We start from the raw sequence: 144179 nt of genomic DNA on the forward strand, positions 1-144179 counted from the left end.
AGAGTATTTAATAATCTTGTTAAGCATTTCATAGTCTGCCTCATTGTGGAAGAAGATGACAACCAGAGTAGGATGTTAAAGCCAAACTATGCAGATGTTTTCTTCAATTACACTGTAATAACATGTCAAAGCAAGACTAACAATTCAGGAAATAGATGTAAAGGTTTAATTACTGCAGCTGAGACCGAAGTGGTTCTAGAATTTAGAACAGAGGCTGTTAATGTGAAGTGTTGTCTCTGTCTCCTTACCAAGCAGTACACACCAGTAAGTAAAGCTCCTCCCCTTACTGCAACTCTATAACTAGACTTTTTCAGCTAACAGCTTCTTTTATATTTTGTTTGTTTGTTTGTTTATTTGTTTGTATCTTTCATTTCCTACTTCCTTCTTTGCTTTAATCAACTTATGGAGGTTTACATGCAGCAATATAGAAACAGAGTAAGTTGTTTTCTGCTCCTCTTCTTTTCTGCCTTCCCTTTGTGTATCTCTTTTTCATCTCATCTCGGTTTTATTGATCACCATGTTGGTTTGATTCCACTGTTTTCCTATCCCATTTGCATGGCTTTGAACTGCTAAACCTTTCACTCTATCCTCCTCGTCTCCTGTCTCACCCAGCCATGTCAGTCGCCCCCTGGTGGTGGCAAGCTGGTACTGATGTCCCACACGATGCTCCCTATGAGAGGGGTTGAAGAGACAAGTTGGCAGCCCTATGTGTGCATGCCGTAAACCTCCCCTGTGCAATTCTATAGCTGTTATCACCATGAGGTGCTATAGAATTCTAGCATCACGGTATACCCCTTCACCTCCGTCTGAGAAACTGAGTTAGTTTATAAGAGCCCGACCAAGAGATCCCGTCACCCAGGTTCACTGTAAACACACTGTCAGAGTGCTGAAGCCACGCTGTGACCTCCGTTGTCCCTCATGTCTGGCGGGTTAGGGGCTGCGAGACGCTCCTGTGTCCTGTGCCTGTTCAGTAGGTGTCTGGGAAGTGTAGTGTCTAATTCTGCGCCCTGGTTTCCCCACAGTACTCCCCGAGCATGAGGGCCACCTACCTGTCCATGACTGAAGACCAGATCAGACACTTCGGGAATGACTTCCAGGCATAGACTCACTTCCTCCCCCCGCTCGTTTCCTCGTCGCTCTCTCAGAGAGGGACTCTAAAGCAGGTAACACACAGACACGCACAATTATTGTGAAGCATGTGTGTATCCCTCTCATTCGTTCCACAGGACTATGGGATGAGTGTAGATGTGACAATGTACTTCCGTTCCGAACCCTTAAAGCAACGTGTCAGTCGTCTCTTCGTAACCCACAGCCCTCGCCGCTCAGGACAATGGAACAAAGCCGAAAACTCATTTTTCCATGTGCTGCGTTCACACTACTCTCACATCTTGCTGTCCAGGCCTTGTTGAAGATAAGCTACCACTGCTCTGATTGTAGCTTTAGATTCAGTCTTTCCTGTTCCTTTTTACACGATAGAGGAAATAGAGCATACAAATTTGAAATAATTTTTATTTAATCTATAATGTAATTTAAAAACTCAGATGTCTTCTTCATGATTGAGTCATAGTATGTCTTCAATGTGAGAAATAGAGCTGGAAATAATGTGTGATAATACAGTTTGTAATGACAAGAAGCCACTTGAGCTTGATTCAGTTAGATAAGGTATGATCATAATAGATAACTCTTAATCATAATAGATAACTATTATGGAGCCAAATTGCTCTTACACTACTGATCCAAATAATTTGTATCTGTCTATATCCAAGTGATACTTATAAAACATGGATGCATGTTTTGGTGCCTGTAACCACTCCCTATTCTCTAAAGCAGATTCCTTGTGATGTATTCTCTGTAGGTCTTCTACTGTTAGAAATGTTTATTATCCCCCTCTTACTGAAAGAATCTCTACCTACTTCACTTCTTCAAAGTATTGATGATTAACACTGGAACACTGGACTGGACATATTGAGTCTTCTAAAGACTTTGTGCACATGAACATTGCAGCTAATAAACACATGCCACATTGCGGGTTGAACCCGATGAAGCACAAACCCTGCACTGACCACATTCCTTGTTAACCATCCATTCATTGTCATTACACACACAGACACACACACACACACACACTGATGCCCTTCTGTGTCAAAGGAAGTTCTATACTGTGTGCGGCACAGAGATAAACTTTGAGTTACCACATGATCAGCTCTTAGAAAGATTTTTACAAAGGGCATATCATGTATGCTAAATGTTTCAAACCACCAGGACTTCTGTAAATAACTTGTACAATAACAGATTGCTATGTCTTATTTTGTAGCATTTTTATTCATTTTTTTCCATTTTAGGTTTTTCCCAATGTGCCACAGGTTGTGTGAAACATTAGCTGGTTTATACCAATAAAGCCATCATTGGAGCCTTGTTCTGTGACAGAAGATGCATTTTATTCTCAGAGGTCATTATTAAATGATGCCATTCTGGTGTATGCATTGTTTTGTATTGTGTTGAGTTTTGGTCATCACTTGGAAACAGGTTCTGCTGAAAACCACTATCACAGTGAGATAATTTGTTCACATAGCAGTTTTAACCTTACTAATGATATTTGTCTTCCATTTTGAGAAAACATATCATCATGGACTTTGAAAAAGACTGTTTTCATAACATATACTGTTTTCATTATGTAGTTTTCTTGTAATATGTTTTATGTTGTTTTTTATGTTGATATGTATGTATGTTGTTGTGAGTTGATAATAAAATACTTTTAAGTAGTAAACCTTGTCTAGTTAAATTGCTTCAGTTTGGTGAAGAATGATTTTGTTTGCCTTTTCTCAGCATCTGATTGGAGCATATGTCAATGTGGGCGTACTCGTGTGTTGCTAGGATACTGTAAACTACCGGTGTTTGCATAAACAGTGAGAAACCAGATCTGTTATACCAAAGTTATAACGAGACATTTTATCATCTATCCCCAAGGAGACAGGTAGGAGAACAACAATAATGTGTTAGCTATTGCTTGTTCATTTAGTCATTAGAGTTTCTAACGTGATACCTAATCCATCCATGCGTGATAACTATAGCTACCATCCAAATCAGCATCGAGCAAATACTTTAACTGCTCTGTCCAGTGTATGTTTACTATATCATCTACTCTTAGCTGTCTCAAATGCAGTTAGTTGGCAGCAGTTAACCTTAATATGCAAACACAAAGTCAACATGTTTGTTTGTTTATTAGGATCTCTTTTAGCCATCGGCTAGTCTTCCAAGAGTCCTCAACTAAAACATACAGTAAAATACATACAATGTATACAATAATGCAGAAAATACTACAGTTAGTAGAAAATACTACAATTCATAAATATAATTCAAGCATAAATAAGAAAAGAAAGAACCATAATACAATAATAACAGTAAAATACAATAGTTCAAAAACACAGCTACTTACGAAATCACACATCTAAAATTATTGTAACAAAAGATTGTAAAATTGTTCATGTTATAACTTTTAACTAGTGCTAGCTAACTTGGTGTGGTCTCTATCCTAGGAGGGCTCATCCCCTCTACCTGGTTCATTTAGTACCGTATAATCCGTAATAGAATCTTCCTTGGTGATGATTTGTCATTTTTCCAACAGAGCACAACATGGAGATAGTTTATGTGTACACAAAGAAGCGCAGTGAGTTTGGCCGGCAGTGTAATTTCTCTGACCGGCCAGCTGAACTGCATGTGGACATCCTCCCTGACCCCTCCCTGGCTGCCTACTTCCTAGACAGAGACCCCTGTGATGTCCCAATACAGTGTACACAAGAGATGTCTGAGCATGAGGTAAGCTGGTGCTGGTGTGGCGTTACACAAGGTCCCATCTTGTTCCAGACTCAATTTCACTAGCAGGACATATAGGTGCATCTCCCCCAAAATAGAATATTGTGGAAAATGTTCATTGTTTTCCTTAATTTAATTCAAAAAGTGAACATATATTGCCATTATACCATTACACAAGGTGAAATATTTCAAGCCTTTTTTGTTTGAATCTTTATGATTGTACAGTATGTTCAAGTTCATTTTTACACTCAATACTTGGTCGGGGCTCCTTTTGCACAAATTACTACAATAACGTGGAGCGTGGCATGGAGGCAATCAGCCTTGAAATATTTCACTTCATGTGTAATTAATCTATATATGAAAGTTTCACTTTTTGAATTAAATTACAGAAAATAATGAACTTTCCACAATATTCTAATTTTCTGAGATGCACCTGCAGGTGTTTCATTTGGGAAGTGTGATGTGGGCCAATGTCCTCTATTCGGAGAACGAAAACTTTGTTTTTTGTTAGATAGAGGGTAGTACTTCAGGATAAAAGAAGAGGCAGCATCTGGTAGCCTGTACATTTCATTCCATCAGTGTTTATCCAGCTCTCAAAGCTGTGAGCAACAGTGTGTTCTAACTAGCCTACTTCCTGCTCCTGTGTAGGTGAATACAGAGCGTTTTGAGTCAGAAACCAGGGGTATAAACCACGTGGAGGGGGGCTGGCCCAAGGATGTCAATCCCCAGGAGATGGAACAGACCATCCGCTTCAGGAAGAAAGTGGAGAAAGATGAACATTATGTCAACACCGTCATGCAGCTGGGCAGTGTGAGTGTCGAAAGTCGCAAGTCACCAGAGCACCACATGTGCCAAGGCTCATGAGTTCAATTCCCTTTTATTTAATTAGAGTGCAGTGGACTACATTATCTCATATCGGAATCCCCAGTTGGCTGGTTCTGCCGCCCTCATCCAAGCCTGAAAAATAGCTAATCCAATTAGTTAGCCCTGCTTGTCCAAAAGACATTCACCAGCTGCTCCAGTGTGATGTTGCAAATGACACATTGTAGAGAAAGTAATTACAGCTCCTACTGCATCTCAGAGCCCTCTGTTGCTCCTTACCACAGCACATGGAGCACTGCATCAAGCAGAACAATGCCATCGACATTTATCAGGAGTACTTTGAAGACGAGGCAGTTGTGGAGGAATCTGAAGAGCAGCCCTCGGCCAAAACCATCAATGCTTTCAGGTGCCTGCCCACCGTTATGCTCACCAGTAACAGGACAGTGGACCAGAGCAGCCCCCCCTGCTGACAGACATGCTGCCTGTAATCAGCAAACAAGGCAAGGCTCTAGTTAATGCCTGTAATCAAATGTTTATTTCCAGGGACCCCAACGAAGTGAAGCGCTCTGCCACCAGTCTCTCCTGGCATCCAGATGCTACCAAGCTGGCAGTGGCCTACTCCTCGCTGGAGTTTCAGAAAGCCACCAAGGACATGAGCTACGACTCCTACATATGGGATATTGGTAGTTTTAAAGCTGTCTGTTTTTCATGAATTGCTGCCTGTGACCCAGTATGTATGTAGTGCATAGCATAGAACATAGATGATATATTCTGACTCCTCTGTCTGGCTCCTTTCTTCCCCAGAGAACCCCAACAGGCCAGAGATGACCCTAAAGCCTGTGTCTCCACTCGTCTGTTTGGAGTACAACCCCAAAGACTCCCACATCCTGGTGGGGGGCAGCTACAATGGCCAGATCGGTGGGTTACCCCCCCTCAAATGGTTTGTCTGGGGCTCAAGGCTGTGGCATCTTTAGTGTCAAGGTTTCTGTGGGACAGCAGCAGCCTGGAGCTTGGACATGAAACGTCTTTTATCCTCCTAGTCTTTTTAACTCTGCTTGTATGACTCTCACAATCTCATGCCCATGTTTTAACTCTGCTATGACAAAGATGCAAACACGCACGTCCACGTCTGAGTAGGGCAGGTGCTGAGCTAAAAAGTATACAAACCATAAAGAAGAAAAAAAGCTCACACTACAGGGATCGTTTTTAAACTTTTTATAACTGCTCGTCATCAGACTGATGAAAACCTACCAAATAATAATAATAATAATGATTGCATTAACTCTAGTTAACCCCAGGGCTTCCTAATATCATTATTATTAGCCAGTTAAAAAGCTTTTTCCTTTTACAAATACCACATGGCTGGAATTATGTCCATAGGGCTGCATAATATTGGTCCATAGTCTTTGTATTGTCCATTCAAATATGCCTGCCCCTGACAGTTCAATATGAATATGAAGATTCAGACTGTATGTTATCCTTGTGTGTGTGTGCGTGTGTGTGTGTGTGTGTGTGTGTGTGCGTGTGCGTGTGTGTGTGCGTGCGTGTGTATGGGTTTGTGTGTGTGTGTGTATGTGTATGCGTGTGTGCATGCGTGTGTGTGTGTGTGTGTATGCGTGTGTGTGTGTGTGTATTTGTGAAAATACTGTGGACTAAGTATGATATCCCTGAACAGCCTATTGGGACACTCGCAAAGGGAGCCAGCCGGTGGAAATGTCCACAATAGAGCACAGCCACCGAGACCCTGTCTACAAAGTCATCTGGTTGCAGTCAAAGACTGGAACTGATGCCTTCTCTGCGTCCACCGACGGCCAGGTGAGCCAGACCGCCACAGCAGACAGCATGAAAGCCCTGTCACCTTATCCCTTTCTCAAGCCAGTCAGACACAATAGGCTCAGGGAGGCATAAAACTCATCTGGGCTCAGGGGCAGTGAAGTCTGATACCCTGGGTCAGGCTGCACTTTCTCTGACCTATCCCCTGCCACTTGGCCACGGCCAGGGGTGATACTGGTCTGTAGAAGGACACTAAGGGTGCGTTAAGTAGCTGAGCGGAATAATAACCAGGAGAGATTATTAGAATGCTCACTTTGAGAGCTGAGCGTTTTTTAAAACCACTTAACGGTCTGCTCTCATCGAGCGCTGAGTTGCTAGGAGACGAGAACTTTTCACTTGTTGTCAATCATGTGTGATTAGCGAGCAGCGTCCCAACGATTCCCGAGCCAAAACGCGCCCCTTGTTTTTTTTTGCTCAGGTGATGATGATTATGACGTGGTGTTTGGCTCAAACAGATCATAGTTCAAAACTGCTCACTTGTGCTCTGAGCAGATCAGTCTGAGCGTAACTGAGCAACCCGTTAAGTGAATTCTGATCACTGATCGCTCAGCTACTTAACGCACCCTATGACTGCCCACGGGATGACCACTGGCCTCTGTGTCCGTCTGTCAGGTGCTGTGGTGGGACATTCGTAAGATGAGCGAGCCCACTGAGAGGCTGGTGCTGGACCCCAGTAAGAAGGGCAACCTGGACAACGCCCTCGGGGCCATCTCCCTGGAGTTTGAGACCACCATGGTGAGACCTTCCAGACCACCTCTATCATCCCTCTGCAGTCTGCCATCCCTCTGAGTCTGTCATCCCTCTGACAAATCTCTCCTGGTTTTTATTCTGCGTCTGCAGCCCACCAAGTTCATGGTGGGGACAGAGCAAGGCCTGGTGGTCTCCTGTAACCGCAAGGCCAAGACACCAGCAGAGAAGATTGTGTGTACCTACAGCGGCCATCACGGCCCCATCTACGCCCTGCAGAGGAACCCCTTCTTCCCCAAGAACTTCCTGACCGTAGCTGATTGGACAGCTCGCATCTGGTCTGAAGATATCAAAGAGTCCTCCATCATGTGGACAAAGTAAGGCCCTCAGTATGATCGAAAAGCCGACCACCCTGAAAACCACCTGTTTAATTAGGGTGGTGAGTGACTCCTTCATTTGGTTGGCTTTTAGATAACATAACACATGACAACACGTATGTTGTAGGTACCACATGGCCTATCTGACCGATGGCTGCTGGAGCCCAGTACGACCCTCTGTGTTCTACACTGTCAAAATGGACGGCACGCTGGACGTATGGGACATCCTGTTTAAACAGAACGACCCCACCCTCAGTCTGAAAGTACGTCCCCTCACCCACCAAACATGGCCTCATCTAGCCTGTATGAGCCGTACTTTAGATGTGTGGCCTAACTGACCATGTGTTCTGCCCTAGGTGTGTGATGAGGCCTAACTGACTATATGTTCTGCCCTAGGTGTGTGATGAGGCCTAACTGACTATATGTTCTGCACTAGGTGTGTGACGAGGCCCTCCACAGCCTCCGGGTTCAGGACCAGGGCCGCTTCCTGGTGTGTGGGTCTCAGTTGGGCACTGCCACCCTGCTGGAGATCTCTCCTGGACTGTGTACCTTGCAGAGGAACGAGAAGTCCCTGGCCACCGCCGTAAGAGACCAACCTACCACACTGTTCTCTGTAAAGATCTACCTTCATTACTGTATTCTTACTGTGTCCATTGTTTCATGTAACTTACATGTGCTGTCTCTAACGGCTGTCAGATGTTTGAGCGGGAGACCAAGCGAGAGAAGATTCTGGAGGCGCGGCACCGCGAGATGCGTCTGAAGGAGCGCAGCCGCTCGGAGCAGAGCAAGGAGGACGACCCCAAGGACTGTGACGGGGAGGAAAGCACAGAGGAGCTGATCACCCGCGCAGAGACCGAATTCTTCGAAATGGTCCAGGCTGAGTTGAAGAAGAGACAGAAGGAGGAGGTGAAGAACAGGGTAAGCACCTATTAGCAATATCAACGGTTATACAGTAGTTGTATGTAAAGATCAGAGATGATGAGTGGACTGCAGTACTTCTATTGTCAATATCTCTACAGCCTTATAAGGCCATCTGGCTGAGGTCACTGCCATAGTCACTGCCTGTGTGATATCACTGCTACTAGCCTGTCAAAAGGTAGCCACACCTCTTTGTGCAGGGGGCAACAGATTGGTCCACTGGCCCATTAAGATAAGAGCTTGGGCTCTATATATAGCTGTGAGCTTGGCTATGAAGGGAATGCACAAGGAGAAGAAAATCAATAACCTCGTCAGCCCTAGCCCTAACCTAATAGATGCCAGGATGCTCTCACAAGCCCCTCGGGATTCAGCTGTGGAGCTACCCTCAAGTAATACTATTATTTTGTGGAAGGAAATTCCAATTAATGGGACATTAAGACTGAATCAGATTTCGGTATCCATTTTGTGATTACAAAAAAGGAAGTGTCAAGTAATTGCTCATCTGTCTGCTCTCTCTCTCAGAGCACTGGTATCTGGTGTCTTATTAATTCTCCTGTTTCTTTTCAGGAGAAAGGCGTCTGCGAGGAAAGAGAAGTACAGTATGGAACAAGCCCTTAACGATGTGGTATTCCACACTAATGCTATCTTGAGCGGTCCAAAATAAAGAATGCATTTTGTATTAGAGGCTGTATTACTGCGTCACATACTGCAGAACCATAACGGGACTTGTTAATATTTTATTCCATATATTCATAAATCATTTCACTTCATTTTCTGATTAAATACATTTTATTTTGCTATCTGTGTCTTTTGAGATTTGGAAGTTTTGTTGATTAAGCGGGGTGCATCTATAGCCCAGTTTGTGAATGTTACAGTACTAGGATATTTAATTTAAATTGGCCACAATAATCCAAATAAGAAAGACTTAACTTAGTTTTGTTCAATTTCTCTATAATCTTTATATTATTTACACAATTAGTGTTGAAAAAGTCAGTCTCTTACATGTTACATGCATGTGTAATTTGGTGAGAATGTGTACACGTTGATTTTCTATGCTTGCTTGAGTCTGACTCACAGAATGATTGGATGTAGGTTTTTGGGATAAATCTCATTTCAGATTAATCCAAACCCTTTTCCCAGAAACCATTTTGACATGGCAGCGTAAACACAAGTGCAAACGATCATTAATTAAGGTCCCATTCTATCTAGTGTGTCACAGCCATTCCAGTGAGCCTAGCATTCCCTGACCCACCTAAATCCTAAATGCAACAGGGACGTAATTAATGTTATTAATTACACCTGTCTTTACCCTGCACATGCCAGAATGTCTGCTGGGGAAAGGGTGTATTAAACGGTTACCGTTTTCATAAAATGCTTTTTCATAAATTGCTGCATCCTGATTTTAGTGACGTCCAAGACGATTGTGATTGCAACCAGACCTTCCAGCTAAAATGAAGAGTGGAGGTCTGGCTATGCGACACCAGATGGCGCTAAAACCCAGAAACCAAACAGGTCTTGCCTGTGATAATGCGCAGACATGAGCCTCCTGTCCGTCTCCAAAGAATGCCTCTCCAGTACTCTTCACTACTATCTCTAAGGGGATCTAGGGACAACACTCCCCACCCGTCAGTGAAGGGGAGAGGGAAAAGCTCATTTATCGCAAGGTAGACTGCTGGAGGACGACAACTGAAATTCTCAGTCTTAAATTTCGTCTGGCTTCATAGATCGCAATCGTAGAATACTTTTGTAGGCTACCTATTATTATTGTAAACAGAAATAGACTCAACGAAGCTAGACGAACATTTATTGCCAATAGCTACAGGCTATCGTAAACTAGTGAAGACGTATTTTGAAACATTACAATTATCCTGATATTTGTAATAAAATATCAGTGGATATTTACTATTCGACGACAGAGTTCGATATTGAACGAGGAGCACAGGTGGTTTGGAGGGACCATGCAGGTATTGCACAGGGATGTCCCATAGGTGTCCAGTCTAGCCAGTTTCCCACCAAGTTGAGGACAATCAGAACATAAGTGAACATGAAGGACACGGGGGAATCAAAGGACCATCAACTAGCTGTAAGTAAACTGTACTTGTTGTAATAATGTTATAATTGCTTGTTTGTTATAATTGCTATTATAAACAGTTTTGCCATAGTGTGCTTCTGAATAAGTCTGGAAAGCCCCCATGCATTCCTCTATTTGACACGACTTAATTTAACAAGAGGTTCACAGACGTGTATCTCTACCTGCGTGTTGATCATCATTTTCCCACCTAATCTCTGATCCAGGACATCCTGTCCTCACCATGACATCCCCAGCGGTATACTGTCCTGTACCCTACTGTACAATATGCCCTTTACTGTCCTGTACCTTACTGTAGGCTACAGTATGTCCAGTGGCCTAGATCTGAATTATTGAACCAGTCTGTTTTAGCCCCCTGGTCTCTCGTCCAGTAGTAACAGTGTAACCCTGACCCCAGTAGTAACACACTGGCAGTACAGAGGTGCTGACTGAATAGTGCCCTAATCCTTTGTATCTTTGGTCAGAGGGAATTGGTTATTCATCATTGTGTTCCTTTAGGGCAAAGGCTCTGCGTTGTTGTTTACACCACACCATGTCAGTCAAAGGCTCTGCGTTGTTGTTTACACCACACCATGTCAGTCAAAGGCTCTGCGTTGTTGTTTACACCACACCATGTCAGTCATAGGCTTTTCGTCGTTGTTGTTGTTTACACAATGGGGCGGCTGTAGCTCAGTTGGTAGAGCGGGTCGTTCAATGATCGAAGGGTCAGCGGTTCGAATCCCAGCTCCGACTGTCCACATGTCGAAGTGTCCTTGAGCAAGACACCTAACCCCAAATTGCTCCCAATGAGCGGGAACCTTGCATGGCAGCTACCGCCATTGGTGTGTGAATGTGTGTGTGAATGGGTGAATGAGAGGCCATTGTAAAGCGCTTTGAGTGCCGCTAAGGTGGAAAAGCGCTATATAAGTGCCGTCCATTTACCATTTACCATTTACACCTCACCATGTCAGTCATAGGCTTGGCATTGTTGTTGTTATTATTGTTTACACCATACCATACCATGTCAGTCAAAGGCTATGCGTTGTTGTTGTTGTTGTTTACACCATACCATGTCAGTCATCAGCTCTGTGTTGTTCTTGTTTTTCCCAGGTTGCCTTGCGAATCCGACCCCTCAGTGATGCTGAGCAGGAGGAGGCGGCCAGCATAGTGGCCCACAGAGTGGACGACCAGGTCAGATGGCCTCCCTACACTGTTACTGTGTGTGTGTGTGTGCGTGTGTGTGTGTGTGTGTGTGTGTTTGTGCCTGTATGTTTGTGTGTCTCATCCTGTCACAAGGCCTGGTTCACATATATAATGCATCCCCAGATGCGTGTGCTTTTCGGGCAGTAGTGATGCAGGTCTAAACGTGGATTTGCGCTCAAATGTCAGTCTTCTCTGTGAGTCAGTCAGGGAGATGAGTCAGGTCCATTTCAATTGAGGACGTGTGATGAAGCCTCACAGCTTTTATTTCTGCATGAGTGAATCATTAAAGACAGACAGACAGACAGACAGACAGAGAGTGTGTGAACCCTGTAGTCCAGTAGTCAGAGTGTGTGAACTCTGTAGTCCAGTAGTCAGAGTGTGTGAACTCTGTAGTCCAGTAGTCAGAGTGTGTGAACTCTGTAGTCCAGTAGTCAGAGTGTGTGAACTCTGTAGTCCAGTAGTCAGAGTGTGTGAGCTCTGTAGTCCAGTAGTCAGAGTGTGTGAACCCTGTGGTCCAGTAGTCAGAGTGTGTGAACTCTGTAGTCCAGTAGTCAGAGTGTGTGAACTCTGTAGTCCAGTAGTCAGAGTGTGTGAACTCTGTATTCCAGTAGTCAGAGTGTGTGAACTCTGTAGTCCAGTAGTCAGAGTGTGTGAAGTCAGGAGAAAGAGTGTGCTCTGTCCGGAGGTTTTTGTTCTGTGTGCTGCTTCATTGCCCACCGGGAGCGTTTTAGAAGCGCAGAGTTTTGTCTGCCCGATTTTGTTGACTTCCTGATTTGGTCATTTTTCCTTCCACTCCCAAAACCCCTGCAATTGAATTCCACAGCTTGTCCTTTCTGGTGCTGTCCTTATAAAAAGAATCTGTGGTGTTATATAGCCTTGTGTTTGTCAACTTCTAAGATGAACCTCTCATCGTCCATGGTGTAAAACCTCAGGCTGGTTGACTGGCCAGGTCCCACTGGTTACAGGCTTAGGGTTAGATACGATTAGATATACTTAGGAACATTTTTCTTGGGCTCCAAGCCGCTGCATCACACAACACACTTGCCAACATAGTCACAATGCACATACTGTACACGCACAGTAGCCTACATAGATGCATAGACTGCAAATATTGAGTGTGAAAGAGTAGTTATTTAAAAGTAGAAAAGGGTAATACGAAGACAATAATGTCATAAAACCTGATAGTAAATAATAAAATCACAAGATCTTAGTCCCCATCATAATAACACTACTCTACTAAAATCACAGTGTCATACCACTACTGTTGCTATTTAATATCTTGATGGAGGATGGAATGAATGAATTATTGTACTAGATCAGTCTGCAATTTGGCATTCTGAACTGTCTGCCTGAAGGCAGCACCACTAACAGAAAGAGTTTCATTATCAGTGAAAGCTCTCTCCCTAAAAGTCTCTCCGAAGTGTTTTTATGGAGAGAGTAAGTCAGGACATACTTGTTACCTGTTACCATACTTGTATGGCATATCGAATTAAAGTCGCTTGAAGACAAAAGCATGAATTTACTGTTTACACCATAGAGCCTTCTCAAAAAGTACATGTTCTGTTGTAGCCTAAAACAAAGGTTTTCAACATGTACTGTAGGCTACATGCCAGCTGTCAATGTGCACACCAACATATTTATAATGAAGACGTTGATGTAGTGATGGAATATACGATCGGGAGTCTGTTAGGCCTCCAGCGTGGGGGGAAAAGTTGGACTATTCATTTATTTTACTACGCTACTTTACGCCTCTCAGAAGGCTTGGTGCCTATCTTTACCGTAGCAGCGTGGACAGACGGTTCTGGGATGCTTCTGGAACATGCTGCAGCGCATCTGATGGAATCACAAGCTTTGTCTAGAGTGGCCAAGATCAACTCCAGCAGCCGGCCAGCCGGAACGCAACACAGCCGGACTCAGTGGAATTCCCGGGACCTGTAGTCCAGTAGACAGAGTGTGTGCGCTCTGTAGTCCAGTAGACAGAGTGTGTGCGCTCTGTAGTCCAGTAGACAGAGTGTGTGCGCTCTGTAGTCCAGTAGACAGAGTGTGTGCGCTCTGTAGTCCATTAGACAGAGTGTGTGCGCTCTGTAGTCCAGTAGACAGAGTGTGTGCACTCTGTAGTCCAGTAGACAGAGTGTGTGCGCTCTGTAGTCCAGTAGACAGAGTGTGTGCGCTCTGTAGTCCAGTAGACAGAGTGTGTGCGCTCTGTAGTCCATTAGACAGAGTGTGTGCGCTCTGTAGTCCAGTAGACAGAGTGTGTGCGCTCTGTAGTCCAGTAGACAGAGTGTGTGCGCTCTGTAGTCCAGTAGACAGAGTGTGTGCGCTCTGTAGTCCAGTAGACAGAGTGTATGAACTCTGTAGTCCAGTAGACAGAGTGTGTGCGCTCTGTAGTCCAGGAGATAAGAGTGTAGGGAAATATAGAGCACATCTATGAGTCAGGAAGCATATCTACTAAAAGTCAATTATAGCCCGCTGTCATGATGATGGTGATTACGAGGAAGGTGTGAATGATGATGATTATTGTGACTAGGAGGCTGATCATTAGTAGTAATAGTTGTTTTCTCACCGCTAGCTTTGCCTTGAAGACTTGCACACCACTCAACATACTTGTAATCTGCATTAATTGTGTGAGACACTAAGACCCAGCTTATTGTCTGTGTTTCTCAGAAGCAATTTAATTAGTCCAGGATGACTTAGCCAGCAGCTCCGTTCCCTGAGAATGATGTCATCAGCAGGAGGAAGGAGGGGTCCGGTGGGACCCTGACACCTCCCAGCCTGCACTGCGGCACACAGGTGCTTTAGCTGGCTACCACGATGCCCAGAGACATCACCTGATGTATAAAGCCCGACTGAATTATTTACAGGGCTATCTAGTGCGATTGAGAACATAAAGACAATTGTGATTGTTAAACTAATATACTTGTTTAGCCTTTTGTTGTCTATTGTGTTTTTGTATAGCGAAGTAATGGCTCCAATCTGAACCATTTACTATTCTTGACAAATTGACCTGTTGATTCTAGAGTTGCTGTAGATCTTTCTAGAAGGTTTTGTACGACAGGTTGGCTGAGGCCTTAGAATCCTGTTGTGGAGAGGCCAGAGGTGTGTTTATTGTTTAACAATGAGCTCACACAACTGGCCTGACACAAATGAGGGGGGTGGGAGGAAGGCCAGGGACATGATATTGCATTGATTCACACACACACACACACACACACACAGTCCCCGACCCACCACACATGCTTACGCATAATACTGAACTGCTGACGAGACCTAAAGAGGAACTCTCCTGTTTATGCCACGGTCAGCCCCAGGTGCGGTGGCTCGGGCTGAGACAGATTAGCAGGGCGCAGCTGACCGCTTGGCGCCTACCAGCCCTGGAAGCAGACGACTCAGTGCTGCTTAATCCAGGACTGAGAGGGATGAGCTCACTGGAGGGGCTTGAGAGGAGACTATAAGCCTGCTGCCACCTGCTCTCTGTAGTACCTTGGTCCCAAACCCAGGCCCAGAGCCCGCTCCACAACACCAGCACTAGGCCAAGCCAAGTCATTTTTTTGCTCCACTGTCAAGATGCGCTGATGAGCTAAGACAACTCACCTGCCTTGTAATTTATATAGGACAGGCTAATCATTTGTTTGAGCTATTACTGTAGCTATTTGTTGTACAGTAAAAGGAGACTTAAGACTGTCTGATATAGCAGAGGGAAGAAGGCAGGGAATCTTGCTCCCCTCTGCTATGAGCCTAGCCTACTGTGCACCAGCAATCACGTGCAGAATATCACGACATAAAACTGATCAAGTTTTATACAGTATTTATACAGTTTTATACAGTATATATATAGGCCTGGGGGGGGGGAATTTGAGGATTTGAAATTATGGTCACCCTAGTTTAAGAAGAGATGCTTCCTAAGAAATTCTTAACTTCATTCGTGAAAGAGGAATGAATCTTTTTACGATATCCGCTGGAAAAAAATATTTTTCCCATAGACAGATTGAGCTCATATATGTCCGAAAATGCTTCAGTGACCGGCAAAACATTTCCTTGTTGACTGCTTCTCAACGCATGAGCCTATTCACGCACACTTTCAAATGCGCAGTTGAGGAGACTCTTCAAATCGCTCCACCCTAACGTAGACAATGGGGAACTGCATGGGACATCAGAAGTAGATGGACAATGTGGGCTAGATGATTCATGTTTAGCAAGAAGAACAGGCGTCTTTATTATGCTGCCTTCGAGTTTGAGTTAGTTTGACAGCTGTCCCGACTCCCATGGTCTCCCCTCTGCCTGATGTTAGACATAATGGGAGAAAAAAGGAGGAATGAATCGTCAAATCTGTGGTTTGAATAGGCAAATCTGATTCGACTCACAAAATTCAGAGTTGTGGACAGCCCTAAAGGAAACCCAGTCACCTCTCAAGCATTCCTCACGATACAGGTACAGTTTACCTCTGTTTATGACTTCCAGACTCAGTTTATCATGTGCTCCTACTGTAGCAGGGCACTGCGTCTTTAGACCAGGACCTCAGTGTGTTGCGTCTGCAGCTGCGTGTGTCGAGACAGGAGATGGCGTTGACCCTACTTAGGAAGCCATCTATATATACTGTAGAAGGCAGGATAAAGATGGACCCTGTAGAAAGCAGACGCCACATATAGAAGAGCTCAGTCTCACTGACCTCCGGCCTCCAGCCTACATGGTGGGCTAGGAGCACGCCCACACAACGCCTTCACTCCCATAGGCTCACTGGTATTCCACAAAGCAGCTAAAGGTAAAGGTTAAGGAGCTGGGAATGAGATCATCAGCCTTGTCGTGTATTTATTTAAACGCTTCTCCCCATCTTACCAATTGATCAATATGGATCAGCAGGTTGCTGCTGCCAAATTTCCACCTGGGGGATCAATGAAGTATCTTTATTGAGGACCCCAGAAGCATCCAGTCCTGTGCTCCGGTGCAGTGTCTGGTGGTGTGTGTGTGTGTGTGTGTGTGCGTGTGTGCGTGTGTGCGTGTGTGTGTGTGTGTGTGTGTGTGTGTGTGCGTGCGTGCGTGCCAGCGTGCGTGTGTGTGAGACAAAGCCTTGGCAGAGTGATGGCAGTGTATGTGCCATGCAGGATGTCTCCTGTAGCTTTAGGGCCTGTTAACAGGCTGTCTGGCAGGGCAGGTCCGTCACACACACCTCACCGCACGCACGCACACACAGTGGAGAATGCTTTATGGGGAGGCCCTGTCTCCATGGAGATCCAGACAAGGTCAGGGCCATTGTTTGTGTGGTGTTTTTTCCTGGGTGGTACAGTCCTGTGGAGGGTGTCCTGGGTGGTACAGACCTGTGGAGGGAGTAGGATTTCGGGTGCTTTAGAGAGGAAGCAGGGAAGGACAGCTGGGGGCGCCTCTCACCCCCCCCATGCTGGTCATTGGCTGCTCCCAGATCAGTCCAGTAAAGATGTTTTAGTCTTGTGTGGACTGTAAGCCGCACATCACAGTACTGATGATTATTCATGGTGAACCTTCACTGTCTACTCTCTTTGAGAGTAGATAAATTAAGTATAAAACCGGTTCTCGCCACTCTGTAGAACAAACCAGGAAAGTACACCATTGGACTTCCCACAATGCATGAGCATATCATGTGTATACTGTACCTGCACAACACTCTTTTAGGAACGTGTGGCTCATTCAATCCACACAGAGACAAGTCAGAGAGGAAGAAATAAGTTGCTGTGCAGTTTGCGTTGCTGCTGAGAGGCCAGGTAAACAAAGAGATGCATTCAGCTCAGTCGAGCAGGACTGACAACATGGAGCATAGAGCCAGCCCATAGTGTGAGCTCAATTGGCAAATTCCCTCCTTTTCTTTGTGGAGAACAAAGTGAGTAGCCTGAACGCTCTGGTTTCTGTTCCTGACATCTCTTATTCAGATTTTCCCATGAAAAGAGATTCAAATTGCCTTCACCTTGAACACAAAATCTGTGTGTTCTGATTCAGCACAAAGCCTGCTGGATAAAGCTGCGTACAAAACATGGATGAAAAGATTGAGAGATTGAGAAAGAGAGGTGGAGAGAGAGAGAGGGGGGGGGGTGATTTAAAAAAGGATAAAAGATGCATATTTTCAGACTGATTATCTGTAGTACTAAGATCTCTCCCCTCGTTAAACTGTCTCACTTTATCCCTAAGGGGATACACTGCCTCAGCTGTATTCTCTAATATACAACAGCCACACAGTGGGCCAGTTAGATGTCCAGTTACAGTAGAGGCCCAGTTAGAGGCTCAGTTAGAGGCCCAGTTAAAGGCCCAGGGAGGATGGAGTCTTCTATGAGACGGTGTGTTTGAATAGGTGCTGGACGGGACCAGGGGAACACTTCTGTGGACACTTAAGCTGTTGTAAATTGTTTCCTCAGTACAGGCGTTTTTCCATCAGCACTTAAAAACTGCCCTGATAAAACCCATTCTGAAGAAAAATAACTTACAGTAGACTCCTCAGTCCCCTTTGTCCCCAGAGCCTCTTTAACTCTGCACAAGGGGGACGGAGGGAAGTACCAGGGGTCTGTCCCAATTCAAGGGTTGCATCCTACCTAGGTCGCAGCCTACGCGGTCTACATACGAGGTGCAACCGAAAAGTCCCCAGATTTGGGGACTTTTCGGTCGCACCTCGTAGGTCGCGTCCTTCAGGCCAGGTAGGCCGGATGTAAACATTTTGTGAAATGGGACGGTCTAGCCTACGGAGGATTCCCAACTCGTTATTTTGTTGCCTAGGCAGCCCCAAGCGTGTGCCAAGCGCGCTGTGTGCCGGTAGCGCGACCTGTCCTGAGGTAACTTAGCGTGACCTGTCCTGTTGTTATGGAAATTGGAAACACCACAGAAAATGCCTATCTAAATCGTCTATCTAAACTCGTAGATACAGGCGTAATTTGGATAATGTTTCCACATATTGGGATTCTATGGTGGTACTATCAGGCATGAAATTTTATTAAAACGTAATAATATTAACATCAAAACGGTTTAAAAACGGTTTAAAATCCGAGCAATGGCGGCTGGTACAGGAAATCATCCGGACCGAAACGCATTCTGGGAGGGAGGACGTGAAGGATCCATCAGTTGTATCCTTCAAATTCGTCAAAAGTAGGCCGCATTTGTGGGCTGCATTCGGAGGACTCTTCGTAGGCTGAATGAATTGGGACAGCACTTGTCGCCCCGCTGTGACGTAGCAGCCTTCAAATCCGACCTAGGTAGGATGCAACCCTTGAATTGGGACAGACCCCAGGACTAATGCTCTGCTCTGACTCACTGCTCTCTCTCTCATTCTCCCTCTAGGTCTCTGTGCCCTGCTCTCCCCTTAATTGCACTAGTTACTGTATATCAGCACTGCTCAACGGCTGTTTTCATGCTATTTATTTGTTAATTTATGGTGCATTTCTCTATTTGATTGTATATAGGTAGATTTTTAACAGATTCTTGCATATTTTTTCGGGACTATCTATCTATTCAAACACCTAAATGATTTCCTAGCTGCAAATTGTATCCTGGACATTTTACTGTCAGCTTTTATCATGTATCATAGCGCTGGTCAAGGTTGTCAATGATCTCTGAATCAATGCTGACTCAAAAAACCTCTCTGTCCTTGTCCTCCTGGACATGAGTGCAGCGTTTGAGACGATAGATCACACTATCCTTGTTAGAAGACTTGAGATTGGCTTCTCCAGTCCTGTCCTTGACTGGTTCAGGACGTATTTAACTGGTGAGTTTTCCGTCGCCCTTGGTGACCACAGCTCAAACATACTGAGATGACGTGGGATCCCACGAGGATCAATTCTAGGGCCCTTAATTTTCAGTCATGTTACCTCTACACAATGTCATGAGAAGGAACAACCTTAGTTACCATAGCTATGCTGATGACACCCAGCTCTACACGCCCCTTGACTATAGCTCAATTGAGAAACATTGCCAAGGTGAAACCTTTCCTCTCCCAGACTGATTCTGAAAGACTAATTTGTATTACTAGCAGGCTGGATTATTTTAACGCTCTCCTGTCTGGCCTACAAAAAAAGTGATTAGTCAACTCCAACTGATTCTTGTTCTTAGAAAGACCAAAAGTAAGGTTCACATTACACCAGTTTTAAAATCCCTACACTGGTTTTAGAAATTTTCAGTTTTAGAATACATTTTAAGATTATTTTATTAGTCTATAAATCCATACGCAATCATTCACCTAAATACATGTCAGACATGTTGATGCTTTTATGCATCTAGTAGGTTCCTCAGGTCCTCTGGCACAGAGCTTTTAATGGTTCCTAGAGCCAGGACTAAGAGGCATGGGGAGGCAGCCTTCAGTTCGTATGCCCCCAGCCTTTGGAATACCCTGCCAGACGACCTGAGAATGTCTGAGACCGTGGTCACTTTTAAGCAAGATCTTAAAACATACCTTTTTAATATTGCTTTTACCATGTAGCTTTACTTGTGTTAATATCTTAAACTGTCTTAATTCCTTAGTCTTATATCCCCTTTTATATATTTTTTTTATCTTTTAATTTTTATTGTTTCTTTTAAATCTGTTCTCATTGTGTTTACATTATTTATGTTTTTATCCATCTCTTTTTTATGTAAAGCACTACAGTATGTGCTACATTGATTGGATGAATGGTGCTACAGAAATAAAATGGAGCTTTTGCATAGTACTCCTTGCCATGGCAAGTGTAATAATACACTATGCTATACTGAGTGATGATGAAATTAATTCTAGTTGTTTGTCGTCACTGTAAAGTGTAAAGGTTCAAACCGGAGCTGTAATGTGGAATTTATGTTATTACTGAAGTGACGGAAGCTGTTCTGGTGCATTTTTGGTGTGATACTGTAAGTGGCTGATGAGTACTGTCTTTAATAGAGCCAGGCCATAGTGTGAGCTCTGATAAGAGGTGCAGGATGGATCCCTTTCAACAGAAGGGTGCTCTGCTCTCACATCTCAGGCTTGCTTCCTCTAAGTGCACTCGAATGTCTCATTCAAGCACTGTACCAAGACCTGCCCCTTTCATCTCTCACAAATCACTCCATTTGTCAATTCATTCTAGCTGCTTTCATGGTGTAGAATATGTATCCACTCTGGACTTGGGGCTTCTTTGAGGAAGAGTTTACACAATGCACAGCACCTCCTCTCACTCCCACCAAGATTAGACCAGTAATGACATTATGTGACCACAGTGGCATGTTTACGCGCATTCGTCTGTGCCAGCATGAGTATCACCCTGACATGGTACTAGTGTGAGTTCCATCTTGTTGCGATTATGGAGGATTGTCAGAACTGTACTGTAGCCTCAGGGGCCATAAGCAAGTCCACTCCAGATTCCTCGTTCCCCGTCTCTCCTCTCTGCCAGATGAGATGTGATGTAATAAAAATAATACTAATAGTAATGTTAGCAAGTAAAGTGACATTGTGTGCCAGGTTGGGGGGGACCTTGTGTCCGAGTGATAGAATTTGATTGGTTCAGAGCTTGGATTGACCCACAGTTGATTGGACTGGCTCAGAGTTCCTAACATGGATTTGATGAGGAACATGAGTAGCGCATGAATCTCTCCTCTTTCAGTCATTTTAGCTCCATTTCAACATGTAATAATCTGATTATTACCTCCGCCCCAGCGACACAGGGTGAGAGGTTATGTTTTCGGTGCTGTGTGTTGGTTTGTCCATCCCTCCGTCCGTTAGCAGAATTATGCAAAAACGACCAGACCAAGTTTCATGAAACTCTGTGGAAGGGTGTTGCATGGGCCAATTTAGAACCCATTCAATTTTGGAATGGATCCAAATCACGGGGTGGGTCCACGAGCCGCCCAATCACGGCTGGGCCGGCCATTCACCTCCATTAGGGCTGTAGCATGGGCCAATTTAGAACCCATTCAATGGAGAAGATCCAAATCACAGAACGGGCTCACAAGCCACCCAAACATAGCCGGCCATTCACCACCATTCTTCTTTTGTTTGGCTCAGGAGCAAAATATTCTCCCAATTCTTTGTCAACGGCCATATCTCGATGTGGGTAGATCACAGAGACAGAGTTTGGACTGGCATAAAGCACTCAGCCTAACGAATGCAGCAATACCAAATATGTCCTGCTCGCACGCACGTGTGTGCGCACAGAGCCATGGGCAGAGGTCCATTTCTAGTTTATTTACTGAGATACTCCTACAATAATCATTTTATTTACTGAGATAACCATCGTTTATTTACTGAGATAGTCCTACAAATCATAGTTTGACATCACGACTTTGTGCCCTGCAGGTACAGTGTCTGTACTCCTCTCTAAGCCCTTTCATACATTGATGTGGACAGGGTGACACGCAGAGCAGCTTGTTGGTTGAACCTTCCGTCAGGTGTGATTGTTTCGGCTCACCTCACATCCCATCTGAAGTGTCTTGTCTCCTTAATTGTTTATAGTTTAATGAGCGCTGCTGACCCCAGACTGATGATATGAAGGTCAGCTCTGACATCTGGTTTTCTGCCCCATGTCAGCATGACTGCACACCTTCCCTCAGAATATAGTTAAATGTCTTGTTTTCTGTGTTTTTTGGGGTATTTGGCACCCAAATCAATCTGAAAGGGTGAGCTTGTGATCATGCAACATGCTTCACAGTGGGCTCACTGAATTAGACTGTTGTGTAACCTGGTTGGCCGTGTTAACATGATGCCATCTGCCTTATCTTGATCATTGTGCGGGTCTGTCCAGCCTCAGGGCATGTCTGGACCTGCGATAGCCTCGTTCAGACAACACACAGCCCTGTTAGAGCATCAGAGCACAGGCCAACGGGTGGCTGGTTCGATTGAGCGAGGCACTTAACCCCAGCCCTGTGCTTGACTCAGCCAAAATCATGTGCAGAATGCAACGTAGAGGAAGCCATATATTGTATTGTATTGTATTGTATTAATTCTGCTGTACTGTATTGCGCACGCACCTAGTACTTTGTACTGTCAGATCTAATAACCATACTGTACTGTGTACTAAATCATTTACAACGCCACAGTACTGTGTACTGTCAGATCATTTATAACCCCACATTACTGTGTACTAAATCATTTAACTACTGTACTGTGTACTGTCAGATCATTTATAACCCCACATTACTGTGTAGTAAATCATTTAACTACTGTACTGTGTACTGTTAGATCATTTAAAACCCTACTGTACTGTGTAGTAGATAATGTATAGCTACTGTACTGTGCAGCAGAAACAATAGAAAGAAAGAAAGTGAGACAGCCTCCTGACCTTTTAAATCAGGCGGTTGCCTAAGTGCTCAGTGATCTTGTTGCAGGTGTGTGTGTGTGTGTGTGTGTGTGTGTGTGTGTGTGTGTGTGTGTGTGTGTGTGTGCGAGTGATCTCTGACGACCCTCGTAACGCCACACTGCCCAGTGGGTGCAGACAGTGGGTGCAGTGGCCTCAGACAGAGAGCAGACTCTCACGTAAGGGCAGGTGAACAGAGCGATGCAGCGACTGCAACCAAGCACCCTGGATCAGGTACGCAGGCGGTTCGACAGAGAGCCCCTGAAACAGGATCTACCACCACTGGGGGACGAGGGTGGATTGGGATCAGGGGGTGACACGCTTTGTGGCGTCACATCTGATAGCATTCAGCTTTTCCTAAAGCTTTGATTGTGTTCTGAAAGAGCAAGTCCAGGGTTGCCAGGTTCTGAAAGGGCAGGTCCAGGGTTGCCAGGTAAAGGGACCTGACTGGGATTTTGCATCTTCCTTTATTCCTGGCCATTTCTAGAGTTAGGATTAGGTCCCGTTTCTAGGCCCGCAGATGTTACTGCCCGCTGGCACCAATGTTGCGTTACAATGTTACGAGGGGTGGAGAGAGGCGACATGGTGAGAACACACACATACAAACACACACACATATACCAACACACAATAGTTTAATTTCACTGTGGGTGCAGTAAAACTAAACAAATATCTTCGATCAGAAAGGCCAAATCAGAATTGTTCATCAATGCGCTACCGGAGCACAAGCAATCCCTCCAAATTCTGGAAAATGATTAAACCCATGAATAACAACACCATGCCCTTGCTCTTGCAACAACTCAAAACATTCAGGCCTTATTCTTGATCATATTAACATAGGGAACATATTTAATCAACACGTCATTGATGCTGGTTACTTATTTGAAAACACGGAGACCCTTCAAATTGCACCAAAGTTAAATCAAGGGAAAAAAAGTCTCCAACGAATTAATGACCATTGACACCAATAAAAGCACTAGGGAAAATAACCTTGACCTGTGCCTATTGAAACTTGTTGACCCCCTCATTTTTGTAATCTATCACTTACAGAAGGCATTGTTCTAAAAGGAGGATATTCTTCAGATGTCAATAACTATCAACCTGTCTCCAAATCACAGGATCTTGTTTAGCCCAGATCCTGGACCAGCTAGTCAATAACCAACTCCACACCTTTCTAACCAGAAATTCTGTCTTGAATCCTCATCAGTCCGGTTTCAGACTAGAACATAAATGTGTGGCACTGTTCATTGACCTCTCTAAAGCCTTTATACAGTTAATCACTCTATCTTACTAAACAGACGACAGCTTAGATGCAAATGCTTGCAACTGGTTTTAGGATTACCTATCAAATAGAATGCAAGCTGTTTTAGTTAATGTGTTTAAGGGTGAATACCATTTCACCCCTTAGCCCTAACCCATGCCCCTAACACTTTATTTTGTGCGTTCACATTAGGTGTAGGATCGTCCCAATCCTTGAGGGTGTCAAATTTAGGGGTAATGCTGTGTTCAGACCGGGCGCGGCGGGCCGCCCAGTTCGTCTGAATCTCGCCGCTGGATCCAGCGACACAACTGAAGGGGTTGCCGCGCGGCGAATTCGCCAAAAGTTCAATTTCTGGTTTGCGTGATTCGCGACGCCCACCGCCCAGTTTGCATGAATTATATTGACTTTCTATGTAAACTCTCCTCGCGGCCGGAAAAGGTACTCTGTACCCCTGTACTTTGTCACTACTTTGTATTTTTCATACTCTACACTTGCTACTGTATTACTGTATATGTTGTTTGTACCTTTGGTAAGCAGGGCACATCTGTAAAAGAGACTTGGCCTCAGTATATTGTTGTACAGTATATTCTATTGATCTTTCTTTCTTTTTGTCTTTCTTGTGGCAAACAAGAAAGATGTTTTCTTTGAACGGTTATATTTGAACGGAGAGCCCTTCTGTGAACAATGATGATTTTCTATTTTGGATCCTGCTAGTACAACCTAATTTAACGTTAGTTAGAATTTAAAGGGCCTCCAGTATTCAATTCATTCATTCATTCAATCAAACAAACATACTTTGTTTACATACATTACATACAGTACATCACATTTCCTTCAGTCCAGCGTCTATTTTTGTTCACCGCAAACTACCTTCTCAGACCCTTCGCTTATGTTTGCAAACATTCGCCGCAAACACAAAGCTAACTGAAAAAAGCTTAAAATGGTTTGCAAACGTTTGTGATGTTCACTGAATTTGAATTTTAACACACCCCAGGTCTCTATGTAGAAAGAGAGCCTGTGTTGGAGAGACTAGCAGATCTCTATGTAGAAAGAGAGCCAGTGTTAGAGAGACTAGCATGTCTCTATGTAGAAAGAGAGCCTGTGTTGGAGAGACTAGCAGGTCTCTTTGTAGGAGAGCCAGTGTTAGAGACCAGCAGGTCTCTATGTAGAAGGAGAGCCAGTGTTGGAGAGACTAGCATGTCTCTATGTAGGAGAGCCAGTGTTGGAGAGACTAGCAGGTCTCTATGTAGAAGGAGAGCCAGTGTTAGAGAGACTAGCATGTCTCTTTGTAGGAGAGCCAGTGTTAGAGAGACCAGCAGGTCTCTATGTAGAAGGAGAGCCAGTGTTAGAGACTAGCAGTTCTCTTATGTAGAAGGAGAACCAGTGTTTGAGAGACTAGCAGGTCTCTATGTAGGAGAGCCAGTGTTAGAGAGACTAGCAGTTCTCTTATGTAGAAGGAGAACCAGTGTTTGAGAGACTAGCAGGTCTCTATGTAGGAGAGCCAGTGTTAGAGAGACTAGCAGTTCTCTTATGTAGAAGGAGAACCAGTGTTTGAGAGACTACCAGGTCTCTATGTGGAAGATACTGCTGGTCTGTCATGTCCCTCTATCTATACGGATGTCGTCCTACGGGTTCTGCTTGATCACTGATGGAGATGTGTCTGTGTGGGTGTGGGTGTGTGTGTGGGTGTGTGTGTGTGTGTGTGTGGGTGTGCGTGTTAACATGGGCTACGACAGCTGCTGGGTGCGTCCCAGTGGTGTGAGTTACTACTGGGACCTTTTTACACAGTGCCCTAGACAGGTGGCTCCCTGGGGAAAGACCCTCCCCTCCCCCCATCATTAGCCTGATGGCAACAGGTGTCTGATTGTGTGTGTGAGCCCCGCCCGACTGCACCACGCCCACCTCGTCGCTGCCATGGCAACTCTGCTGTGTCGCAAGGGGACATGGATTAGAGGGGGAGGGTGTCTCTGGGGAGAATGAGCGCACACACACACATCACACATATATACAACACACACAAACACCACACACACATGTTGGGCACCCTTTATCTCCCTCATGCATGCACAGCAGCTCCTTTAGAGACAAACAAGCACTAAAACATGTACACGTGCAAAAACACATGAACTCAACATAGTCACACGACATTAATGGATTTGTAGCTGTGGTTGTGTTTAAGTAGTCGTCTCTAAAGAGTCAGACCAATAGCCCTTCTGCTGCTCGCGGCATGTCTTCCGTCATCTCACATGCTGTGCACATGCTTCTAAATCTATAGAAACTGCACTGGCCCCTGAAACCAACAAACTGCTCTTTCCATACACATGGCTGTGCCCCTAGCCCCCTGGTGGTGTGTGACACTTTAAATTAAGATCCATGTCAAACAACTATTTTTTTCCCCCACATATTAAAACTACATAGGTGCTTCAACTGGTATTTTTAAAAGGCACTAATTGAAACAGAAACAGAAAACAATGATATGAAATCATTAGGAACAAATTTATTGACAAAGTCATGAAAAATTGTGATGATAGAATAAAGCACCTGTGATATGACAAACAGTTTACCTCTGGAGTCCACGAGGACCCCAGTCAGTAATTAAGCAAGCTGTAATTTAGAGTACAGTTTACAGACGTGGATCTCTTAAAACAGTGCGGAAAATCTCTGTTTCTCTCTCAAATTCAAATTTGCTTTATTGGCATCACCAAAGACATCACATTACAGTCATTTAGCAGAAACTTATCCAAAGTGACTTACAATAATTGCATTTAACATAGGTAGTTACTGTACTACTACTCACCAGAACTCACAAGTGCATCTCCTTTCTAAACAGATGACTAAGAGAGTAATCTAGTGCTAAAGGCAAAGTGCATGAGCAAAATATAAATATAATAGGTGCTTTAAGAGGTAGAATCCTGGTAGTACTTTTTAAAGAGGTGAGTTTTAAAGGACAATGCTCGTTTTTGACAACCTGGACCTTATTTACGACATATTATAAGACGTTTGACTCACCGAGATCACTTTGGTGTAGTTCTGAGGCATGTAGAAGAAATTTAAAATCCAGCGCGAGCCAGTATATCCATGTAATGGCGGTGGTGGGGGCACCGGGAATGCAGTTTCTAAAAATCTATTTTCTGCCGCGAAACGGTTGTTTTCATCAATCTGTCTTTATGAATCGCTAGTTGTGCTTACATAGACCGTAGGCCTGTTGTGGTTTTTCACATGCCTCTGTAATATGATCTTTAGAAACATCTTTAGACACGAAATAGCTTCCTCACTTGCTCCAGCACGCATGCGCACAGCGTGCTGGAGCAACGATTGCGCGCTGTGCGCATGCGTGCTGGAGCAAGTGGGGAAGCTATTTCGTTTCGAAAGACGTTTCTAAAGATCATATTACAGAGGCATGTGAACAACCACAACAGGCCTACGCTCTATGTTGCAAAATGTTAGTGCTCTTTTTTGGATATGTATTATTTATGGAAACCAGCATAATTCAGCCCTACATGAATTGTTTGGTGTTTTGGATGTTTACGATGTTTCTGCAGAATTCTGAATAGGGCTTCTGTTGGATGCTTGTGTAGTGTATCTACGGTAACCGAATGGACCCCACTTAATGCAATGGGCTGGATAATGCTGTGAAATAGCTTGCGCCAGATTTTAATTGGTCTATTTATTTTGTAGAATTTCCTTTTAATGGCGCAGAGTGCTGCGAAGCTTTTTCTTTCAATGCATTCACTGCCATGCGGAAACTGCCTCACACTGTAATTATCAGGCCAAGGTTTGTATAGTTCATGGTGTGCTCTAATGTGGTGCTACCTAGAGTGAACTGGTGTCTGTGTTCCTGACACCTGGGCTTTTTGTATTTTTAAAGTTTACTGCCAGGGCCTAGTTCTGAGAGTACTGCTCCAGCAGATCTAGATGCTCCTGAATAGATGCTTCTTCTGTGGGTGACAGCAGCAGGTCATCTGTGGGTGACAGCGGCAGCAGGTCATCTGCATAGAGCAGGAATCTGATGTGTCTTGGAGCATAAGGCTGGGGGCTGCAGACTATCCCAGCTGCACCTCTAGTTCATTAATGTAAATACTGAACAGTGTTGGACTCGCTGCCCTGCATCACACCTATTCTCTGTGGGAAGAACTACTTACATGTTGTCAATTTGCACTCCACACTTATTTTCATTACATCATACTTTACCCTCTATCTCCTTCTGTCTTTTTCTCTCTCTCTCTCTCCCTCTGTCCCTCTCCATCCATTTTGTATCATTTGAAGTTGACTAATAGCTTTCTTTGGTAGACCAGATAGGAGAGTGTTACAGTAATCCAACCTGCTACTGATAAAAGCATGCATTAGTCTTTCTGTATCAGCCTGGGAGAGAAAAGGTTTCACCTTAGAAATGTTTCTCAAGTGATAAAAAGATGTCCTTGTCACAATCTTAATATGGGCCTCAAAATTAAGATCAGAATCAAACATGACACCTAGATAGGATTCTGACTTGGCATTTGGTGTTCAGTGTCAGTGTTTTAAGTGTCCAGATAGTCTCTCCCTTTCAGCACCTTTGTTTTGTCCTGGTTTAACTGAAGGAAATGCTGTAACATCCATACCCATGTCTCCTTTTCTCCTATACTTGACATAGTAGAGCAAACTTGACATTGCACATGCTCGATACAAACTTGACATCATACACACTTGATGTAGGCCTAGTACAAACTTGACATAGTACAAACTTGACATGCCCTTGACGTGACAAACTTGGGGCATGACCCTGTTATTCTAGCGACTATGAATGCAGCTCCTGGAAGAGGCTGATCTCTGGTGGGTGACTCGTGACGCCTGGCCTGGCATGTGTGATAGAGGAGCAGGTCAGAGAGCCAGGAAAGCAGGCAGGTGAAACCACACCACACCCAAGCCTTCAATTATGGAGAGGTGGTGGCAGCTACATGGCAGGGGCATCAATCAGCCAGATGGGCCACCATGCTGATTAGAAACCCTATCAGCCTTGAGAACTTGGACATATGCCTGTTAAGCCAACGCGTTTTATAGCATTTAAATAACACCATTCAGCTAATTGGTTTCATGTCGCTCCATAAGCAAGCTGTTGTTTTGACTTCAGCTGGTCTGCATGACATCAATATTTAAAAAGCGCTGTTTACTTCTTTTGAGCTCCAGTGTCTGAATTCACGCTCTCTCTTCCCCTCCACCTCCTCTCCTCCTCTCCACCCCCCTCTCCTCCCCTCTATCCCCCTTTCCACGCTCTCCTCTCTCCTCCCCTCCACCCCTCTCTCCTCTCTCCTCCCCTCTATCCCCCTCTCCTCCCCTCTCCATGCTATGCCCTCTCCTCTGTCCTCCCCTCCACCCCCCTCTCCTCTCTCCTCCCCCCTCTCCTCCCCTCCATCCCCCCTCCATGCTCCGGCCGGTTGTTTTGTCAGCTGCAGCTTGACTGGAGCCCCTACATCCATATTAGATGTTGCTCTGCAGAGTGACGTTCATTGTGTTGTGCAACACACCATGATTAAAAAGACAGCCCGTTTGCCGGAGATATTGGGCAGGAAATTGCTTTTTCATTTCCAGCCTCTCTGTCAGACGCTGTGTGTGGATCTGTCAGGACTGATGGCCTCCTCGTGTCCAACAGGCTGACGTCTCATTCATCGTGTGCCATGAATAAGTCAGGAGTCAAAGGAAGTGACTAACGCTAACTAGTTTGAGACCACATCGTGTCGGTCCATTCCCCTCTGGACAATCTGACCTTGACACCCTTCAGTCCTTCCTAAACCACACTATTTCTGTGCTCTGACAGACCGAGGACAAGACTCAGGAAGCTCCCAGAAGGTCTGTTGACAGGCAGGCAGGTGGGAAGACAGGAAAAAGAGGTTTACGTCTTGGTCTTTGCTTCAGTTTGCTTGAGGGCTATAGGTGACAGCACGTATGTGTTGAAGCGCACTACAGTTGGACTGTGTGTACAATGTACCCGGCTGCCATTGGACAACAATGCTCTGAGTTTACAGAGGGTTTACCCACAGTTCTGTCTGTCATGTTGGTTAACATCGAGTCGGGTCTAATATTTGTTTTCATTTGTTTTCTGTTCTATCTGGGTGTGTGTGCTATTATATATTTTATCTGCGCGTGTGTGTGCTATTATGTAGTTGATCTGCGCGTGTGTGCTATTATGTATTTTATCTGTGTGTGTGTGTGTGCTATTGTATGTATTGCGGCCGGTTTGTTTGCAGTGTGGTTGCTGTGCAGCTGTCCATCGCCTCAGAGAATAGGGAATCGATGGTGGGTGGATTTCTTATTGTCCCCTCTGGGGTGATGGGAGGTGTTATCATCATCATCATCATCATCAACATTTATTTTACTAGGCAAGTTAATTAAGAGCAACTCTCATTTACAATAACGGCCTAGGTGGGGTTAAAAGCCCCCTAGGGGATGGGGATGGGGAATAAACTAAAAAAGAGGTAGAACAAGGAACAGGATTAAAAATACAAGACAAGTACACAAATATAGGCATCACAATCAGTGGCAGGATTAAGACGGACACGGCACATAACATTCATGGCAACAACAAGCGGCGCCAGAAAAACATGGACAGACCAAACAGAATTACAGAAACAACGTCTGAGCGGTAGATTACATCGCCAAAGTCGAGTAGAGGAAGGACAGTCATCTGGACCAGGGTGCGTTTCGCCGATGTAGTGAAGGAGGAGCGGTTTCTATAAATAAAGCTAAGCCTAGCTTTGACCTTGGCCTGTAGTTTAGACAGATGTGCCGAGAATGACAGGGTGCTGTCGATCCACACTCCTCGGTACTTATAGGAGGTGACCACTTCCAGCTTTTTGCCATCTGCGGCCACGATAGTGTCCGTCAGTGTCAGTCAGGGAGGCACCTTTGCGGCCGAACCACATCAGTTTGGTCTTGCTGGTGTTTAGGACCAGGCCGAGGGCAGAGAAGCCACCTTGGATTTTTAGGAAACTCTCCTGGAGAGTTTACAGAACAGCATCGGGGGAGGGACCAGAGGTGTACAGGACTGTGTCATCGGCGTAGAGGTGTATCATGGAGTTTCCCGCGAACTGACCTATATTATTAATGTAAATTGAGAAGAGGACCGGTGCTAGAATGGAACCTTGGGGCACCCCTTTCGAGATGGATAGGGGTTGGGACAGTAGGTTGTCCGATTTTACTGACTGGGTTCGACCGGATAGATAGTTATCAAACCATGCTACTGTTTGATTTGTGACACCTATGCATTTCAATTGTTCCAAAAGCCATTTATGATCTACTGTGTCGAAGACTGAGACCAGAGGACTCTTCACAGGGCTGTACTGTTTTACTGATTCGGCCGATCAAGAAGAGGTCAGGGGATGTAGTTATATAGACACTGGACCATACGCCGACGAAATGCACACACACACACATGCACACACACTCTCTCTCACACGCACGCACACACACACATGTGCACACAGTGTGGGAGTGCAGGTGTCTGCCCGCTTGACCAGTCATGCCTCTGCCCAACCTGCTTGCCCTGACTTGCTTGTACATTTGCTGTGTGTGTGTACAGTATGTGTGTTTGTATCCATGGGACTAGCCATTATGTCCAAGTGCTCCTAAATGCTAGAGTTAGCCTCCGTTCTGACTGAGCAGGTGGTCCTGCCGTGGACCTGAAGCTGGGGGACAGGGATCTTCATCAGTCCTGTAACTGAACGTCGAGGAGCATGTCCTCAGAGAGACACTCTACCCTCCAACAGTCAAGACGTAGAGGACCATGTCCTCAGAGAGACACTCTACCCTCCAACAGTCAAGACGTAGAGGACCATGTCCTCAGAGAGACACTCTACCCTCCAACAGTCAAGACGTAGAGGACCATGTCCTCAGAGAGACACTCTACCCTCCAACAGTCAAGACGTAGAGGACCATGTCCTCAGGGAGACACTCTACCCTCCAACAGTCAAGACGTAGAGGACCATGTCCTCAGAGAGACACTCTACCCTCCAACAGTCAAGACGTAGAGGACCATGTCCTCAGAGAGACACTCTACCCTCCAACAGTCAAGACGTAGAGGACCATGTCCTCAGAGAGACACTCTACCCTCCAACAGTCAAGACGTCGAGGACCATGTCCTCAGAGAGACACGCTACCCTCCAACAGTCAAGACGTAGAGGACCATGTCCTCAGAGAGACACTCTACCCTCCAACAGTCAAGACGTAGAGGACCATGTCCTCAGAGAGACACTCTACCCTCCAACAGTCAAGACGTAGAGGACCATGTCCTCAGAGAGACAATCTACCCTCCAACAGTCAAGATGTAGAGGACCATGTCCTCAGAGAGACACTCTACCCTCCAACAGTCAAGACGTAGAGGACCATGTCCTCAGAGAGACACTCTACCCTCCAACAGTCAAGACGTAGAGGACCATGTCCTCAGAGAGACACTCTACCCTCCAACAGTCAAGACGTAGAGGACCATGTCCTCAGAGAGACACTCTACCCTCCAACAGTCAAGACGTAGAGGACCATGTCCTCAGAGAGACACTCTACCCTCCAACAGTCAAGACGTAGAGGACCATGTCCTCAGAGAGACACTCTACCCTCCAACAGTCAAGACGTAGAGGACCATGTCCTCAGAGAGACACTCTACCCTCCAACAGTCAAGACGTAGAGGACCATGTCCTCAGAGAGACACTCTACCCCTCCAACAGTCAAGACGTAGAGGACCATGTCCTCAGAGAGACACTCTACCCTCCAACAGTCAAGACGTAGAGGACCATGTCCTCAGAGAGACACTCTACCCTCCAACAGTCAAGACGTAGAGGACCATGTCCTCAGAGAGACACTCTACCCCTCCAACAGTCAAGACGTAGAGGACCATGTCCTCAGAGAGACACTCTACCCTCCAACAGTCAAGACGTAGAGGACCATGTCCTCAGAGAGACACTCTACCCTCCAACAGTCAAGACGTAGAGGACCATGTCCTCAGAGAGACACTCTACCCTCCAACAGTCAAGACGTAGAGGACCATGTCCTCAGAGAGACACTCTACCCTCCTCCATGAACCCAAGGAGGTGGTGCAGAGGCTCAAGCTGTTACAGAAGCCTTAGTCCATCGTCCATGTCTTTTATTGGCATCCACTCATGCGTGTCAGGTGCCCGTGTCACTACTGACAGACTGCTGCCTGGGAGGAGTACCAGCCTGGAAGTGGTACCAGCCTTTGTGGTGTGTGGGAGGGGTGTGTGTGCGTGTGTGCGTGTGTGTGTGTGTGTGTGTGTGTGTGTGTGTGTGTGTGTGTGTGTGTGTGTGTGTGTGTGTGTGTGTGCGTGTGTGTGGGGGGGGGGTGTGTGTGTGTGTGGGTGTGTGTGTGTGTGTGTGTGTGTTGTGGGGGTTGGGAGGGACTGGTCAGCAGCTGTGATGTATGTGTGTGTGTGCGTGTGTGTGTGTGTGTGTGTGTGTGTGTGTGTGTGTGTGTGTGTGTGTGTGTGTGTGTGTGTGTGTGAAGCGTTGGTCAGGTAACCCAAGGAACAGAGGGAGCAGATGGGAGAGGTGTACTGATCACTGCTGCCACACACCCACTTAGACACATTAATACACACGAGCGCGCGCACACACACACACACACACACACACACAGTACACTACCAACACTGCCAGATGTGGCGAGTGCTGCAGCCTGCCTGTCTGGCTGACCAGGAAGCAGACTCACAGCAACAGAGTGAGGTGTTTCAAGGCCGGGTGTCACGTCCTCCCCTGGTCACATGTCTGCTATAGAGAAGACCTCTGGCCTCAGCTAGAGAGAAGAGCTTGGTGGTTTACAACACCGTCTTTCCTGAGAAACCTGAACTAAACCTCAACGTCAGTGCGGCTGGGTGCGCAGTGTGTACGTGTATGTGTGTGTGTGTTTGTGTGTCTGTGTGTGTGTGTGTGTGTGTGTGTGTGTGTGTGTGTGTGTACGTAGTGTGTGCATGTTTGTGTGTGTGTGTGTGTGTGTGTGTGTGTGTGCGTGCATTGGAGAACATCTGATCCTCCAACACGGTCAAACCCTTCCAAAGTAGTGTTCCTCCTCTCTCTCTCTCTCTCTCTCTCTCTCTCCCTCTGTCTCTCTCTCTCTTTCTCTCTCTCTCTCTCTGTCTCTTTCTCTCTCTCTCTCTCTCTCTCTCTCTCTCTCTGTCTCTCTCTCTCTCTCTCTCTCTCTCTCTGTCTCTCTCTCTGTCTCTCTCTCTCTCTCTCTCTCTCTCTCTCTCTCTCTCTCTCTGAGCACACTATTGGCAGATGAAAGAGCAGTCTGTGCTGGAGAGAGGCGAGTAAAAAGACAATGCATCCTTGTTACTAAAAATGAGGAGAGGAAGTATTTGGGCAGAATGTCCCTCCCTCGTCCTCACTTCCCCTCCTCTCCTCTGTGCTCCCCTCCATCCCTCTCTCCTCCCCTCTCCTCCTCTGCATCTCTCTCTCCTACCCTCTCCTCTCCTGTCCTCCCCTCCATCCCCCATTCCTCCCCTCCATCCGCCTCTCCTCCCCTCTCTGTCCTGCTGATTGCAGCTCCGCGCGGCTGCTTTGTTCCCTGAGCCCTGTAATAGTGCATGTTTAAAAGTCAGATCTCTCCCCTTGAATTTCAATCAAGGGGCTTCAAAGTGAGCAGTGGAGCGGCAGAGGGGTCATCAAACGATCCATGGCCCCTATAAGCCGCGCGCTACTAGTCACGCCGCACTGGCCCCTCCGGCTAGAGGACCCTCGAGCGAGATGCCCCTCTGGCTAGTATTTCAACCCTGAACGTGCGCCCAGCAGTCCCTCCATTGGGTCCGTGTGGATTAGAGTGACCGTCCAGTCCAGAACAAGTGTTCTCAGCTCTGATTGGCTGGTGGTGAGAGGAGAGAGCATGGAAGATCATCTCCCGAGTTGAAGAAATGTCCTGGGCTCGTGACGAGCAATCGAGGCCCTTTTACCCTAGTGTAATTGAATGAGTTGTCATCATAATTATGGTTATTAAAGCCTGACACAGTGCTGTGCCCTTGTGTACCAGATGGAGAGAGCTAGGCTGGATCTGAATGGTAGCAATGTCAGCCTGATAGTTAGTAATGGCTGATGATGGACGATGATGGTGCTGGCCTTTGGGTAAATGACATGGATGACACAATGGCTGCCTCAATCCCAGTGCACTCTCTGTCTCCGCATGTGCTCTGTGGGGCAAGAGGTCTGCCACCTCCTGTACACCTCTTCAGTTGCAGGATACATAAAAGCACTGTTTAAATCACCAGAGCCTGTGGGCTGTCAAGCTCTCTCTCTCTCTCTCTCTCTCTCTCCTTTCCCCCCTCTCTCTCTCTCTCACTCCCCCCCCCCTCTCTCTGTCCACATCATCACATCCATTGACAGCTGAGAGTCATTTTTATTGTCTTGTCTATAGACTTGCCTGTTAACGCAGTGGCAGATGGTTGTTGTGGGAAACTATTTGCATGCGTTGATGGTTGAATGCTGAGTGGTGTGATGGGCCCATACACGTCACATGCCTTGCCCTGCAGAGCAATCAGCTGCCATTGACACGCTCATTCAAGAGTCATGCTACAGACCGTTTATGTTGCACACTAGCAATTGTGCGTTAGCAACCTCTATCTCTTTCTCTCTCTCTCTCTCTCTTTTCATCTCCCTCCCTCTCTCAGATGGTGGTTCTGCTGGACCCCATGGAGGACCCCGACGACATCCTGCGTGCCAACCGCTCTAGGGAGAAGACCTACATGTTTGACGTGGCATTCGACTACTCAGCCAATCAGGTAAGAGTGTCATGCTCTTTGTGGTCAACTCCCCTGGCCTGGAGGAGAGGAAACAGGCTAAGAGAACAGATACTATGACCCTCATCACGTGTTGTCCTCTAACCCTAACCCTTCGTGTAGGAGGAGGTGTATCGAGCCACAACCAAAGGGCTGATCGAAGGCCTCATCTCAGGCTACAATGCCACTGTCTTCGCTTACGGACCCACAGGTGTGTGTGTGTGTGTGTGTGTGTGTGTGTGCGCGTGTGTGTGCGCGTGTTGCATAAGTACAACTTTCACATCATGTGAGAAACACTAAGCTGCATGTCTACTACGATATTTTTAAAGAAAACCTTGCTAGTTTTAATATAGAAATCTGATCTGCTAGACAAGCCCATTTCACCAATCTGATTTCACAGAATCATAACAATCCGAGAGTGCTTTTTACAACTATTGATTCTCTCATAAATCCTGGCCCAAAAAGCCACTCCCTAATCTCCTCATTTTCCAAATGCAAAGAGTTTGCAGTACAGTATTCTTCAGAGACAAGATAGCAAATATCAGACTGAATCTAGATTGTACCATCCTAAATGTGTGTGAGCCACAGCCTTCAGCTACTCTTCCTGTGTCTAAAACTGTTATGAGTCACTTTGTTGCTACTGATAAAGAAACACTCAGGAAAGAAGTCATGCAACTAAAGCCCTCCACTTGCGAACGTGACCCTATCCCTACACCATTTTAAAAAACGGTTTTCACCTGTTTAGAGGAGGAAGTGCTACTGTAGCAATTATGTGTGTGTGTCTGTGTGTGTGTGTGTGTGTGTGTGTGCGTGTGCGTGCGTGCGTAGGTTGTGGGAAGACGTATACAATGTTGGGGACGGACAAGGAGCCGGGGATCTACGTGCGAACGCTGAATGACTTGTTCCACGCCATCGAGGAGAGCAGCGATGACATGCAGTACAGCGTCTCCATGTCCTACCTGGAGGTGAGACCTCCGCACGTATCTCTCAGGAATACCACCCAAAACAGGACTCGAATCTAAATCTAGTTCACCCAAGATCAACGATGGTGTTGACACACTACAGCTCTGTCCCTGTTTATTTAAACGGCCAGGATGTTCGACATACTGTCTTTGTGTGCCCAAACTACCACAGCACAGATCCAATGACCACCATCCACTAACACTCAAACAGTTAATGATAAGATGTACAACATTAATAAAACAGCCACTTACTGTCTAAAAGCCAATGAGATCCCAGTTTGGAGAGTGGTGCCCAGTGTCTGGTTGGCTGAGAGATTATCTCAGTTACCTCGCTGTCATAAGCCCACCCAGCATAGCTGTTTGTATTTCAAATTATAGTGAACTAGTATAGTGGACTAATGCTGTGCCTGTGTGGATAACAGAACTCTCGTAGGTGAACTATAGAGTGGTAAGGTGTGATGTAATTTGTAGGCTTATGGTTAGGGTAAGGCAAGTGTGAGGGTCAGGTTAGGGTCTGGTTTGGGTTAGGATTAGGGGGAGGCCTGTCCGCACCGGAACCTGTTCTGGACCTCCTGTCTGCCATGTTTACTTAGCCTCGTGAGACCATCCTGATTATGCGAGCTCACATTCTGTTTCTCTCACATATCAGTCTGGATACTCTCCATAGAGATCAGTTAGTGCCAGATCACAAAACAATCTCCCCAATCAGTGTTGGTTCTGAGGAATTTGAAATACAAACAGCTGCGCTGGGTGGGCTTATGACAGCGAGGAGCAGTTTAAGTTACCGCATGATAGAAGGACAGATGGTTCATCCAATCACCTGACAATTTTCTTTTTTCTGTTTGGAAAAGGGCACCTTCCACCTTTCCACTGGAGAGTTCCTAGATGGTTATGCGAAGCGAACCATCTGGCACGTCAGGTTAATGTTTACTGGGCTAGCTATGAACATGCATGTGGAATTCACATTCCTTGTAGCAAAATCTGTCAATGGGGAAAAAAAAATCAGCAGATGATATCTTGGATACAAGATTGAGCAGTTTTGTTTATATATGTGTGGTATTTATTCAGTTTCAATAATCTCAGCTACATCGACCTCAGAACCAACAAAGAGCTTCGAAATTTGCAAAACCCATCTTCAATTATGTATTTTAACTTTTATAACAAAACGTTCTCCAGTCTGGGAGTCTCTGTTAAATACAGACCTTACTTTTGCTATTTTTCGTGAATCTCCCCATTCATCCCAGGAGGAACCATCTGTCTATCACCGTCTATCAGAGAGAGAGAGAGATACAAAGAAACTGACAGATGATGGGGAAGTTCTTTGTCAGAAGAACAGAGAATGAAAAGAGAACTTTACCATCCTTAATCAGATTCACTTGGAAGAGAGGGTTGTTTTCACATTGTCAAACCTTGTCATTTGAATTGATGATTGTCACTTTGATTTTTACCACTAATCTGTATTGTCCTCTACTGTTCGAGTGGGAGCAGGGATGCAGATCGTGTATGAAGCAGTGTGTATTCTCTCCCAGCCCGCAGATGTGTGTATGTGTGTGTGACATGGGTGTTTGCTGTGTCTAGGGAGCAATCTGCTGCTGCTGAGCTCCCAGCACAAAGAGGTTAAATGGTGTTTTATGGCCCCGACCAACCATGCACACACATCTGCTCCCTTTCTCTTTCAAATCAGATGCTCGTTCACGTGCCTCTCACACATCCACTCAGAAACACGGATACACAAGCTTACTTTTCTCATCACCATGGCTGGGGTTCGATCTCCCGTCAAGGGAGGATTTTTCAGCATTAAAAAAATAAAGATCCTTGAATTATCGAATCCTTGAAAAACATCCAGGCAAGTGAAAACAGAGCACGTGCACACGTGCATGCATAGAAAGTGAAATAGGCGTGAGACCACAAGACTTACTCCCCTCTCTGCTCTGCATTTAGCGCTTTTAAACCTGTCTGTCCTTGGACTCGCCATCAACCAGAAGAAATGTATTTTATACCTGGCTCTCCTTGGACTCGCCATCAACCCGAAGAAATGTCTTTTATACCTGGCTCTCCTTGTACTCGCCCAGCTTAACCAGAAGAAATGTCTTTTATACCTGGCTCTCCTTGTACTCGCCCATCTTAACCAGAAGAAATGTCTTTTATACCTGGCTCTCCTTGTACTCCCATCAACCAGAAGAAATGTCTTTTATACCTGGCTCTCCTTGGACTCGCCATCAACCAGAAGAAATGTCTTTTATACCTGGCTCTCCTTGTGCTCGCCCAGCTTAACCAGAAGAAATGTCTTTTATACCTGGCTCTCCTTGTACTCGCCCATCTTAACCAGAAGAAATGTCTTTTATACCTGGCTCTCCTTGTACTCGCCCAGCTTAACCAGGAGAAATGTCTTTTATACCTGGCTCTCCTTGGACTCGCCATCAACCAGAAGAAATGTCTTTTATACCTGGCTCTCCTTGGACTCGCCCAGCTTAACCAGAAGAAATGTCTTTTTCCCTCCACCTGAAAGGATAGGATGTCACCTACTGTTCCTCTCTCTCTCTCTCTCTCTCTCTCTCTCTCTCTCTCTCTCTCTCTCTCTCTCTCTCTCTGAGCTCACCTCCAGGATGTCACCTACTGTGCCTCTCTCTCTCTCTCTCTCTCTCTCTCTCTCTCTCTCTCTCTCTCCTTCTCTCTTTCTCGCTCTCTCTCTCTCTCCTTCTCTCTCTCTCTCTCTCTCTCTCTCTCTCTCTGAGCTCACCTCCACTGAGCTGTGCCTCTCTCTCTCTCTCTCTCTCTCTCTCTCTCTCTCTCTCTCTGTCTCTGTGGTCAACTCCAGGATGTCAGTCGACACAAAATCAAAGCTACAGTACTTTTATTATTCCCTGAAAACAACCATCAGTTGCTAATGCCAGATGACAGGGAGCATGTCTGGGTTGCTGAATGAGGATCCGACGTGTTTGAGCTGGTTCTGGTCTGAGCTCTGACTTGGAGGCTTTCAAGTCTATCCAAGGTGGTTATCTTGTGGCGGTGGACGGCACTGTACATAAATACCCTTTTTCCTGCAACTTCAGAATACTTCAATGGATTTAAACTTCAAACTCAGCTTTCACCAAACTGTGACTGCTGTCACTCCCATGATGTAGAGCTGTGGATGAGGGGGTATATTAACCTGTGGATGTGGGTGTATATTAACCTGTAGATGTGGGTGTATATTAACCTGTAGATGTGGATGTATATTAACTGTCGATGTGGATGTATATTAACCAGTGGATGTGGGTGTATAACCTATGGGTGAGGGTCTTTATTTACCGGTGGATGTGGGTGTATATTAACCTGTAGATGTGGGTGTATATGAACCTGTGGATGTGGAGCTGTGGATGTGGGTGTACTGTACAGTATATTAACCTCCCCTGGTTGTTCCAGATCTATAATGAGGTGATCCGAGACCTGCTCAACCCCTCCTCTGGCTTCCTGGACCTGAGGGAGGACTCCAAGGGGGAGATCCAGGTGGCAGGCATCACAGAGGTGTCCACCATCAACGCCCGCGAGGTCAGACTCCTCGGCTGCTCATACACACATCGCTGGATCACAGAATAACACACACACACACGGGTACACGTGTGTACATGCACACGCATGCATGTATAAAAGTAACAATTGAATTTGGCGACCATATCCCAGACGCCTCCGTACAGCTGGAAGGCGATCAGTTGTTTTTCAATTCAATTCAATAACCTTTATTTAAACTCGAAGGACACTGAGGTTGCCCTCATTTACAGTGACGACGAGTAAAAGAGATAAAATAGTACAAAGATAAACATGAATAAAACAGAGGTAAGGCAATAATAACACTAAAAGCACAAAATGAAAATAGAGTAAAATAAGTTAAAATAAATAAGAACAGAACAAGAAATACAGCTAAAAACAATTACAGTAAGATGGGCATGTGTTTAGAGCGGGCCGTGACCCTGTTCTCTCCGGTAAAAGCCGTTGTGGGGGGATCTGTTTTTACATGAATCACTCATGGTCACTCATTACTGTGATCCAGCAGCACTGCTTTCCACAGCTGGAATCCTTATTCATAAACTGCAGCCCATTCTATTCCCCCGTGCAAGTTCAGCTCATTCATTCTGTGCGTAGCCTACATCGCTCCTAGCAAAAGCCGGCTCGCAGAACAGATCGAGTGTCGAACTAAACCATTGCCATCGCACAGAGGCAACACAATGTGCTTTACAGAGAGCAATGGTGGGTGGACATAGGTCCTACCACTACATATTACAGAGGGAAGCAAAAAAAACAGTTCACCCAGGGACAGAAAAAGTGAGCTGTAAAAATTGTTCTCTGACCTCTCTCAACGAGATGATCGAGCAAGCTCCTGGAAAATATTTGTCTATTGGCTAGGAGCATTTACAGAGCAATAAACACGGGCTAAATACTTCATAGGAGAGACATGCCTATCAGTAGAGTATATAAATAGTTACAGAGATGTTGCCTACATGGTAAGCCATTATGTGTTAGATAACCCTGTAGTCCATAATAGGATATTTAAGTGGATCATATCGCAAAGCACAATAAGCACTTAGCAGACGGGCTCATAAAGAATGTAGAGTAAACTAGGTATAGCCGCTAAGCAGAGGTTGGGAGACAAAAAGCAGACTAGAGAGCAAAGAGTAAAAATGGGGCCCCCATCACACTGAATCACAACCTAGTGATCACTATTGACTCCTTCCGCTTCCTGGGCACCACTATCTCCCGGGACCTCAAATGGGAACTGAAGACCAGCTCCCTTGTGAAGAAGACACAGCAGAGGATGTACTTCCTGAGGCAGTTGAAGAAATTCGGACTACCGAAGAAAATGATGGTACTCTTCTACACCTCCATCATCGAGTCCATTACCTCCTCCATCACCATCTGGTTCTCTGCTGCTACAGCCAAGGACTGGGCCAGACTGCTGGTCCTACACAACTCCAGGACCCAGAAGCGGGCCAGGAAGATTGCGGCCGAGCCCTCCCATTCTGAGCCATAATCTCTCCGTGCCACTCCCTTCAGGCCGGAGGCTATGGTCCATCAGGACCACAGAGGCAGCTTCGTCCCCATGGCCATCAGCCTCATCAACAAGGCTTATGTCCCCTCTGACGTCCCCCACACCACCACCGTTGAGAGTCACCATTGAGTGACACTTGCACATGACCACTGAATGTACTGTATAGGACGCACGGCACTGACATATCACGCCCCACACACCATATACACATACACACACTCACATACACATTAAATACACTCAAATGCACACTCACTGTATTTACACTGACCGCACTACTTTTTGTATATTGTTTTTTCTTAGCTTATCCTTTTTTTGCATTTGCATTTTGCACTTGGTCTTTGCACTGTCCTGTCTCGTCCCTGCACCCTGTCCAATGTTCCTGTATCTGTCCGTGTGTGTGTGTGTATGTCTGTGTGTGTCTGTGTGTGTCTGTCCGTGTGTGTGTGTGTCAGATCATGGAACTGCTGATGAAGGGTAATAAGCAGCGTACCCAGGAGCCCACGGCGGCCAATCAGACGTCGTCGCGGTCCCACGCGGTGCTGCAGGTGGCGGTGAGGCAGCAGAGCCGCTGCAGAGACGTGCTGCAGGAGGTCCGCTTCGCCCGCCTCTTCATGATCGACCTGGCCGGCTCCGAACGCGCCTCGCAGGTACCTCTCATCCAGCCAACCGTTGTGTGCGTGGGGGGAGGGGTGTATGTGATAGGGGGGTAGCTACGTGGATGTGTGTGTGCAGTGAGAAATGTAGCTAGGTGGATGGGAGTGTGTGTGTGTGTGGTGAGAGTGGTAGGTAGGTGGATATGTGTGTGTGTGTGTGTGTGTGTGTGTGTGTGTGTGTGTGTGTGTGTGTGTGTGTGTGTGTGTGTGTGTGTGTGTGTGTGGTGAGAGGGATAGGTAGGTGTGTGTGTATGTGTGTGTGTGTGTTTGTGCGTGCGTGTGTGTGTGTGTGTGTGGTGAGAGGGATAGTTAGGTGTATGTGTGTGTGTGTGTGTGTTTGTGCGTGTGTGTGTGTGTGTGTGTGTGTGTGTGTGTGTGTGTGTGTGGCCATCCCCCCTCCTTCCCCAGTCCCTCCAGCAGACAGCCATCTCAGTGTGTGCTCCCCTCTGCAATGCTTGGCAGCCATGTTTTATGATGGCCCATAGGTAGAGTGGTGTTGTAACGTTATTACCCCCTCCCTCGTTGTTAATCTGCTCTTTCACGCTGCTGGAGAAACTAGAAGCCTCTGGAGGTACTGATGAAGACCCGTCATAGAGGAGTCGGGTTAGGGTTAGAGTTCACAACCCCTAGGTCTACCCCACAGTTAGAGACAGGACCAGAAGATGCCAAGAAAGGGTTAATGTGTCTACATTCTCTCAACTCTGGACAGTCCGCTTCCCTGTCACCGTTACAAAATGGTGCTCTGTAAAGTTTCTAGTCTCCCACCGTTTTATAGCTGATTTATAGAATGGTAGCTACTTTGTTGAACACATGACTTTGGAATCATGCCAGCACTGTCGACAAAGGGTACAATGTTGGGGAAGGTGATGTTTATGTGTTTGATGTACGCCACAAAATAACTTGACATACTGTAAAGGTCTTTGGAGGCTACTTCCCTCTTTTGAGGGTGAGTAGGAAGTGTGCAAAACAACAAAATTCCTGAGCCTTCAAAATATTTAAGACCAACTGTGTAGTTCACATCGATCTGTTCATAATGAATGTGTTACATTACCATCCACATAAAAGCTGTAGTTCCCTCTGTGACATGGGCAAAACATTCACTCAAGACGACAGGGAGAGAGCACTTATTTACCATGGAGACTGGTAGAAAGGTTAACCAGCCACATCGATGTATGGCTGCTATGGATCGTTATGTCCTTTAGAGTTAGGGGAACAAAGAGCGCTTCATCAGTGCTGGTCTGGGGACAATCTCTCTTAGTGGCATGTGTTTTTCTGCTGGTGAAAGGCTGTGGCAGAGAGCAACAACAGGTAGGAGGATGGGGAGAAAGTGAGGACATACTGCCACCTGCCGGTTGAGACTGTCATTGTTTGTTTTTGAGGCACCTGGTTTTGTCCGAACATCTACAAATGAATATAGCTTCTCTCTTTCTAACTCTCTCTCTCTCTCTTTCTCTCTTTCTCTCTCTCTTTCTCTCAGACTCAGAACAGGGGCCAGAGGCTAAAAGAGGGAGCACACATCAACCGTTCGCTCCTAGCTTTGGGAAACTGCATCAATGCCTTGAGCGAGAAAAATGGCAACAAATATGTCAACTATCGGGACAGCAAGCTGACTCGCCTGCTAAAGGTAGAGTATGCCTGACAAATCATTCTTACTATGTATACAACGTATCATTTTATATACTGTATCAGCATAGGAATAAAGTTTTGATTGATTGATTGATTGAATCATTCACGTCCTGTGATGGGTTTGATTGACAGGACTCGCTAGGAGGGAACAGCCGAACGGTGATGATCGCCCACATCAGCCCCGCCTCCCTGGCCTTCGAGGAGTCTCGGAACACGCTGGCCTACGCTGACCGTGCCAAAAGCATTCGCACACGGGTGAGCTTATACGACACAGTCTACGATCCTGCAGGGAAGACTTATTAAAGCGCACTAGATAGTCGAGTGTGACCCGCTGTCCCCTTACTGACCCCTGGTTACTAATGGTCTCCCTGTGCTACGTGGCGCCTCTAGGTGAAGAGGAACCTGCTCAACGTGTCCTATCACATTGCTCAGTACACCAGCATCATCTCCGACCTTCGCAGCGAGATACAGCGGCTGAAGAAGAAGATTGCAGATCAAGCCAGCCGCCATCCGAACTCTGACCGCACAGACATCCGTCATGTTCAGGGTAAAGCTCTGACCTGTCCCGGCCTGCTGACTCTGCCTTCAGCCCTCATGCTGGCTGGCACCATATATCCCTCACATTGGTTGACACCTGAATATCAGAGCCTGGGGAAAATCAGTTCCCCGTCTCCGTCTGGTGTAGTGGTAAATGGTAAATGGACTGCACTTCTATAGCACTTTTATCCAAAGTTCACCCATTCACACACACATCACACACCAATGGCAGCAGCTGCCATTCAGTGTCTTGCCCGAGGACACTTTGGAGGAGGCGGGATTCGAACCGCCGACCCTATGATCATTAGACGACCCGCTCTACCACTGAGCCACACCCACAGTGTGTATTAGTGTCTGTGTGGGCCTTAGTGCTTAGTGTATCCATTTTCCCTGTCTCATATTTTACCTCGCTCCTACCTACTCTCCCCTCCCGTCCTCTCCCCTCCCCTCCCCTCCCCTTCCCTCCTCTCTTCTCCCCTCCCCTCCCCTCCCCTCCCCTCCCCTCCCCTCCCCTCCCCTCCCCTCCCCTCCCCTCCCCTCCCCTCCCCTCCTCTCTGTAGCGGAGGTCCAGGCCCACACCTCCCAGCAGAGCCGGGCAGAGATGGACCAGCTGAGGGAGCAGCTCCTGGAGGCCTTTCGCCAGCAGATGGAGATCAGGAAGAGCCTGATGGAGCTGGACAACAGCAACATGGAAATCCAGATGGACACCTCCAAACACCTGCTCACCATCACAGAGTCAGTCAGCCCTGTACTAATGCGACATATATGGATTTTTACACCCTTCATATAATTGTCGATGTGAAAGGATTGATGATGTGATGTCTTACCTGATGGTTACAGTAGGTGGACTGTTTGAATACTCCTGACAGTTATCTCCCATCTAAACATGTGTGAGGGGGTCTAGAAGTGTGGGTCTAGATATTATTTTTGCATATTATCTGTATTACTTCCTCCCAACAATATAGTTGTCCAGGATTCACAAAGTAAATGATAAATGAACAAAACTAATGGATCTATGTTGTTGTTGTTGTTGTTGTCTGTAGCTGGGAGCAGGAGCGGGGTCGGAGGAGGAGGAAGTGGCGTGCTGAGAGGAGGAAGGAGAGCTTCAACAAGGACGAGAGTGAGAAGGACTCTGACTCTCCGGAGTCCCCCCCAGACGGCACAGAGACCCAGGAGGTCGCCATGGCCAGAGAGAACCTGGTCACTCTCATGGCCGAACAAAAGAAGATACGCAAACAGAAGGTATGTAGTAGCGTTGTAGTCAAGATCACCTAAACCGAGACCAAGTCATGACCAAGGCCACAGTGTATAGAGGCCGAGACAAGACCAAGACTTTGAGGGGTTGAGACTGAGTCATGACCAAGACCAAGGCGAGACCGAGTCAAGACCAGGGCCAGGCCTGTGCGAGTCCCACACTGCATGACACACTTACCATAAAACATTCCCACCTCTTTCATTGCCATACAATTGAATGATATTCCTGCAGTTGTGGTTTTGAAATAAAATCCCGAGTCCTCTTTGTCCAAGATCAAGACAAGAAAAATGCGGTCGATTACGAGACAAGACTGAGACCTTAAAAAAACTGGTCTCGAGACCCTTGCGGCGTTCCAAATCGTGTACTTTTTTCTACCAGTATGTACTACAGCTGCCCCTATGAAGTACGTACTTTGCACGCAGTACGCATACAATTGGGATATACCACTTTGTCGTGACATTGCGCCTTCAAATTGCCCACATCCATCATAGTCCATAACGCGACATTCGTCCACAGCTGTCCCGACTCACACAGGATTTCCGTAATTTCCGCTGCGCACAGGATTGTGGGTCAGAATAACCAAAAAAACCTGAATGGCTTGCATACTGCAATATACTGTATGACCGGATGTAGTAGGACATCCTGGTATTTTTGCCATACTGCATGTGGCATACTATACCTTTTTGGCATACTATATAGTATGGAAGCATATAGTATGGAAGTATGTGATTCAGAATGCAGCCCCAAACTGGGCTCAAGCACTACAACACTAGACTGTAGATCTCCACTTTAAACTCCAGGGGGAGCCCCACTACAACATGAGCATTCACAAACACACACAGACACACACTTGTTAATGTTTCTACCATATTTGTTTGTACTGATTTTTATTTGGACCCCAGGAAGACTAGTCTGTCGCTTGTGCGTCGACTAATGGCGATCCATAATAAACAATAAACATACATACAGAAGAGCATACACAAACACACACGGAAGAGGGGTTACTTACTTACTTTACTACATTTTGTAGTCTCAACTGCTGTTTGTCCTCCCGGCCCCTAGGCGTCGCTGGAGCGCCGGTTCTTGGAGCTGCGGGAGCGCGCGCGGCGCCTGGAGGAGCTGCTGCCGCGGCGGGTGAGCTCGGAGGAGCAGCGAGAGGTCCTGGGCCTGCTCTGCAAGGTCCACGAGCTGGAGATTGGGAACGCAGAGATGCAGTCCCACGCCCTGCTCAAGGACAACGTCATTCGCCAGAAGAACTTTGTGGTGCAGCGCTTTGAGCGACACAGGCACCTGTGTGACGAGATCATCCAGCAGCAGAGGCAGTTCATCCATGGTGCGTCCCATCACAGTCAACAAACACTCTTTACTTGACTTTAGAGCAGAGCCTGTGAGTTTGGTGACTTTATAGCAGAGCTTGTGAGTTTAGTGACATTAGAGTAGAGCTCATGAGCTTGGTGTTTTTAGAGCAGAGCTCGTGAGCGGCGGCGTATTTAGGCATGGGTGGCATCTCGCAGGGGGCGGCAAGAGGAGCAGAAAAAGAAAACGGAAGAAGAAAAAAAACTCAGTGAAAAGTAAACAAACTCCCCCTCGTCAACAAATCGCACGACAATCAGAATTGCCTGTCAGCACCCGCCCCCCCCCACACACACACACACACACTTTGTGGGGGGCACCGTAGCGGGGGGATCGGCCAGGGTGGCATATCAGATAGAAACGCTACTGCTTGTGAGTTTGGTGACGTTATAGCAGAGCTTATAAGTTTGGTGTTTTTTGAGCCGAGCTTATGAGTTTGGCGTCTTTTGAGGTAGACTCACTGCTGATTGTGGCGTCCACGGCTGAGTGAACCAGGGGCATGCACACGCATGCATTCATTTATTTGAGAAAGTTGACTTCACGTTAGGTGTTCTCATATGTAAAGTAATCTAACCTTTGATGTGTGTTTGTTTGTTTGTCTGTTTGTTGGTGTGTGTGTGTGCATGTGTGTATGTGTTCTGCAGACCACAGTCTCCTAGTCCCTTCTCACCTCCAGGAGCTATATGAGACGTACCTGAGAGAGCTGGATGAGAGGAACCTGGACAGAGCCATGGCCCTGGACAAGGTCACTGGACGCACTCTCAAGGTAGGCAACACAATCCATAGACGCACACACACACACGCACACACACACACACACCAGGCTCAATCCTCCCTCTGTTCCATCTGCTGTCTGCAGGAGGGCTCTCTGCCCAAGATCCCCCTGCCCAGCCGGGGCCGTGACCCACTGCAGGACCTGGACTCGGACCAGGAGAGTGTGCGCACCGTGGGCTCGGACACCAGGCACGGGCGGACCAGGGTCCGCAGACACACCCTGCCCCCCATCCTACCCGAGTCTGAGGGGTAAGGGCCTGGGCCCCCCTCCCTCTCACGATCACAGCATGCCCTGTCCCAGAGGGAGTTGACGTTCTTCTCTCTCTCACACAGGGACAACAACCGGGTGTTCAAGAGCAGCCCTCACGCCAGACAGATGAAGCACACAGCGGTGATGACGCCTCCTCCCATCCACATCAACGGGCAGGGGAACCGCGAGGTGAGGCCTGCCAATCACATACTGTATGGATTTAGTTATGTGTTTACTGTAGTTAAGGTGTTGGCCGCAAGTCGTGTGTGCCTGGGAAGTGATGTTACCTATGCTTCGTTGTGTGGGTTTTGAAATGTACCTGGTTGAGTTTTCATCAGTAAAAAGTTGAACGTGATATAGCCTCTGTTTATTCTTCATTATCAGTTCCAGGAATGTCAGGTCAATAATTTTTCAGTAGTACAGTGTGGTGTGCAGGGCTGGACTGGGACAAAAAATCGGCCCTGGCATTTTTGGCCCAGACCGGCCCACCACAATCGGCCGGACCCAGGGCTGGACTGGGTGAATATTTCCTACCGGGAAATGTAGCCCCAGTCAGGCCACTAGCCGAGCCGACGCGGTGAGATGGAACACCTTCAGTTTCGTTTTGTTGACGGGGGGGTGCTTCGCGATTTGTTGACGGGGGGGGGGGGGGTGCTGCTGCGCGATTTGTTGACGGGGGGGGGGGATGCTGCTGCGCGATTTCTTGACGGGGGGGGGGGGGGGGGGTGCTGCTGCGCGATTTGTTGACGGGGGGACAGGCCAGCTGGCTCTCTAACGGCCCACGCAAATGACACCTGAAACTAACAGAGGGAGGGGTGGGGCCTACATATGATTGGGCCAGCCCAGTGTCAGTATAGAAAATGGACCAATGGGCCGCTGTCCCTGCTCTATGGGCCGTTCGTTAGCTCTTTTTTTTTTTAGATCGGCCCACAAGTAGGTCCGGCCCACCGGGCATTTGCCCGGTACGCCACATGGCCAGTCCGGCCCTGGTGGTGTGTGTTCAGTAGGACAGTTACTATTGTTGTAGTACTAGTGGACAGTAGTGCAGTTGTACTGTAGTTTGGTAGTACAGTAGGACCCCACTTATCCGAACCCAACGGGACCGAAGGTCGTTCGTATCTCTGAAATGTGCGGATGACTGAAACTTAGCTATGTTAAAATGCACCAAATTCAATAAGTGGTTAACCCACTGTGTTAGTAGGGTTGTTTCATATAGACTCATAATAGACCGAAATACCCTTAATTACTTGTGAAAATGCATCAAAATTGCAATCAAATAGCCAACTAAACTCATATAGCCTAGCCTATAATAGACCTACAGTAGCCTATAATAAAATAAACAAATTTCCACTTGAGTGCGTGCTTTGAATACAGTAGCCTACTTTATTCTCAAATGAGGCCTGCGCTGCATCGATAGGCTACTGTATTCGCAGAACAAAATGGTATAGCCTGAAAACAACCCAACATTAGAACAATTAGAGCAAATGATAATCAATAAATAAATAAATGAAATGACAGACAAGTTGTAGTGTCTTAGGCTATCGTAGCCTAAAAGAAAGTCTCTAAAACAACCGATGTAGGCTAACGTGGCCTAGGCTGTAGGCTATTATTTAACAAATACAGTAGGCCTAGTAGGCTAATCTACATGCTCACAACACGTCTGTGTTCCTGAAGTCCATTAACTGGGAACGAAAAATGACTCGATGCTCCTCTGCTTCAGGTTGCTGACGCGCTTTCTGGCTTCCAAGGAATGCAGCTCTCGCGCAGCAGACTCGTTTGCGTTTTGCGCTCGACATTAGAGTAACAAAGAAATGAGACGTGACAGTAGGCTACAGCCTACAGGCAACATGTAGGTCTACATACAGTTCTGTTTTTATTCACAGTAGGATACAGTACTGTAAAGAAAATCCCACCAGTAACCAGATAGCAGGCTAAAAAAAAGAAGAACTTTTGAAGCCTGTCCGGTAGACCGGGAGGTTCGGATCTCTGAAGTTCGGATGAGTGGGGTCCTACTGTAGTAGTAAACAATAGTGTAGTTCTTAATGTTGTAGTAACAGGCATTGGTACCGATTTACGTTTCTGCCAGTGGGTGCTCAAAACAGTTGGATGCTTCACCACTCCCATGTCCAACCTTCTGCGTGCACGCGCACACACACACACACACACACACACACACACAAAATATTTAACGGGATTGGAGATCACAATACACACCATTAAACACATGGAAAGTAACAATTAATGCCACCAATTATTTAGTAAAAACGCTCACATAAATCCAGGCCCTATTGTTGTGGTGGTAATAATGCTCTGTGGTACATGGTGGTAACACTCTGTGGTACATGGTGGTAATAACACTCTGGTACATGGTGGTAGTAACGCTCTGTGGTACGTGGCGGTAGTAATGCTCTGTGGTACATGGTGGTAGTAACGCTCTGTGGTACATGGTGGTAATAACACTCTGGTACATGGTGGTAGTAACGCTCTGTGGTACATGGTGGTAGTAACACTCTGTGGTACATGGTGGTAATAACGCTCTGTGGTACATGGTGGTAGTAACGCTCTGTGGTACATGGTGGTAATAACGCTCTGTGGTACATGGTGGTAATAACGCTCTGTGGTACATGGCGGTAGTAATGCTCTGTGGTACATGGTGGTAGTAATGCTCTGTGCTACGTGGTGGTAGTAACGCTCTGTGGTACGTGGTGGTAGTAACACTGTGGTACATGGTGGTAGTAACGCGTGGTGCATGTTCTCCAGCTGCAGCCGTTGGCTCCCCCGGAGCCTACCCTGAGCTACAGTCACCTCAGCCACAGTGTCAGCAGCCAGCTGGACTCCTCCCCCGAGAGCAGCGAGACTGGCGCAGATGTGCTTCTCACACGCAAAGGTAAGCGGTCCCCTAACCCCACCCCTCACTTAACCCCACCCTGGATATGAGAGAGGAGGAGGACAGACTGAGAAGGGAGAGGGGAGGAGGCTGAGGGGACAATCAGATGGATGATTTGATAGCATGGAACCCGATATCAACAAATACTCAGTTGTAACTTGAGGCATACCATTATAATTGTTAATTTAAGCCCTTATCTCCATACAAAGAAATGTGATCTCCTTTGACTCCACAGAGAGGCAGCAGATCCTGAAAGGGGTCCAGAGCATCGCTGTGAAGGCGGCTCGGCGGCGCTCCAAAGCCCTGGAGGTAGACTCCCTCCGGCTGCCTCCCCCCTCCTCACCCCTGGATCCCAAGAAGCAGAAGAGCAGTCTGTCTCTCAGCGAGCCGCCACCTAGGGTCCAATGCCTGCGCCGCGGCAGGCAGCCCAGTCCAGAGCTCCAGCACGCCACTTCGGACGACAACCTGTCCAGCAGCACAGGGGAGGGCCCTGGACCCCCCCAGGGCACCTGGACACGCCCACGCCACTGCCAGCCTGCCCCCAAAAACCCCACCCCCAGAGAGCAGGACTTTGAGGCTCGCCGCAGGAAGAGGCGCTCCAGGTCATTTGAGGTCACGGGTCAGGCAGTGAGTGTTGCTTTTATATCTAGAGGTACCTCCATGAGAGAACGTCATTACACTTATAAATAAACACGTCTGTGTTTGCAAAACATGGTATGGTGTAATTTATAAAAGTACTTACTTGACTTGAGCCCTTGGCTCCTCCAAGGAACATAGGCCATTGACAAATGTTTTCCAACTCACTTGGTTGGGGCCATGTTTTCCCAGCTATGCCCACTCCCAGACATCTGTGTGTGGACCACCCTCCTCCAACTGTTCCTGGTCTTCCACGTTGGGGGTCGGGCGTGGGGTTAACATCCCAATTAGAGCCCGATCGATATCAGGTTTTTGGGTCTGATACCGATATTAATTTAGGAGAGTCTTAGCTGACCGATACCGATATTTTGGACCGATATATAAAAAAAAGTGCAACATTTTCAAATCAAGCTGAATTATTATTTTTTTATTTAAATTTCTAATTATCACAATATTCAGTGTCAATATATGACAAGAACATTTCTGTTTGAATGAACAAAAACAAAAAATGCACAAATGAACATGCTATTTTAGCAATCTAACATGGACCAGGACCTGTACCACTGGAGGTTAGCCTCTCCAGTCTCTAGTACTGCCACTCAAGCAGTGGCAGATTATAAAATAGGAAACAACGCTTCTCAGCATTTTGACCTAGGAGAGATGTTTGACCTAGGAGAGAGAGTAAGAAAGAGAGATCAGCAAAATCATCCCCTTCGACCCCTCTGCCCACCACTGGTTCTAGTCAGCAGCCAGGAGGCTGCAGCTCCAATGTGTTCCAACAGCCGCCTTAATGTTCCATACACCGAGAGGGTGCGTTAAAGAGAGACAAGCCTTAATGTTCCATACACCGAGAGGGTGCGTTAAAGAGAGACAAGCCTTAATGTTCCATACACCGAGAGGGTGCGTTAAAGAGAGACAAGCCTTAATGTTCCATACACCGAGAGGGTGCGTTAAAGAGAGACAAGCCTTGATGTTCCATACACCGAGAGGGTGCGTTAAAGAGAGACAAGCCTTAATGTTCCATACACCGAGAGGGTGCGTTAAAGAGAGACAAGCCTTAATGTTCCATACACCGAGAGGGTGCGTTAAAGAGAGACAAGCCTTAATGTTCCATACACCGAGAGGGTGCGTTAAAGAGAGACAAGCCTTAATGTTCCATACACCGAGAGGGTGCATTAAAGAGAGACAAGCCTTAATGTTCCATACACCGAGAGGGTGCGTTAAAGAGAGACAAGCCTTAATGTTCCATACTGTACACCGAGAGGGTGCGTTAAAGAGAGACAAGCCTTAATGTTCCATACACCGAGAGGGTGCGTTAAAGAGAGACAAGCCTTAATGTTCCATACAGGTGCGTTAAAGAGAGACAAGCCTTAATGTTCCATACACCGAGAGGGTGCGTTAAAGAGAGACAAGCCTTAATGTTCCATACACCGAGAGGGTGCGTTAAAGAGAGACAAGCCTTAATGTTCCATACACCGAGAGGGTGCGTTAAAGAGAGACAAGCCTTAATGTTCCATACACCGAGAGGGTGTGTTAAAGAGAGACAAGCCTTAATGTTCCGTACACCGAGAGGGTGCGTTAAAGAGAGACAAGCCTTAATGTTCCGTACACCGAGAGGGTGCGTTAAAGAGAGACAAGCCTTAATGTTCCGTACACCGAGAGGGTGCGTTAAAGAGAGACAAGCCTTAATGTTCCATACACCGAGAGGGTGCGTTAAAGAGAGACAAGCCTTAATGTTCCATACACCGAGAGGGTGCGTTAAAGAGAGACAAGCCTTAATGTTCCATACACCCAGAGGGTGCGTTAAAGAGAGACAAGCCTTAATGTTTCATACACCGAGAGGGTGCGTTAAAGAGAGACAAGCCTTAAAGTTCCATACACCGAGAGGGTGCGTTAAAGAGAGACAAGCCTTAATGTTCCATACACCGAGAGGGTGCGTTAAAGAGAGACAAGCCTTAATGTTCCATACACCGAGAGGGTGCGTTAAAAGAGAGACAAGCCTTAATGTTCCATACACCGAGAGGGTGCGTTAAAGAGAGACAAGCCTTAATGTTCCATACACCGAGAGGGTGCGTTAAAGAGAGACAAGCCTTAATGTTCCATACACCGAGAGGGTGCGTTAAAGAGAGACAAGCCTTAATGTTCCATACACCGAGAGGGTGCGTTAAAGAGAGACAAGCCTTAATGTTTCATACACCCAGAGGGTGCGTTAAAGAGAGACAAGCCTTGATGTTCCATACACCGAGAGGGTGCGTTAAAGAGAGCCAAGCGACAATCAAGCGTGATGTGGCCTATAGTGGTGTCGACTGCCCTGTCATTTGCTCTGATATTGGTTGTATCAGATTAATTTTATTCTTAACTTCCTGTGGAAGTTCACAGTGACAACTTGGTCAGGAAGCTTAGGATAGGCTTGGCTTTTACTTTAGAAACACATTTTCTTTTTTCTTTTAAAGAAAAAAACTTGTCCAAGCCACCTTTATGTCTGTACTTTATGTCTGGTGATATTGTGTATACAGCTCACGGAGTATTACTTCCCTCGTCGCACGTCAGCTTGTAAAGGGCAACCCGAAAATTATTGAATCATCACTGACTCTGATGAAGATGCAATTTTCGCAACGTTAGTCTTGTTTAACTGCACCTAATAAACGGCCTTAAATGCCTTGTGTGCTCCAGTGATTTTTCCTTCAAACTATTAATTCAGTGTATCGTGCATCTTTACATTTTATTACGAATGCAAAGTCTCTAACTCACCACTGTACTGTACACTTAAGCAAATGGTGAGCTGGACATCTTTGGCTGTATGCAGACTACAACACTCCGCCACTAGGTACTGTAAGATACCCCTCAACCTGTTCCTTGCTGTATCTGAGCCCAGACAGCTATTTGCTACGCTCACAGAAATGTTTGCGCTATAATGTTCCAATGGTTGGTGCAGAGCTGGGAAAATCAGCTTTCTCCTACTACTACAGAAAGAACTGAAATTAACCAATCTCATAACTGTGGGTGATTTTAAAAAGCCCATACAAGATACTGTAACAGAAGAATGTAAGACTTTTTGAGATGCTATACTTTACTCCAGGCTGAATAGCTGTGTATGTGTATTGTTTTATGTATGGTTGACTGTTGTACTGTATTGTCTGTAACTATTGTATAGGCCTGCTGCTGCTACCCAGGCCAGGTCTCTCTTGCAAAAGAGATTTTAATCTCAATGAGACTTCCTGGATAAATAAAGGTTGAATGAATGAATGAAAAATGGTAAAGTAGACTTAACTCATCAAAACATAGTATGGTATAGTTAATAAAAGTGAAACATTGTATGGGTTAGTTTATAAAGGAAGCCTTACTGTAACTCCTATCCTCTATTGACCCTCAGCTACCTCAGTCCAAGGCCATGGCTGCCCAGCGGTTCCGCCCCCTGGACAGCACGTCAGACCCCCATCTCCACATCAACGGCCAGCCCCAGGCCCCGCTGCACCGCCCCCATCACAGAGGTGTCCCGCCTCTCACCAAAGTCCGCTGCCCCACAACAACCAACAACAACCAACAATCAGGTCAGCCAAACTTACCCAGCTTTTCTGAAATACACAACAAGTGTTCTAGTTTTTAAGATACCTTCAAGTAAGCAGTGATTCCTTCCAACTAAAGCAAAGCTATTATAAGCCTATATCATTCCAATACAAGACCCATGGGTTTGGCCTAATGCTTGGCTTCTCTCTTCCAGAGTCCTCCGCGACCAACATCCCCCTGAACACCCTGAAGCGGGGGGCCCAGCCCCGGCAGCCCCAGCCCCTGCTCTACATCACCACCACAGGCACAGGGGGCCCACGCACACGCAGGCACTGAGGACCTCACACAGGAGGGCCCAACATAGGACTCCAGAGCCCCCCACCCCAACACTAGCACTACCCCAACTAGCTGACCCTGAGCAACAGGGTATCACGTCTAAACGTGTAATAGACAAGTAGAGGCACTTGTGTGAAGCGGCTCAGTATCACATTTTAGCCATGCTTAAACGTAGAATACACACATTGTTTTAAAACGTGAAATAGACCCATTGCTTAAACGTGCAATAGACCCGTTTCTCTTAATGCATAACAATCGTGTGGCAGCCAGGAGGCGTGTGGGCAGCGAGCATTGAGCAATCCCCCTGCTCGCCCACGAGCTACCAAACGAGCGTGCCCGAGCAGGGGTATTGCGAATTGTGCAACATGCCCACTCAGCGCCGTCCGAGTAGTTCCTCTCCTGGGTCCTGTTTTTGTAAATCAGCCTGACCCCTGTGTCCAGTACTGACATGCATTGTAAAACGGCTTTATTAAACGTTTAAGCAACGGGTCTATTTCATGTTTTTAAACAATGTGTCTATTCTACGTTCAAGCATGGTTAAAACGTGATACCGAGCCGTTTCACACAAGTGCCTCTACACATCTATTACACGTTTAGCTGTGATACTGGGTTAGCCTGAGCCTGGAGGGAGACTCGCCTCCCCCAGAGCCTGATCCCTGTTGGAGCCCTGTTGGCTGTCAGTCCCCAAGGAGGGAATCTGATCTGCCTTATAGAGACTACCTATGCCTTTTGCTGATCACATGATTACAGGGGTACACCAATAGGAAGCCCAGATGTTGACCACCCCGTGGTCCCCAAAGATGACTCAGTCACCAGCTGTCCTCTGCTCTGGTCTCTGCTGGGTAGCCCCATATATGCCTGTAGAGTTGGGTGTCACCATACTTATATTATGTGCTGCAGCAGTAAGGAGGTAGACAGTAGATCTAGATTTGGATAACATTCAATGCTTGTCATGAAGTACAAAGTCTCTATGTTACAACAAGCTTCTGAGTGGATTTGTAGAAATTTTAACAATATAATCTTTGTAGATTGTGTTTTTCGTCAATGAAACTAACAAGACATGGGATCTAACCTACTGTTGCTTGCAGCCTTCTTGGAGGCAAAGACGGGCCACGCCTTATCTGAAGAGCATAAACTGAATGAAGGACAATGAATAACTGGTGGAAAATGTCCAGATGATAAACAACCCTAACAAACGCATTTGTTAGGACATAACATTTTACCATTGTATCAGATTTATTGAGGGTTTATCTCAATATTAAAATCACATATTGAGAATATTGGAACTTGATTATTTTTATTTTTGCACTTCTGTATTCAGCTTGGTGTTAATACATTCACATTCTCACCAGGGTCTCTATGCCTTTTCACCTAGTCCATGTCTTGCCCTAGCGGGGCTTGTCTGTAGTGGCTGGCATAATACCCAACTGTATTTTTAATGATTTACATTGTACTGTTGCCTTTTCTTTTATGTTATCAAAATTGTTGTCCTAATTATAATTGTTTTCATAATTATGAACACCATTTTTCTATGCTTTATTTTGTACATTTTTTATTTGTACCCAAATAAAATTCTGATGAAATCCAAAGATGGCTGTGATGTGATTTGTTTATGAAATGGGAGATCAATTTTGATCAATCATTTAGATTCTATAGGGAGACCCGACATCAATGTTTTCCCTAAACTTGTTGTGAGCGTTGCCCCCCAAAGCAGAAGGTTATTTCTTTCAGGAGTCTGATATTAGAGGTACAGTATAGCTCACTGACAGGTCCACACCCCATTAGACTTGGAGAGATAAGACTTCTGCAAGGAGAGATAAGGCTGATGTTGCTAGGGCACCCCCAACAGATTTGTGTCACAATAACAAGGTGACCAACATGGTGGTGGCCATCTTGGAAACCTACAGTAAGTCACAGCACCTTAGTATATAATAACTTCCATACCTATAATTTCCATAACTCCCACCCATAATTTCTATGAACCACATTACATTACTGCTGCAGTATATGATGCTTCTCTCTTCAAACTACATTAAATGAATACTGTAAGGAAGGATTAATCTGTATTCATGGTGCGTTCCATTTGCCTCTGGAACATGGGCTTTCCAAAATTCCAAGACAGAAATGTAATCTGGAGTGCCTACTGAATTGGAATTTCCTCCTTGGAAACTTTGGGAACCTCACCTACCCTGATCTGACCAGACTAAAACTCCAACCTCAAACTCAAGATGCCTGCTCCATATATCAAGAATAACTGAAAGCTGTACTAATACCGTTTATGAGCAATTTGTGTCTCATTAAATCAGCCATACACAGTACTGTCCAACTTCTGTGGACTTATTGCTACGGTGTTTGTATGCGCAAAATGCCATGTAGTATGTTGTTACAGTATCAACTGCCATTACTAACAATGGTTCACTTGGTTAGAACTAGTATTGCTAAGAAAGATCAAGCTTAAGTGGGTTTTTCACCTTGTTTCTCATCAGTCCCATTTTTCATGTCACTTCCTACCTTGACAGTTTCTGTACGTGAAACCTGGCCGAAATGCATACTTCTACTTTTTGCTATTAGTACATACTACAGCTGCCATTACAATTTGCGTACTTTGCATGCAATATGCATACAAATGGGGCATACTAGCCTACTTCAAGCTATATCACACAATGCATTTCTTACCAGCTGTCAGCAAGAAGGGGTTTTAAAGCAGGCTAAAAGCTGTTGTAATTTTGGCTCTCAATGGTTAATACAGTATATCACTTCATTACGTTTTTATTTATTTTTTTAGATGAGAAACCATGTAGATTCCCAGTATGTGGTTGGTTTATCCAAATAACCTGTTTGTGAATCTGTTCCTCTTCTATTCTGTTATATAAGAGGAAAACCGAACTTGTTCGTTCACAAGAAGCTATAAACTCTGGACTGTCATTCATGTCTGGATGGTGACAGGCAGTCAAATAACATCCTACAAGCAACATTTCTTTGGGAACACATGGATGGCTGGCATAACCAGTTTATTGGCATTTATTTTTGACAACTGATGAACTGATAATGATGATACGAGACATACAGATAGAAACACTCATGCTACTACATCATCATTGCATTGTCAATGTGCTGTCATCCGCCTGTGCCATCTCTGCGGCTCACTGAATGTGACAAATCATCCACCACACAGAGGATTGTAGGTCAGAATAGCCAGAAAAGCATGCTAGAAAGGAGGTCTGCCCATGAAAAATGGGACTGAAGCTGTGTTCCAGTTGCCTGGGAAGAAGGAAAAATAGGACAATTTGTGTAGGCTCCCTATTAGATTGTGTGAGCTTTGGGGAAGAAAAAAAAAAATTCCAGTGCACAATGCTGTGTTGGTTTCCTTCATGTACACAGTTTGATGATTTGCTCGTTTCTACATTCTGTTTCTTTGACTGATGAAGCAGCACTTGACCAAACACAAATATGGGATCATTCTTTCAAATTGGCCATTTACATTATTATAATATTTTATGAATTAAGTGGACAAACTCATCTTGTATTTAAATAGGGCTGACTTTGATTGCTCGACTAGTCGATTGTTTAGTCAAAATGCTCTTGTCCGACCTACATTATATTGGTTGGGCAATCGCAAAGCTTATAGTTTGTTAGACAAAAAATACAGTATATAACACTAATAAAATAGACAGGTGAAATGGGAGTGATTTGAATTACCTAAACACAGAACATTTTACAGCCCCAAGTGTGATTGTAGGATGGTAGGATTCTAACTTTGGGGGTCTCCCTAACCCGAGTCACACACATAGGCACCCAGCCTCTCTCTCTCTCTCACACACACACACACACACACACACACACACACACACACACACACACACACACACACACACACACACACACACACACACACACACACGCGCGTACAGCCTGTCTGTCCCACTTGACATCAGGTCAAACATCCCAATTTCATAACTTTGTGTTGACCGTAATGTTATTGCAGAAGGCACTAGCAACATTTTCATTACACTTTCATAGCTGATAACGACAGAAAGAAGCCCAGATGAACTGCACAATGTCAAAGAAAAAGTCTGTAGTAGGCTACCTTCTTACAAGTTGAAAATGTATATTGTTGTTTTTGTTGCTGTTCATTTAAAATGAAGACCTTAGGCTAGATTAAGCAATTCAATGAAGAGAATTGAATGCAGAGCCCATTTGCCATCACGTGTTATTAAGTGTTATTTTTATTTTACCTAGGCCTACTATAGCCCCACAATAAAGATGATTATGATAAAAAATTAAATTATGTAACGGCAGTGCATGCAATTAATTGTATTTAAATCATTTGGATGGATGAAGGCGACCTGTAAACATGGAATGTAGGCCTATTCTGGCACAAACATGAGGTCTGTGCAAGCAGGGCCTACAGTATAAGCAGGCCTACATGAAAAAAGACTGAATTATATCCTAATGAAAAAAACATAAGATGGATACATAATTACTAGTTATAATAGTTACTAATGAATACTAAAGAATAATCAGCCCAATTTGGTAATGTAGGCTAAGCCAGAAGAAGAAGAAAAAAAGATTGGTCAGGAAAAAATGATACCTTGTCAGTCGACCAACATTTTTGTTGGTTGAAGACTGCCATCATATTAAACCATAGCTTTTTCTTCTTTTTTATGATTCCTGTGGTGCAATACTATACACACCAGCACTAGAGAGCATGCATGAAGAAAGTATGGCCGGCGTCAGCCCTAACTCATGAAGTATAAATGTCACAGCTTATATATTAACACTGTAGGAGTCCTGGGAACAATATGAGATATAGGACTGTGTATCTTAAAATCTGTATGAGTAGTTAGAAAAAGGGTATGAATTTGAAATTATCAACTGCCACTAGAGTGGAACAGTAACATTCCACCATTAGTGGGTATGGCAAGCATGATTTTCAAACAACACTGATTATTTCCAAAATTATAAATGGCATCGATTAGATATTTGTATGTGGGTAAAAGCATGAACATCTGAACATGTTGGTGTATAATACGTGACCATACTGTGGAAATTGTAGGAGTACTGGCAGTTTGCAAAGTGTGTGGATATTTTCAAATCACCAATTGCCATCACTTTGAACAACTGAACATTCCACAAATCATTTAAATGGGACAAAAACTATGAATAAAACTTAAAGGGCAACGCCGCTGTCATAGCAAGTTTAGCTCAAATGTCGCTTTGTCCTCAATGAAACCGATCCGTACACACCAACATTTAACTGATCTGTGCAGCAGTAAGCTAGCTCCTTTTTCCTCTGTGCGCGCACCCCCTTTATAATGGAGGTCTATGGGCCTCTGCTAAAAACTATGATAAAAATGCATTTTCAAGGAAGGAAGCGCCAGGAAGCCCCTTACTGGTCTCAGTAGAATGTTGTCTTGTGAAATGAATCGCCATCCCCATGTGTTGACGTGTTAGGCATGGCTGGCATGATGTAAACAATCATCTAGCTTTACCACGCACGCTTGCGCTCTCTACGACGTGCAGCGGAAGTTTACAGTGTGAAAGGTATGGTGTAGTGCGTTCGGCGAAATAGTTCTGGCTCAAATGGAGCTTTTGTTTCAATATTCGGTTTGAGAATGCGATATATTTCACATGACAGCATAATGACACCGGTAAGATCACACCCTGCGCTTCCTGCCTTGAAAATGCATGTTTATCATAGTTTTTAGCAGAGGCCCGTAGACCTCCATTATAAAGGGGGTGCGCACACAGAGGAAAAATGAGCTAGCTTACTACTGCACGGATCGGTTAAATGTTGGTGTGTACAGATCGGTTTCATTGAGGACAAAGCGACATTTGAACTAAACTTGCTATGACAGAGGCGTTCCCCTTTAACTGCAGCCTCTTTTATACATTACGTGTATGGCTGGGTATCGTCACTGATTTCCCAAAACAAGGCCCCAATTCGATTTCCGATTCAATTCGATATTTCAGTTACAATTTTTCTTGGATATTAAATAGATTCTCAGAGAACTTGTATAAGCAATACTCTAACCTGGTGCATTATTAAAAATATAAATGTTTACATTAAGAATTGACCGCAAAGCAGTTACATTAATGTACAATTTTTATTTAAGATGACCAACACACTACAGCAGTCAACATAATATAGCCTAGTACAAGTTGTGCAAATCTACAGACTGGAACTCTACAGACTGATTGGACGTTAGCTCCTTCTGTTAGCTAGCTAACAGTTAGCTCCCTAGCTGTCGGGTGGACAGTATTTATACTGAAGAGTGAGTTTAACCAACAACTCGCTACCTACTCAAGGACCACGAGAGCCCAGTTCCACTCGGTTACACTCACCCCCTAAACTCACTCCATATCCACAGGGCATCCGGGTCACGGCACCAGTGTAACCCATACATTTTGGCATGCCCTGGGTGGGAATCAAACCTGGGTCTCCCACGTGACAGACACCATTTTAACCAGCTGCGCCAATGAAAAGCTAGCTCTTCATTGGCGCGGGTGGACAGTATTTATACTGGGGAGTGAGTTTAACCAACAACTCACTACCTACAGTACTCGATGACTCACAAGAACCCAGTTTCACTAGCTAACATCAGCTAATGATCAGACTGATGATTCCGATGATCAGAATGATTATTCACTGACACATTACTAATGTGTTAGCTAGCTAGCTAAATTATATTAATTAGCTACTGGCAGTAGCTAGCTAAACGTTTAAGATAAGAGTGTTAGCTACCTAGCTGCCTCTCACAGTCCATATGTTCAGCACTAACATTAGTAAGATAGCTAGCTACTGTAACATGCCACACTAATGGGGTTAAAGTTTCAAGCATCAAGAGGAAAGGGCGTATGTTAATAGATCGATCTTGGGATTTAAGAATCGATTATCGTTAATTCAAATGAAGGTCGATTTTGAATCGAAAAATCAATTTTCAACCCAGCCCTAGTGACGTGTCCATGTGTGTGTAGCATGGGATTTAGACTAATTAGGATTCACCAATACCGTTGCACAGCTGCACTAGAGGGCAATAGTGTACCGCTTACTTCACAACCTGTTTTTTGTCAACTACACAGAAGATTGACGGTGAAATTGTTAGATTAGCCTAGCAATTTACAGGAGTCCCCAACCACCTTCCCCCAACAGTGAAGGGAATTACCGCTTAAGGGAAAATTCAAGTCTATGATTTTGTTGCCTCTAAACACACATAATATGTATCGTTTACAATGAACTAAAACCAAACCAGAAAATGTCATTCTTTTTAGTAATAAATTCAAAAAACTGAATGTGGTGGTTACAGACACATATTTTGAAAAACTCAATTTTGAAATTGACCAGCATGCATTGCACGAAGCTGAGCTATCGGGAGGAGGCGAACAGAGTTGGAATTAGGCAGAACAACAGCGGTAGCCATCATTATCTCTCGAGCGAACATTTGTCACTCAGAACATTTTTCAGACCCTGTATCTCGCTATATTCGCTATTGAGGAAAAACACAGAAAATGCCAAAATACCGTGCAATTTGTGGAATCAAGGATTTGCCTGCACCGTCAGGAGTGAGTTTCCATCGGTTGCCAGAACCCAGAAAAAAGTCCAACAAATTCAGGTAAATTAAACGTCTGTGCGTCGGTTGTCATTTTTTTGTATAAGTGTGTGCGAAATCCCCGGAAGTCCAGACTTCGTGAACATGCTTTGTTTACATGGAGCAACTATAGTCCAGAAAAACTAATTTTTCTTTATTGTTTTGTGGGTGTCTAGTTGTTGAGCCTAATGTTGTTCTAGGGTGGAATTCTCCTTTAAGCCATGTCGGTAAAAAACTTTTTTTTACTATAACATCCAGTGATTTAATGGCCGATCCAGATGGAATGAGAATCTCTTTTTATTACTCCCCCAAATTTCTGAGAGTCATGTCTGTTTGCCTGTTCACGGATGTGTCATTATACTCATCTCGCCTACCGGGAAAAAAACAGAAACACAATACAATGCACTAGCTAGAAGTCCAGACTGATCTGCAGAGAGAAACTGAGAGTGAACTTGCGAGATCAGGATGGTCTCACAATGCTACAGGAGTCATGCCTGTTAGTCTACTACACCATCCTGAACATCTGCTTACAAGAAATGGTGGCCTGTGAACAATTTATTATGGTCATTTCAAGATTAAATTGAGGATTAAAGATTTTCAAGAGTAAATCCTTTATGGATTGTCATGTGTCTCTACTCCCTGAGTTCTGAGTGTGGGAATAAAGTGGAGTTCAAAAAGGTTTAGCAAATGTCAAACTTCTAGCAGTGACAGGCATTAGCCAATTAGCAAACAGTTGCAAACCAGCATCTGTGCAATTTCACATTACAGCGACATAAAAACCATGAAACCTGTGAAGTGGCTATACAGTAAGTGGCTATACAGTAAGTGGCTATACAGTAAGTGGCTATACAGTATGTCTAATGGGTTTACAGTAGTTATGATCTTACAGCCATGTGTTTAGTTCTGCTCTTCGAAAACACTGCAAGCTTCATTTTATGTAGAATTCTGAGAGGGATTGAAATAAAGCAAAGGTAGGTAGCTCTGACCATGTAAAGCACAAACCCCTGTCAGAAAGTAATTTGGTTTGGATCTGGTGATGATCACACTAGATGAATCAATAGATTTGGTCTTAATTTTCCTAGTAGACTTGCCATCAGTGTAAGGCATTCATATAGTTGATCAGATGGTTTCAAGTCAGTGTATTCAGTCAGGAGGATTTCATGTCAATTATTAACTTGTTCATAATCTTGTTAACTTGGTCATAATCTTGCATTGGTGATTCAGGTTGCACAGTTGTACTATGGTCGTAGCTCAAGTCACACTGCAGATGTAGCGGTAGGCTTGGTGGCATAAGGGCTGTGGATCAAGCTCTGAGCGATGTCGTCCCGGTTGATCTTGCGAAGAGCTGTACAGAGTGTGTCTATGCTGGCGCAGTCTTGGCATGCCCAATCAGAAAGCAGAGCACGGACTGGATGTTCCTCCATGAGGAAGTCAGCAATGCGTTGTTCTTTGTAACCCAGGATTCCAGCTAGGTTGCACCAATCACTGTCCTCTGATAGCCCCTCCCCTTTGCATCCCTTGTACAAGAGCTTCTCCATCTCCTCTCGGGTACGGAGGGGAAGGAGCAGGCAAGGTTCTTCATCTACAGAGACCACTGCAAGGGAAAAGAAATGTCATTAATATAACCATATTATGTGACAAGCTCCAGTAAATAAGTCTAGTTTAGGTTTTTTAGTGTATAAAATGTTTTAAATACAGATCAGTGCAATAAAATGTCAAACTCACCACCAGAACACCTTATAAATACTGTATAAACGCATCGAATACCACTGCTACGCGGATGATAGCAGCAATGGGCTGTATCTCGAGAGTGCACCGTTTGACGAAACTGATATTGGCCGCTGTATATGATCGGAAATAACCTCATAACATGGCTTATAATGCTAAATTCCGAACCTGTCCTTTACGTTTTATCGGGAGAGGGAGGGAACCCGAAACACTTAAGAGCTTTGCCTGACCTCACATGATTTGATTTTGGAGCCAGACAGCTACAGGCAGGGAGCTGACATTAGACTAAATGCTATCGTCTTTTGTATGCTATAACCTCCTGTAATAAACATCTTTTGATTGTCGCTCAAATCCCGTGTTGGAGAGACTCATTTTTGGAATACACCTGGAGTGAAGGGACACTGGCACTGTGTGTGTAGTGAGAGATTGGTTGCAGTCTTTTATTGAAACCAAAACACAACGCAGAGCTCAATAAGGACATGATAAAAGACAACGAAAGTCAACACAAGTATAAAACTGACCTCGAGATGGAAATCAAAGCCATGAAAATACACACATTTCAAGAGACGCTGAAGACTATAAGCAGTCCAGAGTCTATCCGTGGCAAGAAGGGAACCCCCAGAGTGACCAAACCAATCAGCGAAGCTGCTATCGGGACGTCAGAGGGAACCCCTGAAAAAACAACCAATCCCGCAGCCTCAAGCACGACATCACTGGACAGTGATTTTGACCCAGACTCCGGAGCAAGTACGTCAACGGGAAGGAAGAAGTGTCCACTGCCAATATGTTTTTATTTTTTGTAGCTATGTGCACTGGTTTCATTTCAGCTCAGTGTAGAGAAATGCACTTTAAGATGAACACCTTACTGTGTGCGTCTATGACGGCTCTGTTGACACCATGTATCCGTGACATGCCCGCCACGTCTCATCACCGTGGCTAAGTCAACAATGAGTGAATACACTGGTCCACACTTGCATTGATTTTTTAAAGATAGTGTTTTGAAATGGAAAAGAAAACATCATGTTAGATTTCTGTATCTAATATAGAGAGATATGTTTAGTGTTTTGCAAAGGTGTGAGGCTGAGAATGTGCTTATACTGTAGGTGTTCAGATCTGGGCTGAGGTTTCACTCCTTGAGTGTCTGGTTTCACTAACTGTGTTCTTTTTTAATTTTATTGTTGAAGCAAACAAAAAACAGTATTACCCTTTGTGTTGTAGTACAATAATGGCTGATTAAAAGTACAAGTTTGGTCATATCAAACATGTAGAGTATGCTCCTCTCCTTTTGTTTTTTTTGTGTTGGGGATAAAAGTGTCTAAATTTATATATTCACTGTAGGATTATTAATACATCACTAATATAATATTCAACAATCAGTAATGGGTACACACATTTCTGGCAATGATCTGACTCGAACCGGGAACCTTGCATTCAACATTTCTCTCATATAAATGTGACAGGTAGGCACTAGCCTCTCCTAACCAGTGTTCCCTACTGGGCATTAGCACCACACTTTACATAAATGTATAGAGGAATGTAATAAATAATAAATGTATGTCTTTAAAATGATTTATGTACTGTACATCAACATCTAAAAACATTGGTGATGGATGATAAGGCCATAAAAAAACCTTCTCTTTTAAGGGCGAGGAAGGAGACAAAGCCCACCCCCCACCCCCCTTAATAGACTATCGTTCTCCAGCTTTGGTGCAGTGGCCGAGTGGTTAAAACATTGCAGTAGTAATCTATTTCTATCAACTGAAGATTAGTTGTCGTTTTGTTTTTTTAAAGAATGTTGGCTCTTCGTTACTGCGTTTACATGCAAGCAATACTATGATTATTGTGAATAACCAGATTAAAGCAATACATTGCGATATTTGGACCTTTACAAACATGTCTGGTGCTATTCTCCAATTAGATTTACTAAAGGTAAGCTGAATCGTCCAAACAGTCTACTCAGAAAGATAATACATTGACATTTATTACCTTATAAAACTCGCGCCCCCAGGACGCAGCATTCAGTCGAAGTGCGCATGCGCAACGTTGTGCTTAAACAACACAGTAGTAGCTAACTGTTCCAGCGTCTATAGATATCATGCGTTTTTCAGCTTAAAAGTCACACTGAAATGAAAAAAGCATTCTGTCCCATTTTGGTTCACATATCAACTATGAGAATAGGCCTACTACTTTTTAACAAAATATCTCATCTTACTCTTCAGAGAACAAAGGATCTTGGACGTTCCAAGGGAAACTGGTGACCTTCATAATTCTTGGCAACCCAGCGTACCCACTCCTTGTCTATCTTAACAAAGGCTACTCCTACTCTCAAGCCATCACACCAGAACAGGAATCATTTAATGTCTACCTGAGTGCTGCCAGGACTGCAGTGGAAATTGCCTTTGGGAGGTTGAAGTCACGGTGGAAGGTGCTCTTGAAACGTAGTGTTTTCCACTACACCTTCACTCCACATCTGGTTGCCACTTGCTGTGCATTGCACAACTACTGTGAGATGGAGAAATAATATGCCAATCCTATCTGGACGGAGCAACAGGTTTGGAAAGAGCCCTACCTTAACCAGGTGTACGTGCAAGCAATGCACCAGGCACCGAGGGTTAAACTGTGAGGCAAGCTCGGACCGAGTATATGGCAGCCAACTTTCCATTACATAGATGAGAAATGTAAAAAATCACCTCATAAGTACATTTAATGTAGTACTGTATTGTATGTAAGTAGAAGAGTAACTTTCTTTTTTTCTGATAACCACAATGAACATTGTAAAGTGATATATATTTTGTATTTTTCCTAGCCTAGAGTTGCAGTAGTAATAGCTATTATAGTAGTAGTACAGCCTACATGTTCTTCTTTGTTGTCATCCCAGTCTTCAATCCTATCCCAAAAAAGCCCATCACACTAGTGAAGTATACAATTGTTTTGTTTTATTTATTTTTTTAAAGGTGCCTGTTGAAGCAAAAATATAAGCATAAACACAGGCTTCTTCTTCTGTAAATAAATAACATTTTACTTATTATAGTAAGTTATAAAAATAAACCATCAAAATAAAGCAACTTTCTAAAAGCAAATACACAAAACCTCTACCTACCTAAAACTTTCTGGACATCGCTTATTTTGTCTATTGTACTTAAAATACAAAATAAATATGTATCTAAAATAAGAACATTTTCACAGTACACAGTGAATAAACATTACACACTTCTTTAATTGTAGAATAGCAAACAGTATGAGGCATTCATTGAACTGAGGAAAGTGAGCCACCATATCAATACGCCCTTTCATATCAGATAAGCCTTTTCGGGAATGTTGTGAACTTTTTGTGAAAGTGACGTTTTTCTCATAGAATTCAACAAGTCAAGAAAAAACGTCTTTCTTCACCTGCTTGTTCAGAGTGTACATTTGTATCAGGATTGCCATACATACCAGTATGGTAGCTTGGAGGAGTTGGGTGGTACCCTGGAAGGGGGTATGGGGGCTGGATGCTCTGTAAGCCCTCCATCAAAAGAGACCACGCACTGTGCTGTGGGTGTTGACTTCTACTATGGAAGTAAGGAAACGTTCCTCCCTCTCTTGGCTCCGCTGAAGCTGTTCTGAGATCCAGGCGGCTGTTGCTGCTGCATCCTCTCTAGAAAGGCCTGGTGCTGAGAGCTCCAGTTGGCCATGGTAGAGTTTCCAATGCTCCTCCTGGACATCACATCTGGCACTGCTGAAAATATATAGTTGATGAAATAGCTTCCTCACTTGCTCCAGCACGCATGCGCACAGCGCAAGTGAGGAAGCTATTTCGTGTCTAAAGACGTTTCTAAAGATCATATTACAGAGGCATGTGAAAAACCACAACAGGCCTATGCTCTATGTAAGCACAACTAGCGATTCATAAAGACAGATTGATGAAAACAACCGTTTCGCGGCAGAAACTTTTTTTTTAGAAACTGCATTCTAAGTGCCCCGACCACCGCCATTACATGGATATACTGGCTCGCGCTGGATTTAAAATGTATTCTACATGCCTCCGAACTACACCAAAGTGATCTCGGTGAGTCAAACGTCTTATAATATGTCGTAAATAAGGTCCAGGTTGTCAAAAACGAGCATTGTCCTTTAAACGTTACACCAAGTGCAGAGTGGCATGGGCCTGTAAAATCTCTGTGCTTTTAGCTAACATACAAATTTGGCTTACGTTATGATAGCTAGCTTTTAGTAATTATACAGCTAATGGTTTACCTTCCTGGTCCCCAGCTGTAACGTGATCATCGCTGTCAGTACTGGTGCTGGGTCCATCGTCGAAGCCGACATCTACCCCATTGGCAGCAGTGGACAAGGGTCGATGCCCCAGCATGTCGTTGAGTATTTCAAAATATGGGCACGTCGCTGCATTAGACCCACTTGTGTTATCCTGTTTCTGTGCTTTGAAGCTGTTCAACGTTGTTCAACGGTTTTCACAAAACCCACCTCTCTAATTTTAGTGGAAACCTTTTGGAAAACATCGCCATTTCTGGTTTTACAACCGTCTAAATACCTCAGGATGTTCATTTCTCTCCAGCATGAATATTTTCGCTGTCACTCCAAAAATGTGGCGTTTTAGATTTCCCACCACCAGCACCTGACGTCTTCTTATAGCTACTAACTAGTATTGTTTATAGCCATTTAGCTAGGTCACGTTTCCGGATGCTGAACACATGTATACAGCTGGTCTGTGGCATTTTTTTAGGAAAGCGCTCGTAAAAACTCAAATAAAATCAGCCTAAGGGTATACAGTACATGGCCAAATAAATCGAAAGATTGATCAGAAAACTAGGTGTGTAAATCGGGTTTTGCTTAATCTGATTTTGACCTTAATTTGATTAAGCTAATCAGACTAAGGTGTTTACATGGCAGTTGCAATAGTTGGGGTATTGCCTTAATCAGGTTATAATCAAATTATGCATGTAAACGGGATCATTGAAGAGTCAAATCAGCTTTAGATAGATATTACTTAGATATCAACTGTATGTATTTGCCGTTTAAGCAAACAATATCATCTTATCTTTCTATGCATGTAAAACAAAATAATATCTGATTCTCATTCACTATTAAGAAAAATAACCTTCTTTGTCTGGATCCTGTGATAAGCTATTACATAATATTTAAGTCATACCTCAGTTTATATTATAAACTGAGATGTGACTAACCATTTCAACTGAGTTACACCAACAAAATGCACTAATGCGCAGAGCACCCTTTCTGGTTAGGTATTTTTATTAGGTGTACTTCTGTAGGTGTACTTGAATATTTTATTTTAAATGAAAACAAGTTTACAAAAACACATTCTCAGGAGCATGTAATTACAAAAGAATGACTCTAGCCAAATCAGGCAAACAGTATGATGCAGCTTAGGCCAAGTGTGTTTTGAAACATCCCAAATTCTCTAAACTGGTTAGTCAAGACAGGACTCCAAACTGCCAGGAGCACATGCCACTAATTAAACTGCAGTGCTTTCAGAGTTGTTAATGTGCTGATTTGCGACAGTAGGTTGAAGAGGTTGTGTTTAAAGTGGAGTTAACGCAACTCCCCAAGGGGGAATTCCTTTCAACTTGACTTTGATGCATGTATGTCATGTGATGCATAGAGTTGTTCACAATCATGAAAAGGGTTTCTATAATATCATGGGGGCTAAATATGTCAGTCACTATACTATACACGTGTGTGTGTGTGTGTGTGTGTGTGTGTGTGTGTGTGTGTGTGTGTGTGTGTGCGTGCGTGCGTGTGTGCGTGCAGTATGTAGGGATGACAGATGGATGCATGGATTGATGGGTATTTTACCTGTCTGTGTCTGACTCTGGCCCTGTTGTTCCTGCAGGCTCTGGCTGTCCACGGATATACCACTGTCACTGTGCAGCTTATCTCCTTCTGGTGACGGTGTTTGGTTTTGATTGGCTGCGCAGTTGTTGGCCCCCTGCTTGTTCTGCTTACAGCTGTTGCACCTAGACAGGAAACAGTTCCTCATTGAATTTAAATCAAGTCAATACATTTTTGGAGATACAGACACAGCAGCTGTGTATGAAAAAATTTTTTTTTTTTTAAATGTCACTTAAGTAGTAATAGTAATAGTAATAGTGCCCTCAATGGTTAAGTCAAGCACAGGAGCAGCAGCACCCCTGGATGTTATGAACTCTTTTTTTAAATTATTATACCCCACCATTTACCTCTTTTTTATTTTGTTCCCCATGCACATCCCCTAGGGGGCTTTTATCCCCACCTAGGCCGTTATTGTAAATATGAGTTGCTCTTAATTAACTTGCCTAGTAAAATAAAGGTTGCTGATGATTATGATAATATAATAATTTATATTTTCATAATCATAATTTCATATATATATATTTTTTTTTCCACCTTTATTTATCCAGGGTAACCCATTGAGACCAAGGTCTCATTTTCAAAGAGCAACATACAGTACACAGAAGGCAACATTATTTAAAACACACACAACAGACTCGGCTTTATAGTCCAGTAGCTTATTTTTAAAAGCATCCAAGGTGACTAAGGCCTCCATTTTGAAAGATTCCTGGAACTCATTCACACAAGGAATGCAACATTTATAGCCAATGTCCTAGATTCGTCTGTGTGTGGTGGCTCTTGATGCATTGACTCCAGTCTCAGTCCACTCCTTGTGAAGGTCTCACAAATTCTTGAATGGATTTTGCTTGACAATCCTCTCAAGGCTGCGGTTATCCCAGTTACTTGTGCACCTTTTCCTACCACACTTTTTCCTTCCACTCAACTTTCTATTATTATTATTATCTAACCAGGCCAGGTCCAGCCTGGCTTATGTGTGTTGGCTGGCTTGTTTCTGTGCGGGACTGGTAGGACGGTAATGTCTGATAAATAAAGATGGGTCTTGTCACCTGGACACATCAGTTCCAATGCTTCCAATGCTAATCCAGCACAATGAGAGCGGGATAGCCAGTTAGCTCATGGGCTCACAACAACTAGCAGCAGCTTCCATAACATTAATGGTAGCGGTCAGTGGCTAAAGCAGTTACACTGATGATTCCTGTAATGTTATTTAAATAAAGCTATTTTGCTGCAATGGGTTCAACTTTTGTTTCTGGATAAAGGTCATGACTTGCTGTTTTGCACTTCCCTTGTGTGGTGAATAAGTACACCCAGGACACAGTGGGTTATTTGGACATCTACTAAGATCTTGATATTATATTGATATGAAGATATGAAAGTAAAGTATTTGCCCTTAGAAGTAAATTGTAATTAAAATGGTTCTTAGCTAAGTAACATAAGTGTAGGCAGACTTGAAAGGTCAATTGTAATAATATCACGAATGAACAATTGTAAACATAGTACTCAACAGAATAGGTAATACTCAAGTCTTGATTTAAACTTTTTCTAAATGCTTTATTATACATACAGACATGCACATTAAAAGTAGCCATAAGTTGTTATTTTGCATGTGATCTCAGGACATGTTGTGGTTATGTCCATCTTTGTAAAGAAGAGAGGCATGTAATGCACATGTATACAGTAGTACAGAGTCAGTTGTCTATTGTATAGACAAGGTGTTCAATTGCTCAAGTGTTGTCAGGTGTTGGTTCGAGTGTACAGTGGTGCATAGTCAGTTGTCTATTGTATAGACAAGGTGCAAGGTGTCACGTGTTCACTTGTTGGTCCAGGTGGTGGCATGTGTGCCATTGTTATAATTAGAGTGAGGGCCTATGTATAGTACAACCAGAGTACTATAAACAACTGACTCTGCACCACTGTACACTCGAACCAACACCTGACAACACTTGAGCAATTGAACACCTTGTCTATACAATAGACAACTGACTCTGCACTACTGTATACTACTGTACAGTAGGGGTGTGCCCGAATACGAATACGGTATTCGGATGACTACAAATTGTAGCTTTTTCCCGAATAGTAAATTCGTACGAATATTGTAAAAAATAATGCGATACGCGCACGTTCTGTCTGCTTGTTGACATGACACGGCGAGGGAGAGAGAGAGAGACAGAGGCGCACGCGCTTGCAGTCTCGCACCTGCTGTCTGTCTAGACGTCTAGACAACGCGGAGAGGCACTAGGCAGGCAACGAACGTAAGCAGCACCGAGGGCTTTTGTCCCTAGTTAACTGGTTTATTGATGCAGTTATTGGATTTTGTTTTCTTGTCGTAGCCTACCTGCTGCAATAGCCTATGTGAACTGTAGCGTTTGTTTGAGCAGTGGAGGACCGGTAGCTAGCTTGTTAGCTCAGTGTAGTATATTTCAGCTATGCATGCTCAGCCTCTCACTAGCCTATACAATGTCCGGCGATTAAGTATATTTTAACAACTGAAACACAACTGATCAAATGTTTGATCCATGCTGTTCAGTTATCAGCACAACAGAGTAGTCTAGTATAGGCCTAGGATAGGCTATAATCAAAGTCCTTATCTCTGATATAACAATAATAAACTATTTAAACAGATTTAAAAAAAAAAAAAAAAAGAATAATTTCACTACAATACCCTACTTACCCATGGTTTAAGCACTGTTGAAACTTGAGTAGGCTATAGGCCTACAATGAGGTCTAGTCATTTTCCTCGGCTTATTAGCCTAGGCTACATTTAATTTGGCTTTATGTCATATTTGCTGTGCAAATGCATGATTGGTTGAATATGTAGCTTATAAATTGAATATTTTGGTTGTTGGAATATTGTTTATTGAACATTTGTAATGTTCTTTTCGTCCATAGTCCCTAGCGCATAGGCCCGAGCGCGTTCTAGAGGCCCACGCTTTTTTGAACCATTTAGGCCTACGCTTTATTGTAGTGGCTCACACATGATCATAATTTGAATAGACCTATATAATTTGTGTTTAATGGTTGTGCTGAAGCAGTGACATGATATCACCCCTCCGATTTGTTTGGAAAAGGAAATTAAAAAAAAGCAGAAATGTTGGATTACGGACACCTGACAACTTTCTGAATTATTTCTGGGTTAACAAGCACACAGTGTTTTAAAAAGCCTTTAATCCATCGGGCTTTATAGGCCTACAATAAAAACAACAACATGTGTTCGTTGTTTATTGTAGCCTACATATCATGGACACAGTCACAGACATCCATGATCAGATACTGCTGTCTGGCCATGTCCTGTCCGGGTGGGGCTTGCACCTGAAGACCATCTTTGCTGGACATCAGCATTTCACAGCAGCCGACACCTGACTGGTGTTGCATAACGGTGTTCTCTGGCCTCAACCACACCAGGCATCCCAGCATCAAAGCTGCAACAGAACAGAAGGGAAATAGTGCATTAAAATATTGGCCAAAAATAACATTTATATAAAGCCTTTTTTGTGTCGCGTAGACATACAGTACATTTAATCTGCATGATATTTAATATGATGATTTAATATGCATGCATGATATGGTGGTGAATAAAAACAGTGGTCAGAGCAGATTCCTGGTGCCACAGCACAGGTGGTGTTGTAGTCCTATCCCCAACTGAAAATATTGATCTAGTGATTAGTCAACCCATTGCTAAATCACAAACTACTAAGCTATCCCATAGGAATGAGCCTATAACCATACCAGCTGGGCAAGCTGACTTTGCTTGCTACCTAACCTAGCCCTAATGATAGTCCTGCTCGATTGCTGTGCAACATATCAACTGACCAGTTGTTAAATGTATTTCACAACACTGGTTATTCTACTCAACGAGACAGTCCCAGTCAGCTGACGTTGCTTGCTGTGTGAATAGTTTAGCTACGTACGTTGGGAGGCAAGGGTTGAGGACAAGGACTAGCTAGCTTGTAGTAGCTAACCTTAGCTAAAGCACTTTGAGAGAACGTGCACAGTATCTCCAACTCCTCGGGCCTTGAGTTAGGTAGCTAACACTAGATAGTGAGTTAGCTAGCACTAGCTAACGTTAGCTAGCTATCATTGGGCTTCATTTCCTGAACTTAACTTTAGCTTAGCGTGCAGCCAGGTTATGGGTTACTGTTTACTTCAGATATTACTCTACATTTCAACTAGCCCTTCTCAGTCCCGTTGTCGCATTCCGCTCACTCAGGCCAGACAACAGTTCTTTGCTGGTCCATTCACTTTGCCGTCAAAATAAACCGGTGTCGGCCTAGTTAGGAGAGGCGCTCGTATTTACAAGTGTCAGATAAACATGAAACTTCACTTACCTAAGCAAACGGGTCTATTTTAACAAATGCTGGGTTTTGAAGTCTCGGCGCTACCAATAAATAACTTATTTAGATGCGTTCTGTCCGAGTGAAATTATTTTTCCGAGGTAGTCTTCTTCTGTGGTGGTGGCAGTGCTTTGAAGCTTCAACCCAGCATTTGTTAAAATAGACACTGAGCGGAATGCGACAACGAGACTGAGAAGGGCTACATATTAACCAGACATTCCAGTGAAACCAGGTAGTCAAAATAACTTACCTGATGAGGTGATAGGCAGCACACATGGAGGTATAATATAAACAGCGCACTATCCACTCGGCCACGGCTGACCTGGAAAATCTGTGGAGTCTTTTTGTTTTGATGTTCTGGGACCACTGTCTCTTGTGGTAACAACAATAGAACTGCAGGTCAACAACGACAGGGGATGGGGCGACAAATAGGATTCCCTCTTCTTGGTGTCGGCTTACAGCCAACACACAAAAATATCCTGAGGGATGGACCTGGCTCCCGGCCTACAGCTTCCAGTGCTGCTAACTTGGCAACTTTGGCAACATTGTCGCTATATCTGGAGACTTTCCAGCCCCCCTTGGCAACTTAATTACTCAAAAGAACTAGCAACAAATCTAACGAGTTTTTCTGGTCATTTGGGGAATGATTGTGTAGACAGAGCTCTAAAAAAGCATCGAACATATCCCGTTCTGCAGTTCACGTTACAACCGAGCTCACAAGAGCCGAGTAGACCTACATTGAGGGCTGCCGTCTCCTGATCCTCCCCACTCACACAGCCAGTCTGACTAGCTAGCAGCCCCACAGCAAATATGTAAACAGTTTGTAGGTCTACATTCATTAGGCCACTGTATAGTTGTGAAAAAAAAGAGCAAACTTTAGAGTTATATGGGAACTAAAAATGTTTGTAAATAAACAAAAATTCATGTGACCTGTTTCAGAATTGCATAGTATGCTAATTAGTTGATAACGTCATCTAGCTACTTCTAGCTACTTTTGGGAGAGTCAACAGCTACTTCCCTTACAGGGGAGTTGGCAACATTGCCAGCTTCTCACTAGGCTCAACAAGAACATGACCTTGCCTTGGTGTCTATGGAAGTGAATTCAAGCCCTGGGTGTTGCGGAATAAGCATGCTAATGCCTACTCAAGCATTGTACTATTTGGATTTCAGACACATGATTTTAAAGATATTTTTAATTCAAAGGAGTATTCCACCCTAGAACAATATTAGGCTTAGGCCCAATCCCAATACCCCCCCTTAGCCCTAGCCCTTGGCCCCACCCCTACATTTTGTGCATTCACGCGTAGGGTAGTGTCGCATTCCTTTTAGCTTCTAGGACTAGAGGGCATATCGTGGGCTAGTGGACGTTCAAACAGCCCTCCAAAACTAGGGTTTTCAGATGTTGACTTGAAACCGAGGGGTAGATGAAAACTCACACAATGCTTTGCGAACCGAGGCAGTGATATGAAACATAGCTGCCGGTGCCGTGAAAAAACATGGGGATCCTCAAAATCTGATAAATATTCAGCCATATTGCACACAATATTCCAGGCACCAACAAGCCGAGCCGCAAGTGTAGCCTACAGACGGAGAATAGCCAGTCTGCGCGTTGTGCGCATGCGTGCTGGAGCAAGTGGGGAAGCTATATTTCGTTTCTAAAGACGTTTCTAAAGATTATATTACAGAGGCATGTGAACACCACAACAAGCCCTCGCTCTATGCAAGCACAAATAGCGATTCATAAAAACAAATTGATGAAAACCGTTTCGCGGCAGAAAATACATTTTTTAGAAGCTGCATTCTCAGTGCCCCGTCCGCCGCCATTACATGGATATACTTGGCTCGCGCTGGATTTTAAATTTCTTCTACAGGCCTCCGAATTACACCAAAGTTATCTCGGTGAGTCAAACGTCTTATAATATGCCGTAAATAAGGTCCAGGTTGTCAAAAACTAACATTCCCCTTTAAACCCTTGTCTTCTACCTTAGCAATTGACCTGCATATCTGATTTTGCCATGTCAGATTAAGACAAAATTTCAAAAAATAAATAAAATAAAAAATGTTGGAATAATTTGTGTTAATTTGTTTAGTGCTTTATTTTTTGTATAATTAATTGCACTTATTGACACGTTAAATTGACAGCCATAATATATATATATTAGCAATTTAATGTGTTAACTGTATATATATATATATATATATATAAATGCACACACAATAAACTATACATATATACAATAATGCTAGAAATATACACATCTCATTCATGTCTGAATGATCCCCTACGCCATCTGCTGAGAGAAAAGCCTTGAAAGACAGAAACATTTTACAGGAAAAACAAGTACAAAATCTCTACAGTAGCTTTACCCAGTGTCATTTTAAAAATGTAAGGATACCAGTGATAAAACACATATCTAGTAAACGTCATTTACGGAGGGTCCTAGAATTTGAATATGTGCAACAAATTATTTATCTTTTTATTAACTGGACCCCAAATGAACCCCTCTCTATCTTTCTAGTGTTAACTTTACTTCACATTAGCATTAGGTAGCTTGCTAAACACAACACATATAGCTTGCTAGCTAGCTAACATTAGCCACTGTGCTAACAGTGCCAACAGTCTTTCAAAGTTTCAGAACTCCTGTTAGGACTCCTGTTTCAGAACTCCTGATCTTTGTCAGTGTGTAGCTATTTCCATAAGAGGGCGTGCGGACATCAGATAACCACTTGGTATTGTACTTTGGTAGTACCATTGTTAATGTTTACCTTACCCCATGGCAGCACCACAGCAGTTTGTCCAAAATGATGGCATCCTATGTACAATAATGTTTTGGTCACACAGTATACCGTTGGAACCGGTATACCGTGCAAACCTTCAACAATATCTAACAAAGTTTGGAGCACTTCCAACAGCACTCACAAGTCAGTCTCTAAACGCTTTGCTCAACTAGAGACTGAGGACTTTCATTCAGATTTTGTCACTTAAAGTGGGTGGAAAAAACAACTGCATTGCATAATCAATCCAAAGTCTTTAGGGTATGAGTTTGTTCAGGTGTAGTCTTGTTACCAGACGTTCTCGCCGGCAATCTAGCGATTATTTCAACGTAGAAATCCCCAGACGTTCGGACGGCAATCTCTGTTTGGTATCGCAATACTACTCCCACAACAGTGCACAACATTTGGCCTCATACACCTCTGATTTAAAAAATCAACCTCCTAGTGTCCCATTGTCCTCCCCTGCCTCACCTCTTAAAGATGATAAAGGCCACAAGGCCAACCACCACGGCAGCCAGGATAGAGCAGTAGATGGGGATGAGGTTCTCATTCAGACCCTGGTAAATCAGCTCGGGGGAGTCATCATCGGGGGTGGTGGGGGTGGGGCTCTCTGTAGGAGTGCCTGGTAGAAAGTCTTCATCTGTGGAGGTGGGTGTTGATGACTCAGGAGAGGGAGGGGGTGAAATTGAGCCTGAACGAAGGTTTAGATCTGCAGGAGAAAGAGATGTAGAGAGACATAAAGTAGAGATTGAGGTTACTGTTTGCAAATATGGCAGAGATCTGGTACAGTAATAGTGATCAAATTAATTTTGAGCTGACATGCAATTCTCCCAACTCAAATGACAAATTGTCAAATATTATTTTGAGGCCTTAATATTTTAATAATTCATGTAAATATGTGGGGCAATAAAAGTGTTATTTTGTGTCCTGAAGATAAATCATTCTAAATTGAATGTGACTACTAGGTAGGGTTGTTCAAAATTCCCAAATCTGACCTTTTTAAAATCCCGGAATTATGACCGGAAGTGCACAATATTTATCTAACAATGGGAACTAGGGATGGAAAAATATTAATGATGCAAGTTATGTTCATGTTTGAATGACTCAAATATGCCAGTATTATAAGTAACACGCATGTCAGCTGCTCCCTGCAGGTAAACCTATTGTCAACCATTTACGCACTTCAAGATGCTTTCCTTATTACAACAATCATTTGCAACTGGTGCATCTTATGATGAAATTAATATCCACAACATCAAATACTTTTAAGTAACTTTACTAACTCTTTTTGGTGTTTCTGATGTTACTCGCACCGGACTCTACTACAGTAGCACTCAACGTCTCATCTGCTGTAACTGCACTCTTCTCCCGTAGTCTCTCGCATAGCCAGACCTTACACTTCTAAGTTCTACCATAACTGCACTCAACACTAAAGTGTAGGAATGCCCTCTACTGGACAGGAGTATTAACCAAAAAGGACAATTCTAAAAGCTTATGAACTTTCAATTTACCCTACAGATATTGCGGTATAATCGTCGACATGGCTATCTGCATTGCTAGCAAGCAGCTTGCTTTTGCATGTTAACAGAGCCTCTGTTGCTTAAACTAAACTAATATTTGCTTGTTACTCATCTCATCTGCCTTTGGATTATTTGTCTGCAAAGGGGGTGGGGGTGGTATACTGTCATCTGTCGTATGCATTATACATACAGTAGTATACAGTGCATCCAGAAAGTATTCATATCCCTTCAGTTTTTCAACATTTTGTTATGTTACAGCCTTATTCCAAAGTGGATTACAATATTTTTCTCAACATTCTACACACAATACCGCATAATGAAAAAGTGAAAAAAAAAAAAAAGATTTGTTTACATTTTTGCAAATGTATAAAAAAAAATCAACTAAAATATCACATGTACATAAGTTTTCAACCCTGCTCAAAATTAAGCTCAGGTGCATCCTGTTTCTACTGATCATCCTTGAGATGTTTCTACAACTTGATTGGAGTCCAGCTGTGGTAAGTTCAATTGATTGGATTTCATATATTCACACCCTTTACTTTGTAAACCTGTTACTGTATATAGTGCTATACAAATAAAGCATATTATCTTTCTTATTATTACTATTATTATTACAGGGAGTCACTCTCTGACATTTTGGAGAGTAGTTTGAAACCCTGGAGAAGATGTGCTTCCCTAACTGAGAAGTTGTGAACATCGCCCAGACAACACACACAAATACACTCCCACTTTCCATGCCACATCACTTGGTCATTTCCCATAACCCCCAAGGAGTCATTCAGAGGGTAAAAGCCCAGGCATCCATCCACTCCTTTCCACTTTACCCCAGCGTTAATGCATATTGGACATGGAAACCTATCCACTTCTATCATTATTTACAGTTATTCACATAATCAACAGGAAAAGGAAATTATCCAATGGCTCGGGCGGACATTTTCTAATGTGGTGAGAGTGTACAATTCCGGTACCATAAACCAGTCTAACATTCGTGTACCATAAACATTGACTAGTAATGAGACATCAATTCCACATCAAATCCAAAGTTAGCATGAATTTCTAATGCATTTAGAGGAAATAAAATACTTTTCTTTAGTCAAAGCATTGGTTAGTCTAGTTTATTTAGTCTTGCATGTTCCACTGTTTTTGTAACAATTAAACATTCTGCTCATACATGTTTGCAATGTTTGCTTGCTAAATGAGCCATGTGTTCCAGTCAAGAGGCCTCCATTGTGTGTGTGTGTGTGTGTGCATACTCTACACACACACACATGCACGCACACACACAGACACAACTATGTATCTCTACAAATGTTGATAGTTATCATCACTGAATAACACATGCAACATAGTGCAAATGCATCTGTTAGCTCTAAAATGTTTACTGTGTGCAGTAAGCAGAGAATGTGCTACTCTACTGAAATGTAATAAAATCACAATCCTCCTCTCTCTTCATGGTGGCTTCATTTCCTTTTGTTTCTCAACCCATCCTGGCTTTTCCTTCTTTTTCTACCCCTCCCCCACCATATGTTCCTCCTCATTCCACCCCTCCAACCCATTAGAAAGGACACCAGACACCATATATGACAGAGATATCCTTTGTGAGGCACAATGTCCCCCTCTTTCTCTCCCTCATCCCCTTCTCTCTCCATGACTTTATATAAGTATTGATGGGATTGCTGGGTCTGAAAACATTGCTTAACTGTGGAGATAGTTTTTTTTTTTTTTACTGTGTTAGTAGTGATGAGTTTAATCTTGGTGATGTTTCTAATAATGATGGTGTGGTTATTAGACCTGATGAAGTGTGCTATGCCATTGAGAAATTGGCAGGGAAAAAAGCATGTGGCTTTGACCAAATAACAGCAGAGCATCTGAATTATGCTAGTTATAGAATATCAGTATTGCTACTGTATGTGTTTTGCTCAACCCAATATCACGGCAAAACGTAGAATAGACAAGTTGGTCCACCTTATTAAACGTGTCTATGCTACGTTTGAGCCTTGCCCGAGCGTAGAATATGCCCGTGTTAGAGCGTAGAATATGCCCGTTTTAAAAAACAATGCATGTTATGCATGGCATAACGTGCCAGTTATCCACATACTGTACCACGCATGTGTGGAGGCGCTCGGGCAGCGAGCATTAAGCAATTCAGGCGTGTGTGCCCGTGCAGTGGTATTGCGATATGCAGAGCGTGCCCACTAAGTGCCGTCCGAGTAGCTCCACTCCTGGGTCCAGTTTCGTAAATTAGCCTGTCCACGTCTATCGTGTTGATCTGGATGGTGATCTGGACTGTATTTTCATGAGGACTGTAGGGGGCGATGGAGCACTACCAAAATGCTAAACACGGATGAAAGTGAAGCGATATGGCAGAATACAAGACGCATTTAAGTCAAAAACAGTCTGAAAGTTGATTTACGTGCCTTCTTTCACTAAAAGAAGGTGCAAAAATCAAGTTTTATTTGGATTTGTATGGGTAAGCCAGGCTTACCCTGCCTTATACATTATCATCAATTTATAAACCCCCCCGGACACCTCGGACAGGACGTGAAAAGTGGACATGTCCGGGTAAAAGAGGACATTTGGTCACCCTAATGTTAGCTAGCATTAGCTAGCGCTAGCTAGTAATGTTATCCAACGTTAGAATATGAGCTAGCTTACGCTAGCTAATGTGAACAGTAGTAAGAACAGTATCTAATACTAGCTAATAATAATGACAGTAAGAATGTGAGCTAGTTGGCTAGCTAGTAGTGTTGTTTTCTAGTTGCTTGTAAAACGTTATTGTTGTTTGCTAGTTTCGCTAGCTAGTTTTGCACTCGGTGTTGTCTTACCAAGGATGTTTGACCCACCCAGCCCACTCTTAAAAGCAAATCTAGCGTAGGTGGATTAGAGAATATAGCGCAGGAGTTCAACGGATTCAAACGAAAATAATATAAAATAAAAACTACTGAAAATTAATTTAAACTAACTGGGGCGAGTTTGTAAGCGCAACAGGGGAACAATTTTAAAATATCGTTTAAAGTCGCACAGAAATGAAAAAAGCATTCTGTCCCATTTTGGTTCACATAATTGGTCATAGTGTCCACCTATTCAACGATGTATGCCAAAAAAATTACCAAATTTTACTTTAGTTGTAATTTTATATCAAAGTATATAATTTCTTACTTCCTGGAAAATGGTAGGTCACGTGCAATGAAAACAACAGGTACCTTAGATTTTAGGCCAATAATCTCACAACATCCACCCGTCAATCAACGCTATCCTTCTATCGAATCTGTGTAAAGTTCTTAAAACCTGTCCACTTGTCAGTGTTCCAATCAAATTCTCTAAACATTATGTCCCACCCTCATAGCTTGTTTGCGTCGAAAAATACATCAAACTACGGAAGTTAGATGATCTCAAACATCAGTTTCTGTGTGACTTTAAAGCCTTCATGTTCAACTTTTGAAATGTAAGTAAAACGTGAATATGCAAATATCTTTTAACGTGGGCTTTGCTTCGGAAAATTGATTGCAGTAATGTGATATAAGTTGGGCTAGTAGTTTAAGGAGATTAAATCATATTTAGACCGGTATGGTCCTTTAGTACTTTTACTGAGACACCAAGTATAGTTTTTTGTGTACAAAGCAATATGTGTTGGCAATGGGAATAATGAACTGTGGCTATAGCAGTGGGCTGTGGTGTCGATTGATGGACGGAAGGACAGAGGGCATTTCAATCACTTTCATATGACTGACTGATGATTGTGTGCATGCAAATGAACAAATTATTGTAGTCGCTTTACAGTATCTCCCTTTCCGTCTACTGCCTCTTTCCACTCTTTTGTATAATGCAGTATCTCCTTTTTCTCCTTTTTGCTCTCTCTTCCCCTTCCTACCTTATTTATTGATCTACATCGAGTTCTACATCTGTATATTGCTTCTCTTTCCAACTGTGTATGAGCACATGTCCCTGTGTATTCAAGAGTGTATGAATGTTGTATCGGTTTGTGCATGTTTAAGTATATTTGTGTGTGTAAGTGTGTGTGTTCTGCGGCAGAATTTGATTGGCACTCACAGAGGTCACCCAGAGAAACCTGAGAGTGCAGAAGAGTAACTCCATCTCTTTTATTGACCAGGACACTTCTACACATCTGTTCCCTCTCTCCCCTTTACTCTCTCTTAATTTCAATGCTATTTTCTGCTGTGTTTATTATGGCTATTTAACCCCTGTTCAGAGAAATTGATCACTGAAGTACAGTCTCTCCTTTTCCATGTGGGGCTCTTTTTTCCCCAAATTCTTCATTTCCTGAATTTCCTCAAAATCATCATCAGGAAGTGATTTGGTCTAAATAGAATTTGGGGTTGTATTACTCAAGCGATGGCTCACAACAGCCGTGGTATATCACAGCTAAGGGGCATTGTTCGGCTCGATGTGAAGCTGAAGTGGCTGTGTGGTATTGCTGTTGGGAGGGGGGGGGGGCAATAATCTCCTTACATATAGCCTACATATGTTTATTTGTGCATGATTGTACATGTTTGTGTTTATGCCTGTTAGGGCTGTCGCGGTGAATACATTTCCCCAGTTGTACAAAAGGGTGGCACTACACCGCAGTATGCTATATTATTGCAGTTTTTTTGTTGTTGCTATTCTGGGCTGATATTTAATTGCTTTATAAATGACATTTTTGTTCATCTGCAACCTATTCAATTCAATATGGTATATTCAAACAAAAACAGGTTACAGTAGCAATATCCCTCAATTGAAATGTTATTTCAACAGAACAGTGCACACAAAGCAATAGGCCTTACCGTGGATAGAATTAAACCGATCTCTAAGCAGGCTACAAACTTTAAGAATAATAAAGAAACTATGAAAATAAAATAAATATAGGCTAATGCTTTTATGAAATGGTTACCATAGAAAAACAACACAAACTGTAAATTACAGCTGCTGCACAGCACTGGATCAGGGCCGGACGTTTTGTGGAGGAAGAGGAAAAAATATCTTTAAAATCATGTGCCTGAAATCGAAATCACATCACACTCTGCTCACTCACCGTATATTCCCTGACTACACTACTTTTTGTATATTGTTCTTTTTCTTAGCTTATCCTTTATTGCACTAACATTTTGTACTTGCTCTTCGCATTGTCCTGTATTTGCACTGTCCTGTCTTGTCCCTGCACCCTGTCCAATGTTGTCTCCATGTTATGCACCACGGCCGAAAGCAAATTCGTATTATGTTGAAAAACTGTATTGTAATAAAACAAATTCTGATTCTGAAAATTCTGAGTAGGCTGGCCTGATCTAAGAACCTGCAACATATTTATAAAACACACCCAAGTAAAACTACTGTAATTCTCATAATAGCCTAAAGACGTGGTTGTTTGAGGAACTATGATTCAGTATGAACAAAGATTAATTTGTCTCACATTAGTAGCCTATAGTTAACCCGAGTTGTTAACTTGATTTACAATAGGCCTAATAAAGATCTGATTTTCAGTTTATTTGCTTGATATTTCCTCATCATTCATTTACTTTTTCTGTTCATCTCCAGCAACTCGGAATGAATTGCAGCCTAAATAAACGGCAGCAGGCTATGATAGCTTAATTGTCCAAATAGAAATGGCCTTTTCATCTGACCGTCCTGCTCACCTCTACTCACTGTCAGCATTGCCCTGTCCATGGTCCTGAATCAGTGGAGGTTGTATCTTTTTGTTGTATCTTTCTGGCAAGCAACGTGTTTTCCATGTGTTTACAGTATGTGTCATAATATAGCCTAATGAGATTAGCTGATTTAACATTGCAATAGCATCTGAAAAGCTAACAACACAAGCAGGACTAGGCTACTGTTTCATAATTAAATAATGTGTTTATTTCACAGCTATTAACCTGAGTGTAACAATAACCTGAGTAGCCTATACAACTCGATAACATCATTAGCCTAACAAAAATTGTGCACCAATTTGTTGTGTTCATTTAATGATAAATAAATAAATAAATGAATAAATAATGAATACAAATAATAAAACAGTGTGCTATCTATAAAGAATATACCGGTGCTTTTGTTATGTCCTTTTACAGTAGGTCAGCATATTCATTTTAATGTGAAAACATGAACAGGTTGACTGTTGACTGACACATAGCCATAACATCATTCACAAAAAATTGTGCATTGAATGCTGCATGGCATCCCAATATTTTATATTTTTTAGCTCAGTGATATCATGGCAGAGGTGAGAAAACCGAAGTCAAACATCACAGAGGAAGCCAGAAAAACAAAAAGACAATCTGATAACTTTACGACAGTACGACAGTACACTTACTCGCAGAGCCTGTGGGGGCGCAGTTCCTAGAAAACCAGAGAAAACGCTATGAACTACTTTAAATAAACACATTTCTGCTGTAAACTGATGCAGAAAAGTATCAAATTGGTGCATAAAAATTCACCGGAATGCAGGAAATTCAGTGACCTCAAAATGTCTTGGGGGAGGACTCCCAGATCCCCCACTCATTGTGTCCTCCCAATGTTCATATCAAACCTATACCACTGTTAGGGCCCAATGTCATATCTTTTCATGGGGCCCAAAATCCCTGGCGGTGCCCCTGTACTTTTTGTGAGTGGCTGTAAGCCAGCGGACCACAGACAGCAAATGTCGGGTTGTCAATCCCTCTGTCCCTCCCTGGGTCCATCGGGTTGTAGACCTGCAGTTGTATGTTGCTACAACAAGAGGCAGTGGTCCCAAAACATCAAAACAACTATGACACCTCAGATTTCCCAGATCCACGGTGGCTTAGTGGTTAGGGAGTTCACCTCTACAACAGGACAGTATTTTGTCACCGGATGTTATAGAAGCTATGTAAAAATGCGGTTACCTGGTGGTTCTGTCAGTTATTGAATTTATGTGCAGTAATTGAACATTTGAAATATTCCTGTTTTGAAATTATACCTACTGTAGGTGTCCCAGTAATTACCCATTATATATTAGGCTATACTTTGCATGTTTATTTACGAGGTAAATGTTTAGTTTTTTCAGACGGACGGGAGAGACCCCATGGGAACAAAACATTTTTGTTTTTTTTATCTTTAAGGAAATGTACAGACTGTTTTGCAGATTAATTAACTGTGTCAAACTGATTGTGCCACCACAAGACGCAGCGGTCCCAGAACATCAAAACAACTATGATACCTCAGATTTCCCAGATCTTCAGTGGCTTAGTGGTTAGGGAGTTCACCTCTCAAACCAAATATCATGGTCGCGGGTTCAAACCCTGACAGGACAGTATTTTGTCACTGGATGTTATAGAAGCTATGTAAAAATGTGGTAACCTGGTGGTGCTATGTCAGTTATTGAATTTATGTGCAGTAATTGAACATTTGAAATACTCCTGTTTTTAAATTATACCTACAGTATAGGTGTCTCAGTAATTACCCATTATATATAGACCCTTTTACTGTTGGTAAAGAATTAAGTGTGTGCGGTTTATCCCTTACTTTAGTCCAGAAACAGAAGTTGAACCAATTTCAGCAAAATAGCTAACGTTACAGGAATCATCAGTGTAACTGCTTTAGCCACTGACCGCTACCATTAATGTTATGGAAGCTGCTGCTAGTTGTTGTGAGCCCATGAGCTAACTGGCTATCCCGCTCTTATTGTGCTGGATTAGCATTGGAAGCTTTGGAACTGATGTGTCCAGGCGACAAGACCTATATTAATTTATCAGACATTATTTCATGTCATTTCAATTCACAGCTATTTCAGTGGCATGCCTAGCTTCCGTCCTACCAGTCTTGCACAGAAACAAGCCATCCACACACATAAGCCAGGTGGACCTGGCCTGGTTATTTAAGATGACCAACACACAGCAGTCAACACAATATAGTGCAAGTTGCAACTCTACAGACTCTACAGTCACAGAGAGTGACCAGTCTGGTGAACTGAGTGTCTTCCCACTGACCTTTTATTTCGAATTATCCATCAACTATGATCAGACTGATGATTCAGAGTATCAGAATGATTCAGATGATCAGAATGATTATATAACAAATGTTTTAGCCAGCTAGCTAGCTAAATGATATGAAGTAGCAGCTACTGGCAGTATAAGTTACAGTAGCTACACAGTTAGCTAGCTCTAACGTTAGCTAGATAGCTACTCTAGCACGCCAGACTAGCTTCAATCCACGGGAAAAAGCATATATTAAAAGACTGATCTCAAGATTTATGAATCAATTATTCTTGATTCAAATGAAGATTGATTTTGAATCATAAAATCTGTTTTTTCCACTCAGCCCTAGTCTAGGTTGAGCTTGAGGTGGTGTCGCCATCCACTCCAAGATGCTGCATGCTTTGCTGACTCCACTTATGTGTCAGAGGGGACAAATGATAATTATTTATTTTGCCATTTAGTTCTGCTTGGAGTATGCTTTGGAGTAACTTGTTTTTAAGTTGATGTGCTACTTGCATAACATCAGGAAAAATGTTCATTCTTCTTTTTCACTCTCAGATTTCACAGCTAAGCCAAATTGGAGGAAGGGAAAGGATGAAGGACTGCACCAATAAGAACAGATATGCTACATATATGAATAGCCGTGCTGCAGTCTAGATTTTCATTAAAGCCGAAATGTATTTAATCTTTGAAGTACCTTATCAGTTTACTTTGGTGGTATGGGGTTTGTATGTTAATTGCCTGTGATAGATGTCGGTGGAGGTTTAAAGGGTTGTGGTAGGTAGTATTGTCCAAAACAATGGAAACACTACTCCATCAAATCAAATCAAACTTTATTTGTAAAGCGCATTTCATACACAGAGGCAACACTTGGCAATGCACTTTACAGAGAGCAATGGGGGGGTGGGCATAGGTCCCACCTCTACATATTCCAGAGATTAAACAAAGCCCCTGCCACATTTTCAACACATCTCTTCCTAGACTATCTTTTCACTAACTTTTCTGTTAACTTTCCCAATTAGCCATACCATTCAGGTTGGTATGGAGGTTGTTTGGCTGGTTGGTTGAAAAGCAGTCTTGGAGCAATGGCCCTTCATGTTGAATTTGGTCATAAGGTTGTTGGTGAAAAGCCTGTAAGGCATTTATCAAGCATCCCAGAGTGATGCCCCGTGCACATTATTGAGGTTGCATTGCGCCGGAAGTCATTAATCTTTATGAGGCCACTGCGTTTATGCATTGAACTGCTCTGCGTTGCGCTTGTATCCGTCAGGGTGCGGCAATACGTTAAAATATTTCAACTTTTGCGGTCTGTTTGCGTTCGATAACAACTGGAAGTAGCTACAATATATATAAATGATATCTGAAAAGGGGGTTCAAATTGGTGAACACAGCCCGTGACGTCAAGGATGCATGCGTTGTTTTTTTGTACAAGATGAGGCAAGACCGCCAGAGGGAATTGCGCCACAACACATTGCCGCGACGCAATAATGTGCACGGGGCGTGAGAGTGCTGATCTAGGATCAGTCATCTTTTAAACACAATTTTTCTCACTGGGTGGTCCCCAGGCGCTGCCCACTGCGCTTGGCTGCCCTTGGAGGAAGGACAGCATGGATGGGTCAAAGGCAGAGATCACATTTCATTGGCTGACCGCATTGTGTGTGTGTGTGTGTGTGTGTGTGTGTGTGTGTGTGTGTGTGTTTCTGGTTACCACTTCCAGCACCCAGTGTGGGTGTGTCTGTGTGACAATAAAGTGGATTTCCTTTAATATAGTTGGTACTGTATATAGTAGGTTGTGTTGTATTATCTATGAATGAGTGTAGTGATGTGTTGAATATTGAATGTTTTTAAAGTGGAAGGATTGGAAGATTAGCTAAAAGAGATCCAAATCAAGCAATCAAACCTAAAATGGCTGAAGGACAGACTCATGTAATGGAGTCCATTGAGATTAGACAAAATTAAGCAAGCATACTTGATGAGATGTAAACTGGAGGAATGTGCAGCTTGGGTAACTCAAATCAATCAGTGTTTTATTGAACTGTGTATACATTTTAAATTTAGATTGCTGAAAAATCAAGTGTTTGGGATATGAACACAACAAAAAAATATTTTGTAGTGGATTAGCACATACAGTATACACAAGTCTTAACCGTGGGCGCAAGGAACAGTTATAGACCACCAAGAGAAAAAGGTGTTTAAATTAAAAATGCAAATGAGCAGGAAAACGCGATACCAGGAACAATGCATTACCGAAGAGATTAAATTGTAAGTCATTCTTTGAGGCTACAAACATTTGTTTGCATAACATCTTGCCAATTGCGACCCCATTTTGGGATGTTTTGTAAATACAGACCCTGATCTGCACAGTATAACAGTAAAAGGAGGGACTATATTGTTATTTTTATCAATATGAGGAAAAAAACATTTGGCTAGACTAAAGAACACTGTAATAGCAGTTTGCCTGGCGTGCTCAACAATGCCTCCTGTTAGACCCCTAAGAAAGTACATTAGGCAAATGGCTCTTCTGGGAAGAGGTCATCCATAAGTAATTCCAAATCGACTCTAACCAAGGGGACCAGAGCATGTGAGCGGAGTTGTAGTGAGAATCCTGCTCCACGCTCACAGGGCTGTTGTTATACACTATGATCTTTGTGGAAAAAATAACCGTGTATGACTACTGTAGGAATTATGACACTTGACCTTACATAAGTAATTCTAAAATGTGTTGTGTTATAATTTTGTTTATAAATCATTATGAATATTTATGGGTGCCTATAACCCAACAAATGCGCTGCTTGACCTCAATATTCATTCAGATCTAACGCACCCGGCCCAACAAATGCACTGCTCATTTGCAAAATGTAACCCATCTCAGTAACGTCAGTGTAGGCTACGTCCAGACAGGATTTGTTTCACCAGGTAATGTAATTGTCAGCCTCACAACAATGAATGTACAAGCGTAGTGTGACTACAAGTGTTTCATGGACGTTGTCAAATGCACAATGGTAATGCACAAAGCACGCATACTTGCCAACTCGAAATTGGGCGGTATGTGCCTAACACTAACACTGTGCCTTAATCACTAACTTAACCGAGTCCCTCGAATCTCCCTTATGAACTTCGGTATCCCCTCATGATGACTAATAAAAATAATAAGTACGATCAAAAATCGATCCAGCGGTTTTTTTCCCGGTATGTGGGAGTGTGGCGAAACAATTGAATACCAAAACAGACGCCCCTCAGTAATTTGGGGGACTAAAAAGGGATTTTTTTTCCAAATTTTCCATTAAAATTACTGGGTGCTACGGTAAAAAATTCCGATGTCGGTCTAAACTAATCCTGTCCGGACAGGGCTAAAGTTTGTGTGTATGCCTGTGTATCATTGTATTAGTGTGGCTGTGTGGTATTTCTGTAGGTGGTGTGGGGTATGGGGGGGGGGGGGGTTATAATGGCCCAATTTTGCTGAGATCACCCTATAGCCTATATTTGTTGATTTATGCATGATTGTACATGTTTCTGTGTATGCCTACGTGCTCAGTGTAACCTAAGTGTATTGTAGCGAACAGGGGAGTATAGAACTCACCCCGAGCGCAGATCGAACCCACAATCCCTCGCTCCCACAAACCCCACTCACTAACCACAACACTAAGAGAGTTAACTCACTTAACGGAGCTATTAATGAGCTTTATAGAGGGTGGTTATTCCCTCCTCCGTCCGGGAGAGCGTGCCCTCACACTTCACTATACCAAGTCCCTGACGTCCTCACTCACCTTCTCCAATTGGCACTCACGGTTTACCATCCCACTTCTGACACCAGTGTAGCAAACGGGAGGGGGCGGGGTAGAGAACTCTCCACGAGCACAGATCGAACTCACGATCCCATGCTCCCAAATCCGACTCGCTAACCGCAACACTAAGAGAGTTAACTCGCTTAGCGCAGCTATTAACAACCCTTATAAGGTCTTTACAGTATGATTTTGTGTATGCCTGTGTGTGTTTGGATTAGTATGGCAACTCGACGTGGGAAGGTCACAGAGATATGCGGTTTGGACTGGCAGAAAGCTCTGAAATAAAACTTTGACCTAAGTCAGCTTACCGTGTGGGGGGCACTAGAGACACAGGGTTTGGACTGGGGTGTGCAGGGGTAGGGTAGGCTGCAGAGTAGAGCCCTGCTTTCTCCAACTCCAGGGGGACACCACAGAGCGGCCCCAACACAACCGCCCATTCACCTCCATTCATTTGGACTTGGGCTCAGGAGCCAAAATGTCAGTTTTCAATAGATTGATAGATGGATAGAATGTGCAGAACAACCACAACGGCTCCATGGGCATTGTGCACTAGTGTTTATAATGTGTTATAGACATGGGGGTGATAGAAAGTGTTACCCTAAAGGTAATCTATAATATCTTGATATAAATCTGGCTAGCATGGAATGGTTCAGTTTTTAGAGCCTAGGCCAATTTATTTGTGTAGTACTTTTTCTTTTCTTTTTTTTAATTCTCATGTGTCCTAAGTGTATGTTTGTTTGTGTGTAATGTATTACTGTGGTTGTGTCATGTCTTAAGGGGCCATGCCATCAAATATGCAGGTATTGGATGGATGGATGGATGGATGGATGGATGGATGGATGGATCGATCGATCAAAGGGATGGATGGATAGACCGATCAATCGATCACAGGACAAACACAAGTTGCACTATATTGCACTTTGCACTACTGTATAATCTTGACTCAAGGCTGTCGTAAAGAGCAACACGCAAAACCATGTAAATATAAGAACAAACCAATCAGTCTAAATAGCCATGCATACTGTATGTATTTAGCCCTGTGTATTTGTCTCTCTGGTTAAGTTGTCATCTATAGATCCCTCAAATAGCCCAACGTCATAAGCCCTAAGGCATATGTGGGAACTTGGGAGAGCACAAAAGACTCCTTTTAGTTTTGGACTCTGTGAGCACCATCAAGATAACAACTTCAGGCCCAGAGGCTGTGAAGAGTTCGTCTACAGCTCTTCAATAGACTCCCTTTATCATCATCTCATAAAAGCATTGATTTAATCAGGGAAACAAAGACATTGGAATCTGGTGACACGGATCATGGGGAATTTGGACTGTGATACCCACAGGGTGTATGATGACCTTCCAAGAGGACCCAGGAGACAGATAGAGGATGGTCTTTGTATTTAATGAGTCTATGTGGGCACTGAGACAAGCATGGTTGGCATTTTCATAGCATAGGATGGTATATGGTTTAAATAGTGTATGTACACTGTACAGTTCTGTTCTGGTAGCACAGCATGCAGCTGGGCATTTCACCTTGTGTTCTGCTCACACTGCCACTAATCAGACATTAATGTTAACCCATTTTACAATCTGATTATGATATGTTTTTTGTGCATGTTATTTTCATATGCTGTATACGCTTACAAACGACAGTACTTCATTACTTAGTAGATCAAAACAACTGCCAGTTAACAAGCATGAGTCATATGGCTGGATCTTACCTTGACAGACAGTATCACTGAAGGAGGTGCAAGCCTGTAACTCCAGCTCTTCCCCATCATCACAAATGGTGCAGGGCAGGCAGGGCTCCCTAGAGCTCTCCTGGTCCGAGTAGGTATCCCTGGTGCACTCCTCGCACACTGTGTCACGGTCATGTTCGCAACCATACAGCATGCCGTGGCCCTCTGGGCACTTAGTGCAGCGCTCACACTGGCTGGACAGCTCATTCAGATAATATCCGTAGTCACAAACGCAGATGGCATCATTGGTGTCGGTGCAGGGTGACTGCATCCGTAGGAGGCCCTCACAATGGGTACAAAGTTGGCATGTTTCTGTGTGGCTGAAATATTCAGAGAATGTTTCACCTGGGAAAGAGAGAGACAAATAGAGACAAAATAGGAACCTGTTTAGTATTTCTTTAGTCACACTGGCCAGTAACACTTTATTATAAGTGCACACTATGAAGCATTATTGATACTTAAATAATTTATAAAGTATTGTTAACACATTAATACACATTCGTAAGCAATTCATAAACCTTGCTATACATGTATTATTCTTCATTAATAAGCTAATGTATTGCGTTTAATGACTGCATTTTCATACTTTATAAACAATGGATTCACCATTTTACAGACCAGCTATTTAGGAGTTGTTAATGGTTCATCAGATGATTTAGAAAGTGTAAGTTAACTATGTAGATGTACATTTATGCATGCATGTATCCATATAATGATTGAGACATGCACTAATGGTTAGTGAGTGTGTTAACAGATGTTTTATAAACACGTACTAATACCGCAATTCATGATGAATTCAAGCAGTTATAAAGTATTTACTAGTTGTTAGTTAAGTATCTTGTGGGACCTAATCTAAAGTGAGAACTATCTATGCCTTACACAGCATTTAAAAAATGAGATTGGTAATACAATTGTGACCAATTTCAACTCATCTGTGTTGTGCATTTTTAATGCACAGGGGTGGATTTGATCTCAGGTCTCCCGGAGTGCAAACACCGTTCTAACCAGCTACACCGCTGAAAACAGTAACGCAACCGGATGTTATTTATACTAGTTGAGTTAAACTAGTTATACTAGTCCTTATACCTGTTCTTTCCTTGCAAATATAGCATCCTTGCAGCTCAGCAGTGTGGAGCACTGGTGCATAAAACAGGAATCACTAGTTTGAATTCCGGCAGGAACATTTTTGATTTAGACCATGGGCACTTACTCAAATCATACATTTTCATCAGTAGCCATGGTAGCAACGTTTAAACCTCTAGAGTTTGGTGTTCAACCACCCCAAGTTCTCCCACACAGTTCTGGTACTAGCGTACACTGTTTGTTGAGGAACATTAAGAAATGTTGTTCATTTAGGTTACCTGATATATTTCCTTAAGCAAATATATTAAGTCACCATCAACATAATCCTAGTTTATAAAGTAGTTTATAAAGTTATTTCAACTGGATAGAGAACTGAGAAACACTATGCGATAGACCCATTTGTAAGAGCATCTCTCAGGGGTATTCTAGAAAGCAGATTTAGTGAAAAGTTTGTTCCCTGAGAGACACTAGGTTTTCCGTCCCAGAAAGAGAGGTAACTCAAACTAGAGGAAGAGAGCTCAAACCCATTCCAGAAAGAGAGGTACTGTAACTCAAACTCTGTCTGAATTTAACTTGGGCTGTGTTGAAATTCAGCAAACAGAGGCAAACATTCATGGTGAACATGTTTTCTTTGAGCCCTTGAGTAATCAATGCTTATTTTCTGGATGATATATTTTGGATGTAGTGCTACGAGTACAATCTAATTTCACATTTTTAGAGGAAAAAGGGCCTCCGGTATTCAATCATACAATTCACATTTCCCTCAGACCAGCGTCCATTTTTGTTCACCGATCACCATTCGCTTAAAGGAGTAGTAAATGGAAAATCATGTTTAGCCCTGTTACTTATGTTATAAGGTTACTTATGATCATATACACTGGTTCAGATCAAAAAGTTGACAAAACTAGCACTTTTGAGAAAGTCTGATAATTGCTCTACCACCGATTTGGTCATACAATGGATGTGGGTGGGCACCGTGAAAAATCATTCAAAAAACATGTTAAACTCTCAATTTCAAAGACAAGAAACTCACTGAGGTGTTAGTTGGCGTTCTGATATATAATTCACCATAAAGTAAGATTCTAGTTCATCTGGAAAGGCAATGGATTTCATAAAATGATCAATAAAACCCTACAGGATTCATACTTTGCAGCGAATTTGATGTCAGAACACCAACGGACACCAATTACCCCCTCGGTGAGCTTCTTGGCTGGATTGTTTCTGTTCAGATCTGGTAGGACAGAAGCTAGTCATGCCACTGAAATAGCTGTGAATTGAAACAACATGAAATAATGTCTAATGTCTGATAAATTAAGATAGGTCTTGTCACCTGGTCACATCAGTTTCAATGCTTCTAATGCTAATACCGCATAATAAGAGCGCCATTATACAGAAATTCTGTTTCCTGTGGCATATCATGTTTTTCCCCCTCACTAACCACACCATATCCTGCAACACCTCAGAGAGAGATAGAGAAAGAGAAAGAGGGGAGAGGTTGAGGAGAACGCAAAGTATACTTTGTTAATATTACATTCCTAACTGACTATCCACAAATGTTTGTAAAAAGGTTCTAAATATAAAGTTAAGTATTAGTTAATATTACTGGTTAATAACTAATAATTTACTGATCATATACAACGGTTTACAAACCATTTGTTAAGAGTCAGTAACTACAGTACATTGTACTATAGTATAAATGGTTTAATAGCTTATAAAGATAGTTATTATGAAGTGTAGGGTAGGGAAGCTTAGTTTTATCACTTCAAATACTTGTATTCCTGATTAAATTTTTCCAGCTCTATACTTTATCTGACACATTGTCAAGCACGTTATCTCAGCAGATTTGGGGGCAGTTATGATTATCATCTTCTGGTGCCATATGATTATTTCTACTGACCATAGCAATTACACGTGGACACACAATGAGTATGGACAAGTCGGTCAATGGTCAGTTGCATAATGTTCTTATCTCATACACTATGTATAACACTCCCCCACCTCGAAGACATCTATTTAGCCCAAATGGCTAGTTTCCATCTGCTGTCCCTGGCCAGATATTTAAAAGGCAACCTGTAAGAAAAGCATAAAAAGCATAAAATCTGACCAAGTCAGATGTGTGTCAGAAACTGCATACGTCCACTCATTCACCGCAAACCCCACTCTTCTCCTCCAACTCCCCTCCAATATATATACAGACACACACACACACACACACCCAAACAGAAATACCATATTCCCCAACCCCCATCCATCAGTGCTTTCAGACCCATTATCCTAATGCCATGCATCAATAATGCAAGTCAATACATTAATTACGCCAGCCTACAGCTAAGGGGAGTAGAGAGGGAATAGGCTGCCTTGCCTGGCTCAGCATATAATAATATAACAGCAGTTATATAACCCAGAGCTAATATTCAACACATTTCTTTGTTTTAACTCCTATAAAAGTACTTGACAAACCAGCAAAAGCAAGTATTAACAGGTATTTGTCTGACCTGTATGAAAGCTGAAAGGAGCCCAGCAAACATCTTTGTATTGGACCGCCAAAGTTATCAGGCCGGCATAACTATATTGGTGTGTTGACATGGATCCAATTCTCTACCACTGTAGACTGGCTGATATTGTGTCTATTGCTACTGGGTACCACAGGTGACAGCCAGCCAATATTGGCCTTTATGATACAGGCCTATACATTACATGACCAGGCCAGGTCAAACCTGGCTTATGTGTGTGGCTGGCTTGTTTCTGTTCAGGACTGGTAGAACAGAAGCTAGTCATGCCACTGAAATGGCTGTGAATTGAAATGTCATGAAATAATGTCTGATAAATTAAGATAGGTCTTGTCGCCTGGACACATCAGTTTCAATGCTTCCAATGCTAATCCTGCACAATAAGAGCGGGATAGCCAGTTAGCTCATGAGCTCACAACAACTAGCAGCAGCTTCGATAACGGCGGTCAGTGGCTAAAGCAGTTACACTGATGATTCCTGCAACGTTAGCTATTTTGCTGCAATTGGTTCAACTTCTGTTTCTGGACAAAGGTAAGGGATAAAAAGATTGGAGTGAAAGGATGAACGTGTGGAGGTTTGGGGTATAGTCCCATAAAGTCATCCTCACTGGGGCCTTGAACCCCAGTCTCCCGATTGAGAGTTCTATGCTCTCACCACTACTCTACTTGTGCAGCGGAGATCGGCGGGTTGGTTTTGGTGTCCTTCTTCCAGTCCCTAGTGTGGGTTGGGGTTAGAATAAGGGTTGGGGTTGGGACAGGATCTGACCTATAAGGCAAGGGGTAAAAGTCGGAGTGAAAGGATGAACCTGTGGAGGTTTGGGGTATAGTCCCATAAAATCGTCGTGGGAGTCCATTGCTTTCACCGCTACTCTACTTGTGCAGTGGGTTTCGGCGGGTTGATTTTGGTGTCCTTTATTTTGGTGTGCTGGGACTACTGCCTCTTGTGGTGCCAACAGAGAAGTCAACATTCAACGGAGGGAGGGAGGGAGGGAGAGAGTGACAACTCAATTGTGACTGTCTGAGAGGTATGCATTATTTCTGCACAACCCCCGGTATATACGCCCGGCAACTCACTGTTGTTCTAAATCAATGCATAATTCAAGATACGACCTACAGTGGGTAGCCTCGAGCACTTATCCCTGCCGCAGCATTTCACCATCAAAGTATTTCAAAGGGGAAATCCTGTGGAATTTCAGCCTGCGTTATTTCGTTTCAGTGACACACCACCTACAGGTGGCGTCTTTGAGCAGATTTAGCAGACTTGGTTCACTGTGTATTTCTCCTATAGTCTACGAAAGAAGACAAGTTTTATCATTGGATCATTAAATTGCACACATTCTATGTATGACACACAGCACAACATTAGATGTGTACTGTGGAAAACTCCCTGCTGTGGGACTTGCTGACTGCACATCTCTCTTCGCATGCACATTATTAGTTCGTAGCCACAGTTCGTTTTAGGCAGCTAGAGTCGACCTAACCTAGGCGCTATAGTTTATCTATGCTTACATTATTTCCTACCATTGTGCTTGGTGTGCATCGCTGATGAAGTAAGTTGTCATATACTTTATTATTTGTCACCAGCATTTACCTTCTAAAGTGTATGATCTCCTAGTGCTGTGATTGCTCCATAGCTAACTACATTAGTCTAGCCTTGCATAGTAAACATCCTAACAGGTAATATCTCCCATGTTATGTTTAGATTTCATATTAATCTGAGTGACCTTTATTGAAGTGGATGTTCTGTTTGTACAGTCTATTAGTAATGACTATATGCCTTAAATATTAGCTTAGATACTTACATTGTACGAATCAGCACAGTTGTGTGAACATTTTTAATATGTGTGTGAGCGTTCAAAACTGTAGGAGTGCCAGCAGTTCACAAAATGTGTGAATATTTTCAAAGCAACAGCTGCCACCACTCTAAAAACATCAAGCTACTGAACATTCCATTTCAATGGCACAAAAAGTATTATTAAAAGTAAAATTACTTAAAAACTATAAAAAATATCAAAATCTGAATACATCCGATTAATAGCCAAACGTCATGAACATTTTAAACGTTTAATGAAATTTCTAGCACAAAGTATGAAGAAGTAGTTAAAGGTGGGGTAGGTAGTTTGACGTCAACAAGGCCTCCAATTGGTCATCTTTTTCAAAAGAACCCGCCCCTCCCTCTTGTCAATCATGATGTAGTCCCTCCCTCCAAACATGACTGGTAGGTGTGGCGAGATAGAGACCTTGATTGGTCAATACATTCGGGCGCGGTGCATTCTTTGAATCCAAAATACAGAGGCAGCAGTAAACATGGAGATGCAAGTTTATTCTCAGAGCACTTCTGTTACTGATAGCTTAAAGGATATAATACCAATTTTACCAAATAAAGCCAAAAGCAAACTACCTATCCCACCTTTAAGCAGCAAAAAACTGGGGAGAACTATAAGAAAGAAAGAAAGAAAGAAAGAAAGAAAGAAAGAAAGAAAGAAAGAAAGAAAGAAAGAAAGAAAGAAAGAAAGAAAGAAAGAAAGAAAGAAAGAAAGAAAGAAAGAAAGAAAGAAAGAAAGAAAGAAAGAAAGAAAGAAAGAAAGAAATAGTGGGAATATCACAAGTTGGGCTAGCTTCTACAAGTTAGCCCTGTCATGGCATACTTTTTAGTTGTATAGTATTCCTGTGTTTTGAGCCATTGCAATTCAATAATCTCTGTATTTATTTGCTGATAATTTTCCTATTGGTGGAGCTTGGTCACATGACATCTGTAACTAAGGAAGTGTTACAGAATGCCCAGAAGGCACTAGCAACGTGTGCCAGCAGCAGCTTTTCTCACACTGAAAACATTCTTTCCTGTTCTAGCCCTGGAAAAGGCTTTGGTTGTAAGTTTACATTTCTTTCTTTCATAACAGAAGTGTATAAAGCTATTTTGACATGCTTAGTTTGAATTTAACTTCAAACAAAGGGAATCAACATTATTGTAAAAAAAAAAAAAAAAAAAAAAAAAAAATTGAGAGCCACATTTCATCAAAATGAAAATTTTAAATTGACATAAAATCACATGAACAGCACATCTCTACCTCCAGAGATGTAACCAGCCAATCCCAGCAGGTCTGTGAGCGACCTAGTTCTCTGAAACCCTAACCTCATCTCCTCATCTGACAAACAGAGAGTTGGGGGGTAACCTGACATGGCATCTGGGAAAGCTCAGTTGGAAAGAATTTGGAAAAGGGTAGGCACTTAAAAAAAAAAAAAAAAAAATACAGGTAGGTGATTGGATGAACCGTCTATCACCATGAATCAGGGGCTAACGTGCACTGTTGTCACACCTAAACCACGCCAGTAGCTGCCAGTAGTTTCTCCTCATTGGACACTGACTGGCCAAATTCTGTTTGAGCTCATGGATCTCGAGGTACTGTAGCTTGTCCAGGCTGATCTGTGGATAGAAACAGAATGTAAGCTCACAAGATCAGGATGGTCTCAAGGCTAGATACATGATAATGGTACATTTCTAACAATTTAAATCTGGATTTTGTAGAAATCCAGAAATAGACAGCTCTACCTTCAAATTTAGAGATCAGCTGTTCCATATTCCATGAGCACAGTAGATGCAAGGCAGTGAACCCCACATGTCCAGAGTGTACCAAAATACTTGCGTAGAGCCCACGTTCACAGCCGCGTCAGCATAGTTTGCGTAGAGTATGAATCAGGCCTTAGTTAGACAAAGACAACAAAATATCAGATATGTTACATTGATCATAGTACTTTGTATTGGATGAGTTTTCACTTGTGCGTCGTGTAACTACATCTGCCAGCCTGTGCATAGTCTAGCTACCGTAGCCTATCTAAATGTATTAATCACCCCTTATTTGTGTCAGTCATATGGGAACATAGGCACACGATTAACATTGCTAGCAAACTCTTGCTCAATTTACCACTGCCAGGATGTGGGGACACAGATTAGGAGCTCTCAATCCAGCCCTCGTTAGCTAACGTAGTGTGGCTGCTGTTAGCTCGCCAACGCTGCACAACGTTAGCTACCTGGGCATAGCTAAGATAAGCCTAGCTAGGTGCTAGATTGGCTATCTTAAGTTGAGCGCCCCCTCTTCATTTCCCAAATACCACACATATAGCTAACACTAAAACTGTCATGCTATCTCAATTTTGTTGTAACTAGATATCTGCTCTACAGATTTAGCACTAGCTACTACAAACCAAATTTCACATGCATTAGCTAGACCAGTAATAGATGGAGCTGGAGCTAATGCATTGTAACATCGTCAATAGCTAGTAAGCATAGTTCCTCACAATTAGCTAGTTACTGGTAATATGCAGTAGTAATGTAAACATTATGCTGATTGAGCAAGAGTTTGCTAACGTTAATTGTAAATCTCATTAATTAAAAAATAATGTTAATAATAATAATGTTAATTACTTACAGGATTTGGTCAGCCAGAAGTTTTGCCCTGGTCTTCTTGTCTGAGGGGACTCTGCAGCAGCAGGAATATTGAGCCAGTGCCTGGGTATGGTCCAGCGGGAATTAAGTTCCAGCGCTGGGTCTAAATATTAAAGCCGAGCCACTCGCGCTGTCCTTGGCTGTCGCGGTGTCACGGACAACTGCACCCCTAGCAATGCTCAAATCATTTAGGCTGTTGACCATTTATAACTGTTGACAAACCATTACACCAATGCATGTACCAAATGCATCAGTTTGTTACAGTGTAGCTAGCCCCTACCAAACAACAGCACATTGAGATACACTGTTGTCTTTCTTTTGTGATTTTGTTTCATTAATTCAATCTAATTATGGTTGCCTCTCTGTTTAGCCATGTATTTCTTTTATTAAATTACCCAATGTGTAGAACCAAATAAAAAAGACAAAACATCCCTTGAAGGTCTAATGGTGAAGTCTGCAAGTGTCCACTGTGTCAGAACAAGAACAGGGAAAAACACCCAGGGAACAGAGTAGCCTAATAATAATAAAATAATAATCATAATCTTCATCATAATCATCATCAAAAGGCAGTTTAGACAGTTTTGTGCAATCATGAGTGTTAGATTGGAAGGATTTATACTTTTTACCAAATATATTTTCTGCTGTAAAATGATTGTTTTTAGGTTATTATAGTTTGCTTCATAGATTTTCAGCATGGATTTTTTTTCATCTTTTAATGCTTTAAAAGGTGATATAGATAAAAAATGTATGTAGACAAAAAACTTTTTTTTTTTTTCTTTTTTTTTTTTAAGGCTTGTGAGCCAATAGTACGACTCCTGATCACTCCCAACACAGAGATACCGCGTGGTACCAACGTCGTACTACTATTGCCTCACAAGGCTTGATGGGAAGAGGGGAAACAAACCTCTGATATCTCAGATAGATAAACACAACATTCATTTTGGACCAGTCAAAAAAATGTCAATAAATTCATCATCAATACATTTTGCGGGTGAAAAGCATTATGTTTTTAAAAGCTCTGTGGTGTTATTTTTTATTTGTCTACATGAATATGTTATCTATATTAACTTTAATAACGTGTGTGACGCGTGTGTGTGTGTGTGTGTGTGTGTGTGCACTTACTATCCAGGCAGGGGGCACAAACAGTCTGGGTAGCTCCACATGGTTTGATAACTCCCTCTCCAGGCGGGCACTGCTTGCAGCACTCTCCATTGGTGGTGAACGTGCCTGAGTCACATGGTTCCTGATTGGCCAGAGTCCCAACCTACCAATCAACAGAAATATAAGAACTCACTAAAATATACAGACAAATCCACACACAGACAAGACTCGGGATATCTGTTGTGTGTGTGCGCAAGTTTTTGCATCCCTGCATTTGCTGAGCAGGGTTGTGCAATAAAATCAATTCAGTAATACAATATTTTTTAACGTGATACTGTATTGATTTTCCAGCCCCTCGTATTGATAATTTTTTTCTACAAATTGATATAGATACAAAATGAAGGATAGAATTCAATCATTGATACATTATTCATGGTTAAAACAGATTTAAAATGTCCTTACATTTCCTCCCTGCCCTTAGGATCGCGGCCAGGGAGCAAGGGATGGAGTTATATTTTCAGCTCCTAAATAGTATTTATTCCATCATGTGACATTTTGAGCAAAAGATCTTATTCAGACGTGTATATTGGCAATATACCACACCCTATCATGAGTTATTCAGTATTTCACAGGATAGTATGATGCTTGCTTATGTGGTTCAATAATGTTGGATAGATTAGAATAGACTGGTGATAGTGTATGGCTTAGGGATGCATCGATTGCACTTTTCTTGGCCGATTCTGTTTAGTCAGTCTGACCTGACGATTTTGATTTTTTGATTCTGATTTATAATTGAACTATAATTGACAGCATACACAAACATGTAACTTTTCTTTAATGGAAAACTGAAATTCATGTCTATGTTCATAATAAAACATTGACTATTAAATAACTTACATTTTCTTCAAAACTGTGACGCAAGTGATGTGAGCTGCCTCTGCTGACCCATACCGCACAAGACGCAACTATGACAGTGAAAGCTATTCATCGAGGAATAATTGCTGTATGCATTTGCGAGATGCCAGTGTCTGTACTGGGTAGGCTGCAGAAGTGATACCCTTATGCTTCATATTCCTACCTTCAGAAATGGAGTACGTCCTCTGGAGCACACAGTTGTGCAACCCATTTGAAGTTGTGCAACTGTGGGTTGAGCACTTTTGACATTCATGTTTGCTTGCTATGCATAAGTTCATCTCAAATGATCAGATGTTGCTGCATGATCTATTTTACACTGATTCATTGACACAATATATCATTGGTGAGAGACATGTTAACTGTGCACTTGTATTTGATCTTTCATCTATTATTTTAATATCACCCCATATTGATCAAAGTTGATCTGATTTGGTTGTATAGTATCAGAGGAAGATCTACAATATAATGATCAAATTAAAACCTTGTTTACCTAAAACTGTTTAGCCCACAGTGCAATTCACCATGTGATGGTGCAATGTATTTTTCAATACTCAACCAAAATAATTGCCTGGCCTTGCAGTTGTGGCTGCTTTGAAAACAGTCTGTTTAAGTCGTTGAGAATGTAAACCCAAAGGATTCATGTGTTTGGAATGTTACTGACAGAAGAACCAGGCCACAGATACTACAAGTCCCCTCAGGCCCCTTTGAGTCAGCTGTCAGCTGGTGGGTGTGTAGGCCTAAGTGTTTGTGTTTGGGTGTGTGTGAAGATCTGTCATACTTATTAGCATACTTTACTTATACCCCTATACAAAAATTACCCTTACACCAAAATTAGCGTATATTGTATATGTGCGTACCAGTGCATGTAACCTACTAACCATGAAAGTGCTAGACAGGTAGAGCACCCATTACATTAGTAATTTAGCAGACGCTTTTATACAAAGCGACTAACACTAATTGCATTTAACGTAGGAAAAGCCAAGTACTACTACTTGCCAGAACTCACAAGTGCATCTTCTTTCTAAAATAAGTGACTAAGAGCATAATCTAGTGCTGAAGGCAAAGTACTGTCCTGACGTCAGTGGGTAGTTCGTTCCACCACTGCGGGGCCAGGACAGAGAAGAGCCGTGACCGTGTCGATCGACTGCAGGGGCCTCGGAGTGACGGGGCAACCAGTCGCCCCGAGGTACAGAGCGTAGTGGTCGGGATGGGGTGTAGGGTTTGACCATGGCCTGGAGGTAGGAGAGGGCTGATCCTTTCATTACCCTGTAGCCTAGTGCCAGAGTTTTAAACTGGATGCGAGCCACTACAGGAAGCCAGTGTAGGGAACGGAGAAGGGAAGTTATGTGGGAGAACTTAGGGTGGTTGAACACCAGGCATCAAACACCCCCGCAAATAAAGTTACAACGCAACACCCTCCACCCACCTGCTGTCAGTAAAAGATTAAGCGGTCTATAGTGGATTATATCAAAAAATAAAATGAGAGGAGAATCAACAAAATGAGGATCTAGAAGGTTGAGGAGGTTGAGGGAGAACCAACAAGAGATCCCGACTCAATGATGAGAGTGCAGGTGAAGACCCACTGAGAAGAAGAAAAAGTACTACTTTCAGAAAAGAGGCAGAGTTAGCTTGTGTCATCCCAGTAAAAGAAGCCCTCCTCCCGGTAGGAAAGTTGCATAAGCACTGAATGAATGAAATAGTATTGTGTGTCAGTCTTCATTGGTGTCCCTACTATGCCTACAGTAGCCTATACTGGTGAGGTGAGGAACGTGACAGTCTTACTACGCCTGCAGTATATCGCATTGTCATAGTCCAGACCTATAAATGAGAATAGATTCACATGGAGGATGGGGCACTGAGTGCAAGCCCGGGTTTCATATTTCCATCGCCCATGACTACTGCAGAGTCATTGTCCCAGGAATGAATGCCAATTGTAACCTTTCCCACTTAAGACAAAAGCCAGATGGTGTTAGTGGGTTTTTTTGTCCAGTGGAAAAGAGGCTTTACACTGTCTGGTGAAGGGTGGTCCCTAACATCCACTCCACATTTCCTCCACCCTTTCTCCCTTGACCATGTAATTCCAGGCCCCATCCACCTGCACGTCTCTGCTGACCACAGCTCAAGTCAAGTTCTACACAATTCAAGAATGTGTCTTTGACGATGTGGCAACACTTTTGACTTGACGGACAGTGCAGTGCATCCATTAACCCATAAAGCCATTTTAAATGATGAATCAAATCTGTCACCACAAAAAACACTTATAATTCTCTTTTGCCCTGCACACAGCTACAGTACTACACACCCAGAATACACATCAACAAGTTTGTATGGTAATTAAAAAAAAAAAAAAATCAAGTTCACCCTCCAAGACCTCCAAATAATGTTCTAGTTTGTGATTTCAACACGCTTTCTCTAGTTGTCTTCCAATCCAGTCATCCTGTCTTCCAAAAGCGTCAGCTGGTACAGCATTAGTAGTCAGCTATGGGTACAGCATTAGTAGTAGGCTACAACATGCTTCTACATATATTAACATCAAAGTTGAGCATACAGATATTTAACTATTAGACATCAGCTCAACTCATGGAGGAATGGGATATTTGACAGGTTTTTGAGTCATGGCTTGACCAGACATTTGGTCTAGACCTAATTGTTTTTTAATCCAGGATTATTTGGACTTTCTGTAATATCTTCAGATGTAGTCAGTTTTCCCTGTAGTAAAAGTCAAAACCAGGTTGATCACAAAGCTGAGCATGGCCTTTTTTAAATATGCGCCACTTTAAAATTCCACTGAGAGTGTCACCTACTGTACAGTAGGCCAGTTTTCTGTTGTGAACTTGTGATACACTTAAACTCTAAACCTACTTGCAGGACAAACACAGATTGGATTATCTTGTCCCAAAAGTATTTTGATTACAGATTATTTTGTTTAATATGTTTAATTCGCATTTTAGTCCTGGATTGTAGTATATACACAATGCTCAGAGACCTCTAATCTCAGTGTGACCCCCTGTTAAAATAAAAGCCAAAGAACTGTTTTGGTCAATTAATTAACCTAATTATATTATCTTATTTCAGTGTATTGTTTTATGTTGGCCTTGTGGCTCTATTGAAAACGATGGACTCAATATAAACGACATATAGAAGTCCCTTGGCTTCTGGACACAAAGTCAGCGAGAGTCCAAGTAGCCTACAGTTGACCTCTTCCATGTGTTCCACTGTAAGTTTGTTATTGTCTTGCTGTTCACAGCATGTAATTGAGAAGGGTGTAGCTGCGGACCCAGAACTTTCAGAATGTGTAAATGTAGCTGCCTGACAAATACATATGTTGCTGGAACTGAAGTGAGGACCGCTTGTGAACAGGTGTGTGGACGAAAAACACCCTTGACACATTGGTTTACTATACAATTACAGGCATATTTCGCCTAAGCAGGTGGGTGTGAGTCACATTCTTCGAAGAAAATGTACTTGTGATATTGAATGGAAAAGTCAGTGAATGAAGAACAAGTCAAGTCAAATCACGACTTGCGCAAAACATTGGAAGCGACTTCGGTCGTATCCTACTTTCCTTTAATGCGATTGTCCCGAGTTCAGAAAACAAAATACGCGTCCAGTAGTCTAACAAGCATGAAGACGATGAAAAATGTATTGGCTACTCACCGCAAGTAGTAATACGAACAAGACGGTGCTCATCCTGTATCCCTTTTGCAGTTTCGAATACAGCGTATTGTCCAGTTGTACAGACAAATGCAGCAGTACAAGGTGGGAAACTCAATTATTTCGAGAAAGAGGTAGGCTATACTTAATGATCATCGCTAATAGATCATTTATGGTCTGCCAACGAGGGAAGGTAGAGTAAGCAGCTGTTCTTATCCTACAGCGGGAAGGTAGGAAGCAGCTCTTCTTATCCTAAATCGTCTCGTCCTGAAATTGATGTTTTCCAATTAAGTTACTCAAAGAAATGATTCAGTTCCTGTACCCTATTGAAGTGGCCGAAAATTGAGATTCGTGTGTCCGAGTTCAGCGCGCAATTAGAATAAAAGGAGGCAGGTCTACACCCGAGGAAGTCGGCACTTGCTTTGACCGCGTCTCATATGACTATTGAGCTCCGCTCAAAGGCCAAGGTAGCCAATTACTCGACTGCTCCACGCCCACCACCACTCTAAAATTGAATCATCCACAATAATTTGGTATACCTTTCGTAATGGATATCTACAGTAGTAGGCTAGCTTTAACACCGTGCTCATCCGGTCATACATTCAGAAGTCACTTGTCTGAATGTATGAAGTCTTTTATACTGAAAAATAATACTTATTAGTCAGTTGGGGTAGGTGGGGTGTCCATGGTTGCACATTTGTCTAATGTGCACACCTGCCCACATACAGTAGGATGTCGGGTAGGTGTAATGAGAATAAAGTGTACATCATAATAGACCATTTAGATTATTTGGATTTACCATAGTCTAGGATAGTAGATCTGAGTGTTAAATGTTTGATAAATCCTTCTATACACAGCACTAACAACGTTGTAGTTGCTTTAAAACATTAGACAAAACATCTCAATGGTATGACTTTTGCAATAGCTTTATAATAGAAAACATTGTTCTGATATTTGCAGCAACATGCTGTCAACTCTCCAGCTGAAGAAGACTGGTCTTGGATGGTAGGCTAATGTGTTCACCACAGTTCTCCTTGCTACACACCCATTTTATGGTAAACATATACATGGTAGCTTTGAATAATTTACATGGTAGACAATACTGATCAATCATTTATTGATTGATGTTTGAAAAACATTAATAGTTCGGCTAAAAGTATCATGACAGAATGGATCAATACTGCACAGATGTGAGTCCCAAGGAAGGGGACCTAGCCATCTGGCCTCTGGAGTTGGACTGCACAGACTTTTGTCCACAGCCCAGCATACAAAAAGTGGTCTTGAGAATGTCCCAAGGTAATTTAGTGTGCAATGCTGAGAGCAGTGCAACACTTTAGTTATCTTGCATACTTATTGCTCTTGCATACACTTTTGTTGCCATCTATCTCCTCTCACACCATTACACAGATTTTTACCATTTACACTTTTTTTTTCAGTTCAGCTTTGTATGCTAATTTCTGTTTCTATTTTGTATTGACATCTTTTATACTGTACTTTTGCAGTAATGTCACTTTTATTCATAGTTTGTTTTACCATTGAAATGAATGGTGGAATTTTCAGCTTTTAGAGTGGTGGCAGTAGCTAATTTGAAAATATTCACACATTTTGTAAACTGTCGCTATGCCTAGCCTACAGTTTTAACAGTTTCTACATGTTATACATTAAAATGTTCACACAATTCTGCTGATTCCTGCAATGTCATTACCTAAGCTGTGCGGCTTATAGTTTTCAAGCTATGATCGTTTATTTGAACGCCATGCCTCCTATTGACATACAGTGCATCCGGAAAGGATTGTGGCGGACACTTACTAGGGGAAATAATTCACCCCTGGAACTGTGGTCGGGGTTGTGGTTCGCCAGCTGGTTATTGGGTGGCACCGGAACGGTTTACTGTACCGTTGTTGTTGCAGCTGCTGCTGTTGACGCGTGGGTAATATTTTGTACCTGTTCAGATTTAGAATTAAAGCAGAGTTAATTTTGATCCTGCCTCTGTCCTCCCTCCTTCGGCACTACACTGGTGACCCTGACGTCGGTCTTCGTGAAGTTAAGTGTACTTAGGCCGCGCTTATCATGGCTACGAACGCCGTTGCTCTTAAACTGCCAGAGTTCTGGGAGTCTTCCGTGGCAGCATGGTTCTCGCAGGCTCAGTTTGCCCTCTGGGAAATTACCGAGGATGACACATGGTACTACTACAGTACGTCGTAGCAGCACTGGGGAGCTCCACAGCATCCAGACTGGTAGGTCTCCTCACAGACCCCCCAGCTGAAGGCAAATATGTGGCTATCAAAGCTCACCTCCTCAAGACTTTTGAACTGTCTACTGCTGAGAGAGCCCACCGACTGTTTGCCATCCAAGGCCTGGGGGGGGACAGCAAACTATCTGAGTGTATGGAGAAAATGTTAGTCAGAAGGGGGTAAAATCTTGGCCGCTTGCCGACAGCTACAGTATACGCTAGAGTTACTCCAGCGGCATTCTGCCAGAAAAAGCTAGCAGCGTTCCCCCAGCGGCCGCCCAATGCCCATTTCTAAACCTACACTCACTAATGAGAGAGAATAGGGACATTTGCTGAACTTCTACATATGTGTGAGTTCGGCCACTGTTTGGCTAACTTATGGGCTGCTTTGTCTGTGTTCTTCTCCCGATTGCATCGCGAGGGACGCAGAGTGCCTGGGGATACTGATGAGACCCCACCCCAGACAAGAGAGAGACAATGCGCGCCAATACGATCAGAAAGGGATGCCTCCGCGACCCGACCCCGGATAAGCGGATGAAGATGGATGGATGGATGGATGGTATTACTTTCATTTGTCCCTCAATAAAAACATTAATATTAAAATAGATGGTTTAACCTCCGCAAACTAGGTAGCCTAGCAACATAAACAATAACAATAGCTACCGTAAGTAGTTCCGCTTCCTGAATCCCCTCTGCGGATTGATCTACACATCTACAACGGTCGCTTCAATACAAGTCAATGGATTTCATAAAATGATCAATAAAACCCTACAAGATTCATACTTTGCGGCGAATTTGATGTCAGAACACCAACGGACACCAATTATCCCCTCGGTGAGCTTCTTGTCTTTGAAATCGAGAGTTTAACATGTTTTTGAAAGATTTTTCAAGGTGCCCACCCTCATCCATTGTATGACCAAAACGGTGGTAGAGCAATTATCAGACTTTCTCAAAAGTGCTAGTTTTGTCAACGTTTTGATCTGAACTATTGTATATGATCATAAGTAACCTTAAAACAGGGCTAAACATGCATTTTCCCTTTACTACTCCTTTAAGAGACACCATTGAGATTCACTTGCACATGTCCACTGAATGGACTCGATGATGGAGGTGTATAGGACGCACTGCACTCATGTATCATATGAACATTTTGTCTATAGGCTATATACAAAATGTAATTCGCTCTTTTTTTCTGCCGTGACTGTATGTGTATTGCAGGCTATGTAAAAATATGTCTGGCTTCAAAAGTGAATTGTCAAGTGAAAACACAAGCAACAACTACGGATTTCACACTTGGGGCAGTAGATCATGTCAGCAAAGTGTAAATAAGATTACATTTACAATAATAACATCTCATCAAGGTGTCTCTGTTGGGCATTATAGTTACCCAAGTATTAACACTTATCCTCACTATACTGTACATACATACATACACACACACACACACACACACACACACACACACACACACACACACACACACACACACACACACACAGCATGCGAATTGATGGGGGGGATTCCCCCCCTCTGGTTTTGATATTCCTTCCTCTGATCATTCATTTTTATCACCAGTGGGGATACGTTTTTATCCCTGCTTCTGGTCAGACTGAATATAGCTAGAATATAATTCCTGTGCCCGAAAATAGATGGCGCAATTTAGAAAAACTACACTAGCTATTTCAAAAATATGATTTACAACAGCTAGTTCTAACCACGCGTTTGATTGTCATGGCAACTGTCAGTTAGCCTACAGATTTGTCGGGATAGATGGCTGGTGTTCAAATTTGCTTTCAAGGCATAGGCCTACTGTAACAGTGATTTGATGTAGTGATGTAGCCTCTACAGTGATTTGATGTAGCTTCTAATGCACCTAGTGCCTACCTTTAACTAGCCTACGCATATCACTTTTTTTTTATGAGGTCTAAGGTCTATGATGAGGACGGGATAGCTCTACATTCATAGCAGTGGGATCAATAACCTAACATCGTATGGTTTGTCCTTTCTTTTAGCACTGTGTTGGGTGTATAAGAATACAATAAGAGCATACGGTTGTTTCCTTTGTTCTGATGTTTACATTTGTTCAATTTCTGGACATTAAATTTTATTTGAAAATGTCCCCCCCTCTGTTTTTTTTTTTACAAATCGCACCCATACATACATACATGATACATACATACATGCACAAAAACCTATAGACACACAGACATAGACAGACATCTCAATCACTCACTCGCTCGCGCATTTATATTTGACAATGTTGTCAAACCAACATTCTGAAAATGCTACTAATACTTCAAATCTCTCTCACCCTGTCTTTCTCTCTCTCTCTCTCTCTCTCTCTCTCTCTAGAAATGCAATATTTCTTGTATATTGTATATTGCACTCCTTGGCACGAAGTAAGGAGAAGGATTTTGCTTTGCGGGCACCCCAGTGGCTCATCAGATCATTAGCTACCGCAGTGACCCGGGTTTGATTCCAGGTGGTGCATGTCGTTCTCTCTCTCTCGCCCACATTTCCTGTCAATCTTCACTATCCTGTCCAATAAAAAAAAATCTTCAGGACTTTAATGTAAATATTTTTGGCCTTATTGAGATGACCTGGTCACTTGTCCCACAGGTGTCAGTTTGGCGATGCTAACATTCTATGCATCCATTGCACAAGGAAGAGGAAGAAAGGGAGAAGTATGAGATTTTCCAAATGTTCACCATCTATCCAGACCATGAAGGTGAGCAGGTCCAGGATGGCCACCAGTAATCCTAGCCTTTGTTTATCCCAAACATGACTAATAAACGTGATATGATGGTGGTGGGATAATGAGAGTCAGACTGGTCCATAGTTATCAAGTGGCAGTATTTTTACTATCAATATTATGGGTGAGATCATGAACACACAGGTCATGTGTGTGTGTGTGTGTGTGTGTGTGTGTGTGTGTGTGTGTGTGTGTGTGTGTGTGTGTGTGTGTGTGTGTGTGTGTGTGTGTGTGTGTGTGTAAGAATGTCAATGTCCCACCCATGTTATAAGGCTGCACACAGTCTGTTATAAAGAGGTGGTGTTTATAAAGTCATGGTTTTTGTACTGAAGGGTCATTCCCTTTGTCACTGTGGTTGGTTTGGCTAGTGTGTGGTACAGGTAAGGACAAACCTTTAACTTATTTTGTAAGAATTACTTTTATCATCATATAGTAACACATGTTTTATTAGTGCAGTCATTATAATGTATGAATTATAGAATTACAATATTTTACCTAAATATTTTGTCATGCAGTTCATTAGGACACAAAAAGTGAGACAAAAGTTTAAAGTAAACTTTTAATTTGTTAAATTATATCTCATTCAAATGAGGTCTGCTGAAAAACTTAACCTACATTGTATCAGAATAACATATTACAGGATATTTCAAATAGTTCATTTTCTCTACTTATTTTAGAGTAGATTTTTGCCATAATGCATTTCAGAATTTCTCATTTATACTGTGCGGAAGCCATTTCAGTTTTATATGAAAGAAAGCTTTCAAGGAGTAACACAGCAGTGGTTTTATATTGATACAATAATCTCACCTGTTGAGATTTAAATATGTTTGATTAACATGCACATACATTAACACAACACACATACACACAGTCAGGTTAGTGAGCCAATGCTGTCTCTACAGTAACACCCTTTGCTTTGCTGTTTTGGAAATAATCAATGCTGGTATCATAGACAACTTCTGTTCAGTCAAGGTTTTGTGGATGTAGTGACATGCCATTTTACATTTTATGTAACAAGGAAGACAAAAGTGCAGGAATACTTACAGAAATTACTCTCAGGCATTTACTACTTACACTTTATCAGTCGTGTAAAAAAAATCCTACTTCTAATATATATAATATATATATAATACTTCTACTAATCTACAATACATAGAGAACCACAATTTCCCACTCATAGTTGAAAACATAACCTCCAACCTAAAATTATGATTCACCCAGAATTTCTTTATTCCCACATATTTTTCAAAAATGTTATTAAATCTAGGAATCAAGCATCTCTGAACGTGAATACCAACATCAGCCCCAGAGGAGACTGTGAGGTGAGTTATTGTGACACTCAGTGGCATATTTAACTTGATGAACATGTTAAAAACACTTCTTTTCTTTCTGCCACAGCAGCACATTTCACACACACACACACACACACACACACACACACACACACACACACCTTTACTATACAAATAAAGTTTGATTTGATTTGACACACACATACTCAGAGATATCCCTATAGACTGTAGCCCCAGGGATACACTTACACTTCACCACACAAACACAGTCCTTTCCTTTGAAGCAGTCTCCACAACACACAAACACACAGTGAGTATTTACAGTCCAAACATGCAAGTCACCAGTCATCTCCACACCAGAAACAACACGTAGAGCCTGGTGACAAGCCTGGTGATAGTTACACCATGTATACATTATACTGTAGACGCAAGCTGTGATTTCCTTGATCATTAGTCGAGCATGTGTTTCAACTGACTTACTTCCCTGCTCCTCTTAATGATGAATCTGTATTCATGCTGCAAAAAAGAGAACAATAATACCAAAAGACAGCCATGGATAACCTCTTCTGTGCAATCCTATGGGAATCTCCTAATAATGCTAGGAGCTGGAAATCTTGCCAACAGTGATTTGGTAAATGTGTAAAAATGAGCAAATTTGCAATAGCTGCGACCACATACAGTACATGCATGTGCAGTGCACATCTGCAGCCAGACCCAATTTGTGTGGATCAACTGACCAACTAACCAACCGACAGAACAAGCTATAGAGCTGCTAGTCACAGTTAGGAAAAGCGGGAGAGATGAGTTTATGGCCAAAATGGCCAATAATCTCAATTTAAAATGCGAACTGCAAACACATACACACACATATATATAATATGTGAAAATTCAGACCAATCAGACTTACAGCTTATGAGGAGTTACCTTTTATCGGTTTTGCCAAATTTTCAACCTGCAGTAAAACCGGTTATTGCGAATCTTATGGGTTCTTGTGGCAAATTTGTTCCCCATGAGGAAAGACACAAGTATACTTGGTTTAATGGGGGCAGCTATGGCTCAGGAGGTAGAGCGGGACATCCAATGATTGTAGGGTCAGCGGTTCGAATCCTTCCTCCTCCTGTCCACATATTTAAAGTGTCCTTGGGCAAGCCACTGAACCCCAAATTGCTCCCAATGAACAGGCTAGCACATTGCATGGCAGCTACTGCCATTGCTGTGTGAATGTGTGTGTGAATGAGAAGCCGTCATTGTAAAGCGTTTTCAATAAAAGCGCTATATAAGTGCAGTCCATTTACCATCATACATTTTCATGAAAGAGCATAGAAATGCCGGCATTTTGAAATTCGTGTTTTGAAACGGTTACTATAACGCCAGACAGACGAAATCGCCATTATTAAGCGTACGGACTGGACTGAGGACATCATCAAAAATGCCCGCGTTTGCGGTGCCCATTTTATATCAGGTAAGTTATTTTGACTACCTGGTTTCACTGGAATGTCTGGGCTAAATGTAGCCCTTCTCAGTCCCGTTGTCGCATTCCGCTGGCTCATGCCAGACAACAGTCCTTTGCTGGTCCATTCACTTTGCCGTCAAAATAAATCGGTGTCGGCCTAGTTAGGAGAGGCGCTCATATTTACAACTGTCAGATGAACATGAAACTTCACTTACTTAAGCAATAGTGTCTATTTTAATGACTGTACAGTAATGAATCAACTAGTGAAGCTATCTAGGTTTATGACAGAGGGAGGTGTGGATGATATTGCAGATGCACTGTTTAAACCACTACCTACAGTCTGGCTGATAAAAGTAACAATTAATGTAAAATATATATGCTAAGATAGCCTTGTCATCAGATAAATACACTTTACACCAGCAATTGGAAATGCATAGCAAGCTGCTACAACAGTCACTGATTAAATAAGATAGCAAGTTAGCTACTTAGCCATAAAGCTATGAGGAGCATAGCTAGCACTAACGTCACATAACATCAGATGTAGCCACAGAAGCTAGCTAGCTGGCTACACTAGGTTTTGCTAGGTCAACTAATTAGCTGGGGAAGGAGAGAGCAGCGATAGCATGGAAAATTAGTATTGAAACTGTTTGAAATACAACATAATCAATATAGACCCAATTCATTGTTTATGACCGATTATGACATTCATTGCCATCTATTTTTATAATAAAATTGTAGACATTTTTACTGGCACCAATGTTGGAATTGGGGGATTAGATCACCAAATGATTCCCGAGCGCGGTACCGCTGCTGCTCACCGCTCCCCCAGGGGATGGGTCAAATGCGGAGAACAAATTTCACGCACTTAGGTGAGTCTCAATCAGTGAAACTTTAACCTTTAATGTGACCCATTTACATTTTATATCGCATTACCCTCAAAAAGGTTGCAAATGCGACCAATTTGGTCACAGTTTTGAACCCTGGGATCATATTCCAACTAGTTGCCATGCTGCTTCAGCTCATGGAATTAGCATGTAACTGAAATGTGGCCCAAAATCAAAGTTAATTTTATTTATGTAGCACACAGTGTTTTACAGAATAAATAAAAACAGTTTATTAGCAGATGGTATTAAAATTAAATAAACAATATTAAAATAAGAAAATAAAACAGGCGGGATCATATATGGCAAAAGAGAATAGAATATAAGAAACAGTAAAAAAATATATATATATTCCATGTGGGCCATGAAAATAACTGTGCATAATTATACATAATTTTGAGCCCAAATATGCTGGCAAACTCAGTCTTTTTTTCACCCCCAACTCTTAATTGACCAGTGTTTCGCAATTATCATGGCAAATAGCCTCTTTTGGCACAGGGACATACAATTCACATGTTGGCTTCAACCTTGGTAGTCCAACTCTATTATCTAAACCATGCTATTCTGTAGGCGTATGTAGTCGAGTCTGACAGTAAATGTATTTTTTCAGGCCTACGTGGAGTTATACGAGCTGATGAAGGACCAGAACCAACAGGGCTACTGGCAGGAGACAGGCGGATGGGGGGGCAATGACCCTGAGGCCGGGGACTGGGGACCCTCACACATCTCCTACCTCACCTTCAAGAGCCTCATCACGCTTCAACGCATCATGAACACAGGTCAGGGTTGAATGGAAGTATAATTGGATCAAAGGCCCTGTTTCAATACTTTTGATGCAATACCTTCATCCCTATATTTGAAAGTGGACTGATATGAATTGAATTGAGTGAGGGGCCCATTCATCCTTCCTGAATAGAAAAACTCACCTTTTCAGTGCACATTTGGGTCTCTAGTGGGCCTACTAACACACAAAGTTTGAAATAAGACAACCCAGTCCTTTTTTGTGGGCAGCTTAATTCAGAAAACATGATTCAACAAACCATTCAGATTTTCCTAGGCTGCTGACATCACAAGCCCCCCATCTGGAGAAAAAAAAGTAGACACTCAGAAATGTCCTACAACATTTGCATTGTTTGAACTTCTGGAGGCAGTTGATACAGACACATGAAATGGCATATCCAGAACAGGACTGAAACAGAGTGGTATAGAGGCATGCTAGAATGCTTAATCTGAATGATAGTTTCAGCAAATATATTCAGACAGGGGACCCCAGAGACCTACAGTATATTAACTTGTTGAACATATAAGATTATGTGCTTATGAAGCTTTTTTTTTCTTTTATTTAATCTCGAAGATTCAGTTTCATTGTCTTTGGCCCCACCTTTGATAATAAGCGGTAATTGCAGGTGAGTTTTTGGACTTCACCTCTCAGAGTTAATTTCAAAACCAAAAAGTGTTGCCTGCTTAACATCAGTAAAAAAACAAATATTTATATATATATATATATTTTGCCTGTTTGCCTTCTTCTGAACGTTGCATTGTTTGTAAAATTATTTGGGGACCAATATCTTTAGCTAGCTACGTAGCTAAAGTAACTAGCTTACCATATTGTTGTCTTAACAGTTGTTAAAAGAACAGGATACAAAAAACGAACTTGTTCCTTCATCTGAAGCTAGGACCATTTGTGATGGCTACAGGTAGTCAAATACTAAACTAACGTATTAAACAAGCATTTATTTGGGAATACGTTAGCTGGCCAGCATAACAAGTTTATTGGGTTTTCGTTTTGACAACTGAAAAGTTCTGTTAGACAGGAAACACCTTTTCCAGAATTATATTTTATATCATGTGATGATTGACCGACAGGTTTTTAGCGACTTGAAATCATCACATCATTACGCATTGCTTCCTTGGAAGTCTGTCTCAATCCAGACTCCTTTCCAGGCAACTTCAGGCAAAAACACTGCCTCCAAAGGATACTGCCTTGCTAGACAGCAAGGCAGCAGGCAGCTGCCTACCATTTGGGATACAGCCCATGAGTTTGAAGCATGCCCGATCCAGAATGCACCTGTGTAGCCTACTATATTTTCTGTCAGAAATCGGCCACCTCGACAATGAAGTTCAACAATAATTGTTTTCCTTCAGAGTCCAACATAAGGGTTGAACGTCATATCCTTTGTTTTCCTTCAGAGTCCAACATAAGGGTTGAACGTCATAGGCCTAGGCCTATTTTGTTTCACTTGGCTCATTAATGTTTTATACTGACTGAGTCTGTGAATGTAACTGCGAATTTTGTTAAAATTTAGTTAAAAAATATGTTTCAGCAAATAGCCTAAATGGTGTCTTTTATTAGCCTACTAGAAACATTATAATAAGCCTTGGCCTATACAGCAATATACAGAATCTTGCAGACTGTATAGACCTAGGTCTATTATCACGCACGAAGCATGGATTTCAACGCAGCCTTTTCTCTTTGTTGGAGGGAGGGGATATATGAGCGGAAGTGGGGAAATCTGGGTGAGCGATGAGCAAGCGTGGAGCAGAGCAAAATTAACCCTGTGAACGTGGAGCGGGGTTTTTTAACACTCAATTTCGCTCACATGCTCTGGCAGGGGCCTTCCCAATAGAAAAATAAAAGAACCTCAAGGATTCCCCACCCTATCACATATTCATATAAAAATGATTCCCGGTCAAATTACTCTCCGTCCAATTCAATTGTCCAATTTTCTGTTTGACTAGTCAAGATGAACTATGTAAGATGCTCTCACACACTCCCTTGTCCCTCCATTTTTCTCTCAGTTTTACCCCTTCTTTTATACCCTCTCTTTATATATTATATATATAATATATAATATATAATATTTCTCTCTCACACATTATCTTTTATCTTTTATTCTCATTTGCCACCCTGGTCTACCTCATTGTCTGAAACGATGTATGTATTGTAAGAGTTGGACCCAAATGCAGGACAAACAAGGCGGGCAGTGTGTGTCCAGTGAGTTAATAACAGAAAGGTAACCAAAAGATCCAGAAAGTACAAAAAAGAAAACTGAAATCCAGAGGCCCAAAAACACACAATAGACAGACAGTGAAGGGTTAAGGGAACAAATCAGAAAACACAAACACAGTGGCTCAACAGGCAGACACACAAAGGCTGAGGGAACAAGGACTAGGGCTGAAGCTGGGGGACTTGGGCTGGAGGTAACTAGAGAGACTAGAGGGCCTAAAGGGGGACATAAAGAGGGTGAAGACCATGGCAGGGTGACAGGGGGGGAAGACAGAGGGAGCAGGGTAGAACATCAAGGAGAAGGGAAAACAGGGAGTGAAGACAACAGTCACAAAAAGTCACAGGGACCAGGACAGGGAGTGATTTAATATTTCTTGTGGTAATTACCTCATGTCCAGGTGTAGTGATGTTGGACCACGAGGAGCGCACTCTGACCAGTATTGCTGAAAAGATGGTAGATGCTCTGGTCAACAAGAAGGAGATCAGGCCTGGTGACCAGGGTGGGATGCTCAGAGCCTTGCTTCAGAACCACAGGTAAAAACCTCAATCACATGTCTGTATTGAACTAGGCAAGCATAATGATAAACAGCTTTGCTTGAGATTGGTTCATTTTCAAGAAGTTCTCAGAATTATAGCTCAGACTTAGGCCTACTCAGCAGGTTAAGATATTATAGAATCACATAGAAAGGGTCACAGGGTTCAGGGTTCATTTCTCACTGTACTGAATCTCATGTTATGGTAACTGGTAGAATGCTAACTCAAGGACACATTATTTCTCCTCAGCCAATCAACCGCTCCAGAGAGCCAAGCCCTGACTGCTGGGATGGAGATACAGACATTTTCAGTCAAAGAGAGAGTAAGGCAAACAGTGTAATGTGATGAATCACCCCAGTAGTTACTCTAAATATAACATGTTTCTCAAATTTGTCCTTGACACAAACCATTGATAACAGCACCAGTTTATACATTTGTGATAATACATTATTTTCTCAGAGAGATGCATCTGACAGCGTGGAGGACTCCATGGTGCTAGTAGGTAAGTGTACATCTGCAAGGACTATAGAACTTTGACATTATCTCTTTGATGAGCACTGTCTTATCATGTATCTGTGTGTGTGTGTGTGTGTGTGTGTGTGTGTGTGTGTGTGTGTGTGTGTGTGTGTGTGTGTCTGTGTGTGTGTGTGTGTGTTTGTGCATGTGTGTTCAGGAGCTTTGGACTTCCTCGAGCGTCCTACAATGGCGTTTGTGCGGCTGAAGGAAGCAGTGGTCCTGGCCTCTGCTCTGGAGGCCCCTGTGCCCGTACGCTTCATCTTTGTCTTGGTGGGCCCCAGCAACAGCGACATGGACTACCATGAGACTGGCCGCGCTATGACAGCTCTCATGGCTGATAGAGTAAGTGAACTAATGTGAGCAAGAAAGCAAAAGAAGGGAGATATGTGAAATTACCACTACAGTATTTTGTTTTATAACTACACCAATATTACTCATGATAATAAAAGTCATGTTCTAACCGTGACCCTGCCCCCAGTTATAATGTAAGCACAGTTTGACAGTTATTTTATTTTACTTTTATTTAAGCAGAGTCCCATTGAGACATAGATCTCTTTTGTGAGGGAGCCCTGCGTAGAAAACACGCACTATAAAATATAAATACAAATACTACAAATATTATAAGTACATGCTTGTTTTACATAGTACTAAAACAAGTAAATAAACTAGTAATTATATAGTAGTCGACTCACAGGATGTAGGTTTTTGGGATAAGCCTCTCATTTGCACTGGCTATTTCTCCCAGCACCAATCAGATTCAATCCCCCAACACTATTTGGTAAGGGCACTGTTGAAAAAAAACCAAGCTTAGCGCCGCCCAAGACAATGTGATTGGTTTAAAGAAATACAGCATTTTTTTCTCTCTATCCCAGAATGATAATGGGTTACAGTCAGAGCTTTCTCCAGCACTAGCACAGAGCATACTGAGTGAAAAAAGCGAACAGAGAAATGTATGTTCCCTGACAGGGCATAAGGGAGAGCTCCCACCTCACTAACACCCTGGACCAGAGCTAGGTCTGGCTATGCAAGACTAATTATACACAGTAGTAACACTAATGTGAGAAGTGACCGGGTGTCTTTCAGTCATGGAAGTTCTTTCTTTCTTCCGCTTTACACTTCACACAAGGTGTTCAGTCAGGCAGCGTTCCAGGCACAAGATGCCTATCAGCTTATTGATGCTGTGGCTGACTTCTTGGACTGCAGCATCGTGATCCCACCCACCAAGATCCAAGACGAAGCTATGCTCACATCGATCATTGACTTCCAGAAGAAATTGCTGCAGGAGCGACTCTGCCCCTCAGACCCACTGCTGCGCCTGAACAACAAGCCTCGTATGTTCATTGATGCTTATGCACACACACAAACACACACACAAAAACACACATAAACGACTTTGCATTTGTGTACAATATGCTCAGATAGATTCAGGTTCAGACAACTTTATTTGTCCCAAGAAGGGCAATTGATTTGCAGCTTACATACACACACAACTTAAAAACTCACAGGAACTGTTAAATATGATGCCCTTTTAACTTAGAAACATAGTTCATTTGACTGAATCTTTGGTGCTCTGTTGACATTCCAATTTTGACTGAGTTTGTTCTACTTTTATGGTGAAATGTTCTTAAACACATTTCAAATTAGTTTACTGAACATAGTTGTCTGTGTTCCTGTGGAAATTCTTTACAAATAAGCTGCTTTACTTACTTTTCCTAATTTCAACTGAATGGCAAATATGACATTGAAATATGAATGCATAAAGTGCTAACCCCACAGACTACACACATTTTAACAAACCGATTTGTCCTCATTACCCTTGATGGAGACTATAAATCAGATAAAGTATTCATGAGATATTTAAAGCATTATTTTAGCTTACGACCAAAATGATCAAATACCTGTAGTTTCCATGTTGAGATATGAACACCTGAAGCGACATGCTACAATTTGATAGTGTCACCATCTTGCAATGTATGCCTTAGGGTGCTTGTCTACAAAAAGACATGCACCCTACATGGACACAAGCAATTTCAGGCCAGTCGGACCTACGGTTGATTTTAAGTTATGTTTTATATGTTTTGCCAAATTTTCCACCTGCAAGAGATTGTGGAATTTATGGGTTCTTGAGGCAAGTTCCCTTGAGGGCAGATAATATCCTTGCTTTCATAAATTTGCACCAAATGGGGGGAAATGCCAGAATTTAGAGGTTTTTTTTTACATTTTAAAATTTGCATTCTGAATCAGTTACTATAGCGCCTATGGATGAATCATGGCAATTCGTTCTGGAATAGTTACGCATGGTCTCTAGTTGCAGTATGCAAAATTGAGCATTTTTGGTCAAGGATATTTTGAGTTTTTTAACCATTTGCACGAAAATAATAATAGTCTAAGATACAGTATATCCGTATTACCCCAATAAAACATTTTATAGTTCCTATAAATAAATAACCAAGTTGAGTGCATAAGTCATTTGAAATGACTACTGTCAGTGTTCAATAGCCTGATGGCGGAAGGAATGAATGATTTAGTATAGCTATTTGTTCTCCTAAGGGGCACTTTCTACCGGCAGCCTAAGGGCATTACAGTGAATTCACTGGGCTAAACATGGCCAGGCTGGCTGATCATTTCTTTTGCTTTCTGGGCCACCTGTTTCTCCCAAAGGGAGCACGAGTCTCTTTGCTGGACAATTATCTTGGAGCAGACGTTCACAATACTATTTACTATTGTCCTTCACAGACAACCCATTAAACCAGCAAATAAAAGGGAAAGAAGACTTTCAAGTTGTTTTAACCTTTATTTCATCAGGCAAGTCATCAAGAACAAATTCTTATTTACAATACCGGCCTCGAAATTGACAAGAGCCACTTAAGTGGAAAGGGAGGTGGGCTAGAAGATAAAATCTTGTTAAAAGCACAAAAATACATTGGTCACACTTTACAATAAGGGTCACAAAAAACATTAGTTAACTGTTAACTAATGCTTATTTAGGGTTAGGTTAGGTTACTAATTTTAATTAACACCTTAGTTAAGGTTAGGGTTAGGGTTAGGTGAGTTAACCGTAGTTAACATAAATAACATTAGTAAATGGTTAATAGAGACATTAGTTAACTGTTACTTAATGCTTAATAATGCATTAACTAATGCTTATTAATGTACCCTTATTGTAAAGTGTTACCAATACATCAATAATAACTACACATAGACACAAAATACATCAACAATAGCAGCTAAACAAACATGAATGCAACAATAATAGCAACCAAACAAGCACATGACAGAAGCACTCAAACAACATACAGTAATGGAGATAAAGAGAAAGAAACAAATAATTATGGGAACATTACATGGAGGAAAAACATTTGCAGGAATGTGAGAATGTCTGAGATGGCGTCTTTGAAGGCGGAAATTTTTATTGGTGTAAATGTAGTGCTGAATGAAAAAGGTGTAAATGAAAAAGGGTGTATCCACAATGATAAATGAGTCCCAGTATGTGTACATTGTGTAATGTATGTGCGATGTCTTATACAATAGTTGTGCCGCTGATATGTATATTATTCATTTTAAGTAGATGTCAATAATTTTATAAAAGGCATAGATATTTATAATGTTTCAGTATTTGTTTATTCCATTTTCCCAGCATCTAAACCATCTGGGCCTCCTGGTGAGGACCCTCTGGTCCGTACCGGTCGCCTGTTCGGTGGGATGATACAAGATGTAAAGCGACGCTACCAGCATTACATCAGTGACATAACAGATGCACTCAGTGCCCAAGTCCTCGCCGCTGTCATCTTCATCTACTTTGCCGCCCTGTCCCCTGCCATCACCTTCGGAGGACTGCTGGGTACTTTTGCAGTTATATTTGTGTGTGTGTGTGTGTGTGTGTGTGTGTGTGTGTGTGTGTGTGTGTGTGTGAGAGAGAGAGAGATACCTGTAGTGTGTTATGTGTTTACCATAAGTACTGTACTGTATGTATAGAACAGATTTGTATGTGATGCTTCCGCCTACCCATAGAGTAAATGTACTCCACCTGCCACTGTAACTCCATAATGCTTTCTATTCCCCCTCTGTATTATTTCCCTCCATCCTTCCTTCCTACAGCTGATAAGGTGGACAACATGATAGGTGTCTCAGAGCTCCTGGTCTCTACCAGTATCCAGGGGATCATCTTCTGCTTCATAGCCGCCCAGCCTGTCTTGGTCATTGGCTTCTCTGGTCCACTACTGGTGTTTGAGGAAGCTTTCTTTGCTGTGAGTGATGTCTGAAACAAACATCAAATCTCGTCCCGTCCTGTTTTGACCAACCGTTGGGTTGGTGTGTTTTGGGCTTAACAATCATATATCTTAATTAATGCATCTAGAGTTCTCTATTTGGTCATAACCATCATCACTTAAGATCATTTCAAACACAAGGCATAATGTTCAGAAATGTAAGATTCAGAATACTTCCCTATGTGTTAGGTGGCAATACATGATAAGGACCCTTCAGTTTTGACGTAATTCAGCTAATGTCTAACCACCATTGACCAGTAATGATCTTAAATCCACCTTCGTCTCCCATCCAGTTCTGCAAGTCACAGGACATAGAGTACATCGTGGGCCGTGTTTGGGTGGGCATATGGCTGGTGGTCATCGTGACAATCATTGTGGCCTTCGAAGGCAGCTTCCTGGTCCGCTTCATCTCACGTTTTACCCAAGAGATCTTCTCCATCCTCATTTCCCTCATCTTCATCTACGAGACCTTCGCCAAGCTGGCCAGGGTATACTTCCCAGCTCCATCAACACTCACACCATTGTTCCCTTTGTCCTATCTATCCATTTAGTACTATTAAGCTACATATTATGTCTGCTTTCAGCAACTCCACACATTTTCTTCAGATGCATTAGGATGGCACCACATTTCAGAAAATGTACCTTTGCTAATTACTATATAATAATAATAATAATAATAATATAGTATTATTATATACATATAACATAATAACATCCCTGTAATTCTATCATCAAATTACCAAAAATTAAGATGAAGGTTCTCCACCTTCAAATGAATGTGTGATGCCTATTCATTACTCATATGGCGCCATCCTAATGCATTGTGTAGTCCTCATAACCAAATACTGTAAACATCCTAATGCATTGTGTAGTCCTCATAACCAAATACTGTAAACAGAAGATTACTGAGCTTCCTTTTATTTTGTTTTCTAGATTTTCAAGGCCCATCCACTGAACCTGAACTATGACCACCTGAACATGACGGCCGACAACCCTTGGCAACCGGTGGTCATCCATGATCATTTAAACAACAGTACAGGGAACACCGCTACCATCACCAACATCATCAACCCAGCCTACCCCAATACTGCCCTCCTCTCTATGTGCCTCATGCTAGGCTGCTTCTTCATTGCCTTCTTTCTGAGACAGTTTAAGAATGGAACCTTCCTGCCTGGAAAGGTAAGTACACGTCCCAGTAATTTATTTGTACAATGTAATGGATGCAATGTCAAGTCAGGTTTTACAATACATGTAAATATATTTGTATCAAAACATTGTTGCAAAGCATTTTCTACTCTCTACCTCAGATACGTCGCCTGCTTGGGGACTTTGGTGTCCCCATTGCAATTTTCCTCATGATTGTTGTGGATATCAACATAGAGGATACATACACTCAGGTTAGTCCATACACCTCTGAATGCTTCTTAAGCAGGGCTGTTTTGCTGTCAATTTCTTCTAGAAATAATGTAAAATACGAGTACCTTTAGTTTATACATCTTTTTGTACGTTTATACACATGTTATGTCAAGACAATTCACTGCTAGTTAATTTCTCCTACTGAGATACATATAGTTATTCACATGGTAGTAACTGGATTTAAATGTATCAACAAGCAGTATTAGTGAGCTGTATGCACATACATAGAGTTGAAGTACACAGTAAACATGTCCCCAACCAATAATGTATCACCCCTTTGTGTTGCTAGTGATAGTTGATTTTTATCATATACTACTACAGTACTACTACTACTAATAATAATAATAATAACAATAATAATAAATTAAAATATTGTTCATAATTAATAATGAATAGTTGATTAAATTAATTATTGTTGCCCAACTGCTGTTTTTTCCTGGATAGAAATTAGTGGTGCCCAAAGGCCTGATGGTGTCAAATCCAGCAATGAGAGGCTGGCTCATCAACCCTTTTGGTGAGCACAAGCCTTTTCCCGTGTGGGTGATGTTTGCTTGTGTAGTCCCTGCCTTGCTTGTCTTCATCCTAATCTTCCTTGAATCCCAGATCACCACGTAAGTGAATTTAATACCGATTTATCTCAATAAAGACCACTTCAGGATCTAACAGCTTCTTACACAAATGTTGATCTGGCCATTTCTATGCTACAGTATTCGTCTGTCATCCTCTCTTCTTTAATTCTGTCCAAATAGATTTAAAATACCAAAGGGTGAAGTGCACACTATTCTTTTGAAAACCAACTCACTGATCATTAGATGTACTGTAAGCATTTGATCCTAAATATTGTTTTGTACAATATGTCATATCCCAGCAAGCAAAATTACGTCATGATGACGTAGCGTCTTTCTTTGACATTCAGGACTAGGCGAAATCTCAGTCCATATGGAGTTTTTTTTACGTCATTTCCAGGATGTCATCTCAATGACGTTTAAGTGACCTAGGTTCTACACCAGTATGTATGAATAATTTGTATTATATAGCATAAACATGTTAAGAATGCGGATCAATTTGATTTATATTGTTTTTTATGAACCTACCAGTGCTCCCATATCATCAATTGAAATTAGTCTAGACCACATTTCACCTGTGCAATATGACTTATCTTTTTTTTTTTTTAAACATTATTGCATCTTCAAACAAAAAACTGTAACTCAACGCAAATGTTCCCAGCTGGTGAGATAACATTAATGTTTTTGAACATATTAAAAGTTCAGAAAGACTAATTTGGGTGTAGGCCTAGTGCACATTTTCCTCTACAGTAGGCTACCCAGATAGCACTCATAGCCTAGACTACTTTTTGCTGATGTCGGGCTGAGACCAGAAGGTCATATTCTATTCATAACGTCTGAGAAGCATTGGCCCATATTTGGATTTCCCACTTGCTGCAGTGTGATTTTATCACAATATGACTTGAGCTGGCCCCAATCGGCTTGTCCGGATTCGGTCAGGGTCTGTCTTGCTGGGATACTGCATATCATGTACAATAAAGCCCAAACATGCGGTATCCTATGTTTTTCATATTGATATATATATAAGTATATGACTAATGTGATTATATGAGTGTTCAATCTTAAAATGATTCATCCTTAATTCCACATGTACATATATATTTTATCACATCTCTCCCTATGCATACCTCCTCAGTCTCATTGTGTGTAAGCCAGAACGGAAGATGGTCAAAGGATCTGGGTTTCACTTTGACCTGCTCCTCCTGGTGGGCATGGGAGGATGCAGTGCCATATTTGGAATGCCATGGCTGAGTGCTGCCACAGTGCGTTCGGTCACCCACGCTAACGCCCTCACCGTCATGAGCAAAGGGACAAAGCCTGAGATCGAGAAGGTGTTGGAACAGAGGATCAGTGGGATTCTGGTTGCCCTGCTTGTCGGTAAGTACCAGGACTTCTTTTTTACACATCTACTGTATTGTGGGTGGCAGAATTCAAACTTGGCTCGCTTAAGCATGTGCTGAAGGGTGTGTTCAGACTACACCATCACCATTTGTGAGTGTGGTTCGCTCCATTTGGACAACAGTGTGAATTGTTTTTTGCAAACCAATAGAATTAAACCGAACTGTATCCATCCACTTGATGTATTAAAAATCAATAATACTGTATAATAACTTGACAATAATGTAATAAAATTGCTGACCGAATAACATAGGAACCGTTTTATTATTATTACATTAGTTATTAGCTATTACATTATTAGCTGGTTATTATACTATTACTGTGTAACATATTTTCATGACAAAATAATTTGTAGGATAATTTCATTATCAAATCATTGTTTTGAAGTTTTATTTATTGGCGATCAAGTGCCACATTTCAGCAACCTTACTGGTTGATCTATCTGCCTCTGTCACCCTCTTTGTCTAAATGTTCAATTTAATTCAATTCAAAGGCTTTATTGGCATGAAAGTTCAGAAAAGCATTGGACCTCATTCACAAACTTCTTCTTAAGTGTCTTCTTAAGAAAAGTCTGTCAGATTCATGAACGTGTTCGTCAACCCCAGAGTTGTTCACGGCTGTGTTCTCCTAAGTGATGAATGCCACCACTTCATTGAAAGCGTATTCTCGTTCACCTGAATTAGCTAAATGCCCCACCAGCCCCATATAAGGTCATGACACTACGGGCCTGTGTGCACACAGAACTCATAGAGAGGTACTGCGAAGGCACGTTGTTATGAGAGAGAGAGAGTTATGTCCAAACAAAAAGCCGCAACTGGTGGAGCACAGGTCAGTAAATGTAGAAGAAGCTTCAACAGTTCTGAAGTGGAGGTAGGCTACTTCTGCAGGAAAGTCACAGCAGACGAGACATCTTATTTTTGTGCGTGGCGATGCACCAAAGATAGCAAATGTCTGGTTGTCACTCCCTCCCTCTCTCCCTCCCTTCTCCCTCCCTTCGGCGGGTTGTTGACCTGCAGTTCTATGTTGCTACCACAAGAGGCAGTGTTTTTTTGTGCTTGGCTGTAAGCCAGCGCACCTACCACAAGAGGCAGTGTTTTTTTGTGCTTGGCTGTAAGCCAGCGCACCTACCACAAGAGGCAATGTTTTTTTGTGCATGGTTGTAAGCCAGCGCACCTAGAAAAGCGTTTGTCCAGGTATCACTCCCTCCCTCCGGTCAATGTTAACCTGCATTTCTCTGTTGGCTATCTCAAGGCAAAGTATAAACTCAAAGTCTATGGCATTAAGGTACATCCTTACTAGGGATGGGGATCATTAATTTTTATTAATATTGATACCGTTATCGAGTCTGCTTAATGATTCGGGTCCTTATTGATACCACTATCAATACTTTTCACTCTTGTGAAATGAAGCCAAGCACTTGACCGTTTTGCACGCTCTGCCATTTTCTCAACAAGCAAACTTGTGAACGAGTCAGGCAATAAAATAACAGCGGTTGGCATGCAATTCTATTGAATTCAAAAACGTTATCAATCATGTTTGTGCACCACGATCGGACAGGACGTATAATGTGGGTGACCAGACGTCCCGAGCGGTGGACCCTCGGGAGTGGCGGCCCAATATGCCACTAACCTGTGGGATCCTGACGTATTTGGATATGGCGAGACCAGGGGGCAAAACCCATGTGCCCAGTGGGCAGCTGCACCCCTGCAGATCCTCCAAGTTGCCAATAGTCTTTACTAGTAAAACATATTAACCCTTGTATTAGTTTATGAGTGCTTGTGTTTATTGGCTTTTACAATGTGCTCTCCTCAGGGCTGTCGATTCTCATGGAGCCTATCCTGAAAATGATACCCATGACTGCTCTGTTCGGAATCTTCCTCTACATGGGAGTCACCTCACTCAATGGCATCCAGCTATGGGATCGCATATTACTCCTGTTTACACCTAAGAAGTACCATCCTAATGAGCCGTATGCCACCAAGGTAAACTGTCACCTGATCACTTGGATCACAATGTGTCCTCGCATAGCATTGCAAAAGTTTTTGATTAGGCTAATTCTTACATTTCTGCAATATTATACATCATGTCAGATTGTTTGTCAGAGCCTGTGTCATTAGATACATTACCTTTTTCACATTAATCACCTTCATTTTGAAAATATTCTAACCCAACTGTAGTTTTACACTATACCGAATGTAGTACCGATGGGCTACTGTGATGCCTTTTTGATTGAGCCTGTAACATTTACCCTACATACCTAACATTTACCAACCTTCTTTGCATCTTTCACCCCTATTTTCTCCATTGTTTTGTTTACAAACTTGTTGGTATGTCTACCATGAACCTTAAACATTGAGACCATAATTTCATTGATCGTTCCAGTATTGAGCTATTGCTGGTCTTCTGCAGGCTTTCTCTGGGCTACAATGGAAGTCAATGGAGCATATGTAAATGTGTTGGAAAAACTATGATAAATGTGCTTTTCCGAGACAGGAAGCACAGGGTGTAATCTTACCAGATTTAAGATCTTCCTTAAAAGTTACCATGGACATTCTCAGGTCAGGGTGTTCCAAAGGCTGGGGGCATAAGAACTGAAGGCTGCCTCCCCTGGTCCTGGCTCTAGGAACCATTAAAAGCTCAGTGCCAGAGGCCCTGATTGACCTACTACAGTAGGTGTATATTTTAAAAGCATGTCTGATATATATTTTGGTATTTAGGTATGTGCTCTCAACCTTTTATAGTTTATACTTGTACCTCACCCCATTGCCAAGGGTTAGCTTATAAGTGTAACTTATAACTTAAGACAACTTGTCTTCTGCTGGCAAATCATTATTAAAATAAATGGAGGTGTCCCATATGATCCATATTCCTATGTTGTCAATTGACAGCGCTGTCACAGAAAAGGTCAATAGCATTCCGAACAGGCACGTTTGAATGTGCACACGTGCGATTGGCACGTTTTTAACAGGCACTGCACTAATGATACAGAGAAGGCTTTGACACACAATCTGACATGATTTATAACAGTGGAAAAATGTAAGAAATTAGTCTAAACATCAAAAACAACAGAATTGTCATGTCTGGACGTTTCCAGAATATCCCATCCAATTTTGGAAAGGTATGGGAGCCTTGTTTCCATTTGAATATTATATTTAGCTAAAAACAGGATCATTCTATGTGTAGGCCTTTTGTGATGCCAGAATAGGGATGCAGATTAATTGCATTTTCTGTCCATCTAATCCTTTCACTTGTACTGTACATTAATTGTTTATGACTAGAGAGTCCATTAGGTATTTCTTGGACATACTGTATCCTAACTCTCTACCATCAACCAAATGTTTGACACAGGTCAGCACTATGAAGATGCACTTGTACACCGTTATCCAAGTTGTGTGCTTGGTGGTGCTCTGGATCATTAAGTCTAGCCCAGCCTCCCTGGCCCTGCCCTTCGTCATTATCCTCACTATCCCGCTGCGCATGTTCATGACTGGTCGCCTCTTCACCAACCTGGAGATGAAATGTGTAAGTGATCATAATTTGAACACAAAAAGAACAGTATAACACAGCATATAGTAGATCCATTTTGTTTTGTAGTCTACTTATCTACTATGTGTGTTTGTGTACATAAGTTGCAAGAATTTGTACCATGTGTCTTTGTTCCTGACAACACATCTCCCCATGGTTTGGTCCTAATGTAATGCATCTGGAAAGTACCCTTCACTTTTTCCACATTTTGTTATATTACACCCTTATTCCAAAATGTATTATTTGTTGTTTTTTTTAATCAAAAAATCTGAACCCAATACCCCACAATGACAATGTTTTTTGTTCTTGTTTTTTTGCTATTTTGGACATTTACCCCCATTTGTTGTCTGTCTACCATGAACCTGAAAGATTGAGACCATAATTTCACTGATCATTCCAGTATTGAGCTATCTGCAGTTTTTCTGCAGGTTCTCACTGGGCTACAATGGAAGTCAGTGGAGCATATATAAATGCTTTGGAAATCTATGATAAATTTGCTTTTCCGAGACGGGAAGCACAGGGTGTAATCTTACCAGTCTCGGTATGCTCTCCTCTGAAATGTGTTGGAATTTGAATATACCATGTACGTAAGTATTCAGACCCAAGTCTTCTTGGGTATGACGCTACAATCTTGGCACAGCTGTATTTGGGGTATTTCTCCCATTCTTCTCTGCTCCTCTCAAGCTCTGTCAGGTTAGATGGGGAGCGTCGCTGCAAAGCTATTTTCAGGTCTTTCCAGAGATGTTCAATCAGGTTCAATCTGGGCTCTGGCTGGGCCACTCAAGGACATTCACAGAGATGTCCCGAAGCCTCTCTTGACTGTGCTTAGGGTCATCCTGTTGGAAGGTAAACCTTCGCCCCAGTCTGTGGTCCTGAGCCCTTTGGAGCAGGTCTTAATCAAGACCTGCTCCAAAGGAGTCCAAGGAATTAACTAGAGAGGACAGAGGCCAGAATGATCTGCGAAACAGAAAGGGAGCTCCGGAGATCAGGGTGGTTTACCAGGTGTTTCCTCGTTTGGTTGTGTTTCAGTTGGATGCAGACGATGCCAAAGTGACCTTTGAAGAGGAGCCAGGACAGGATGTGTACAATGAATCCCAGATGCCATTGTAGAAATGTCCAACCCTTAACAGGCCTTTGTTCAGAATTGACAAGTTGTTTTTTGGAGGTGGGAGGGTGGGGGCATTACCTCTATAACCTTTTTTTAGTGGAGCAGTACATCTTTGATGTGACACTTGTATATCAAGCAGAAGTGACTCAGAAGTGAAATTCAATTAACAATATACATTTTCACAAATCTCAATTAAAGTGCTTTCAAAAAACAATTGTTTTCATTTAGATTTTATTTTCAGTGTCAATTTGTTTTCTTTGATTCCAAAAAAAGCATTTTCACAAGCAGAAAGCCCACGCCTTTGTTAAAGCAGTATCCTAAATGCATGTAATGTGATTGTAGTAGCTATTGATAGAGTTTAAATCCACACTCTAAAATAATCAACTTAACGGCCATCCCCTTTAACACTCAACCTCAATTAACTAACAGGTTGCCTACTGAAGTGCGGCAAATCTATTCCCTATCGAACAAAATACAAGAACATTATGGACCCTTGGAAAAAAAAAAAAAAGAAAAAAAAAGAGGAGAAAACCAAACTGGTCGCAGGAGCAATGCCTGCTTATGACACAGCTAGTGGAGAAGAGAAAAGCAGAAAAGTAAAAAAAAAAAAAAAAAAAAAAAAAAAAAAAAAAGAACAGAAAAGTATTCACCTTTTTGTCACTGAATAAAAAATTAAAAAAAAACAGAAAATGGTTGATTTCATAAGTTTCCAGCCCCCCCCCACTTAAAATCCTACAGTATATATTATTCTAGGTTTAAACCAAGAAGCCACCGAATCTCATGGTTGGGAGACATCAATTTATTTCTGAACAAATTTAGGTGAACAATAATTATAAACCAACCTTAAACAAAAGAAACAATAGATGTTTGAGAGATGTGGGTTGTTAGCACTGGTCCCAAAAATCCTAAAGGTCTACTTCCACAGCTTCTTGATGGACATATTCTTCTCACTGTCCTTCTGCATCACCTGGACACACATCAGATAGCGTATTATTATATAGTACCTGATAAGTGAACATATACATTAGAAAACAATGGGGGGGTGGTGGGGGGAGCCTTACATTTTAAAGATATTTTACAGCAATTGCTCTGATTTGCAACTGCTGTTAAGTTTTGTTCTGGAAAATTGTTTATCCTTTTCTCTACAATTTTGTTTTGTTTATGTTGCTTCTTTTTAGAGATGAAGCTAGCAAAAATATGATTGGGATTGACGACGATTGACGTTGCAACAAGTCACTAGTTCATGTAACCACCACCAACCACTCCTAACCCAATTTTCCACAGACTTTCCATACAGTGAGATTAGAAAACCGGTTTTTGAAGACAGGAATAAGCTTTAACGGTTGGGCTGGTGTCCATTGTTAACACTGTTCCCAGTGCATGTATCTCAATATTGAGAACACCATATTTTGCCATTATTATACGTGCCTACGTTTTAAAATGCCCATATTGCATACATGATACATGACAAATAACATTAATGTAATGACGGAAGGGTGGATTATATATTAGTGATTGATCAATATCATACAGAGACCAAATTTCTCTACAGTAAGGAGAGTTGTGCAGTTGTGGGTAATAATTAGCATTAGGCACGATCGATCCAATGACAGTTTGGCTTGACCGAATCGTTTCATGTGAAAAAGTAAGTCTCATGTCTGGCCAGCCTAACATATTTGTAGGGTCACTACACCAGTTATGTGAACATTCAGATACCGGCCCAACTAAGCCTAGTAAAAGATAATGGATAGAGGACAAACCTTTGCGACAGCCATCTCAAAATCCTCTTGGGTGACGTGCACTCTCCTCTCTCTGAGGGCATACATTCCCGACTCTGTGCACACACCCTGAGAAATAGATGGGAACATATACACGGTTAAACAGTGAGGCAAGAGAAAGGGATGTGGAAGCCCAAGTGCTGTTGGTGATCTACATATCTAAATGGTGTGGGGGGTATTATTATTATTATACATCTGCTTTGTGTGTAGAAGTAAGTTTCCTAGTCTTTCACCTTAACCTCGGCCCCAGAGGCTCCAGGCATGAGCTCAGCAATCTTCCTCAGGTTGATTCCACGAGTCAGGTTCATCTTACGGGAGTGGATCTTCAAGATGTCCAAACGGGCCTGGGGGATGACGACAAAGAAATGGAATGGTGCCAGGATAAACCATTTATCCACTAAAATACATTAATACATACACACAAATCAATTATCTCAAACCCACATTATATATAAAAAAAGCAACAGCTGCAATATGGGAATGGTTGTGTGTACCAACCTCCTCGTTGGGAGGGGGGAATTCAATCTTCCTGTCAATACGGCCAGGTCTGAGCAGAGCAGAATCCAGAATGTCAATACGGTTGGTGGCCATTATGACCTAGGGGACAATAAAAAGCTTATAACCCACTGAGATGTTTTCACAGATATTTTGTCAATCACCAATATAACAAGACAGGAGAAACTGGACTGAGAATGGAGTTGGAGAAAAAGTGACAAAGTAAAGAGAGAGATATTACATAAATCAGGTACATTTCACAATGACTGAACAGCAAAATCATAGAGTTATGTTTATCTCTTGGCTTTGTCATATAGCATTTGCCTTGTTTTTACAAACTAGCAAGTACACCTGTCCATTTAATGATAACAGTTCAGAGCTTTAGGAGGTTCTTTTGGTGCTTGATATAACAAGACATTTTTGGATTCTCATAGGTTACAGTAAGTCATGATCAAGGTTCCTTTATTTGTACCCAAAGGTACATTTGTTGTAAAGACGGGAGACTGAAATCCAGCATTAAAAACAAGACAACACATTAATACAGATTCATAAAACATCAAAACAAGACTGAGAAATCCAGCATTAAAAACAAGACAACACATTAATACAGATTCATAAAACATCAAAACAAAACAAATACCTTAAAAGAAGTTTCACACGTAGGCCTATGCTACCGGAACTGTGAGTGCGCTGATGACGTAGCATCTGCTACCCCAGTCCTTTCTACCAACAGGAAGTATTGACTTTTAAATAGTCGCCAAGTTGGCGGCGCTTGGCGCTCATATTTAAAAGTGTCAAATAAACATATCAAAGCCACTCACCAAAGCAGAAACGCCTATTCTAACAAACTATGGGTTTTGAAAGCTCGGCGCTACCGTTAAGTGATCTTTTTAGCCAGTGTTTGTGGCATCGTCATTATTTTTCGAGGTAGTCTTCTTCAACTGCCATATATAACTCCGCATAGCGGACAGCGCCCCACCTGGCCGGAAATCCTCTAAACTACCTAGAAAAAATAATGACGATGGGATTCGGCCAAAGACTCTTCCTAGGGCGAGACGGGCCTTGGCCAGGGAGGTGAGCAGGAACCCGAGGGTCACTTTGACAGAGCTCCAGCGTATCCTTGTGGAGATAGGAGAACCTTTCAGAAGATCAACCATCCAAATTGATTTTTTTTTGTCACTAGGCTGCAGCTATGCTAGCTAAAAGTCTCGTGCTACGGATGAAAATTTGCTTCTCTAGCTATAATCTGGTGCAATAAATGTATTGTGCATTCATACATTCAAACATAAGGTAGGCTAAATATCCTTCAGTTGTATTCAGTACTGGTGTTGCTGTTGTGTGTATCTTATCTTCTATCACATTCGCTAACCTGTCGCTCTTTGAATTCTTTGTGTAGCCTACTGTAAAAGGTCGGCATGTCTGTCTGCAAGATGCTTTGCCAGGTTGGTCGTATTGGCTCCCTTGGTTTGTATAGATGTGTAGCATCGTTTACAGATGGGCTTTGTAATGTCCGTGGGCTTGCCCTCACTGTCGGCTCTGGAAGCAAAATAATGCCAGATTTCGCTGCGCGCATCAGCTTTATCGACAAGCTGTGGACGGTCAACATTTTTACTTGTAGCCATCTCAGGTTAGACTAGTTAAAACTGTTGCGCTGCTCGCTGCAGTGACAGAGCGAGGAGAGAGAGCGCGCGCACGCACGCGCGCACAAACACACACACACACACACAAACACACACACTGCCCCGCGACTCGGGGATCTTGGGAGAGAGAAGCAGAGCGCTATTAGCCTACAAACAAACACGGCTTCACTGTCGCATGAACCCAACTCAATATATACGGCTCTTATTAAAACACTGTCTTTCTTAAAGTATCGATACTTTAAATTTGGGTATTGTACCGTTTTTGACGACAGAGTATCGCGGTAATTTTTTAGTATCGATACACCGTGCAACACTAGTGTGTGTATTATGTGCGAATGGGTGAATGAGGGGCCTTCATTGTAGAGCGCTTTGGATAAAAGCGCTATATACGTGCAGTCCATTTACCATAATACAGGGAGCAGTGTGTGGATGCTACACGAAGGACACACACGGAAGGGAGCGACAGTGAGGGGCAGCACATGCAGTGTTAGCGAGTGCATAAGTGGGTCTGTGTGTGCACACCTTGATGTTCTTGGTGGCCTCAAAGCCGTCCAATTGATTGAGCAGCTCCAGCATGGTCCTCTGGACCTCACTGTCGCCTCCTGAGCCCCCCTCCAAACGTGACGAGCCGATGGAGTCAATCTCATCCATGAAGATGATGGAGGGTGCATGCTCCCTTGCCATGACAAACAGCTCACGCACCATACGGGCACCTGGGACAGGAGAAAAGCAAGATATAGTCACTACTGTAAATTCTCTCTGGTATCTAAAAAATAAGTTAGCATATTATAGAAAAAAATATTTCAGGTTTGATGAAAATATAGATTAACAATTCAATTATGTATCTATTCTACAAATGTGTTAATGTACCAATCATCAAGGAAGAGGTAATGAAATGTCAGCCATATTTCAGCTTCCTTAGCACAGACATCTGTCCCCATTCACTTTTAATAAGCCTGACAATCTTAGTAACTCTACAATTGTAGTCAGTGACTCGCCTTCTCCGATGAACTTTTGCACCAACTCAGAGCCAGACACTCGGATAAAGGTGCAGTCAGTGTGGTGGGCTACAGCTCTGGCCAGTAGGGTCTTCCCTGTGCCTGGGGGACCGTACAACAGCACACCCTATATACAGCCAACATTAAATAAAGAGCCGTTAATACATGCAGATGAGTCTCTTTTAGAGTGTGTTCTGGTCATTGAAGAAGTGAAAAACATTTCTAACAAGCACAGTATGTACATTGGGGATGAGTGACCAGGTCTAAACATCAGGTTATCATTGTTGTTGGTTGGTTGGTAAATGATATAGAACCGTTTGGGCCTTGGCCACCCACCTTGGGCTGTGCAATGCCCAGTGCCTCAAAGAGCTCTGGGTGCTTGACTGGCAGCTCAATCACTTCCTTGATCTCCTTGATTTGCTTGTCCAGACCTCCAATCATCTCATAGGTGGAATCAGGCACCTTTTCCACCATCATGAGGGACACCAGTGGGTCCACCTTATTGGGCAGAATCTTGTGAAGGGTGTAGCTGTCATTGCGCAGAGCCACCCGGCAATTTGGGGTCACCTAGTGGGTATAGGTGGTGGGAAAAATCATGTAAGAATCACAATTATATTCCCTATGATTATCGATCGATGAGGCGGTGTTAAAGTAATGACCCTGTGAATACAAGTTGTATACCCGAACACCGAGTAACAACCGTGACAAGCTTAGCAGGGGCCTCTCTGGGAGCCATGCGGGAATTAGGAGGACTTTGACTAGGGAAAGGGGGGGGGCGGGACTTTACAGGACCTGGGTATTTAACCACTTATATTTAATAGATATATGGATAGAATGCGCAGAACAAACCGCAAAGGGACCCATGGGCACAGTGCACTAGTTCTATTCATTTTTGTCCATGATTGAGCTGGTCAATACAGTGTTTTTCTGGATATGAACCATCGCAAGCCTTGTAGTTATACTCACATCATTGATGTCAATGTTCTTATCCACGTCCACAACAAATTTTCCTTCTGGATGCACCTAAAGATCACAAAGCGGTAGTAAGCACAAGCGATGGGGAAAAGGTGTTTGCTCCATTATAGCCAAAAGTTCTAATATACTGACCTTGACCAAAACCTTTTTCTTGTCCATAGCTCTCACCACCTCTCCCACATAGGATCCCTGTTCCTGTAGCAACTGCAATTCCTCACGAAGGAGACGAACTGGGAACAAAAGATTCAAATGGGAGGGGGGGGGGGGGGTTAGTTAACATCACACCAGAGATTGTGTAACATTGTTACATAACAGTTCATAGCTCGGTAGGTTAGCAAGCTTAAATAACTAGAAGCAGCGTAGCTTGGGAGGTAGAGCGGCCAGCTGGGGTTTGCAAGGTCCCCGATTTGATCCCGGCTTCCGGAGTGTGCCCGAGTGTCCTTGAGCAAGACACTGAACCCAAAAATCGTCCCCCAAATGAATTTGTAGCTATTCATTATCTTTACAAAAATATTATCAGTGATTTTGTATTAGGCTACTAACTGTATCTAGTTGACACCAGGAACGGCTAGGGCTTATAAATCATGGATAGAAGCGCTGCACATGCTCATCTTGATGCACTTTGGCCATTTTGCAAACTGGCCAGGAAAACTCAACATACAAAATTATCTGCAAAACATATGCAGTAAGGAAAATATTGACACAAACCCTGCAGATTTCACCTGGATAATTTGCTAATATAGGCCTGTAGGTATAAATCTTACATGTAGCACCTACATTATGACTTCAATAGCAGTAAATTACAGGACCGGGGGGGTGTCTTTATTTCGCCACACAGTGACACACACAACATAGTGAGCGGCGGCGCGGCACACAGCACACACAAGTAACTTTCGTGGGGCCGCCGGTGGAAATTTTTCCCTGCATTTATCCCATCCCTAGCTGTCCTCCTCCAGGGGCAGCCATTATTCATGGCACCCGGAGACTAAATCCAAGTGCTCAGTCCAGGTCCTGGTCAGGGACTGGACTTAAGAGTATCTGTTCTTCTGTATTGGGTTCTTTTGGGAGGAAACCCTTGCGAACATGGGGAGAACACGCAACTCTGCACATAAAGGCCCGAAGACCCTGGGATCGAACTGGGGACCTTGCAATTGACATTGCAACAACGTAACATGGCAGTCCCAGCAGGACTGGCATACTTTAGAAGTATTTTACACAGTTACAATACCAATTGGACCAATAGCGTTTTTCATAAGAAACTGTGAATATACTGAGGAAAATTTTCCACAATTGCTAAAACAAAACCGACATACTGTACAGAGTCAAATATTATTCACACCTTTTGCATTAAGTTCATTCCTCTGAGCCTGCAAACGTCTGAGGTTCTGGCTCTTGTCATTCACTGTCAACTTGAGAGAGAGAGAGAGAGAGAGAGAGAGAGAGAGAGAGAGAGAGAGAGAGAAGCAAACAGAGGTGTTAATTCACATCTGATTTACAGAGCAAAAACAGTTGAATTTGGCAGTTTAGCCAACTTGTTTGTTTACCTGCAACTCTTCAATCTTTGACAAGTAATATTGTCTGAGGCCCGAACCACCTTTACTCTCCTCCATCTCCATCTGTTGATTGAATTCATGCATAATGCATTAGATAAGAGAGACGTGGTCTTGGTTTGTTGGTACATCAAGATTCAAGATAGGTCTATTGTAGCAATAGTCACACTAGACCGGGTCCAGGGAGGAAGTCAGTCTATAGCCTCGGTATACTTATAAACTTATATCTAGCTACCACTCACAAACCAACTCTATTACTGAAGCTTATTTACTGACAACTCATGAGGAATTGTACCTTGTAGGTAGCTTCTAGCTAGATGGCAAGCTGACCAACGTTAGCTAGCTATGTCTAGCTATATTAATAATAATACAAACAAAATCGTTCACTTGGTAAACATAACTAGCTAACTTTACCTAGAAAACAACAAGTTCATTACATTCGACATAATGGTCATCTAGCTCGGCATGCACAGCAACGAGTTACAGTTATCATGTAGAAACAATTGGTTATATTCGGATATTTGCGCTAGTTCCCCTTGGCTAACGTAAGATAACCTTAGTGAGAAGATATCTAGCCACGTCTAGCTAATGTGTTAATGTTAGCATAGCATAGCTAGCTAGCTCAATGGGACAGTCTAACGTTAGCTAGGACTAGCTAGTGCTAGTTAGCATTACAATGAGACAGCAAACTACGAGTCATTTGCTGTATGTATTTTATTGTCCTCAAAACGCATGAGTTATAGGCTTCTCAAGCATAACACGTTCACAAACTAGGTGAATGTGTGCCCAAAGTCAATGATTTTTACTGGAAAACATTCATAAAAAGCGAACATTTCAGAATGAGTTTATACTTACATGTTCCATCCCGTCCACCGCCATGTTAAAACTCGGAGTTTCCGTTGAAGAGAGCATTTCCGACACGTTGGACTCTTCTTCAGTGGTAAACTGATCTAAGCACACAACGCCCCCTACTGGTACGGCGTTACTTTTGTAGCTTCATTTCAATCTAGTAGACTATTTTAGAATCTAGTATTTTAGAAAGCAAAGGTACAGCCTACTACACAGAGAATGAACACAAATGAAAAGCGCCTCAGCTGGGTTAGAAATGTCCAATAGATGGTTGCTTTATGGAGATAAATGCATCCGTGCGTCCGACAGGAAGAATATCCTGAACATGCTTTTTGTTTTGCATAAATGTACAAACAAAAGCAGACAGAATAATGAAGTGAAACGAAATGTAAATCAGGTGTGTCAGGTTATGGTTAGCTTCCCGTCTCTGAATTTCTTTTATAATTTTTTTTCACATCCCGTCCACTTCCATTGTAAAGAAATTTGAGTCGGACAAACATGTGGATCTAGCTCAATACCTGAGTGAACAGTGAAATTATGCTCTGTGTCAGGTTCATGTTAGACATACAGCAAATAAGGCAAAATGACAAAAAATAGCACACTACCCCTTTAAAGGTGCATTACGTGGTTTGTGATTTCCTGTTTTGACTTTGGAAAACTTTGAACGATTTTTTAAAATGCAACAGACAAAATCCCTGCCCCTCCCTTCAGTTCCCTCCAAAGTCACTCCTCCAAACTTGGAGAAAACAAATGACACTCGCTAGGCAGGTAGATAGGATGACAGGCAGGTAAGCCATGAGATCAAAATGGCAACTCAAAATGATTGGACACACTTATTACAGTCCTGCGACTTCCACTAACCTTGCGTCACCAGGCCAAACCCTGGTTTCCATTCACTATCAGATTCAGATCCTGTCTAGAGCCCGCCTACTACAAAGCTGCATCTGGTGCTGTCTGGGTACTGTGCATCCTGTTTTGTACTAGGTGTAGTCATTCCAACCACATACAAGTACAGTATACGGCAGAAAAAAATGCCGCTCTCCAGTGAGCATGTGTGCCAATACAAAATATGGACACACTAACACAAGCAGAACAATTGACAATAAAATAGCAGCAGGATAAAACTGTAATATAGAAATATAATAAAAGGTGTAGAGACATCCAGTTTTGTATCAGGTCACATCCTGTTTGCCACTAGGTGATTAAAAAAACATGGACATAAAGTATTCCAAGAAGTACTTGAAAAACTTGCCGGATCATCCAGATACATCTTTGAAGCCATTTAAGTGATTTTGCATCAGAAATGTAATTGACGAGCACCATTTGATTCTTTGGCGCATCCATACATGCATCCGACAGATGCAACCTCGCCTTAGACCAGAACGCAAAAGCAAAGCGAATGGTCCCAGACTACTTCCACAGATTATGGATGTATTTCATTTTAGTATCAGATCACATTATTTATTGAATGCTGTCAGGTTGTAATATGAATTGCAAAAAATATAACAAAAAGTGCTTCTGAGCCAAACTGCATACTGTGCCTTTAAAGCCAGTATGTTGAAAATAATTTGTCATGTGCATATACTTATACATCTCATAAATGTTACCGGTCTAAAGAGCAATGAGCAAGCAAAACAAAACAAATCTATGTTTTGCAAGGACATGTTTATTTCACAATATATCCAAATGTTATAAAATAAAAGCGTTTGATTAACGATATAAAACATGCAAAATTCTTTACAAAGATGTAGAAAATTAAGTGGCACAGTGGAAAAATTTATTGCAGCTTAAGTACAATTTTGGCAAAATATTTTTTGGGGAATAGTCATCCCCAATTTAATATATTCCTCAAGTAAAAAAGAAATCTGCCAAAAGACAAATCTAAACAGACCAAAAAATACCTGTACCGTAATTTCATACATAAGAACTATCTTCTGCTTTCTTAAGTACTATAGTTTGGATTCCTATTTAATCAGTACTAGATTAAGACATCCTAAATCATATGTATTCCTTTAAATTAGACCCATTACCTGACCCAAACTGTACTTGTACACTCCCTTCTGCATTCAGAGTGTAACACCCAAAACAAACCATGTTTAAGAGATAGGTCACCCTTTTTATAAAACGGTATATTGTTAATAAGCTAATAGCAAAGCTAGTGAGGAAGATGCTGCCCGTCACTGCTGCCAAAATACAACTTTGTGTTTAAGTAAAATTGTGATCTATCCCTTTAACATTCAAGATGTGGGGAAAAAAATCTGCTGAACTAGAACAGCTGATCATAGTGGTCTGGTTTCCTTTCCAATTGGTTAGCTCCGAAAGCATTATAGCTACAGTATACCAGTACTAAGATTTCCTGAGTGTCCTGGTGAAAGTAAATTCTTGCATATACCTGTACTTGTTTCTAACAAACCTCACAGCTTCTCTTGATAAACATTGTTGCCAGGCAATACTGTAAGTATTGTTTCAGATCTATTGTATGGCTTTCAAGAATGAGGGTACGATAACCCTTTCAAAATGTTATTCAGTTTAACAGTCAAAACAAGTTGACAGTACTGATGCTTAAAACAACTTAAGCGGAATATTACAAGAAGAAACACTATGAAATATGTACATGAGAGAAATAATTATGAAATAATGAATCACATTTTTTAAATGCATTTCATGAACCCAAAGCGCTGTTAAAAAAAAAAAAAACTTTAAGGAGAAAAAAAGTCAGTAAATAAGAAAAAAAAAAAGAATTCAACATAAGTCTTTAAATGCCAGTCTGAAAAGGTGTGTTTTGAGGAGAGGTTTGAAGGTCTTGAGAGACTGCCTCTTTGATGGAGTCTGGGAGTGTGATCCACAGCTGTGGAACAGCATGACTGAAGGTCCTGGCCTGGTTTTGAGCTTGCAGCGTGGTTGCTAGAGAAGTATGGAGCGGAGTGTGCACGTACGGCAGGACAGGACAGTGTGATGAGGTTGGAGAGGAGGCATGGATGGCTCGGTAGGTGTGGGTTAAAACATTTTCATCAGTATGTGAGCGGACAGGGAGCCAGTGAAGGCTGAATAACCCTGGAGTAATGTGCTCACGGGGGGAGGTGTGGGTAAGAACAGGGCAGCACAGTTCTGGACATACTGCAGCATGGTTGATGTATTTTGCAGATGCCCCCACTAGGAGGGCATTGCAAGTCCAGATATTGTACATACAACACAGGATAGATATTTCAATCAGCTAACGGTCAAATAAACACGTGCTGTGGAGAAAGGCAAAAATATAATAAAAATGTGTATCATCACTTAAATCCCCCTGGGGGGTCAATAAAGTATCCATCTAATTAATTTGAAAATGCTAAATTACAGATTAACACAAATTGGCCTTGCTAACCTTATTCGCAAACCCCGGAAGTAGCTACCCACAGCCATATTGTTGACATGGAATACCAGGGCAGCCACCAGAATTGCCAAGTCCGCCTACAGTATAATACGCTGCTTTTTTCTAGAAGTCGCTTGAAAAACTCACGAGTTGCGGGTTTTTGGGCTTGTTTTAAAAGATATTGTTCCTTGCTAACAAGCAACTTCTTTCTTTTTTTTTTTACATACTGTATGATCGCAATGCACTGATTCACTCACAGCTTCAGCGACTGTACTAAAAAAAACTAGGGTAAAGTCTATAGCGGTTAACAGTAGCCTACTTTAAATCATTTCATTTCGGTAAGGGAAATACATCAACTGATCAGTTATCAAAAGAAAATACCATCAAAACTGGTCATGCTAGCCTGCTGTTTCCAAATAAACGTTAAGCTTTTTTGATACGTTATTTGACTGTCGATCAGCCATCCAGAATTTAAAGATGATAACAGGCCATTGTAAATCCATGTGTTCATAATCACAATAATAGCAAGTATACTCAATATATAGGCTAATAGCGATTGAGTCCAGTCAAGTTGACATTTAAGTGTTTGGCTGTTGTCTAGTAGGCCGATTAACAGATAAATTCACATTAGCCCATGTGTGTCAAAATCATGCGTGTTACACCTAGTCATAATTAAGTTATAGATATCCACAATGTGAATTGTGGATATCTATAACTTAATTATGACTAGGTGTAATTCCAGTTTCAGATATCTACAATTTAATTCTGACTAGTCATAATTCCAGTTCAAGATATCTACAATGTCATTTTAAGATATCTTAAATTAAGTAAATCCGCAACTGAATTGTAGATATCTGTAATGACAAACCCCATCCAC

General features: G+C 42.6%; 6 protein-coding genes across 6 annotated transcripts in view; 4 read left to right on the forward strand and 2 right to left on the reverse strand.

Annotated features, from left to right (window-relative positions):
* ttyh2 (tweety family member 2) overlaps positions 1 to 1103 on the forward strand; it is a gene marked incomplete at both ends in the record, with an annotated part of 40781 nt that extends 39678 nt beyond the window's left edge. The window contains one exon of the mRNA XM_084456433.1: positions 1023 to 1103. Within this exon, the coding sequence (XP_084312559.1) occupies positions 1023 to 1103 (81 nt within the window). The remainder of the gene's footprint in view (positions 1 to 1022) is intronic.
* Positions 1104 to 3633: 2530 nt separating this feature from the next.
* Positions 3634 to 9068, forward strand: dnai2b (dynein, axonemal, intermediate chain 2b; the record flags this gene model as incomplete). Its single annotated transcript, XM_084456140.1, has 12 exons — positions 3634 to 3816; positions 4462 to 4623; positions 4920 to 5041; positions 5179 to 5318; positions 5440 to 5553; positions 6311 to 6450; positions 7081 to 7203; positions 7309 to 7532; positions 7660 to 7795; positions 7969 to 8115; positions 8229 to 8450; positions 9018 to 9068. 12 exons carry the CDS (start codon positions 3634 to 3636, stop codon positions 9066 to 9068), a joined length of 1764 nt encoding a protein of 587 aa, XP_084312266.1.
* Positions 9069 to 10494: 1426 nt separating this feature from the next.
* kif19 (kinesin family member 19) lies at positions 10495 to 55774 on the forward strand (the record flags this gene model as incomplete). Its single annotated transcript, XM_084456427.1, has 20 exons — positions 10495 to 10533; positions 11629 to 11709; positions 35862 to 35972; positions 36093 to 36180; positions 36798 to 36934; positions 40337 to 40462; positions 42413 to 42607; positions 44091 to 44237; positions 44372 to 44494; positions 44630 to 44786; positions 45337 to 45511; positions 45820 to 46018; positions 47094 to 47364; positions 48029 to 48150; positions 48244 to 48407; positions 48492 to 48597; positions 51169 to 51295; positions 51531 to 51922; positions 55305 to 55482; positions 55653 to 55774. The coding sequence occupies 20 exons, from the start codon at positions 10495 to 10497 to the stop codon at positions 55772 to 55774; spliced, it is 3060 nt and encodes a 1019-aa protein (XP_084312553.1).
* An 8845-nt stretch (positions 55775 to 64619) lies between these two features.
* ngfrb (nerve growth factor receptor b) lies at positions 64620 to 103312 on the reverse strand (the record flags this gene model as incomplete). Its single annotated transcript, XM_084456141.1, has 6 exons — positions 64620 to 64957; positions 70906 to 71066; positions 78519 to 78756; positions 92990 to 93352; positions 102166 to 102307; positions 103223 to 103312. The coding sequence occupies 6 exons, from the start codon at positions 103310 to 103312 to the stop codon at positions 64620 to 64622; spliced, it is 1332 nt and encodes a 443-aa protein (XP_084312267.1).
* Positions 103313 to 115958: 12646 nt separating this feature from the next.
* On the forward strand, positions 115959 to 131664 carry slc4a1b (solute carrier family 4 member 1b (Diego blood group); the record flags this gene model as incomplete). Its single annotated transcript, XM_084456429.1, has 16 exons — positions 115959 to 116103; positions 118730 to 118865; positions 119115 to 119187; positions 119325 to 119367; positions 119539 to 119723; positions 120508 to 120712; positions 123019 to 123222; positions 123480 to 123628; positions 123943 to 124137; positions 124583 to 124828; positions 124957 to 125046; positions 125510 to 125676; positions 126767 to 127008; positions 128842 to 129011; positions 130378 to 130551; positions 131584 to 131664. The coding sequence occupies 16 exons, from the start codon at positions 115959 to 115961 to the stop codon at positions 131662 to 131664; spliced, it is 2505 nt and encodes an 834-aa protein (XP_084312555.1).
* A 757-nt stretch (positions 131665 to 132421) lies between these two features.
* On the reverse strand, positions 132422 to 139983 carry psmc5 (proteasome 26S subunit, ATPase 5). The gene is made up of 12 exons (XM_084456434.1): positions 139954 to 139983; positions 139093 to 139164; positions 138888 to 138957; positions 137681 to 137778; positions 137540 to 137596; positions 136910 to 137140; positions 136574 to 136700; positions 136098 to 136288; positions 133939 to 134037; positions 133674 to 133784; positions 133423 to 133509; positions 132422 to 132629 (listed from the first exon to the last, which is right to left on the reverse strand). The coding sequence occupies exons 1-12, from the start codon at positions 139975 to 139977 to the stop codon at positions 132576 to 132578; spliced, it is 1221 nt and encodes a 406-aa protein (XP_084312560.1). The 5' UTR covers positions 139978 to 139983; the 3' UTR covers positions 132422 to 132575.
* Positions 139984 to 144179: the final 4196 nt, after the last annotated feature.

Source organism: Borostomias antarcticus (genome assembly GCF_949987555.1).
Source record: "Borostomias antarcticus genome assembly, chromosome: 22".
Classification (NCBI taxonomy): Eukaryota; Metazoa; Chordata; class Actinopteri; order Stomiiformes; family Stomiidae; genus Borostomias; species Borostomias antarcticus.

Bases quoted from the DNA above. Each gene is read 5' to 3' on its own strand.
- psmc5 (XM_084456434.1), bottom strand. From the start codon at position 139,977: ATGGCGGTGGACGGGATGGAACAT. The intron at 133,785-133,938 runs GTTGGTACACAC...GTCATCCCCCAG, and splicing joins TCCCCCCTCCCAACGAGGAG to GCCCGTTTGGACATCTTGAA. The intron at 133,510-133,673 runs GTGAAAGACTAG...TCTATTTCTCAG, and splicing joins CCTCTGGGGCCGAGGTTAAG to GGTGTGTGCACAGAGTCGGG.